The sequence below is a fragment of the Crocodylus siamensis genome, chromosome 1, assembly GCF_052110815.1.
Source record: "Crocodylus siamensis isolate JL-2025a chromosome 1, ASM5211081v1, whole genome shotgun sequence".
Lineage (NCBI taxonomy): Eukaryota > Metazoa > Chordata > Crocodylia > Crocodylidae > Crocodylus > Crocodylus siamensis.
In genome coordinates this window covers 6,868,157-6,990,742 of record NC_143395.1, presented here as the reverse complement: position 1 = coordinate 6,990,742, position 122,586 = coordinate 6,868,157, and the positions used below count along the sequence as shown (strand labels likewise).

At 44.7% G+C, this 122,586-nt stretch overlaps 2 protein-coding genes across 2 annotated transcripts; both read right to left on the bottom strand.

The window, feature by feature from the left end:
- Positions 1 to 56,568: 56,568 nt before the first annotated feature.
- Positions 56,569 to 106,685, bottom strand: CDC5L (cell division cycle 5 like). Its single transcript, XM_090030913.1, has 16 exons — positions 106,520 to 106,685; positions 104,291 to 104,394; positions 103,319 to 103,480; positions 102,335 to 102,462; positions 100,934 to 101,033; positions 99,204 to 99,422; positions 97,431 to 97,575; positions 96,773 to 96,961; positions 92,995 to 93,143; positions 90,006 to 90,168; positions 88,429 to 88,593; positions 85,390 to 85,470; positions 84,798 to 85,043; positions 81,379 to 81,576; positions 65,092 to 65,304; positions 56,569 to 61,495 (listed from the first exon to the last, which is right to left on the bottom strand). Exons 1-16 carry the CDS (start codon positions 106,562 to 106,564, stop codon positions 61,391 to 61,393), a joined length of 2,412 nt encoding a protein of 803 aa, XP_089887039.1. The 5' UTR covers positions 106,565 to 106,685; the 3' UTR covers positions 56,569 to 61,390.
- A 1,934-nt stretch (positions 106,686 to 108,619) lies between these two features.
- On the bottom strand, positions 108,620 to 118,437 carry LOC149872536 (uncharacterized). Its single transcript, XM_090030904.1, has 3 exons — positions 118,349 to 118,437; positions 116,115 to 117,071; positions 108,620 to 113,001 (listed from the first exon to the last, which is right to left on the bottom strand). Exons 1-3 carry the CDS (start codon positions 118,386 to 118,388, stop codon positions 110,378 to 110,380), a joined length of 3,621 nt encoding a protein of 1,206 aa, XP_089887030.1. The 5' UTR covers positions 118,389 to 118,437; the 3' UTR covers positions 108,620 to 110,377.
- Between the last annotated feature and the right edge of the window lie 4,149 nt (positions 118,438 to 122,586).

Below are 122,586 nucleotides of genomic sequence, written 5' to 3'. Positions count from 1 at the left end.
AGGCAGTCGAGGGGAAAGGGGCTTAATGGTGGGAGTCTACTACAGACCTCCCAACCAGGGAGAAGAGCTTGACCAGGAATTCTTGGGTCAGCTCACAGAGGTAGTGAAGGCTAAGGATGTGGTAGTCATGGGGCACCTGAATTTCCCGGACATCTGCTGGGAAGAGCAGTCAGCCAGGTCTGACCGCTCACGTAGGTTCTTGACCAGAGTGCAGGACCTCCATCTAACCCAGGACGTGCACAGCCCCACCGGGGGGTGCGCCTTGTTGGACCTAGTGCTGGCCACGGGTGATGACCTGGTGGGGGGGCTGTGGGTGCTTGACCACCTGGGCGACAGCAATCATTGCCTGCTGGAATTCACCATCCAGCGCAAGGTGGCAAAGGCATGCAGTAAGGCAGCGGCCCTAGATTTTAGGAGGGCAGATTTCAACAAGCTAAGGAGGATAGTTGGAGAAGCGCTGAGGTCCGGGGGGGGGAGGGGAGCCAGGTGTCCAAGGAGAGTGGTTGCTCCTTAAGGAGACGATCCTCCAAGCCCAAAGGAAGGTAATCCCAACGAGGATCAAAGGGAGCAGGAGAGCACACAAGCCTCCGTGGCTCACCAAAAGAATCCAGGAATGTCTCCTTGCTAAAAAGGAGGCTTATACCCAGTGGAAAGAAGGGGTCATCACCAGGGAGGGCTATTCTGTAGTTGCTCGGGGATGTAGGGGGGCAGTTAGGAAGGCCAAGGCAGAGATGGAACTGGGACTAGCTTCCCAGATTAAGGACAATAAGAAGTCTTTTTTTAAAATACAATATAGGGTAAAAAGAAGGTCCTGGGTAATGTGGGGCCCTTGCAGGACGCCATGGGTAACTTGGTTGTCACACCAGATGGCAAAGCTAACATGTTTAACGATTTCTTTGCCTCCATCTTCCTAAGTAGGGACCAGAACAGCCACCTCCCTGCTGGGCCCTCCTTGGGCCCTGGGGGAGGCACACCTGGGCCACGGGTTAGCGAGGATTTAGTTAGGGAGCTTCTGGAGGGGTTGGACGTATTCAAGTCAGCCGGTCCGGATGATCTCCACCCTAGAGTTCTGAAGGAACTGGCCGAGGTCATTGCAAGTCCCCTGGCACGGCTTTACGAGAACTCGTGGTGCTCTGGTGAGGTACCGGAGGATGGGAAGAGGGCCAACGTGGTCCCCATCTTCAAAAAAGGCAGGAAGGAGGACCCGGGAAACTATAGGCCGGTTAGTCTCACCTCGATCCTAGGCAAGCTGTTCGAGAAAATTATGCTGGCACACATCCAGGAGGGGCCAGCAGGGGACTGCATGCTTAGGGGCAACCAACATGGGTTCATCAGTGGAAGGTCCTGTCAGACCAACCTGGTGGCCTTTTACGATCAGATCACCAGATCATTAGATGCAGGGGTAGCAGTGGACACCGTCTTCCTGGACTTCTGGAAGGCTTTTGACACTGTCTCTCACCCTGTTCTCATTAAGAAACTGAGGGGCTGTGGTGTAGACACCCACACAGTCAAATGGGTCACCAGCTGGCTGGAGGGCCGCACCCAGATGGTGGTAGTGGATGGGTCCTTCTCAACCTGGAGGGACGTGGGCAGTGGGGTCCCGCAGGGCTCAGTCCTCGGGCCTGCACTGTTCAACATCCTCATCAGTGATTTGGATGAGGGGGTGAAAAGCACCCTGTTCAAATTTGCTGATGACACTAAGATGTGGGGCGACGTGGGCACACTGGAAGGATGCAACAGGCTACAGTCAGACCTAGACAGGTTACAGGGGTGGGCGGACGAGAATAGGATGGGTTTCAACACAGACAAGTGCAAGGTGATGCATCTCGGGAGGAACAACCGGCACCATACCTACAGGTTAGGGAACTCCCCTCTTGTCAGCACGGAGGCGGAAAAGGATCTGGGGGTCATCACTGACTCCAAGATGAACATGGGCTGGCAGTGTGGGGATGCAGTCAGGAAGGCCAAGCGCACCTTGGCATGCATCCACAGATGCATCTCGAGCAGGTCCAAAGAGGTGATCCTCCCCCTCTATGTGGCACTGGTCAGGCCGCAGCTGGAGTATTGTGTCCAGTTCTGGGCGCCGCACTTCAAGAGGGATGTGGACAGCATGGAGAGGGTCCAGAGGAGGCCACTCGTATGATCAGGGGGCAGCAGGGCAGGCCCTATGAGGAGAGGCTGCGGGACCTGAACCTGTTCAGCCTCCACAAGAGAAGGCTGAGGGGGGATCTAGTGGCCTGTTATAAACTAGTCAGGGGGGACCAGCAGGCATCAGGGGAGTCCCTGTTCCCCCGAGCACTGCCAGGAGACCAGGAATAATGGTCACAAGCTGGCAGAGGGTAGGTTTAGGTTAGATACCAGGAGGCGCAACTTCACGGTCAGGGCGGCTAGGGTCTGGAACCAACTTCCAAGAGAAGTGGTGCTGGCCCCTACCCTGGGGGTGTTTAAGAGGAGGTTGGATGAACATCTTGCTGGAGTCGTTTGACCCCAGTACTCTTTCCTGCCATGGCAGGGGGTCGGACTAGATGATCTGCTCAGGTCCCTTCCGACCCTAGAAACTATGAAACTATGATTTGACCCATTTGGTTTAGTTATTGTAAAACAAAAAATCAAAAAAACCCAACCCCTGTTTCCAGGTTGAATGTGACCCTTCTAACTGCCATTGGTGCTTGGCAGTAAGGTTACGGAGGACTACAGGCCAAGTTATGTTGCTGGAGGAACTTTTTGACATCGGCAGGATCCGTAAATCAGTTCCACAGGCCTTTAAGCAACATGCAGAGAAGTGTTTGTGGAATAACATTATCGTGGGCAACACTGAAAATGTTATTTATTCGCTTAAGGTGTTTTCAAAGGGAAATAGTGTTTTATGATGTTGTCGTCATCCTGTGAATGAAAAAGCAGACCTTTTGCATGGGTCATTTATAGTGCCATAAAACACCATGGCCCTAATCCAGCTTCTCTTTAGGCAGGTAAGTAGCACTCACTCAGCTACCTTCAGCCATGTAAGAGGCATTTTAGGCCACTTATGGTGGATTAGAGATCCTACTTCCCCTCTGCAATTTGCCTTGCCTTTCTGAGTATACTTAGAGAAGGGATCTGTTGTGACCACTTGCGCCCTGGGAAGGTGTCTGAGCGCAAGGTAAGTCCATGGATTGTTAATGATAAAAGACCACGACCTGAGAAGGAAGAATGCCCTCTCACCTTTAACCTAATAGCTTATTGGTGAGAACATTTTGACAGAAAGTGGAAGATCCTTGTTCTAGGACCACTTCACACTGAGGGGATTTGAACCTACATCTTCTAGTTCCCTGCATTATACCCAGACCATTGGCCCATGGTCTAGACCAGGGGTTTTCAACCTTTTTTAGTAAGTGTACCCCCAGGGACCAGATGCAGAGCAGGATGTGGGGGTGGGGGTGGCTGCAGAGTGGCGGCAGCATGAGGTGATGGATGGCGGTGGCGCCCACTGCCACATGCAACCTCCCTCTGCTGCACCTGAACCGGCTTAGTGGCGCCTGCGTGGCCCGCAGAGGGGTGCCGCTGCCCTTGCCCTGCCACAGCCCTGCTCTTGGGAGGTGGTGGCACGCGGTGGTGGGTAGCAGCGCTCTGTCCCTGCCTGCCTGCCCAAACATACCCCCAGGGCCTTCCCAGGTATACCCCTGGGGGTACACATACCCCTGGTTGACAACCCCTGGTCTAGACATGACCAAGTTCACCAGGACATGGGCTACATATACCCTGTCTGTTCCCCAGTTGAAGCTTGACGCACTAGGCAACCAAGTGGGGAAGATGTGTTCCTCCTGGTTTGACATAGGCCAAGGGAGATGGGCACTGCACTAGATGGAGGGTGGCCCTTGGTTTTGGCCACTGCCTCAAAATTGGGCGGAAGCTATTGCACTGCCTTTATCCATTTTATCTGACCATGACTCGTTGCAAAATGCAGAAATACCGCAAAGCTAGGATTTAGGTCTGAAGTTACCCAAATGTTCAGGAGTGTCCAGATTTGAGCTTCTGGTACAAATCCATCTCTGGTTTAGAAGGGGAGAGAGTAATTTGGATGCTGCTGATAAAAAGGGCTAACGCTTGAAACATTTTATACGAGTAATGTGTTAAATAAACAGAAGCAGATTCATCTGGCCAGGAAGTATTATAAGTACTGCAGTGAATTAGCTGAAAGGGACCATAGGAAATCTATACCAGAAGTTAATTTTTTCCAGTGCTTTTTAGGCTCTGCACCCTGCCTGCTTTAACTCATCTGCAGTCTGGCTTATTTTCACATAAAGCTACTTCAGAATCATTAAAAAATACAACTTGTTCAACATGAAGACCTGGGGAATCTCCGGGCTTATATTTTGCAGCTGTGTATAATTTTATTGGAACAACAGGTGACTAGAGTTATGAGGCCAGCTTATTCTGGGTGTCAGGCCACGTTTCGAGCAGCGTGGCTTTAGTAATGCCTTGTGACCGTTGTGCCGAGTTTGAGTCCTGCTCTCAGCTGATCTTTGGCAACGTCTGTTGGGCCCGTTTAATCCTCTGTGCCTGCATTCTGCTCTTTAAAGTCAGATTAGATGGTCAGCTGGTCTGTACACCTAACAAGGATGGGCGTCTTGCTTAAAGAGGGGAGGATCCAGAGAAGTTTTGATTCTGTGGATGGAAAGCTTAGGGGGTCGCAAAGTTCATCGTGATGCTATTAGTGCTTACAGGCCCATGCCTTTTCAGATACCCAAGGATAAGATGAGCACCATTTAAGCCATGCACATTTTTCAGATCCCATTGATTTCAATATTAAAGGTACTGCTTGGTCTGATTTAAGTGTGTCTGCCGATGTGTGCAGATACAATCTGCTGTCCAGTACTTTAGGGTCCTTCCCTGGCAGCGCAGAAAGTTTTGCCTCTAAAAGCAGCCTTGAAGATGACAGGACATAGCCAGCTTCAGTGGCCATTGAGATGGCAGGGAATGCTTTACTACCATATGGGGAAGTTTTCGGATGGCCGGATAAACCTGCTGTTAGACTGTGCTTGTTTAGGTTGTTTAATCTGCCGTGCTGCACGTGCAGGCATTTGCTGTACTGCAAATTAGCAGTATGGTGGGCATGGTTGACACTGGGAGATCCTGGTGTCAAAAAAATCCATGCCAGAAGAAAGGGTGGTGCATGTGGTGCCTGAAATCTGAGCCTGGCCAGAGCCACACTCCAGCTGCTGGCCAGGATCCATACACCCAGATCATGGCCACTGTAGCCCCAGAAGGCCCCCATGTAAGGCTGTTGGGGCCAGTCCAGGTGCTGGCCCTGTTGTGTGCCAGAGAGCGTGTGCACAGATGTTCCCTGGGGACAAGTAACGGCAGCACAACTATGTGCCACTGCTGTTCGTCCCTGGGGAAATGCATGCACACACTTGTCTGGATGTGCCCTTTTGTGCTAGGCACTTTTAGCTGGCCCCTGTTTCAAGGATAGCTTCGGGACATATCTATTAAAGGAATAGGAGGAGCAGGAATACAATGCAGCACAAGCAAGATGGCAAGAGTGGGCGTTTAAGAGGCTTAAATGTAGGTGGGCAGAATCATATCTGTACATGAGCTAAGGGAAAAGGTACTATGTAGAAGAAGACACCTAGGTGACTGCATGGAAAGCTGATGAATGGGTGGACGAGACTGGGAATATTAGTGCAATGGGCTGGATGGGGCCAACACCCAGCTTGACAAGGGGGAGGGTGGGAAATTGGGAATGGCAGAACGCTGTAGCAGTGTGAAGGTGTTGACAAGGAGCTTCAGTTAGATGTAAGAGGAAATTGGGAGCCGGTGGGGGAATTCAGCTCGATGACTGATGTGAGTAAATGAATGAACAAAGAGTTGTGGCTGCACAGCTGCATTTGCATGGGCGTAAGGATGGCAGTGTGCGTATGTAAGGGCACAGGAGAGAGAGTAGGCCATGTGCAACATAACAGGGTTTTGAATGAGATGTTTGGATGGGGATGGAAAGAAGTGGATGGACCTCATAGGGGTGTAGGTGCAGGAAGCAGTAGGATTTGGTTGCAACCCTGATGAGGGAGCAAGGAAGAGAGAAGAGTATATGATCATTAGCTGTTATAAGCCTAAAGCGAGGGTGAATGCCAAAGGAGGAAAGTGTGTCCAGCGACGACATCCCTTGGCTAGATCATTTCATCTGGATCTGTGCCAGGGATGGAGCCCAGGTGCTAGGTAATAGTGATTTGGTCTTTTTCTGAAGAAATAGGGTCCTGATTGTCATTTTGGCCAATCTTTTTTACACATCTGGCACAATGCTGCCCTTGCACTCTGAGGAAGGACTTTGGATGTGAGACACAGATATTCTTTTTAACTCTTTGTTTTTACTAACCTGTGACCTCACTGAAATCTCTCTGTCTCCCAATGTGTAAATGGAGTGCTAATTTTAGTAGTCTTTGTAAAAAAAACTAAGGCATTGAAATCCTCAGAGGAAAGAAGCTTGCTAAGTTTAAAGCATTGTCATAGTTACCCATTGCAAAGAATCATATGCGCTTACTTTTAGGTCATAATAAGATGACAAGTTTGTGGCCATTAGGACTTCATGGTCATTTTTATTGCAAGCAAGCTAAGGAAGCACGGGTTGGATGCATGGTCTGTACGGTGGATAGAAAAATGGCTGGATTGTGGGGTAGTAATCATCACTGGCTTGATGTCTAGCTGGCAGCTGGTATCAAGGGGTGTGCCCCAGAGGTCTATTCTGCATCTGGTTTTGTTCAATATCTTCACCAATGACCTGGAAGATGGGATGGGATGGGCTGCACCCTCAGCAAGTTTGCTGGTGACACTCAACTGGGGGGAGTAGTAGATGCACTGCAGGGTAGGGCTAGGATTCAGAGAGACTGAGACAAATTGGAGGACTGGGCCAAAAGAAATCTCAGGAGGTTCAGTAAGGAGAAGTCCAAAGTCCTGCACTTAGGACAGAACAACCCCATGCACCGGTGCAGGCTGGGGACCAACTGGCTATGCAGAAGCTCTGCAGAAAAGGACCGGGGGCTTACAGAGGACAATAAGCTGAATATGAGCCAGCAGCGTGCCCTAGTTGTGGCAAAGGCTGACAGTATACTAAGCTGCACTGGTAGGCGTGTTGCCAGCAGATCAAGGAAAATGATTCTTCCCCTCTATTCAGCACTGGTGAGGCCACATCTGGAGTACTGTGTTCAGTTTTGGGCCCCCCACTACAGAAAGGATGTAGACAAGTTGGAGAGAGTCCAGTGGAGGGCAATGAAAATGGTTTTGGGGCTGGAGCACATGACTTCTGAGGAGAGACTGAAGGAACTGGGCTTATTGAGTCTGGAGAAGAAAAGACTGAGGGGGGATTTAATAGCAGCCTTCAACTACCTGCAGGGGGTCCAAAGAGGATGGGGCCAGACTGTTCTCAGTGGTGGCGGATGACAGAACAAGGAGCAATGGTCTTAAGTTGCAGCAAATGAAGTTTAGGTTAGATATTAGGAAAAACTATCTCACTAGGAGGGTAGTAAAACATTGGAACAGGTCACCCAGAGAAGTGGTGGAAGCTCCATCCTTGGAGGTTTTTAAGGCCTGGCTAGACAAAGCCCTGGCTGGGATGATCTAGTTGGGGCTGGTCCTGCTTTGAGAAGGGGGTTGGACTAGATGTGACCTCCTGAGGTCCCTTCCAGTCCTATTTTTCTATGATTTTATGATTATATCCTGCTTCATGACTACTTGGAGTTTAGCCATGGTAATGGGGAAGAGAGCTCAGATCCACCTGATCCGGGACCACAGCCCCTTCCCCCACAGCTGGATAAGATGGAGCTAAAGCAGAATCTCCCTGCACCCAGGTGAGCCACTCTGATATGGCTCCAGTGACACATATCTGATCAGTTATGATGACAGGAGATGATGGTAGTGCACATATGTCCTTGCCAGCCCGTTCCAATTATTCCTCCTGTGTGCTTGCCCACACTCTGACCTTTGGGGAGTGGACCCTTTGCTAGGGACAAACAAAAGCGATGCAGGGTCCGAGATGTACCGCACAAGGGGTTCTCCATTGTTCTTCTGTCGGTATGTGTTCCCACCTGTTTCTTGGCATGGCAGGTGATTTTGCATTTGGGGGGAGCTCACGTGCTTCTTGCCATGATGATGCAAACTGAGGCTGTGCACTTACTTGGGCAGACCTGTTATTCATAGTTCCTGTTTTCAGCCTTTGCATCCATGAAGGCTGCAAAAGCTGCAATTTTCTTTTCACTACGAGGGCCCTAATTAAGACTCCTAGTATTTATTCTTAATCTAGCTTGGCCCATTGCTGTTTGCAGCAGACCCCTGCAATGGGCATAAACGGCAGCGTGTGAAGTTTGTACAAGTGCTCGAGGGAGGCAGAGATGCACAAGAGCCAGGACAGTCACCTGAAGAGCTAAGCACAGCTGGCCTCAGCTCATAAAATGCTCCCTGCGGATGTACTGTATTTCTGACACTGCCAGACATGGCCTGTACATCTTTAAACCCCACTGCCTGCTCCAGGCTGCGCTGATTGTGCCTGACAGCGGAGCACCGAACACATAGCTGCTGCCACTGCTCTGTGTTGGAGAACATCTTGGTGTTGCTATGACACTTAGTGTAAAGTTTTCAGACTGAAATGGTTCCCACATGGGGGAAGTACATCAACTCCCCTGGCAAGCAAGAGGCTGCAAGTGAGTTGATGCTGAGGAGCTCTGCTTCTCTGTCCAGGAAACAAAGCATCTTTTGTGCTTCCTCCCAGTAAGAACAAGGGCTTAAAATAAATCTTCCAGTGATCCAACCACTCCCTGCTATTATTACAGGCAGCTGGAGGGCCACCAGACTGGTCGCCAGTGCTAGTAAACCAGACTCACTCCCTTGTTTTTGCTTCTCCACTGGCACCCTGGGTTTTATTGCAGCTTGATTTTCCTTCTAGCATCCAGAGACACTACCAAAGAAACCCCAGTCCCTTATAAACCGGAGGCTGGGCTCGTAGCCAGTTGTTGTTAACAGGCCACGCATGTGAGCAGAGTGGATAATCAAACACTTTGCTCAAGTCAGCCCTGTTAGAAACGAAGCTGAGTTGACTGTGCTGCGGGGCAGAACAGGCTAAATAAATCCCACGGGAGAGTTTCAAAGGGATATTCATGTTCTGCAAGGCGCCACAAGGCCAAGCCTCAGCTCTGCCTGGCATAAAAGGAGCTGGGGAGGATCTAGCCTCCGCCACAGAAACACAGCAACTTCCCTTGTGAGCTGGGGCATGTGTAGTCTCATTGTGGGTGTGGGGGATGCTGTGCCCAGGGTGGCCCTAGGCGACTGCTCTCATACGTAGAAGTCTGTATTTGGGCTCCCGTGTCGATAGCATGGGTTTTAGAGGTCCCCAGCACCCACCTGCCATTATAGTTAATGGGAATGAAAGCAGGTGGCCTATCTAAATGGGCAGAAAAGAGTGAGTTAGTTATCCAAGTTAGACCGTGCTAGCTTAAGTCACCTGTCCTGGGTGAGCCCTTGCCTTTGGCTCTACCCCCAAACTACCCCCCTCCCTCTGCTTGTGCAGTGCGTGACCTGGAGCGCTGCACCCCTGGAGCACAACGGGGCTCGTGTTCCTGACCCCGACCCCCTGCTCCAACGTGCAGTTCAACAGATGGGTTCGATGACACCAAGCAAACCCGCTGATCCTGCCTCGCCTGCTTCTGCGGGAGCAGGAGAGAGCCCCGGGGCCGGAGGGATCGGGACGGTGGGGAGGCCTGAAAGGAAACTCAGGAGGAAAGTGCCTGAGCAATTTCACAGCGAGGGCAGCGTATGGAGTTGCTCGGGCTCGTGGTCTGCGCGCCGGGGTTCGTCTGTGGGAAGCCTGCAGGGGTGTTCCAACCTGCCAGTGCCAATAAACGTCACCGCAAGAGCAGCGCGGCTCGGGGCCTGCGCTATGAAAGGCAAAGGGAGGAAAATTGGAGGCAAAATATGAATTTAATAAAAAAACTTGATCCAATCAGACTCCAAAGACAGCACAGCCCTGGACCGGGAGCAGCAGCCGGGCGCTCGGATTCTTCGCTCCTCTTAACTACCTAATGGTTTGCAGAGCCCCTGCAGCTTTATGGCTTGCACATTTATTCGTCTCTCTTGCAGCTGCAGCGCCTTTGCTCTTGCAGTGGTGGGGAGCACTTCTGCCCAAGCCACGGCCAAGCGCAGAGCTGGGTCTAAGTTGAGGTCCGAACGCCCCCAGCCCCGAGGAAAAGATCTTTGCATTGCGGGGGCAGTGCGTATAAACTGTAAATCAGTGTACATGGCTAGTCTGTTAACAAGGAATGAGATCGCCCCTCTGCACTGGTCAGCCGCCTTGGCAGTGTCATCCTGGGTCCCTGGTGTGACAGTGCGGAGGCCACCCGTATGCCACGTGAGCCCGGGGCAGGGTCTGATGTTTTGTGGGTGTTAAGTTCAAAGCTAAGCAACTCGTACCTGCTTGGGCGTGCCGCCTCCCCCCAGACCTGCTGCAGGTGGAGAAAATTCATTCTAGGCTCAGCTCTCCTCTCTCGCCTGCGAGATTGGGGAAGGCCGTTCTGCAGGGACCCAGAGGCAGTTTGTAGCTGCGTTTTCCTCCAGCGTGTTGGGCCCCGTACTTTTTCAGGCCGTTCTTCGCTACTCTTTCCTTTCCTTCTGCTCCCTCTCCCTGGAGCTGAGAGCACGGATGGAGCCAAGCGCTGGGCAACAACGGATGCTTGGCCTGGCTTAATTCTCACCTCTTTACGGAAGAGAAATGAGTATCAGACATTCAGATGGAGTCACAAGGGGGAGGCGTATAACCCTGCCCCTGGCTGCCTCGCTGAGCACGACATGAATTCATGAGAATTCAAAGGAGCAAGGCTTCTTGTGAGATCTTTTATTGGACCCGCTGCATAGTCGGGAGAGCAGTTGGACAAGCTTTTGGGTGCCAGATGCCCTTCCTCATGTCTGAAGGAGAAGCAGGTCCAGGCTGCTTAGAAATGACCTGAGGAGCAGCTGGCAAGAGCCAGGGTCCTCCATCCAGCTAATCTAGGTGGGGCTGGTCCTGCTTTGAGCAGGGGGTTGGACTAGATGACCTCCTAAAGGACCCTTCCAACCCTAATCTTCTGTTATTCTCATTATGAAGACAGCTTTAGCACAAATGGGAAAGGATGACGTTGGGCCTTGTCGCATACGATGAGAAACAGCGAAGCGTTTCACTGCACTGACATGGAGACATTTGATCCTTGCTGCCGTGGTCCTTTTTAATCGTTCTCCTCTACTCCGAGAGCACAGATGAGCTGCAGGCTGCTCTAATCAACAAGAAATTATTCCTTCAAATCAGGGAGCCCATCACCAGGATTTCTGAGCATTTGATGAACAGTTCACTTCTGGCAGTCCTACTTTAAAGCAATTTATCTGAATGGCTACCTAGAACAGTGGTGACAAATGTCTATCAGAAGCCAGGCGCTGACGTCCTGGCTTGGTTACTGGACCTTTTGTTGAAGAGCGTGTGTTTCTGTTCATTTGTGGGACTGTCTGATGGGTTTTTCAGGGGTCCTTAGACTTTTCCACTGTATTAAATGAGTTCAGCAGTAATCGCTGATATGCGGGGATAAATGCTGACCGTCTGGGAGGAGTGGATGGCTCCCATTGCAGCTGAGGGCCATTAAGCCCATCTGGTCTTTAATCCCCAGGAAACAGAAGCATATCATAGAAACACAGAAATGAAGGGCTGGAAGGGACCTCAAGAGCCTGTCTCCCTACAGTGAAGCAGCATCAGGATGCTTTGTGCCAATGCCTTTATTGGATGTTATAAGCTGAAAATGGAGCAAGAGAGGAAAGAAGGAAAAGGAAAAAAATGGGTGGATATTGCTAAATGGTAATGTCCATGCTAGGAGCATCTAGCTAGGTAGGGCACCTCTCTCTATCTAGGTCTGTTTATCCGTTGCTTTAGCAGGCAGGAGGAGATTAAGAAGGAGATTTTGCAAAGGCACAAAGGACAGGTAGGTGCCTAAATCTTGTTGATGTCCAATAGGAGTTAGGCACCTAACTCTTGTGTGTACCTTTGAGGTATCTCGCTGCCTAAAACTTCCTGTCCATAAAACAGAGCCGAATAAGCAAACCCTGTCCCCGCTGCGACAGTAACGTGATGTTTGATCGCAGGCATTCTTGGGAAGATACGCCTCACATTATGTCTTGCGGCTTTCGTTTCTGGCAGCCAGGCAGGGAAGTGATGTCTGGGTTGGTAGCTCCTCATCGTGCCTGAGAGATGCACCTGAACCAAACCCCGAGATGTGAAATTTGGACAACTGGGATGTAGACTTAGACCTGAACTTTCCGGCTTGGGCTTATCCTTACTGACTTGCCAAACAGGGCTGTGATCTTACCAGCGTAAGGCAGGGCGCATTGATTGCCTTCTCTCTCAGCATTTCATTCGTCTTCCAGGTCAAGTTTTATTCTGGCACAAGGCATGCGATTCAGCTTCGATGACCCAGACCGGCATCTGGTCCACTTGGCTGGTTGATGGATACATCACATGCATCTTTTCATCCAGGTTCAGCAGCTGTGTGGTTAATTAAGGCCAGAATGTGACTATCCCTTTCATGGGTCAACAAATGGAGAAGGAGGCAAAGAGACTTTTCATGTTATGCCTCCTTGCGTAAAGACAAACACAGGTGCAGGGCCTTTTAATGCATTCAGGAGTTCAAAATGGGTAGGAAGGACGTAGATGGATCTGGCTGAAGCCCAGCCCCACGTCCTAGGCTGTCACCATCCATGTCTGTAAAGTTGTGTGGGTATTAAAAAGCTCTGCTAACATTTCCAAGCTCAACACTTGCCAAGATGCCTAAAAATTAGTCCAGCTTCAAGCACCTGAGTTGCTAAGCAGTGAATCCATGAGCCAACTGCTGCTATTTTTTGCAAGCACTTAAATGTATGGCAGGAGCAAACTAATGGGTCGTATCAGCTCCATCTTCTTCACATGCTCCTTAGTTAAAGTTGGTTGGAAAATTATTATGGAACGTGTAAAATGTTGATTAAAAACAAACAGTTTCCCCTTTATTTTTAACGAAACATTTTTAGTGAAAACGTTCAGGTTTGGATTAAACTGAAAACTCAAAAAAGTAATTTATAAAAAAAAGGTTGGGCAGCTCTTTAAATCTATCGCATCAAGAAAGACAAGAGACACATTTCACAACACTGCCCTGTTCAGGAGCCTCTACATGAGTCAAAGTGAAGAGGCATCGGCGGATAGCCTTGTGCTAGTATGGCAAGAGGGTTTATATAATCCTAACCAAACTGGAGAGAGGCCAGATGGACTTGTGAATAAATGATGGGGTTGGAAGTTATGCATTCAAGTTCCTGCATTGTCACGGCTGTGCAAAGATTATGTGCATTCAGACTTTCATCAGCTTATCGCTTCTTTTGACTCCTATGGCCATGTTTCTAAAGAGCTCAGCAACCTAATGAAAATCTGGCCAATTATTTTGTTGCCTGGATTGGATATAAGCTACTCTGAACAATTAGCTCAAATTCTGAGTCTTGTGAACTTCTGAAAATCTGGTCCTACATCTCTTTGAAACAGAGGTCCAAGGTGGCGCTTGGTGCCTAAGTTGGAAAATACCTCCAGGCTAAATCCCTTTGAAAGTTAAGCCCTCTCTGCCTCAGTTTCCCATCTGCAAATAATAACCCATCCTTTCCCCTGCTTTTTTGCCAGGTCCTTTATTTATATGTGTGTGTGTGTGTGTGTGTGTGTATACACGCATATATATATATACACAGTCCTGATCTTAGCCAGGATGGCTAAGCACTGTCATAAAAGGCTAACAAATAACTACAAACAGCACTTTGCTCCATGTGCAATCTCCCTTTAGAGTGTGAGCACTGGGCCAAGAATTGAGGTTAGACGCAATTTATTCTGAATTCTTGATTCTTCTTCCATTGAACTCCTCCAAAGAATTGTCCAAGTGAGTAAAAGTGACAGAATGAGGTCCCGTAAGTAACCCTAAAACCCAGACTTCAGTTTGCAACACCGAGAGGATCTGGCCACCCCCTTGTTCCTGGACCTGGGTGGATAATGGAGTGATACAGTGAGTGCAGAGTTTAGCTCTTTATGAGCCACTTGCATGTGAGGATTCCTCCAGACATGTGAGATTTGTGAGCTCCCAAGCTACCCTTGCCCCGAATGGGGATCGTCCATCTGCCGCACGGTGTACACTTACGTGTATTCCACTGTGCTGGCTGCCAATTCTTAACAGACAGATCAAAACGGCATAAAACTAGATTAGTATCTGAAGATCAGATGAAATTCCCTGATGTTACCCCTTAAAAGTTTCAGGTGGGGGATAAAGAAAAACTTGTAACTCTAAACCTTCTGATGTCCAAATTGTTATGTTACATAGGAAATCTCCCTCTTTCTTACAGCCCCTGGTGGACTTTCACTGATGAGTGAGTGGGCCATCTGTTTAATTTCACGATTAACATATGTGTTGTACGCTTACAAACACTTTCCTCTCAGAGCTGTCTGGCTGCCTGTATCTAAAGTGTAGCTGATTTTGGTCCAAAACCCACAGCAGGGTGTGTAATTAATAAGGGTAATGTTGTGATATGATAAGTGCTGCAGTTTAGTGTGTGGTTGAGCCTATTGTTAACCTCCGAGCTGTTAATTTCAGACTAACATTTTAAGCTGATTTACACAAGAGATAAGCAAACTCATCTGTACTATGGTGATAATAATGCTGCTTAGCACTTATCCGGCTACAGATCTTAAAACACTTTATAAACACTAATGAATTAAACCTTACGTACATTCAGGAAATCTCCTTCTATAAACAAAGATAAAGTATTATAGCCCCAATGCTAAAAACAAAATCCAGAAGAGTAGGGAAGATAAATCTTGCTCTGCTGTCTACTGTCGCAAGCTGAAAGCAACTGCTAAGAGGTCATGGCAATTTTTATTAGACTGAAACAAAATTGGGCCTCAATCCTTCTGCCCACTGTGGCAGTTTTTCCCTTGACTTCAGTGCCATTTGGATGGAGCCTCCACTTGTTGTTTAATAGTTTAAGGTTCTGATGCTAAAAGCTGATTTACAGACTGAACAGCCGGTAGTGAGTTGACTCTCTTTGGGTATATTTTATCTAGTCATGGTAGATTATTATCTTTTCTTCCTTATCTTTCAGCGCTTATTTGTTATGCCACCACTGCTCCACTTTGCCACATCTGCTTCTTCTCTGGGGCTTCAGCAACTTCCCAAAGTTTTGCCAACAGAACTTGCTTTCGGGGTCTCCAAAGTGTTTAATGCCAAGACTTCCCTGACAGAGCCGCAAGTGCATGGATGCCCACGCTTGGATGCCCACGTTTGGATGCTCATGCTTGGATGCCCACGTTTGGATGCTCATGCTTGGATGCCCACGTTTGGATGCTCATGCTTGGATGCCCATGCTTGGATGCCCACGCTTGGATGCCCACGCTTGGATGCCCACGCTTGGATGGCCATGCTTGGATACCCACACTTGGATAGCCACGCTTGGATGCCCACACTTGGATGGCCATGCTTGGATACCCACACTTGGATAGCCACGCTTGGATGCCCACGCTTGGATGCCCATGCTTGGATGGCCATGCTTGGATGCCCACACTTGGATGTCCATGGTTGGATGCCCACGCTTGCTAGAACTTCCACTGGCAGAAGCAGATGACTGCAGAGAAGGCCTATATCTGCACAAAGTATAAGAGCAAGCAGCTGTGTGGAAGGGGAGATCTAAATATCCAGACCAAACTAAAGGTTTGGTTTGCGCTCAATGCAATCAATAGAAAGACTCCTAGAGTTCAATTCTACTTTGCCGCTAAGGCATCTAAATAACAGTGGTGTTGTAGCTGTGGAGGTCCAGGAACTATGCAAGAAGGAAGATTTGTTGGTCGTATCTTTTAGTGAACCAGCTTTATAGTTAGGAACATGTTAGGCGAGCTTTTGAGCCTTCCTCAGACATGAGAAAGGAGCAGATGAAGCCTAAGCTGATGTCCAGGGAGTGCAATGACTTTTGCTTAACTCCATTATGCAAATGAAAATTGTCACTTAAAAGAGGAGCAGGAGGGAAGTAAAGCAGCTACATAGATCAGCTAAGATGTCTACATTTCATGCACATCTACATTTCACCCCGCATGACTAGTGTCCTTTTGCTGCACATACTCAGAAGTGATTCAGCATGGTCCAGAGGCCTCCAGCTTCATTAACATGCCATTGTGATTCGTTTTTGTGGCAGAGATATAAAAATACCACGGACACCTCCCAAAACTGTAATCACTGCTAAGGAGTGTTTGACCCTGCTCGTGGCCGGGGGTGATGATTGCTCACCTTTTATTTTATAGCCCAGCGTTCAAGGCATTGCCCAGGACACAGAAGACTAGGTTGTAGGCTGGCCTCCCCTGAGGGGATTTGAATTTTGATTTCCCATCTCACAGCTCACTTTATTAAAGACCAGGCCCCTACTGGAAGCTGGCCATGAGCTATGCTGCGAGAAGGAAAATTAATCAGGGAGATCCTGATTCTGTAGCTCAGGTAGGTGAGCGCTGACCTGGAAATCTGGGAGTCAACATTTGCTTCCTATGTTGTTTGTGCTTTTTCCATTACAGAGGCATTAGGGGAAATGCACAGGGGGCCATGGAGCAGCTTCTTCGCTGGGAACGCCATGTTTTTGGAGCTCCCTCCCTGTGGGACAGCAGTGCGCTTCTTGGAAAGCCTTCTGGTGACCATCACTAAAGTACTTCTTCATGCAGGAAAGGCTTTTAGGGAACACAGTATCCAGAAACCTTCATAGGGAGGAGTGTATATGCACATTGATGGTTGTTAGGGACAAACCTCAAGGTCTCTGTTTCTTTTCAGAAGAATAAAGCCCACACATGCATAATAGCTCGCATGCTCCAGCCCTCTGTATCTAGCCCACCCTGCCCTATAGGAACACCTGCCTACTCTCTTCACTGTCAAATAGCTCTTGAAATCACAGTATTGCTCATCATACATCTCCCACCACAGAAATGTGGACTGGGCTTACCATTACTGCCAATCAGTTTTGTTCTCAGGTTGTCCTCTGTACTGGAAGACAAAGTCCATCTCATCTGCCCTGGTGCAGTCAGACCAGATCCTGACTTCAGTCCCAAAGTTGCAACCCAGAATGATACTGGTACTCCAGATGCACACAGACTGACATCAGGTTGGGGATGCATTTGGGATTGCACTAGCATTTGGTAAAATGCATACACAGCCCTGGGGGTAAGGGCCACGTCCCAGGGCAGTACCCACCTTCCTGAGCCACAGATGTAGGCACCCCCTTGCCAGTTCTTCTGGTCCCAGGACTCTTTCTTTTGCTTGCCCAGTGGACTAGCTTCAATAGGAGGGGGCTGGAGGGTGCCTCTGACTTCCCTTTGAGGCGCTCAAGGTACTCTAACTCTTGGTTAGCATCAGATCTGTCTGGGGCGGGGCTTCAGCTTGCTTCCCATTGAAATAAATGGGAAAGATGTCTGATTCTCCAGGACCAAGCAGAATGCATCTCCGGAGGAGACCTAGTCCCCACTGAAAGAAGAGGCAATCTGTTCTACTCAGCCCTCCTGTTGCTGGTCACATCAGACTGGAAAAAGTAAAGAATGAGCTGGAGACATTGTTATATTGAAGTCACATTTGGACCCTGGTATCTTCAGCTGCCTTTGGATCAGACCCTAAAAACAAAGGCCTGTATTCAGCAGGGGAGTTATTCACGTGCTTGATGTCATGCACCAACTTAATAACTTTGAAGAATCCAGGCCCAAATGCTGATCTCTTCAAAATCAATGGCAAAGCACTTGGCATCTTCAATGGGACTAGGATTTGACAGCCTTATGAGAATGCTGTATGGCTCAGCTCTTGTGACTATTTCACCCACGTGACTTGTCCAAGGTCACTCAGGAGCTGATGGCAGCACCAAGACTGGAGCTCAGATCTGCCCCAAACCACCATCCTTCCAGTGCCGTGGCCTCCCATTTCCAGGGCTGCCTTCACAGCATCTCAAAATAAACTGAGCACTCAACTGGCACCACGGTCTTGTGTGATGTGCAGCTTAGTGTATGCTGAGTTGACAAGGGTCTAGTTTCTATAGTAATCATCCATAATATTACAGTATGTGGTGGCCTTCTCTGGCATCCTGGACCGTTACTGTAGAATACAGTAGGAATTTATTGGAGGATGCAATGATTTTTTTAGGGAATAAAGACGATTTCTATATAATCCACTGTTGTTCTTGGCTGAGGTTCTTGTGAGGATTGCATGCAGTTGTGCACTGCTTAGTGATCGGAAGGAGAAGGTGCTGCCGGCTGGCAGGTTGTTAAAACAAATCTCTCTCATCCAGGCCACATGTGGCTGTCTGCAGCCTGCCTTGAGAGACAGGTCCTGTGCAGACCACAGGGAGAAGGGTGGAATACTTGTCTCACTGGCACGAGGGCCATTTGTGCTTCAGGGAGATGTCCACGACCCGTGAGCTGTGGGCCCGCATCATCGGCATTTGTGCAGTCAGAAAATAATCATTTGCAGAAGCCCCGGTTCATCTGAAAAAAAGAAGCATGCCAAGAAACTCACGCCCAGGGCCTCCTAGACACTTTCCTGTGCCAGAGGATGATCTCCGAACATCTGTTACATCTCCACACATGAAAGGATCATAAGCACATTAGCTCGCATGTTCAGTCATCCTATCTCCAAGGGGAATATGATTATCGACTGACGGCACTATCTGCAGGATGTAATCATCCGCTCTGCATCCAGGTACTTGGCAAGAGTGAGGGTGACGATGTTCTTGGCATTGCACCTGCCTTGTGTAATCAGTCAGGGGCAGTGATTTCCCTGTTGCTATCTGTCTCTGCCAAGGGAAAGTGCTGTGTGCTTGCAGCTGGAAGTCCCCCAGGCTTGGACAACTGAGGAAGGAATTAATCTCTCCCTTCCAGATTGTATTTGTGACTTGTTTTAATATTGCTTTGTTCTCCTTTAGATTTGAGCAGCTCAAAGATCCACAGCTACAGAACCTCCCTTTGAGATTGGGTCCCATTTTATCTGTGGGGAAACTGAGGCACAGAATGGGGACATGTCAAAGGTTCATTGGACCTATTGGGAACACTGCTATTGCTTTCAATGGAGCCAGGATTTCATCCCTTATTTGTAGTGGAATTGGGAGAAGGTAAGAGTCATGTACACCCTTGTCTAGCTCAGTGTTAGACCCAGCTCCATACACAATAGCATCCTGGAATATGAAGAGCACAAGTCCCATTGCATGGCAGGGGGTGGGCAGCAGCAAATTTTCAGAGAGGATATGCCATATACATCCTTCTAACATACACGTCTGGGAATGAGGTTATTCCTTGTGCTATTCGCTGTCCCCTGAGATGCATCAGATACCTACAAGCGAGGACTCTCTTGCAGTTGCTCTTCATCTCACGCAGAACCCGAGCTCGTTCGTTGGGATCATTTCCTTTCCCTGTTGGCCTAGCTTCATGTGGTTAGTCTTGTGCGTCACCTTCAGTGCAGACAGAAGTTACAGAAGATGCGCTGCTCAAAAAGTCTTCGTCTGAACCCTCATGCAACAAAGGTTCAGATTTTCACCCAATCGGCTATTTTTGAAGCAGTCTGCAGCTGTGCGCTTGTGTTTGGTCACATCTAAACTGCTTTCTACGGCCAGATTGGGTGAAAATTGTCACTTCTGTCTGTGCCCCGACTCTCTAACTGGGACTCATTGCATTAGTGAGAAGCAGGTGCAGGTAGGCCAGATGCAGACTCAGAAGAGCAGCTGTTTACATGAGCTCTCGAGGTCTGCAGAGTAGTGTCGGATCTCACCCTACAAGAGGCCATCTCATGAGATTTCTTGGGCTTCTGGATTTCTGCTGGGCCAGAGATGCTGCAGTATCATGGACCTCTCTGAATATTTTGGCATGTTTCCTTCGGGGCGCAGCCAAATCTGGGGAACACAGGGGCCGCCGAAGAAATAACTGTTCTGAACTGGTCAAGGGTCTGTGCCCCAGGAGAGACCAAGCCTGGCCTTGCATTGCTGAAAGCTAATGTTTATCCCTGTCACTATCTGTTCTCTCTTCTGTTGATTTTAACACTTGAAGAGTGATGGATGAAAAGGCCAGAAGACAAAGGCTACTGTTCAGCTGTGCCTCCCCATCCATTCGGTCTTCACTTTCCCTCTGAGAATTGCAGCAACGTTTCCGACTAACACTGGACTCAGTGAGGTTTTATGTGGTACAGACAGCATTCATGGGGAGCCAGACAGAGGAAAGCTCCTTTCTTCACACAACGTCAAGCACAGACGTCGGGTTTTGGTCACCATGGACGTAGGCTGGGGTTACAACAGGGAGCCTTGACGTGAAGGAAGCTGCTGTCTTGCCAGTCATCTGAGTCATCCAATTCCCTTGCTAGTTCCTGGGGCCAAGTTTTGATCTGGCTTACACCCTGGCCAACATACTGGAGCAACAGCCTCCTTGGAAACACTGAGAGAAGACTCAAGGCAGGCCTTGGTCTTGAATTGTTAATAGAGCTCCAGGCTTTTCTCTCTCCCGTTCTTTCTGTTTTGCCCTTGCCAATTGAACTACTGCTTTCCTAATGTTGCACCGGGGGGTTGTTTTGTACCTAGGGACAAAACAGACTGGGTGGGATCAAAAACCTGGTCTCAGTGAAATCAGCAGCAAAACTTCCATTTAATTTCAGCTGACCCAGGACATGATGGGTTGCTCTGAATGCAGCATGTGCCGTTGTAATGATGCACGTACCCATGAGGCCAAGGAGTATTTCCATCTGTCACCCATCTGAGCCTTGAACTGAAAGTCCCCAATAAACGCATTCTCTTCTCTTCACCGTCATTACAATAAGACGTACTCATCATCAGGCTAGCAGGCCTTTCCCTGGGGCTTGAATACCAAGGTGGCAAGCACCTTAGCAGCATTTCATCCAACTGCATGATCTTTTTTTAAAGGCATTGGTCCGAGGTGCCAAAGACCTGAAGTCGGTGCCTAGCTGTTACCGTGAGATGTTGGACTAACTGTTGGATCTCGCTCTGCCTCAGGTGCCCATCTATTGTGCTTCTTAGTCCCCTCCTTTACTGCTCTGTCCATTTTCATTTTAGACTCTGAGCTTGGGACCCTACACAATGAGGCCTTGAATTTGGTCAAGGCCATGGGGTGCTATTGTGTTATAAACAGTAATGACCCAATAGGATTTTAACGTCATTGCTGAACAACAAGAAAGATTTCCACACCTCCCTTCCTGCCGTCTGACACCACCAGGGAAGGGATCCTGCCTGATCCGCACGACAACGAGCAGCTCACAAAGACGCTCTCGTGGACCCAGAGGGACAGCCCTCCACCTTCAGCTTCCTCTATGCAAAAATGAAGTTTATTCCCTACCTATATGTGGACTTTTTACCACCTTTAATTTTCCCTGAGCCTGATGAAGGCTGTGTGAGCCCAAAAGCTTGCAGAAAAAGATCTTTTTTTTCTGGCAATTTCTTAGTTGGTCTAATAAAAGGTATAATCTCTGAACCAAAATGTCAAGATTTTTACATTGCAATAGGGCATAGGCACTGCAGAGGCATCACAGCACAATCAGGTGCCCGGGGCAGCTCTTACAGCCAGGGGCAGTGCTAGTCCCACCTGCTGCTATGTAGTGAAAGCAATTGCGGCTTTGCTGGTAGCTGACTTTTTCTGCTCCCGCTGACCTGCCAAGTCGGCACCTTGGACAGTTGCTCTGTTGCCCCAGCCTAGTTACACCACTGATGCCCTGTATCAGCCGTAGGACACCGTCACCTCCGGCAGGCCGCGCTTTGGCGGGGGCTTCAACTCTCATTCCACACACAGACTCCTTCAATCTAGAAAAGTTCTTCCTTCCCTGGCGGGTAATTCGCTGGTCTAGACTGGTAGCAGAGCCAGAGTGAAGCCTGGAGACAATTTCACTGGCGTTCTGAAAACAAGTTTTATTTAAGTCCATAAATGTTTTTTGCAAAGCCTGTTTTAACAGGGGCCAGCGTACCCTGGGGTGAGTGTGTTTTACAGCGCTTTGTTTGCTCCATAATGATTTTTAAATGCTGCCTGTCAGAAATGCTGGTGTCACCGGCTTGGAAAATTGTCTGTCTGGGAGCAAGGGTACCTGTGTTATTTATAGGTTTCGTCTTTTCCCCTTCCAATAGCGCTTGTTAGCACTATGAGTCTGTGTAGCCCTGGTTGTCATTGGGAGCCAGGCTCCATTTCACAGCAAAAATGCTTGAGTCTGATTCTGCTGCCCCTTGCTCTGCTGTAGGTGGGAGGATGGACGATGAAGCTGTGGAGGGAAAATATGCTTTGAAAACGAATCGGGTCATTTGTAAGCGATGGTGCCTTGCATTGTGAGGAGTCCCACTGAAGTCAATGGGCCATTTGGTGCTACTCAGGGTAAGGAAGGATCCAGCCTGCACACATAGTGTTTTGGATGCAGAAGTGCTTTAATAATTGCATGCATCGAGTACTGCTCTAATGGGTGGAGACTGGCAGCTAGGGAGATACCCAGGACTAGATCCTAAGTAATGTGCCATCCTTTTGGTCTTCAGACTGAGTCACAAGAAATGCACTGAGAAAGAGGAGGATCCATCCGATTTTGCACGAACAGCTTTTTCAGAGAGAGTCCAGCAGGGTGAGCTAGGAGCTCGTTTAGACGCCTCCATCCTCCTGGACACCTAGTAGATGGACTAGTCTCTGCTGTCGGTGCCATGTGTGAAGGCAACTTTTGGCAAAGGACATTGGTGTTCACCCTGCATTGCTGATGTAAGCAATAGTAAAGCGTTACCAGATCATCTGATTTATTGCCCGGTGCTAGAGTTTGCCTTACATGATTCATTTTACACAGATTCCTTGAGGTTTTGATGCTCCATTTGGAGATGAATGATGCTATGTCACTTGCATTAGCTTTCAGAGCTATTTGGACTTTCCCACATGTACCCCCGCACCCTGATTTACATTAGCTTGAATCAAGGTAGAAGGGTTGTCAATGTACACCTCAGGGCGTAAGCTGATCCCCCAAGCGGATCGAGGTCAAAGGGGCTTCCCAGCCTAGCAGCCCATTGGGCCAACATGGTTAAGACATTGCAATTTCTCCAGCCAGTGGCACACAAGGTAGTAATGTGGCACCATATCCAGATGCCCTTGATGGCCCTGCCTGAACAACGAGGTATCCGTGTGCAGTCAGGTCAACTGGACGTGGCTTTGGGCATCTGGAGCCATGGCAAGATCCCTTGACTGCTCTGCTGCTGCTCTCCTCTGACTTCAGAGGAACAGGCAGCGATTTTCCCCCTGGTATTCATGCATGAAGAAATGCTTCATGTCACTTGATTTTTTTCTTTGTTCTGCTCCCTCTGAGCATCAGGCAGCTGTCAAATACCAGACTGGATGGACCAGCCATCTCTCCATGATAAGTCTTTGGCAGGTTTGTGGTGTTTCCTCCTTAGTGGAGCATGACATTGTCAGGTTTCCTTATACAACGCAGCGCTGAGCATAAGGGGTCCTTGAGCAGACTGGCCTCTCCCCACTCTTGCAATATGAAGTTAAATAATACTAATAATTTGCATTTGGGGGTTAGAGGATGCAATTCCTGAAATGAAGACTAGGCCAAAGGCAACAACAGAAAGAAGCCGTGTGATTCTGTTCAAAAGTGACTGAGTATTTCAATTTTGACTGGAGGAGTGGAGGAAAATGCTGAATTAATTATTGTGCTTAAACCTGAGTGAAATGGCAAACATTGCTGTTTTTTAAAGTTTCCCAGCTGCTCTTTCCTTTGTTCTGTTAACGGCCTGGAAGTCTGAGCAGTGATAGAAGCAAGGACTCTCACAGCAGTTTGTGGAGTTGTAGGTGACTTTAAACAGCTGGTATGATAAAACACCCACATTTCCCCTGACAAATGTAAGCTTTACCGGTAGCTTTTAGGAAAGGGATTCAGACTGAAGTCATAAAAGAAATAAAACATTTAAGTGTAGAGATGACGTTCCATGTTTCCCTCAGCTCAGTAAAGATATATCTACCCAGCCATTATCACACAGGTGCACTTATATCATGCAACATCAGACATCTAGGAAAAATAATCACCCTGAACACAGGAGTAAAGTTCAGTGAAAGTTTGAAGGCATTACTTTAGGATGGCTGGAAGTATAATCAGCCCAGGTTTTTTGGTTTTTTTCCCCTAAATGACTCCTATGCTTTTGTTTTGTTGATGAGTCTGGATCTCTGGCTCTATCAAATGAGATCTTATACAAATCTATCTTCATTAGACGTCTACTAAAAACAACAATACATTTCCTGGAAGCTAATTAAGAGAGGAACTATGCCAAACTCTTGTTCATAATGGCCTCATTCGGCAAAATACTTAAACATGTGCTTCATTTCAAGCACATGCCCTAGGTCCGTTGATTTATAAGGGAAGGGGAAAGTTAGCCCATCTTTTTCTAGGATATACAAAATGGTCAGATTGGGTTTGATTTGAATTTTGGGTGAATGTTTCCATTGAATCTTCTTCTCTTCAAATGGAGTTGTTTTGTAATCGTAGAAGATAAAGCCAAGAAAAGTCTGATACGTATCTCCCTGTACAAACCAAGTATTTTACTGAACTCCTCATCAGGGCATTTGAGCATCTATAAAGTCTCAAATACCATAGAAATAGGATGGCTTAAAGTCATACTGCATTTCAGCAACCTTCGGTGACTCCCTCGCATATACATTCGGTAATATTCCTCCCACCCACGCGATTTAATTATGCACTTCCTGTCAACCCTTGAACTACCTCTAGCAACACCTGCAGCCCGAGTAGCACAAGAAATGCAGGCTACATCTGTCATCACAGACCCACGGCTTCCTACCTGGTCAAAAATTTCTCCTAAAGCTACTGATTTAGTTGAGCTTTCGTACTGGGGTCTTCTCCCGTTGCAGTTTACATTCCTCTAGCGCTTCTCTATTTTCTCTCTTTTCACTCCCTGTAATACTAATACATCTGTGTTAACCAACCATTTGGTGTCCTGGTCACTGCTTAAACCATGTTCCTAAGAGGCATTTAAACATTCATTTTCCTAGCGTTACAGGGAAATGCAGATCTGTGGCTTTGAAAGGGGTGCTCCTTACTTGATAATCTGTTTTGTAGAGAAGTACATTCTGCCCTTTTTTAAATTCTTTAAAAAAAAAAAAAGATTTTACAAGCAGTCTTCTGCTGACCTGCTGTTTTATAAAGCCTCACGATGAGAGGCAAGTGGAGATGTAACCAGGCAGGGCTGCAATTGGGGTAGCCACGTAATGCCCACAGCGGTGCCAGCTGCTGTGGTGTCAATCACAGTGGCATGGTTCGCTGCTGCTGCAGCCAGGACCATTTTTGCACATAAGGGTGATGCCCAGGGCTGCTGCCTGGGTGCCCCCCCACCCCCATTTACATTACTGGGGACAAGATTAAGGAATAGAGGGCACTATAAAAGGCATTAGCATTACTTTGGAGGCAGACCATCTTGGTTTGGCAACTGTCCTCCTTGTACTCAAGGCAAGACTTTCAAAAAGAGATGAGTGACCTTGAAAGCTTCTGTTCTGGGGCACCCAAATCAAGACACGTTAAAAGGGGCTGATTTTTTGAGAACTTGCCCTTGAAATTCAGGCCCCTTGAAGAGTGTCTTGAGTTGGGCACACCGAATCTCTAGTCACTTTGGGAACTACTGTTCTTGGTGTATAACTCTCTGCATACCTGGGCTTTCCAGAGACTCGTGGATCAGACTGTAGTGTGCCCAGGGTCCAAACCTTCAGTTTAGCAGAGGAAAGGACCAAGAAAGTAGAAGGAAAGATGCCTTGGTCCTCTTTGTACTTGCCCTATAGCTTGATGCCAGTCAGAGGCTGTAATAGAGCTAGTCCACTAATAACCTTAGGCACTATCAGGAAATTCAGAGGTGCTTGAAAATAAGGGGAGAAAGTAACCCTGAAAAAGTTTGGGTTTGGATTCATCTGATGGGCAAACCTTGTGAGCTGCTCTTGGCATCTCCAAGCTGCTCCATCCAACCCTTATAAGTCTGGGCATCCCAAGATCAGCCGAGTCCTGTCAGCTTCAACCCAGATCTATAAGTAAGTATTGCATTTCCACTCCTGAAGGTATGCTTTGTTGCTATATATTGCCAGCTGCATGGGGCAAGGATTTTGTCTTTCCACTGGCCTACAAAATATTGAGCATACTGTTTGTGCAACATGAATACTTTTTACATGTAATTCAGTGAAAGTGAAAAGATAGTAGAGTTTTTTTTCATACATTTTATTTCTTTCATTACAAACACAGGTAATACTAACTGATTTTATCCACATTTGGATGCCATACCAGCATGAGATTTTAAGATGCATTAGAATCATAGAAAATGAGGGTTGGAAGGGACCACGGGCAGTCACTGAGGCTGACCCCTGCTCAAAGCAGGTCCATCCCCAACTAGACTATCATACTGAAGCCTTTATCTAACCTAACCGGGTCTTAAAAAACTCCAAAGACAGAGACTCCACCGCCTCTCTGGGTAACCTGTTCACTAGACAGACCTGATGGTGTAGTACAAGCTCATCCTTTGCCCTACCTGATTGTGATCACATAGTTTGATCCTTGATCATTTGAAGGATCCATCGTGCCGTGTCAGGAGGATGCAGAACACTCTCCCAAGCTCTTTTCATCATTTGCTCGAAGGAGACCACTATACGGTTTAACGGTAGGGGTTGCTTTTAGCCAAAAGAGGTCTCCCCATTAGGAAATGATTTGGAAACCTGATCAGAGAATCGCCTGGGTCAGACCTCTCCCACAGGCAAAACAGGCTTCCGGCAGCTCACCCAGGTGATCGCTCCTTCGATCGTAAAGTCCTACCACAGTACAAGTAATTATACAAATGAGTAAGCTAACAACATTTTTCAAAGGGTCTCTTGGTAGGATGCTTTATATTGTTCCTGCTACTTGTCTGAACACAGTCTGTCTTTTTTATCAGATCATGTTGGGTGTGTCATGTTGGGTGTGTCTACCCGTGCAGTAACTGCACAGTAACTTTCTTACTGCTCCGTAAGTGGTTTCTAAGCCGGCATCTACAAGTGCAGATGTTACAGCACAGTGATGTTGTGTGTGAACCAACTTGGGAGTCAAATGAATCCCATTCAGTTCACGCACAGTGTTACTGTGCAGTAACGCATCTATATGTGCATTGCTGAGCAGTAACTACTCGGGTGTAAATTTGCTACCTGCACTATGCAGGTAGCAAACTGACACCCAAATCGGCATAAGTTGCCATAGTTACCACGCTGTATGGGTGTGCACATGTAGACACACCTGTACTGTGTGGTAATTTTTGGTTACTGCGCAGTAACCTAAATTACTGCGCAATAAGTGTGCACATGTAGACATGTCCACTGATTAGGAAAAGACTTGCTAGTCCTGGCTGAATTGTGATCTAAGCCCGAAGAAGAGGAAGAAAGATGCAAGGGTGCATACGAGCTGGAGACTGCAGACTGTATAAGCTCAGAGTAGGACACTTTACCCTATCCAATTTAAGACTGCCTTTGTCCAATATTTCATTTACTCTGCCTGTTGGTCCCAGTCAAGATGGCATCCCCCTTGTGCTAGATGATGTACAAACATATAATAGGGACAGTCCCTGCGCCTTAAGAGCTGATAATCTCAACTGACAAGGCAGAGAGATAAAATGACCTATTCAGAGTCAGGCGACAGAACTGAGAACAGACCCCAGCTCTCCAGGGTCCCATTCTGACACCCTGTCTGCTAGACCACACTGCATTTTAGTTTCTAATTATTAATCCCTAATTGCTCCAGGAAACATATACATTATCTACCGGAGATTCCCAGCTGGAAAGCGTTCCAGCTGCAAATTTGTTATCCTAATTCTGCGGGAAACAAATTGCTTCTGCATGATTCATGGAATTATAAGACATCTAATTACAGAAAATGTTTTATGCTGTTGATCTTTTAAAGTGTCATCACTGGCAGTCAGCCTCCAACCTTCGAATGCACAGATCACGCTTCCAGGAACTAATTAACATTATTAGCTGGATGCTCAGATCAGTTGCCAGCAACTATCCTTCAAAACAATAATCCTTCACAACAGCGTTTCCCTTTGGTCTGCTTTGGGTACCTTTAAGTTGTATGCTGAAGTTTATTACTGACCTGTTTTTATAATTCATGCTTATTTTATAGTGAGCAAGGGAGCACATCTTAAAGTGATTATATGCACCCTGATAAGCAATAAAACCCCAAAGGTCAAGCCAGAGAGAGCCTGTTTTGTAGGTTAGAAATGCCTTGTATTCACTGTTAGGTTAAGACCTAGAAGCTTTGCCAAATCCAATAAAGTTAGACAGCTTTAGACTGCTGCAAATGATGGCAGCGGCACTACGAGCACGCTTGCCTGGAACGCTCTGCCAAGCTGGTGGAGGAGAAGAGGGGAATTCGTCACGAGAATGTGGCCAACAGGCAACCTCATTGCTCTGGGTTGTGGGCATACCTGGGATGTCTTACAAATGATCCTTTATTGTGCCCCATGGGATTGATGCAACCTCTGCTGAGACAGCTAGAAACTGAGATTTATGCAGCCGTGTGTGTGTGTGTGTGTCCTGAAGAGGCAGTCATGCAGCAGATGGGGCATTGTACATAGGAGGCCTTTAGTCTGTTCCCTGCTCCTCAGCAAGTCCTTTCACCTCTATTTTCCCTTCCTGCCTTTCTATGTCTTCTCTGTTTCAACACATGACAGCAGTAACTAATCCATCTTTTACTGTGTTTGTACAGTGCCTAGCACAGCCAGTCCTCTAGGTGCCAATGTACTGCAATAATACATTTGTACTCACATGATATATGCTACTATACTTAGGTGAACTCTTTTGGATAGAAACAAATTAATTTCCATTGTTTTCATTCCCCTTTGATATTTGGTGACCACGATGAGTGGTGGAATTTATTCCGGGGCGGAAGTTATCGGTGGCCAAAAGAGAGTTTGAGGCACGCTGCTGCCGAGAATTTGTACTGGAAATTGGATTCTGATCTTGCTGATCCTTCGACAGGAATTATATCATCTGTCCTTTGTAGCCAAACCCAAGACCTTTAATTTTGACTGGTGGAATATTCACTAATGAGCTACAGAACCAGAACTACACATAGAAATTATATGGTGAAGGGCGGTGAATAACAAACAGAGTGACACAGCTACAACCTGCTGAAGAGGTTTTCCTTGGAGTCTCCGAACAGCAGAGACTCCCTATGCCTGATGAAGGGTGACTGCACCTGAAAACTTGCCAAAACCTTTTTTCCAACTGTTCAGTTGATCTAATAAAAGATACCGCATCTACTCAAAGAACCTTGCCTGCCTATATCCTTAGACAATCAAAAAACCAGGGGACCAACAGGCTTAGGCACCAACTTGGGCACCAACAGGCTTAGGGGTGTAGGTTTTATGAACATCCGTGGCAACTACATGTCGGACTTAAGTGCCCAAAGAGGCATGTAGGCACTGAAGCGGTCTTTGCAAAACTGGTCTTTATGTCTTTTAAGACAGGATTCTTTTCTAGTCTCATGAGTCCAGGAATTGTCAGAAACTCCTGAGCTCTCTTGGTCAAGTTGTGTGAATGGGCCACACTTGATGCTATTAACAGCACGAGCGTTCAGCACAAGTGAGTCTGTTTGAAGTCCTGGAAGTATCTCTTTCACGCTATATTAGAAGCAAGGGTTATTACCGTGATATCTTTTATTGGTGAAACTTTGAGCATAAAGTGCCCTTCTTCTTTTATGCCCAAGAGCTTGTCCCGAATCTCTCCCTATTGGAAGGGACAGTCCAATAAAACATATCACAAAAAAGCCTTTGCCTCTCATATATTTCCTGGTCCATCACCACTCCAACAGCACTCCAACCTCTCTTTCAAACGGGGCATGCTCAGAAACCTAGTAAAAGTAGTATATCAATAGCATCCCCCCAGCCATTCTTGATGGCCCAGCCCACAGTCATTGAGCATCCCAACTCTGTAAGAGCCAGTTCCAGAGTATTATTGGAGGGGAAGCTGAAATTCAACTAAATTCATTAAGTCACAGTGAAAAAATACAGTAGCTCTGTGCATTGTTCCTTTAGTGGCAGGCTGTTTTCAACGTTTTACAGCCTTTTTTTTTTTTTTTTTTTTTTTGGTAGGAAGTTTCCTTTGAGTGAACATAAGACTATTTGATGTTACAATAAACCATTCTGTTGGCTCAAATCAAAGATGAGGCACAAAGGTGTTGTAAAAATCTTTGAAACAACGAAAGACAGCTGGCGGAATCATTTCCCAGATTTTCATATGACTCATAAATTTGTTACATGGTGAGGAAATTCCCTGAAAGCTTTTTGGCAGGCGCTACCAGTCTGACCAGTAGCTAAGAAACACATAACCTTCCAGTTAGAGGGGGAAAAAATAACACAGAGACTTTGCCTGAGGGCTTAAATGTGGGGTCATTTTAAAATGCATTCCTGCCACAGAGGCCAGAAGAGCTCTAGGCCAGGAGTTTTAAGGAATAGTTTTGCAGTCGTAAAATATATACCCAGAACAGCCCGTTTCTTTCCACACTTACATAGACGTGCGCACACACGTGCATAAACACATAAGGCCAGATCCTGAGCTGGGGTGAGTTGGTGGAATTAGATCAGTTAACACCAATTAGAAGTTATATAACTGCCAGATGTGTGTGCATGCACACGCATATAAGCATGCGGCTATACATACACATGTACACGCACGCGCGTGCTGGATCAGGCCTCCTCTTACCCAGGGATGCTGAAAGGAGTGACCCCTTACTTCAACACAAACAACAGGCCGGGATCTTTCCTTGCGAATCCAAGACCTTTCCACATCAGGGGCTTAGAGGTGTCCCTGGTTTGCACCCTGGGCCAGCGATTAGCCTGCTTTTGGAAACAGCCACTGCTGCAAGGAGAGGTGTCAATGCTACAACCAAAACCCCAGGCCAGGAGGCTACCAACTTCCTAATGCAGCCAGACAGATCTATAACAGGATACATTCAAAGGATGCTAAAATACTGGCCAGATGTGCCAGGTGCTGGGTGTAGGAACTCTTTCACACACCCCTACGGGAGCTGCTACCACTCACTAGTGCCACCCCCAAGCGGTACCGATTGCTGCTCCTGAGAGCAAGCGGTGGCCATTCCTAACTGGCAAACACTGACTCAAGAGCCTTGAGCTCTGCTGCCACTGGCCCCATTCCCTGGCCTCACCCCGAATGTAGCCGATTGCCATTGCCAGCAGCAATGGCCAGCGCTGGCTTTGGCTGCTGGGAAGGTGCAAACTCCCCAGGAGGTCTCCATGCTGCCCCCCGTCCGCCAAAGTTGGTGCCATTGGAGTTCATGCCTCACTTGCCCACCCCTTGTTACACTACTGCAGAGCCGGTTTTATCAGCAGTTTCGACTGAGGCCCGCTCATTTCGTAGGACTTCTAAACATGTATTAACTGTTTCCCAGCCGTGACCATGACCGGCCATTGGCAGTGCCCTTGCATCCCTGACTTTTTCCTGTGGCATGTTTTAGGCTTCTGGTTTTGTGCATGTTTATTGTGTGCAAGGGTTTGAAGAGCCCATTTGGGATATTCGTTTGGTAAAGGAGAGCTGGCCAACACAGGGAATGGGACTCGATGGTCCAGGCAGTCCCTTCTAGTCTTACATACCTATGATTTTTTTGGATGGCATGAGAAAACTTTTGTTTCCATTGTTCATGCCTTCATTGTTGTTTTTCAGCACTCTCGTTCATCTAGTTCCGTTTATTCCTTTTCTCTTGCTCCCCACGGATTTTTACCATCACTTTTTCAGTGATACAAGGGAAAAATGGGGAGAGAGGAAGATGGGAATGGGGAAAAAGAGAAGAGAACCTGAAAACCCCAAGCTGCAAATATATATATATAGTTTCATAGTTTTTAGGGTCAGAAGGGAGCCAAACATATCATCAAGTTTGACCCCCTGCCCTGGGCAGGAACAAGTACTGGGATCATAATACCCCAGCCAAATATCTATCCAACCTCCTCTTGAAGACCCCCAAGGAAGGGGAGAGCACCACCTCCCTTGGGAGCCCGCTCCAGAGCCTGGCAGCCCTAACCATAAAGTAATGCCTCCTTATGTGTGTGTGTGTGTACGTATGTGGTGTGTGAGTGAGAGAGATAAAAATAGAATATATTTTTTTGACTAATTGGTATAAAAATGGTACAAAAATGTCTTGAAAAGCTTTCTGACCTGATGAAGAATTCCTTGCGTTCAAGGGCTTATCCCAACCATTTAGTTGGTCCAATGAAAGATATCGCCCACAAACATCCTTGCCTCTTCAAAAATCTCTCAACATTTTCATTTTTTTTTTAATCCAGTGACTGGCTTTAGTTCTGTTTATGAAGTGCACAGAGCCATTGTATGGTGTCTCTAGGTCCAACCACAATAGAAATTATAACCACAAATGACAGGTTAGTAAATATTCTTGTATTTATTTTATTAGAATGGAAGTACAGAAAAATACGATGGTATCCCAGATACCAGATGGTTGGCTTTTCAGTGGTGACCTCTATCACATACCTCAGTTGCTAGTGATAACTAATGTTAACTGCTGTCTGGATGTTCTTTTGGGAAACTTTCCTCTGTGTTGCTCATAACTAGTTCAAACTTTCCTTTTTGGGCTGATAGTTTCCACAAGTGGGCCACACTTATTAAAAACAGGAAAAAAATGTGTACCCTTTTTTTTGAACAGCTCTAGAGAAGAAACGGCTGGGTGTTGGATACTGAGATTTGACAAGAGAATATAGCTCTTCCATAACAGAAGTGTTCTTGAAAGTACCTGTGAAAAGTATGGTATCACTTAACTAGCTTAGAAAACTTTCTGAAAACCACATTTTACATAAATGCTCAGGAAAATAGTGGTGGTAATAACAAGAGCTTTAATATCCTAAAGGAAAGAGAGGTTGCATTATGCACAATCATGGTGCACATGGCCCTCCTTTAAGTTTCTCTCCACAAGATCCTTTGCTTCCTTTATATGCTATGAGCATTGCATGGTGCCCAAGTGACTTCATTAACAGAGCATGTAAGTGACCTTCTTGGTCTCTCTGCACAACTTTTATTACATACCTGGACTTAATGTTCATCTTGTAATGAATGACTATCTTGCTTATCTGGTGTACACAAGATAGTCTACAACACAGACAACACAGCTCAACAAGAATTTCATCTCTAAAATTGTGGAAGTCTTGTAATATGATATTGAATTTGAGAGCTAGTATGTAATCACGCCATTAATAACGCTAACATGAGACATACACACAAAGGGAAAGAATTAAAGTTGCATGTGCAATTCTAACTTTGGCATTTCCTGGCTTTTCTGTGATTAATTTAAATGAAGCTACACCAGTTACTCCATCTTACGCTATGTAAGGATCTGGACAGCTTGCCAGATGCATGCATAGGCGACTATAGACACCCACATAAAAAAAAACCCCTATTCATAGTCACTGATCAGTATATCTACATACTCTGGAACACACACGCACATGCACATCTAATGGAACATTTCCCCCCCCCGGATCAGTTAAAAATCCAAAGGAAGCATAAATGACATTTTGTTTTCTGTCTTTGAAAAATGCTTGCAAACTTTGAACAGCAGGAATGGATTGCATTTCAATGACTTGGACTTGTTTATTCATATGAAGTTCAAAAGATTTAAAAGTTTAAATAAAAAGTCTGAATGAGGCTCCATATATTTGTGCCTCTGAAATGCAGCCCTTTTTTAAGAGACAGACATCTGACGCCTTGAAGAAGCTCATCAATGGAAGGGAGAGCTTTAATGGCTCTTGCCGGTATGTATACAATTAAAGCGGATCAGAAACTTGGACTGATTGACAATGCAAGCAGTTCCAGCTTCATGCAACCCCTAAAAAAGCTTCCCTGTGCCCCACACTCAGCATGGATTTGGACTCGCGCTGCAGCATGAAAACAGCAAAACAACAGGTTTAATAGCAAAAAATAAGTGGGGTGAGAGAAATCCCTAGGAATTCAGAACTTTACCAAATCATTTTTCTGACTGCTTTCCAGATTTTTTTTTTTTGTTTTCATTTAGTAGAGGAAGTGAAGGCAAATAGTTTAATCACAACCATCCCCAGGGGCAATTTAGAATAATTTTCTCATTAGTGAAAATATATGCAGTATAACTAATGCTCAGTCAGATGGCAGCTACAAAGGCCTATGCAGCCACTGAAATGAAATGTACTGTCTGTTGCCATGAAGAGTTTATGGGAATAATCTCATCCCTTTGCAGTTTGTTCCTTTGTTGGTGGGTCCTCAAAAAATGCTGCTTTTTAGCCAAGCTGTCTTCTAAAAATAACTTAAATAAAATGAAAAAAGTAGGGAGAGTCCAAGACTGTAAGGCCCCAGGGAGTCCGATGCCACGTAGCAAAGGGGGTGAAAGGCAGGAAGCATCCGAGGGAGAAGAAAATAAAAATACAAGCAATAGGAGATCTGCAAAGCCCATGCCAGCACAACGGGCACAGTGTAAGTACCTCTGGATGTAGATACCTATAGGCAAACTCACCATGTAGTTTTCATTGGCTAGTGGGAACTGGGTGTGGGTTAGCCATGTGACATCGAGTCACATGAATCCCGGTGACTCCGAGAAGCCGACCAGAACGCTGGCTGTTGTTCATGCACCTCTCATCTACCCAGAGTTTCTCACATGCCATGCACCCCAAATAAAACACACACCTTGTTTTGGAAAGCGAGAATGCAGAAAAAAGGGGGTTTTTTTCCTCCAGAGTCGTTGCTCAGTCCTGATGGCAGGGGATCCTGGCAGCGTGGCTGAATCCTGACCAGCAATACTTGGGCAAAAGCTAAAGTATAAAGCCTTTCGCAGGCACTGACAAATTGGCAGTAGCTGTTGGCTGCTCAGCCAAATTTCCAGCTCTGTGAATGGGTTAAAACTATAGCTCTGACCCTGAAGAGTGACCTCCATGCTTTTCCCTCCATGAGGCTGGCAGCAGAGAAGCATGGCAGTCATTTTACAGTGACTCCGTGCTTCCATTCCTCCACTTGAGCAAAGAAAACCAGATGATTAAACCTCACGACATAAGGGTGCAACCTAATAATCAAACCACGTTCTTGAGGCACACACCAGGAAAACTTTGCTGTTCCTCTGTCCTATTCCTTTACAGTCTGGAAGAGAAATGGTTATAGCTTTTAAGAGCCAATTAGATTAGAGCTCTTTAGGAGAACTGCTTCCCTAGCAGCTCATGCAGATCACATTTCCAGTTTGGTTCCTTGAAGGCTTGAACCTCCCAAGTTTCACTTTGTTCTTCAGGGTTGAACAAAACCATGAAAAAAAAAACCCAACTCAAAGTGAAACTTAACCCGGATCTCCACGTTCAGTTTGGGTTTGGTTGGAAACCAAGGAAATCACTTAATCCTGATATGGTTTCCACCAGAAGCTGGAGATCCCTCCAGATTTGGTTGAAACTCAGCCATGGCTTTCATCTGCTGTGGAAATTCATGTAAACTATAACAGGGGAAGAAACAGAAATGCTGGGAAAATATGTGCCTCCTCGCATCGAGATTTTATAAATCTTTTCACCCTGCATGCATGAGTGAGGGACAACCAACCATTCTCTCTGAATTTTAAGTGCTGCATGAATTAGTAATGGTAGAAATCCTTCTGTGTTCACTTTTAACTGGTATTATTACCTCTTTGCCTGCTTGGTGGGTAGCACTATACTGGGGCTTGAATAGCGCATGCAAAGGATGACTACTGTTTAGCAATTCCTAAGGACAGCAATGGGAGGTGTGTGCCGTAGGAGTGACTTGAACCTGCCTCAGATGATTCGGTGTTCTTGTGTTCTGTTTCTAATCTCATGGATACTGGAAGGACTGGAGATCTTGAAGGAAACAGAGACATGACGATAAGCACCTCTGTTGAAACCAGGGGGTACCCACCCGGCAATTCATAGCATAAGGCATGTTTGGGGAGTGACTCTTCTCTTACATCACTCCTCTAGTATCATAGGCTGGGGACAGACATTAAAAAAAGCCTGAGTCTGAATTGATTCAATCTTTGCGGGTTAGCCTAACCTGCCTAGGTTGAGCCAGTTTGCAATCGTACATACATTCCCTCTGGACTGAAGAAATGCATGCAGATGCCTGCAGTGGCTCAGGCTAGAAGCTGGGGGGTGGTACAGCAGCCCTCCCTGCCCTTGCATAGTGCTGAGCTAAGGGGGAAGGGGGACATGGCCAGGCCCTGGCAGGACAATTTGATTAGGGAGGGGTGTAAGCCTCGATCCTGACTGCACCTTCCCAGGATTTTCCCGACTCGCTGCTCAAGAGGCAGGAGTGTTGCCTGCCCACAGCTAGCACTCTGCAGTAAAGGTGGTGTGTGCAGTGTATGCATCTGTTGATGATACTGAGCTTTTCAATCTCCCTTCCCCCGTTTCCTCATACTGTCTGCAGCAAACCTGACAGTGTTTATCAGCCCATCAACCAAACAAAAAGCCTCTCTCATTAGTTCAAGCTCTTCTTAAACAGCTTTTTCAAAGGAAGGAGTGGAGGGACATTACCAGTTGACCTGTAGATTAGCTCCAAAAAGCCCTAAGTGGACACTGTTTTGTCTGTCTGTCCCAGTGAAATTGGAGACACACACACACCTCTCAGAATTAGCTAGCATTTCACATGCCTAGGGTCCATGTGGCTGGGGTCTGTGCTTGGGAGATGGAAGGGAGAGAGTGGGGGATCCCTGTTTGAGCAGTAAGCAGTGAGGGGAGGTGGGGGGAGCAAGAGGGAGCCAGGCAGATGCTGCTGTACCTGCAGTCTCTGCCAGAGCTCTGGCTAGGGAGCAGAGAGGTGGGGCCAGCCCTGTTCTCTGGAGCAGATAGCCTAGCCCAGGGCTGCAAAGCATCTGAGATGCTGGGAGACTCTGGTTTAACTTAAATCAGGAAGGGGTCTGGGACAGACATTGCATAAACCAGTTTGACCCAAATCAGTTAAGTCTGATACTACATTCAACCAGGTTTATCTTAAACCAGCTTCAGCCATTTTGAAACTAGTTTATGTGCACTGAACTTATGTTCTGTTACATGTTTAGACCAGTTACTGATCATTTAAACCGACTTTGTGTAATGTCTGTCCCTAGCCATTATGTGAAACTATTATGCCCTTAGGCATAATGAGACCTAGTGCCTGAAAGCAGGTAGTTAGATCCATTCAAACTTGAAACAGAGGGGTAATTAATTATTCCCTGGAACAGCTTACCAATGCAAGCACTAAAGTTCTCTTTGGCTTGGAGGCTGTAAATAGAGAGGGAATGTCTTTCTAAAAGATGATTTCATTAACTCATAAGTTATTGGACTCTAGTGCCCATGTGTCTATATTTCTGTCCACTTCCAGAATTGGTGGGTGAGGTTTCCTTGCCTGTATTATACAGGAGGTCAGAAGAGATGATAATGGGTCGCATCCACATGAGTGGGAACATGAAGTTTGTGGCCCCTCAAAGCCTTCTGAAGTCCTGCGAAATGCACGTGGTGCACATGGATATGTCCACTACGCTGTATATTTGCAGCATGGCTGCAAAATTAGATAAAAGGAAATCCCGGTATCTAAAAAAAATTGAATGCAACTTGCACTGCATGAAACTGGAGCCTAGCTGGCCAGAGCCACACTTCAGCTGCTGGCCAGGCTCTGTGCACCCAAATTGCTGCTTCTGAGCCCTGGGAGGCCCCTAGGAACCTGGCCACCCCTACACCAGCCAGGGCAATTTGCTGCATGCCAGAGCATATGTGCAGGGGCATTCCCTGGGGACAACTAGCAGTGGCACAACTATGTACTGCCTCTAGTTGTCCCCAGGGAAATGCATGTACGCACTTGTCTGGATGTGCCCACAATGTTCTTTCTTGGCCTTAAAATGGTTACATTTCCTTCTCTAGCTAGCCTAGCCTAATTGTTAGTCATCATTAATCCACCTGTCACTCCCTGGCTAACCAGGCATTACTAATCAATGATCATTATTCGGAAACTTCTTACTTCTTCTCTCCTGCCAGCCAATTAAAAAAACACTCCAAACCTTCCACTGCATGTCTTCTTTCCCTGTATGTGCACATGTGTGAAAAGACACACCTTCACCCGCCTGCCCATGAGAGAAAGTGAATCCTATTGATGTGTACCACTGAATAGGATTAAAATACTTTTCTTTATTTGCAAGACACAGGAACATAGGAATGCAAGGCCCCAGGTGGGCTTTGAAGTCCAGTCTCCTGGAATCACAGGCAACTACGTACTAGAGATGCAATTCTAAAGAATCCACAAGAACATTGATTCTGGCCACTCCTGTATACTGCAAGGTACAGACAACCCTGTAAAACCCTTTTAAAAACTTAGTCTTTAGTATGGATACCCCATAGCCTATAAATGGTAGTGTACCACAAGAAGAGAGTAGAGAGAGAAGGGGATACATTAGCTGCTCAGCCATCACAATGATCACACCATATGACCCTGGGATTATCCATGGATGCTACCTTCGACATGCTTAGTAGGCCTGTGTGAAGTGGCTAGTATTCGCTTCGGATTCCGTCGATTCAGGGGATAGCGATTCGATTTGGTGATTCGAATCACTGTCCTGATTCGATTTGACCGGATCTGATTCAGAGATTTGGCTGCTGCTGAATCTCTGAATCTCTGAATCAGCCAGGTCCATCCCCTGCCCACTTTCCCAGCCCTGCAATGGCTGCCCCGCCTGCCCCAGCTCCCAGCACTTTGGAAAAAAAAATCCCCAGCTCACCAGGTGCTGCTGGGCAGGGAGCGATCCCCACTGCCCCATGCTATTAGCCCTTGGCCTCCCCTTCACTCCCCCAGCCTCCCCACAGGTGCCCCACCCAGGCCAGCTCTGGCCCTTTAAGAAAAAAAAAGAAAAAATCCCCAGTCTCACTGTTCCTGCCAGGAGGGGGGGATCCCTACTGCCCCACATTGCCCTGTGCCATGTGGGGGACTCTGCATGAACCCTCAAATCCCCAAGGTTGCTGCAGGAGTGGGAAGTCCTGGGGCTTTTCTTGATTTTTTTTTTCTTAAAGGGCCAGAGGTGGCCCAGGCGGGGCACCCATGGTGGGGGCCGGAGGGAGGTTAGCGGGCTGAGGGGGATCAGGGAGGCAGAGGATGAAATTGATGGGTATTTCCATTTTCTGCAGGGCCAAGCATGAGATGGCAAAGTTCCCCGAGTGGTGCCCTCCACAGCAGAATGGCGGAAGGTTCCCTCCAGAGCCAGGACTGCTCATGGTGGCGCAGCAACTGCTCCCCCAGTCCAGCTGGGGAACGGGTATGAGGCCCTGGCAACATTGGAGGAGGAAGAAGGGGAGGAAGAAACCCCTGGAGAGGAGGCCACTCCACGCACAGCACAGACTGGGGGAGGCCAGAACACCCAGAGGAAGAAGAGACGCCTGGTGCTCGTCATAGGTGACTTCATTCTGAGATGAACAGAGGGGCCCATCTGTCGACCTGACCCCATGACACATGAGGTCTCCTGTCTGCCCGGAGCTCAGATTTGGGATGTGACAGAGATGATCCTGAACCTTATCCAGCCCACCGATTATTACCCCATGGTCCTAATCCATATGGGAACTAATGATGCAGCTGGGAACAGTCTGAATCACCTCATGAAGGACTACAAGGCTCTGGGGGCCAAGCTGAAGGGGACAGGGGCACAGCTGGTCTTCTCTTCTGTCCTTCCAGTGAGCAGACGTGGAAGACGCCATGAGACGTTCATCAGGGACATCAACTTATGGCTTCGGAGCTGGTGTTACGAGACAGGCTCTTTGGATTCCCAAAGAGGGGACTCATGGTCCCCTCCCCCAGCCCCCATTCCCCCAGTCCTAGTACTTACCAGCTCAGAGTCAGGTGCAGCTCCCTGCTGCAGCCAGCGGGGACTGCTGGAATCATCAAAGTTCTCCAAATTTTTTCTGAAGATTTGGAGAGCTTTGAATCAATTTGGACCTTTAAATTGGTCCCCTGATTCAATTCAGATTTGGAGATTCGGTCACCAAATCAGGCCGAATCTTCTCCAAATCAAATCACCACCCGAAGCTTCGCACATCCCTAATGCTTAGACCTTCTGGAACAGACTTTGTCTTTTCCATGAGTTCAACAACCTGGCCTAGCTCTGAAGTTTTGTATCCAACATATGAGTCACTGGTGGTCTCAAAGTATCATGTGTTCCAAATCCTGCAACCCCAGGAACTGGCACAGAAAGCTGAAAAGGAAAGTTCCCACTTTTATATAGAAAATGCTAGGGGTTAGGGTCACAAGCCAACCGGCTAAGGAGAAAAGAACAGGTGTATTAGTAAATAAACACTAATGTTAAGGTACATGCACTTAGGAACTAGGTAACAGGTAATAAGCAGTAACACTGTGGAGCATTCACTTCACTACAGGTAACAGGTAGTGAGCACTGCCACCATGGTACATATGTTCGAGATACCTTAAACCTTCCCACATCTCCAGAAGTGCTCCAGACCAGCCTCTGGTCCTGAGAGCGCTCAATTGCTGTCTGCATGTGCTTCCATGTCCGAGTCCTGCTGCTACTGCCCACAGTCCCAGCTCCAGGTCTCTGGCCAGGGGTTTCCCTCTGCTGCTGCACCTGGTGCTCTGCCACTGCTTCCAGCTTCCTCTCCTTTTTGTCTCCCTGCCCCCAGCCCCCTCTCCTTTTTGTCTCTGGGGGTTGTAGTCTACACACAGTTCTGCAAAACTGTTCCCCCTGGGGATTCCTGGGAGTTGTAGTCCATATACAGTCAGCAAGGCTGCTCCCCATGCTGTCACACATGCACATTACAGCGCATTACATTCCGTTCACACAGTATATTACATTGCCTCCCTCCCTCCATCCTTTTAACTGGATGCTCCACTGCATCCAACTAGAGTTACAACTTGTAGTTACTAAGCCACGTTGGAGGTCTTTGCTCTCTCTGTGGTTTACCTGGGTATTCAGGAATGGGGCCCCTGCACCATTAGGTTTTGGGTACTCACCCTTAGGTGTACCGAGCCCTGATCTTACCCTCCATACTTGTTCATCCTCGCTCTGTTCATTTCTGTCAAACCATGGAGTCCATCCTACATTTCTGGATCTGTATTGGTGAAAGTTTGGTTAGGAAGCCCCTAGCATTGTCTTGGCTGTTGATGAGCAGGCTTCCCTAGCTCCCTTGTTGGGCCAGGGTCTCTGTTCGCTGAGCACAGTTAGGGTTTCATCCAGTTATAGTGCACTGTCAACTGCTACCTAGCTCGTATAACACCTAAGACAACTTCCTGATGATGGTATCAGGGCCACAAAAACTTTTACACAGGTTTTGACACTGCCCTGCCTCCTGGTCTGGTTCTGTCCTCACACCAATTCTCTGGGTTCATAAATCTGTCTAGTGACCCTAAGGTCATAGTATTCTCTTTGTCTTTGTGTAGCTGTAGCCTGATGTTTCTTAATAGCGTGGCTATCTGAACTTAGATATCCTGACACCCTCATAACATATTTGCATAGGTTGTTAAATTCTTCTGATCCATTTATTCCAGAGATAACATCGACAGGTAGACAGGTCTCCCATCCACACAACACCATATATGTTTTAAATCCTGTATGTGACTGCATATTGCTCCAGTAGGCCATCATGACAAAAGGGAGCACCTCATCCCACGTCATCTGATTGTCTTTGAAAAGGGAGGACAGCATGTCAACCAAAGTGTGGCTGAACTGTTCCACCAGCCCATCAGATTGGGGGTGATGTGATGTGGGGCGGGTTTGTTGTTTTCCAAAAGGTCCAAACCCGATCATCTGGGCTGCTCCCCTGCTGTTGCACATTCACATTACAGTGCATTACATTCAGCTCACACAGTATATTATACATATAAGACATCCTCAAAGCAATTACATCAGCACAGTGGGTCTTTGTTTAGAATCGCATTGCCCATGTGCAACTGAAATAAATTAGAACATTTTCATCCAGGACATTTTAAAGCAGTGCAGTTGGGGGGGAAAGTCTCTTTATTGGATTATAATAAGAAGTAAAACACACAATTTTGTGTGCAAGCGCATGTATGTGTGTGTGTGTGTGTGTGTGCACGTGTGCATGTGTGTGCGTGCGTGCGTGTAGGCTGGTGGAAAATGCTGTTGGAAAATTACCCAGAGAAATATAAACCAAGAACCTGTTTAATATTCTTTCTGCCCTATTAGACAGAAAACTATTCTCTAAAAGGTCAGTTATAGTTTACCCACACAGACACACGCACACTGCCTCGCTGAGTTGGCAGCTCGAGCTAGGTAGGAGAAGTGAGAAGGAGGCAATGTATATAGCACTGTAATAGGATGTATTCTGATATGGATATATATAGCCTGCAGACATTTTCCATAGGTGGAGAAGGAAGGAAGGTATTTAGCAATGCTAAAACAGAGTGCATGTCTTACGTAGCAAAAATTGAATGCAAGGCCTACAAAACTTGACCAACCCTCTTTTTCTATGGTTGAAGTTAGTTTTTGTTTAAAAACAGGGTGTTATAGCAGGCCTAGAAGTTCCTGGCTTCTTCATCCTAGCACAGCTCATAACTTTTGCAGGAGACTGCCCAGCTGCGATGCACCTGAGACCTTACAGAGAAAGACTGGTCCCTGGGTTAGAGCACTATCTTACAATTTGAAAACTCTGGGTTTAAGTTCATCTTCTGCCACTGGCTTTCTATGTGTGTCCTCGGACTTAGCTTCCCTGGGCTTTAGTTCCTCATTGGTGCAATGGACATAATAGCGCTGTCTTACCTTGTTGCAGTGGTGTGAGGATAACCCCACGTCAGACTGTGAGGTTCTCTGATGCTGTGATAAACTAGATAACTGTTGCAGATAGATGGGGATGCAACTGTTCATTTTGCATGGAGTTCCCCAATACAGGGTTGATCTAAGAATTACCATCTTGGATCAGGACAGTGCCTGCTGGTTTCCACATCCTGTCTCTCCCAGCTGTGGTCATAGGGTCCTTCACAGGAGCAAACTTGACATGATCAGCTGCAGCTATGAGATGGCCTGTTCCCCAGAGATATTTCTTATTAGTCCAAGAATATAAGTTGCCTGAAGCTGGGGATGAAATCCAAACACCCTGGAAGTCAATGGGAATTTACACTCCTGCCTCTGCCCTAAGTAAGGCAAAGCTGGTCTCACTGCTGTCTATCTGTTTTATCCAATGCCTTTTAAATATAAACATTATATGGGGGCAGAAGCAGGAGCCTTAACTTAAGGCATCCTTTCTTCCAAAGGAGGAGTGAGTAATCATGCCTTCATTGAGACCTGGGTTCAGCAAAGCTGAACATGTATAACTACATGTATAACTTCAAGCACATGCATAATGTCGGTGAAACTGGAAGCTACAGGATCATAGAAGTCAAAGTAGCAAAAAGTAGTAGGTCTGAAAGGTCATCTAGTCCAGCCACCTGCTCAGGGCAGGATCATCCCTGACTAAACCATCCCAGGTAAGTTCTGTCTAACCCATTCTTGAAAATGTCCAAGGGTGGAGATCCCACTGCTTGTCTAGGTAGTCTTTTCCACCCTCACAGTCAGCAAGTTCTAGTCTCCAACCTAAGTTTCCTGCACTGCAGCTTGAGGCCATTGCTCCTAGTCCTGTCCCCTTTGGCCACAGAGAAAAACCCATTTCCATCCTCTCTGTAATCACCCTTCAGGTGCCATCTCTGAGACCATAAGCTCCAAGGACAGAGGTCTGGAAAGTGCCTGGCCCATTCTGGGACCTACCAGAACGAAACCATGCAAGTGCAGGTACCATATCGTGGGAAGGTTTTCAGCTGCATCCACATGATTTAGGAGCACACCTCCAATCAACTACCACGGGTGCTGTTGGACCCTACCCGTTTTTGGTGTATTTTTTGGTTTTCTCATCAGATTCTTCTCCATGGATGTCGGTTTTCATTAATAGGACCATCTCTATAGCAAGCCAAGTAATTATTATGTGTATCTGCATATTTTCTCTTTGAAAATAACCCTGTTGGTGCTCAAATGAAAGAACCAAACTAAAACTTGCCATTACTTAGGTAGCTCTCCTTAAAAGTGGCTGGCCTTGAAGCCTGGATGGCTTCCCAGGAGAGCTAACCCCACGGGTTCTTCCTCTTGATCATGTTGATGATTGAACACAGAAGCGTCAAATTTTAAATCTAGTAAAAGAAGGGCACTGTAGCTGTTTCTCTTTCTTCCCCCCGACCCAACCCAACCCCTTTCACAACTATTGTTCCAATTTGCTCCTCGCTTCTCCTATTTTTACATTTTTAAAGGACAGAACAGATTCTGGCCAGGCATTCAGAAAAAAAAAACAAAAAAAGAAAACCTTAATTACCACAGCTGTTTGTTCTGTGACAAGGAAGACAAAAATAATGTGTTAGTCACTCCAGCAGCGAATAACACAAAACCAGATACTGCATCCTGTTGGCCATTTTTTGAGCAATGGCTCAGAACAAAGGATGGGCTCTTTGAAAATGTGTCTGGTGCTATCTTTAGTACCTTTGCTGTGTTTGTACAGCACAAGATTCATTATCTGGCATCGCCTGTAATGACATGCAGACTTGGGCCGTGTGAAGGATGTGCTGTTTCAGCTTGTGGGAATGGCATGTTGCTCCATGTGACAGAGACGTGGCAGGAGGTTATGTTTCTCCCTGGTACATGAGTCAATGTACAGCTAGGGAACTCAGGCAAACATTAGCATTTAAAATGAAGGATCAACCTGGGGATCGGCACAACAGAACAGAGACCGATCTAAAGGTCTAAGGCCCCTGACACACAGTACCAGCTAATCAGGTCTTCAGTGGTGACCTGGCCACACGTTCAATCAATTAATAGTGTGATCAAAGGAGGAATAAGCCACAAAGAATCTGTACAAACTTTGCAGCTCGTTCCTACCTTGCCATTGACTGACTGCGTTACAGCTCCCAGCTACGCAGCTCATATGCACCCTGGAGCCTGGGAGCCTACAGCACACGTCCCCTTCAGGTGACAGGGTGCCCAGCCTTGGGGACGCCCCATGCATCTCCCTCTGCGCCAGCAATAAGGCAAGATGGGATCTGCCACATGATCCCCCCCATCATGCCTCCTGCCATGCACGTGTTGCATGGCAGGAAGCGTGCTTGTATGGATTGCTTATCAGATCCCAGCATGCCTTTCCTTGCATGTCTGGAGAGGCCTTTCCTTGCATGCCAGCCACAGCCCATAGGGAGCATGCATAGCAGTGCATCTGTCTTTGGTACCCCAAAAACAACATTCCTATTTCCAAAAGAGGGGCTACCCTTGGTGCAAGTCGAGAATAAGATTTAAGTTTGTGCTTTAATAATTATGTGACTAGCCCCATTGACGCTATCAGGCCCGCAGCCTGTGTGTACAGGCAGTGCTGAATTGGGGGCCTACATGGTGTTAATTCAGCTTGGGTTAGAAACAGAATAAATGAAGCATTTTCTGTCTCAAAAAGGAGGTGCTCACTTTGCTGGAAAGGCTGTTCAGGCTGGAGGCTTGGCCATGGCACAAGGAGCCAGAAGCTCTTTAATTCTAATCCCACCTCTGATACGGACTTGTTGGGTGGCCTTGGAAAGGCCACTTCACTTCTGTGTCCACACTATAGACCGCTGCCTATGTAGCCATGTCCTTCAGGGGTGTGATGAAGAGGTGTGATTCCTGGCCAACTTAGCTGTAATGTCAAAAACCCCTAGTGTGAGCATAACTTATACTCGCAAGGCTGCTCTTCCTGTTTTGCTTGGAGCAAGGGGGGCTGCAATACCTATGCAGACTGAAGTGCCTACACTGGAAGCACTTTGCTGATATAGTTGAGAAAGCATTCACTGTGTAGATATGGCCTCAGCTTACCTGCCTGTACAGTGAGGTTGATAGCATGTAGCTGTCTCAGAGGGGTGAGGGCAGGCTTTGCGTACTGCTTTTCAAAACTGATGCCTGCAGTTAGGCTCCTGAAGCGATATCTGGTGTACTTAAGGGCCTCATTTGCAAAAATATGGCACATCTCAGAGTTCTTGCTGGCTTCAGTGAAAGCTGCTGGGAGCTCCGAATTTTGGAAATTACTTTCAGGCACCGACTTCTGCAGATCTCAGTCTCGTTGTCTGGGGGAGATAGTTCACAGTCATCCAGTACATTTAGGAGCACAAATACCATTAAGGGTGAATGGAACCCTGCTACTAAGTCTCTCAGAGAAATCTCCACCATCAATGCCTGGGAAGTGATTTCAAATTATTCAATACTATCTACATAAATGCGTGATATTATTTTGGGGCCAAGTTGTAGTCTCAGTGGATGTGTCTACATGTGCACATTTAATGCACATTAGCCCATTTTAAGGCACATTAAGGGCTTAAGTCAGGTATCAAATTTTGGCACAGGTAGCTAAATCACTTTAGCAAATGTGTAAATGCACTAATGTTCATTAATGTGGTGCATGCCCATTGACTTGGGACTAATTTAGTCCCAAGTCAGTCTGCAAGCCCACGTTAATGTGCATTAGCATGTCTACATGTTTGCTAATGCGATGCATAAATTTGATACTGCTTTATGTGTGCATGTGTAGACGTATGCCTAAATTGCCTTACTGTCCATTAGGCAAGTGCGCGTTAAGTTTAGGTGCATGTAAAAGCATGCGTAGACATGCCCAGTGAGCTTATAAGAAATCCAGTATAATGTTTACAATGGTTTGGAAAATATGTCTCTGTCACCTTACAAATTCCATGTTACTTGTAAATGCTAGTCATATTTTCAAACTTCACTGTGCATTAGGTTGTCTTTTCTGTAGCCAGGACTTGACGCCCAGTTCACAGACTGTCAGAGAAGTTGTAGCAGAGCTAATTTTGGGATCCTATGAACCCAGCTGACTTCCTGCCCTTTGGGCAGGGGGCTGGACTCGATGATCTCCCGAGGTCCCTTCCAGCCCTAATGTCTATGAAAAAAAAAAAAATTGTGGGTCATCACCTTTGAATGACTCTCCTCTTCCGGATGGATGGGTGTTCTGCCAATAAGAATCTTGACCCTAAATGGATTTTCTCTACAGAAACTTGTATGGAGGTAGGGGACTGGAACCTCTCTTTGCCCCTCTACAATTTCTGGCCTAGTCACATGGCAGGGTTAGCGGCGGTTTCTCCATCTGACCAAAATGGGGTAGAGAGGGTTTGCCAAGCAAAAGAAGTTATTGTATTGCCCACAATGTAAGACCTGGGCAGCTGAAAGTAGAGACAAGAATGATTTAGTCTTCCTTGAGGACACGGATCAACGCCAAGGACTTTGAAGGAGTTGGCATTTGGGAAGTTATTTTCCATAGAAGTGTAACGCTTGGGGGTGTGTGTGTGTGCGCGTGTGCGTGCGCGCGTGTGTGCGTGCGTGTGCATGGTTTTTTGTTAGAATCCTAGAAAATGAGGCTTGGAAGGACCTCAGGAGCTCATCTTGTCCAACCCCTTCTCAAAGCAAGACCAGCCCCAACTAAATCATCTCAGCCAAGGCTTTGTCTACCCGGGTCTTAATAATCTCTGAAGATGGAGACTCTATCACCTCTCTGGGTAGCCTGTTCCGGGCCTTTACCACTTCTGGTGAGAATGTTTTTCCTAATATCTAACCTAAACCTCCCTTGCTGCAACATGAGACCATTGCTCCCTGTTCTGTTATCTGCCACCACTGAGAACAGTCTAGACCCATCCGAGACCAGTCTTGCTTGTATTTCCTTACTTTAGTGCTAGTTGTCCATTCAGGATGCAGGAAGCCAAAGCTTTCACAGCTGGAGGGACTGCGGAGATTAGCTGAGGGTTCAGGAGGGCTGAGACACCAATTTAGGATCTGCAAGACCAAACTGTATGAGACTATCACCAGTCAGAGATGGTGTCAGCATGTGACAGCATGCTTGAGAGGGACCAGGACCAGTCACATAACCAAACTAGGGGACTATGCAGTATGTGATATGTTTGACCACTTCACTCTGTTTGTGAGTGGTGGGTTGTTTTTCTGGGGGGAGGGTTTTTGGGGTTTTTTGTGTGTAATTGGGCTTAGGTGCCTCATGCCAAGTTCCAAGCTGGGGCACCTTAGTGAACATTGGTATCTCCCTTTGGTCAGGTTAGGTACTCAAGCCCTTCCCCTGGTCTTTGCATTTCATTCATGGTGAGTTAGGATGGCACTGACTCAGCTGCCTTGTGAGGATCCCTTTTTAAGAGCCCAGGTCTTCCCATGCACTGTAGGCAGAGTCTGGGCATTTAACTTGAGGCCAAGGTTTCCACCAAGTGGCCGGATATCAGGTGGTTTGATATTGCAGAGCTCAGAATTGCAGTTCTTAAGTACTTCTGAAGATCTAGACCTTCAGTTTCTTAGTAAAATCAAATGAGACAACCCTCTACCGTCTATAAAGTGCTTTGAGATTTAGTGATGAAAAAGGCTATGAAAGAGTTGGGGAGTAATGATATTATTGTTGTTGTGGTGGTGGTGGTTGTTGCTGTGTGCCACTCTTGGAGGGTGTTGAGAAGGTACGTAAGAGAGCATCACACATAACACAGCTATCAGGTAGCTCTTTTTCCTTTTCCTTTTGCTTGCCTTCCCATATGCTACCTACACTGATACAGAAAGATAAGTGCCAAGGACCGGCATTCACACAACTCGACTTCCTACGAGCACATGACAACACTGGGTTCTCAAAACCCCCCAGTATTGCACGGACAAGGGAACCCCCCAGAAGCCAGAGTGAATTAGCTCAGTCAGTTCCAGCTCCTGGAGCATTTTATGAACAAGGATTTGGGGGAGTAATCAATCAAAGTCGTCGTTAGAGAGTGTGCTGAGCAAATATGCTGATAACACTGGCAGCAAAACTAACATTTTAAAATGCAAACTAGAAATGTTTGAAACCATTTCAAACCTTTAAACCATGTTACAAAAATAAACCTCTGTAGTGCTTTGGTTCAACAGTCCTAGCTATCTTGAGGCAGTAAAAGGCCATCTTTTATGAGCGGAGATGAGTTTATCATGAATTAATCATGATATCCCACATCATAGCAGGACATTGTGGGCACACTGCCTTCCTTGGTAATCTGGTTATATCTTGCAAAGCCCAGGTGGGCCAATATTTTGATGGGAGACCTTGAAGGAAAAAATGAGAGGCACCACAATGTGTGATTTCATAGGGGATGCTCTTTTCTCTGTACCAGTGCTCTGAGCTACTACAGCTTTTCAAATAAGACACACCATATAACACACACGTCCCTCCTTTTTCCCCCAATCAGCCCTTCAAAATAGGGGTGTGTGTCTTAAGTGGGGAAGTTCATTTTTCTCTTCTGGAATAGAAGCAGGCAGACACTGTGCTCTAATGGCTGCAGCTTCTTTAGCTCCCACAAGCAAAAGGGCCACAGTCCTGTGTTAACCCCTGTTCAGCCATTAAGCTGTGTACTAGCTGCTGGCTTAGCACTGTAACTTGAGCCTGAAGCCTGGGTTAGGACAAGAGAGCTGCCGCATTCAGCGAATAGTATCTCGACAAGGCTTGTGGTGTGGAAACAACATGGTTTTATAGGAACTTATATAACGTGCTGTTTGCAGTAAAGAAGTAACAGTATTGCTGCTGCACTTGCAAGGGTCTGGGGCCTAGCCTTGTTGCTGTCTTGCCGGATCAGGAAGTTCCTGCTGCCTGCTAGCGTTACTCAGCTTGTCTCCTGTGATGCCACACTTATTTCCAGGAAGACTTATTCTGTGTCACACAGCTGGCTGTGACTCTGGAAAAGGCCTTTTTTCTTACAGTCTGCTTTCCAAAAACAAAGTGTGTGTCTAATTTGGGGGGAAATAGTATGCAAGACAATATGGTAAACTGTATACAAGGAAGGGGGGAATTTCTTCTGTGATGTAGCCAAATTTTGACTCGGCTGATTATGGTCTACTCCAGATCAAGCTGTAAAGCTCCAGAGCAATCTGAAGTTTTACTCAGCTACAGAGAGCCAGATTCTCTGCTTGTATAAGCTCCCGTGGCTCTGTTGGAGGTAATGTGACTGAAGTGACTATGGCCTGTTGTAGGTCTGGCCTCAAACTATTCTAATGTGAACAAGATGCCTGAACACTGTGGAGGATCCAGTTCTTTAGTGCTTTAATAAACTGAGAGTTGTGCCACCAGTGCTTCAGCTGAAGAAGACTTACTTGCTTTCCTTGTCATTGGAGATTTGATCTCCTGGGCTAGGGAAAGAAGTTGCATGTAAATCAGTGTAAGTGACCGGAAATCGGTTCAGATCTGTAACACAACAGAAGTTCAATGTACACAAACCGCTTGCAAAATGGCCGAAACGGGTTTAAGATAAATCTGGATGGATGTAGTATGAGACTTAATTGATATAGGTTAAATCAGTTTATTGAACCTCTAGATTCCCTCCAGATTCAACTTAACTCAGTCCCCCAGCATCCCAGGATGCTTTGCACCTCCTCCACAAACTATACTCCCTCCACAGGGTGGACAGGCTAGCCTTGGCCCAAGCTGACTGCTCCAGCTGAGCAAGGAGGTGTGCTCTAGCGCCCCCCAGCTTCTGGCCTGAGCCACTGCAGGTCTGTTTTTATTTTCAGAATCAAAATGAATGTCTGTTCACCTGCTTGTCAGTTCAATCTACGCAGCTCACACTAACCTGCAACGGTCAAATTGATTTAGTCTCAGGCTTCATGACTGTCTGTACTTAGCCTCAGTGTCTACGAGATTTTTTTGCCATTTTGCACTGCCACAAATTTTGACTGCCTACTTACAATGTCAGACAGAAGATTCTTATTTGAGGCCTCTGGTGCATGCATGGGGTAGAAGAGCATTGCCAGCCCTAAATCACCTCATCCTTCCTTTTGCTGGCTTATGTCCTTCCCGTCAGTTTATTCTTTCACACGTTCATGTGTGTGTTTCATTATGGAGCCCGCTTAGCTCTGCCTCCCTTGAACATCCTCTTCAGACACTTGGGCTCGGAAGCAGCACTCAAGAATATATGAGCAAACTGCTTCCAGCTGTGAGCATTGACAGGCTCTGAGCCTCTGTACAGATGTTGTCAGGCTTTTGCTCCCAAAGCCGTACAAAATCTAAGATACAGGAAGGGATGGGGGTCAGCCATATTGCTGGTTGCCTCAGTAAGCAGTTACTTGAACATTGCTATAGGTTGCCCTAGGAAACTGCAACATGGTATGTAGAGTCATCCTAGCAGAGGATGTCACTGTGCAGTACTGAAAAAGCTGGCAATGTATGCATGACCAACAGTGCCCTAATAGTCTGGTGTCCTTCACATCATTGCAGCATAAGGCATAGTGTCCAGGACTGAGCCTGCAGGACAAACGAATCAGTCCATAGCATCTCTTTGCATCTCTTGCCCCAGATCCAACAGAAACATCTCTCATTCTCTGCCAAATTCCAGCGCATGCAGGTGTTTGTGTCCCATTTAGTTAGTTTTCAGGCCTGCTCCTGACTAGGTTTGACAGGACATCAACTACTTGTGGACTTCTCTGAGGATTCAATTCAAAACTGCCCTGTGGACTTCATGTCTCTGTGCTCTTTTTCCTTTACCACTGGCCACTTCTCTATGATTGCATGCTAGCTGACTATAAAGCTTTTCTACCTGATAACACTTTGCAAATGACTCCAGGACAAATTTTCTAAAGCAGTTGAGTCACTTAGAGATGCAGTTAAAAGACTGCTGAATCACTTGGAGAACACACACTTTTTATTGAGAACTTTGTACTTGCATGGATCTCAGGCATACCAGTCTCTTGAAATACATGGTTAGCAAACACTTCAAAAGCATTGGTTGGAAATTAGAAAGTCACGTGTTTTGGTTATATAGCAGTTTTAAGCATGGCTTCTCTAATGGGTCTTTTCCCAAAGAAAGCCACTCTTCCATACTAAGCATAGATCACCAATACCACTCATACCAGCCAAATCTTTGAAAACACCTAATGCCCTTAATTTCAGTGGGCACTGGGCACCTCATTTGTGATCTCATTACCAAGTACCTACTGCCTTTCACTGCCAAAATACCTTTGAAAACCAGGCCTTTGCAGTGGTACAATGGGAAGGGCCTCATGAGCAGAATGATACATCCCCACCATCTGGATTGACTTTCCTGCATCTCGTCTTGGTTACTGCCCAATCTCTCCCTCCATCTGCTGTTATCATTCATTTAATATTTCAAAGTACATGTGTATCTGTCTGGACCCAAGTGCTGGTCGTGAACCATTGCGTTTCTGGCTGATTCTGCAGTTTCTTCAATTACTGTCACAACTGCCTCCTGCTTGCCCACACGGGCTTGGCTTGGATCCTATGATCGCTCATTAGTGCAATTTGGGAGGGAAGGCAGACAGACTTTTGTGCATTTTCTAGTGATGCACAATCGGCATCCTGTGGTCAGTGGGTAACTGTAAAATTAAAACAGATCCATGTTGTTAACCCCAAAGCATTTCCAATAAAGAGAAGGAAATGAAACTTAGCCGTGGAGGTTTTATTTATTTGTTTCTAATAATACATGATGGGATCTGCCAGGAAGTCCGATTCACACCCCCACTCCTGCACTGAGCGTGAACTACAAGTGGTTCAACATTAGATAGTCCAGTTTGTACCTAGAGCAGGTTTCATGGCTGTCATCTGTGGGATGAAGTCTGTGTAGTGAGACTTTCAGCCCCACTAGATGAAAACTTGCACCTAATTATATTTTTTCACCCAGGGAGGTAAGGGATGTGGTTATTCCCATTTTACAGGCCAGAAACTGAAGACTAAGGGCTAGATCCACAAAAAGACTCAGATAGGGGCCTGGAGCTATCCACCAGGGAAGCCAGAGGACAGGTTTGTGATTGCAGTCCCACTGGGGCTTGGATGCCTCACCCAGGGTGGCAGCTCTGCTCATTTGGGGTCTACAGCCTAGAAGCCTCTCTTGAAGGTCTGGACCTACATACCATCGCTTCATGAAGCTAAGCAGAGGTCTCTTTCCTTTTAAAAAAATAGTGAGAGCTGGTGGCAATAGAGAAACCCACCTTGTAACTGCCCAGTACTTGCCCTAGATGTGGAAAAGCCAAGTTCATGTTCCTGTTTGGCCTATGTGGGTACAAATCTACATCTCTCACCAGGCAAGTGTCCTACTGCCATGACTACTCATACCCACCCTTTCTAGCCCAGGAAGTCTAGAATGCATTTCTGCACAGACATCAATAAGTAGGCTAAGGACTAGACCAACCAAGAATAGCCTAGTGATTAGAGCACTCTTCTGGGAGATGGGACATGAACTGCATTAAGCGGAGTAAAAAATTACCCTTGTCTCCCATGTCCTGAGAAAGTGCCCTAACCCAAAGGCTAACATATGAAAGGGGGAGGTAACCACCACCGCCTTTGCGTATATTTAAAATTAAAGCTAGGGTCAGTTGTGGACTCTGCTGAGGTCAGTGTATGTTAGCTGAGACCCCTACCAGACAGATGCCCACAGGGGATTTAGGTGGAACAACACCTGCTTGTTTGCATTTAGACATGAGTTAGGTGCCAAGTTGCTTGGCCATGGAAAGACCAAGGAAGTTTTGGCTCACAGAGTGGTACAACTCTGCATCCATGAGGAATTTAGAGAGACAATAAAATGCTTATGGAGTTTGGGCCCTTCCATGGTTAAGCAGCTGCTAAACCAGGATTTTAAGAACACAATTATAGGCCAAGTCCTATTTAGGCAGCTAACCTAGCACGTATTACAGGGGAAGGTTTGGCATCTCACTGTCTTTGCAGATCTGTCCTTTAGGCATGTTCAATCTGAGCCCTACTTTAGATATCTAGGTCCTTTGGTGAATACAAGCTTAAAACCTCTGGAAAATCATGAGATGCCTGTTGTAAGGTACTGTCAGTTCAAGGGACTCTCATGCTTATCTCAGCACACACCACAGATGCACTAGATTCACGATGGGATGTAGAGATGCAAGTCCTGTTCAGCTGCCCCTGGAGGTACCCCAGTCCGATATTTAGATGCTAAAAATGCCCACTCAGCTGCCACCTTATCCAAGAGGTGCTAACAGTTCAGAACTAAGTCTTGACAATGCTGAACAACGTAGAACCTCACTTGCACCCAAGCTCCATTAGTGTTCAGGAACAAGCCAGAGAGCATTTTAAGAGCACAAGTACAGGATCAGGCCCAGCAAAAGATGCAACAGAGAAGTCACTTGCCATCCCTTTTTATCTTGCAGCACCATGATTACAGCTCTCCTCCAGGATGCAGGAGAGTTAGGTTCATTCCCCTCACCCAACCAAGGCAGGTAGGGATTTGAACCCGCATCTCTTCCTTCTCCCTGCAAGGCTATAGAGTATTCAAGAATACAGGTGAGTTTTGCTCAGTCCCTCCTGTTGAAGGAGTTCCCATTGTAAAGATAAATATATTCAACCAGCGAGACCAACCTCCCCAACACACTAATGCCAAGGGGATTAAACATTCACAGAAGTGGAAGATCACATCAATAAGTGGAAAGGATGTGATTTGAACCTGCTTGTGTTCACAAACCACAGAGCTCCAGAATGAGAAGGGGTCTCCACTACCTGTCCTGCCCTTTGTTGTTTGAAAAAGGGCTAGGATAGGTCTCTACCTCCAGGGTTGTGCATCCTTTTCTGAATTAGCCATCTCTGGCCAACTCCTGCACAGGTATCCATCCCAAAGAGACAGGGTGCAAGATGCATCCTTTTCCTGAGTGTTTCCTGAGTTTAAGTAGCTCCCTGCACAGTTTAGGGTGGGCTGCCCATTTCTGGCATGTAATACATTGTACAGGAAGCCCGGAGCGGGTGGCTTCCATCAGACAACAAGGCACCTAACAGTTAGATGCTACAATGTTCTGCCTTTTGTGGCGTAAAGCCTATGCTTCCTAGAAGTGCTGGGCAGACATGCGGATATGGCGAAACCACACTTTTTGTGCGGCTGCTTTCCAAGCCAGATGGGCTGACTCTTCCAGTATGGGCAGACAGGCAGCTCCCGTGGGCGGCGCAAATTAAACCAGCTTTCATTTTGGCTTTCACCACAAAGTGGGTCTGGACACTACAGCTGTGCAGTTCCAGGAGCAGACGTACTCTGCTATTAAGCACAGGGGGCTGGAAGGGACCCTGCTTTTCTTTGGCATAGGTTTTTTTTAAACCTGGGATCTCCCGAGGTCAAAAAACCCTCTTGTGCTGCAAAGTAGCAGCACAGGGAGTGCCTGCATGTGCAGTGTCTGGCATGGCAGACGGCTCTGCGGCACCACACGCCGCACGTCTGTGCTTGTCTGGATGCAGCTGTTGGGTTTAAGGGTCAGGGAGAGGGAAAGACAGAGATACCTTTCTAGTTTTCCCTGAAGTTGCTTTGTGTCTTTTACTTTCATGAAGAGTGATGCTGTAGTACATGCAATCAACGGCCAAAATAATTTCTCCCTCATTCTTGAGATCCAGTGGGGAGGAAGGGTCTTGCCAAGATCCTGTAACAACTGTAGGAATGCTAACAATGTTATGGGCATAGTCTTTTGAAATTAGCCTCTAAGTGCCAAGTATTACTAAGACCCATGCATCAGCAGAATAGTTAACTAAATATTAATTTAGTGAAACAAACAATTCATTCGGTGCCTTTGTGTCTGATGTGCAAGCAGGAGATTTATTCTCTATAATCAGAGTTAATTCTGGAACAAGATCTTGCAGGAGATATAGTTAAAAGAATGCCTTTTAATCTGCTGAGCTGTTTGGCTTGCTCATTAACCTCTATTAAACTTACGTGACTATCTCTCAGAAAATCAATCTTCTTTTCTTCTCCTCTCAGAGACTCATCAGATAGGCTGCAGGCGGGGGGTGGGAAAAGAGGGTGAAGTCTGGTCTCCACTGACTTTGATGGCAAACCTCCCATTGACTTTAGTGGGGCCAGGATTTCACCGAGGGTATATAAAATGCTTTAAAATGTTACAGGCACAATGATTACACAAAATAGACGCCACATGTTTTGGGGGAAAAAAAAAAAGAGAGCATATTTTTGTCATATCCCAAGCAGCATTTACCTGTAGCATATACTTGGCAAAGGATCTGATATATGAACTGAATAAATAAGAAATATAGTCTCCATTTCCACACATCACAATTCATAAAGGCTATCAATGGACAAAAGTGAACTTAAAAAAAAGAAAGACGGTACTAGCATTTCCTTTGAGGAGCCGTTAAGGAACTTGAATACATCAGAATCACTGTTACAACCTGTGAACGTGAAAATGATCTAATGAGGCAGGTCCCGACTAAGCCGATATATGGAAAACCTTTGACTTTCACTTGAAAGGCAAAATTTTCAAAAAGCCCCAGCCCCGCACAGAGACAGAGCTTAACAAACACCAAGCTAGAAAACAAAGGGGCAGGGGGGAAATCTTAACCCTAAATGCAACTATAAAGTGCTGCTCCAACTCCAGGCAGCTGATTAATTTCCAACACCTGTTATGCATTCGTTAATGCGGATGGGGCCCTGGGAAGTATTATAAACCATTTCAATTCACTCATCCAGAAAATTGTTTAGAGAGAGAGAGAAAAGGCTACCCAGGGATTAGCAAGACAAGAATGAGGCCACTCCATGCACTGCTCCTCATCTTTTATTGACTGTTTTCAAGTCACAATTCAGCAAAACAATTAAGCACAAGCTTAATAGCATCTCCTGGGGCAGGCAGAGGAACTTCAGCATCGCTTTGGCAAGTCTCTTAGTCTGGACCTGACTGAATATTGTTTTACTCATATGCTTAAATTTTAAGCATATGCTTCAGTGCTTTCCTAAACTGGGGCCTGAGGCTACTCTCCCATTACCATTCCTTTGAGTTTTGTCACTGGCCAGTGTGAGCAGGATCAGACATGAAGTTGTTCGTTAACCCATCTGCAAGTCACGGTGTTGGAGTGATGGAAGGGACAAATCTGGAATCGGTTATGGGGACCAGAAGGCTCTTTTGCTTTTACACAGGTGAGTATCTGGTTGTTTTTCAGCCAGTGTTTTACAGTGCAGGAACATGGGTGGTGGGGTGCAGGGGACTATGCTATACATACTGCACTTTTTAAAGTCTGGTTGGAATACAGGCATTACTTTGGGTTCACGGCCTGGAGGATATGTCCAAGAAGGGATTTCAGAGAAGCATGGGAGTCAGATATAGACCAGACCAGACCACCTTCTTTGGCAACTTTGCTATGAGTAAAGCCAGGACAGAGTTCTGACAGTAGTGCATGTTACTGCTGGATGGCTAGTGTCTACAAATGTTCAAATCTGGATTTTGATGCCTAGCAGTTGGAAACTAATGTCCAGGCACTTAACTGAAAGCAGCCATGTCTTCCAAGGTGCTGAACCTCCACGGCTATTACAGGTGACGTGAGGTGTCCAAACAAGGATGGCAGTGGCTGACAACAGATATCCACACTTCAGTGTTCTGGCCTGTGAGTCCTAAGGTTTCATGGCCAGCTGCTACATTTGATCATCACTTGAGATATGTCAAAAAGATTGAAACTGTGAGATTGAATTCACCATTCAGTTCGGGGGGGGGGGGGAGGATTTTCCAACTTCCCACAACTGGGAGTTTGAGGCGCAGGCATCCAATGGAGCCTGAACACCTTGGGAAAATCTTCCTCTTTACCTTAGTTCTGGAGTATGTGGGATTTTAATATATGCAGGACATGGAGCACAGCCTCAGCTGATACCATTCTTGTCAGTACCAACTTTACCAGGTGCCTGATCCACAGCCCAAAAGGAACAGCTCCCCTGACATTGAAGCAGGCCCCAGTTGAGGGAGGATCCAGTGCATCCGACTCCAGGAAGAGGAAAGAAAACCTTTGGTGAAATTCATTAAAGGGCCTGCAGGTATGTTCTGAAGAACTAAGTGGAAGCTAAAAAAAATTCAGAGAGAGAAACTTAATACTTAAAATAATTATCTCCGCACAACTATTTGACATGGTGTGTGGCTGGTATATTATAGGAAAAAGTTAAGTTGTTCACACTTGTGCATTATTGCAGAGTCTAGCAGAGAGCAACAAAAGTGATCAGAGGCCTGAAAAGCAGGACTTAGGAGGAAAAGTTGAAAGAGCTAAGCTTGTTTAGTCTGGAGAAGAGACGAGTGGGGGTGGGGAGTTGGAGATTTGATCATAATAGTCTTCAAATACCTTAAGGGCGATTACAGAGTGGATTGGAGATGAGCTTTTCTTTGTGGTCAATAGGGGACAGGGCTAGAAGCAATGGTCTCAACCGGCAGCAAAGGAAACTGAGGCTGGAAATTAGGAAGAACTTCCGGACTACAAAGGTGGTCCAGCACTAGAACAGGCTACCTAGAGGAGTTGTGGAAATCACCCTCCCTGGAAATTTTCAGGGGCAGGTTAGACAGACACTTGGGTGAGGTGGATGATCCTGGTTTGCACAGGGGGCTGGACTAGCTGACCTTGTGAGATCCCTTCCAGCCCTACTTACCTATGATGACTGATTTTTTTGTTTCGTTTCGGGGATGAAATTTGAAAACTGGTTTCCGAGTTCAAAGTTAAAAAATATTGACGTTGAGATTTCTTATGAGTTAAACAAACAGTTTTATACTCCCAGCTAGCACGAAACAGTGTCATACAATAAATGTATAACTTCTCTCCTTAAGTGAAGTGAGGAACTCATCGCAACTCTACTTAAGTTTCATTATTGATGCCTTTTTCCACATAGAAAGCTTATTGTGATGTTGCTTTCAAAATGCAGTAACTTCTAGTATTCACTGCAACCGGTGCAAGAATTTCAGAGGAAAAAAAATTATTTTTCTGAACAACTCTGTCCCTCTAACTTTCCACTGTAGAGCGTGCTGAGCTGGAAGGTTTGAATACCTGCCTTACACTGAAACTGTTGAGCAGCAATGCAAGAAACCTCAAAGACTGTTGCAGTGCTCAACAAGAAACGGAAGAAACCCAATTGTGGTAGTGGTAAACCTATGAGGGTTTTCTGTTAAAATCTCTAGCTACTATCCAACCACAAGAACTGTCAGATACCTCCCATGATACACATTAGAAGATTTTCTTTCCCTACATACAGCAAAGCTAAAATAGCCAGGATGCAAGAAGATTGATCCTTAAAGACATTTCCTCTGATTTAGTTACAAGCCAAACAGCATAATAAAAAAAAAAAAAAGTGTTATAGAAAAACTGGTGTGCATTAATATAAATACCTCACCCCTTGTTTCTGTTGGTGAAAAAGGGAAAGACTCAAATGGCTGCCAGGCAATCAGGTCCTAGCAAAGACAGCAGAGTTCAGGCCTCAGGAATCAATGAAAGTGATGGCCATAGCACATAGGGAAACAGAAAATCTGCACATTTAATAAACTTCCTGTTTCTTTCCAGGGTCCTCTACATCATGACCCACAGTACAGCCCATGCTTTGGTATAAACTCACATGCATTAGCACACTGACTTTGCAAGGTATTGAACATCAGGACTGTTTGCTTCTTCTCCCCTCTGGTATGTATTCCACAAAACAACTGTCCAGAAATGGAGAAGAACAAGCAGCAGAAGGGGATAGAAGCTGTTTTTCTAGGGTTTTGGAGAAATGTGAAGGTACTGTTGGAAAAACAAAACATGAAAACAGTCTTCTGCAACAGATCTCTGGCAGATATGTACGAATTTAAGGAATTACTTTGGAATAAATGTCTCGCCTATCTCATAATAAAACCTGAGCCGCTAACATTTAATATTAGCCCAAACAAAACCAGAAATTGAGTTAGGGCAGGATTCTTAAAATGGTGGACGGCAGGGTAGATTTGACCTTAAGGACCAACTAAATCAGAGATACATAAGCTGTTGTAAGCAGCAGCTCACTTAATCAGCCCTCTTGAAAGCTTATGCATCTAGTCTATACCAGTGGTTCTCAACCTGTGGCCCGCATACGGCTCAATCGGCACACTGCTGCAGCCCACGTGACATCCTGTTAAATGAATACATAGGAAGTAAGTTGTGTGGGTGCAGCCCACATAACACATTGAGAGCTGCAAGTGTAGCCCATTATGGCAAATAGGTTGAGAACCACTGGTTTATACGGTGCAAATCTACTCTGCCTTCAACCTGACTTTAGACTAACACAGCTGACGCCTTAGTTCTGCAAAATGCTTCAGCGATTTAGGAAACAGGCCCACTTGAAGGTGTTGTACTTCCAATTTAGGGAAGTCTCGAGGTGAGGAGTAGTCCAAACCAGCAAGTCAGTTCTGGGTTAAGCTTCTAAAAGATAGTTATAACTTCCAGCCCGAGGGGACTAAGGTGGCTTTAAGCAAGTTTCACACTTTGTAGTTCCAGGCTGCTCAAGAGACCTAAAAAGCTCCCAGCATAATTTTGCCATGGGAGGTTACCCTGCCCAGGACCACCAGAGCTGTGGCCTGTTCTTGATGCATCTTCCTGCCACCATCACACCTTCTTGTGAGATCCTTGCAGGACAGGCTGTAGCTGCCTTCCTCAGTTCCTGGGCCAGGGGAAATTCTCTCTCAGATGGATCTACCCCTCCCTTAAGCTGCTGCAGCCTTTTTAATCCAGTGCAAAGGAGTCAAGCCCAGGTGAGGTTCTGCAAGTTTAGCGACGGGAATATCTCTGAGCATTTTCGAAATTCCCACTGTGTTGGCCTAACTGCTCCCACTCACTCAGTGGCAAAATCCCCACTGCTACCTGTGTAATAAAAGCAGCTAGGTCAATCCTGAGTGCTTCCAAAAAATCTATTTTCCACCTTAGTGGAAGAGGTGAAGTTAATCTGCAGTAAGATTAACCTCCTTAGTCTATTCACATTCCAAAATGATCACACTGGACAGTCAGCTGCTAAAAGAGGAGTCTGCAGTGATAAAAGAACTGAAATGCTTTAGCTGTATTTATGTCCTGATTATATCTCATTCCCCTTACAGATAATAGCTTCTGAATTTTTTAATAGTCAAAAAAGAGAGACCAAGGGCATAAGAGAGACTTTTTTTTTAAAAAGATTCCCTTCCCGATAAGCAACACGAGATGTTTCTTTTTATAGATATCTTTACATTCCAGGTTTATTCAAGAAACATTACTTACAGGCACACACACTGCAGGTTTATGTTCCGTAGATCTTAAAAATGGTAAAACACTGGGAGAATGAATCAGTAATAACCCTAGCAAACAATGACAGTGAGGCTAAAAAAAAAAAAAAAAGAGCGATTTCTTCTTGTAATATCAAAGTCCTGGATGTTTAAATCCAAAAATCTTTAATATTGAACTAAACCATTTACACCTAGAGCATTTGGTACAATGAGAGTCCATTAAAAAAGCCCCCACAACACAAGATGCGTAGAGCAGCAATTTACCTATACTTGATTTCTGTGACATGGATGGCAAGACATAGAAGTATCTGTACACCTGAAAAACGTCACATTGATGGACAAAGGAATCTTGTGCTTCAGTATTTTGATTGGAAAGTTTCTTTATCCAGCATGAAGTCTGCAAATCTCTGCTGGAGCTCCTTCTCTCGCTCCTGCTGGCGCTGCACATCTTCCTTTAGACACTAATACGGAAACAGAACGAATGACTGGTCAGTTCTCCCCCAAGTTGCACTAGCATAACCTGGACTAACTTGCGCTACATTTGGTGCCCTGGAGAGTCGAGATCAACGGCTGGGATAGAAGAACTATTGGGTTTGTTTGGAGAGACAGGAACTGCTGTGCTGGATCAGAGCCAGGGACCTGTAGATCCAGGATCCTGTTACCAACAATGATCAGCACTAGATGTTTCACAGGAAGGTGCTGGAAATTCCTGCTAGTCAGATGTGGGATGCTCTCCCTGCTTCATTAGGTCACATCCTAATTCCTACCTGGATTCATTTAAGAACTCAATCATGACTGTATTATCCAATCTCTTTCTGAGTCCTGCTAAAGTTTTGCACTATGAATTCTACAGTTCAGTGAATGAATTCTGCAATTCAACAATGAGTTGTATAGAGAAAACTTTCCTTCTATGAGTTTCGCAACTGTTAGTGAAATTAAATCATACGATAGCCTGTTCTCATTCTAGTTCACACGGCTCAAAAACATCTCCCGAATACTGACTCCTACGTACTAAACTACCTCCTCTGCATGTATATGGCATCCATTCATCAGCGAGTGATGATGGATACTGGAGTTATTCTACTGGCTGGTGGTGCATTTTCTCTTGTGGCTGTAAAGACCCATATTAGACTAACAGGTCCTGCCATAATGGTCACAGATGTACATGGCATTAGGGGCTACTGTACCGACCGGCTGTTTCCTTCACTCACAGCATTTTTTGTCACGATGTTGGACTGCATCTATCTATCCTAGATAATGGCGAGAACGTCTAATGGTCACCACGTCCTATAAGGCTGAGTAAACATTAGCCCACAATGACACTGGAGCTGCTCCAAACTGTAGGGATTGTCAGTGACTAAAACTTAATTAGCAGGAGCACCAAGGTCCAGAGCAGAGCCATTCAAGAAGAGGAAGGAGTCTAGCCACTCAAGCATGACAGTAAGTCATGCTAGCAACAGTTTCCTTCAGACATCAAAATCTGGTTATTTAAGCACCACAGTAAAAAAGGGGGTATTTCTGATGATGGGACATGACCTGTTTAAATAAATCAATGATGCATTTGAGACTTCAAGACCACACAGTCTGCAGATTTTGGACAAAACAATTTGGAAAGGCTGCAGAAAGCTTGCAGCTTGTTGAGTAAAGCTTTCTGTTTAGATATGTAAATACATTCAGTGATCGGAAATGGTCTTAAATAGGCCCACTGACAATGCTTAACAAAACTGGGGGCAATTAGAGAATGATCTGTAGTTTAGCACCAGCTGTTTAAAGCATGGTACAGAAAAGTAACTCCATACATGAGAGATGTATTGGTGATGATCCACCTTTCTTCCTTCCTAATGACTTCCATATACAGTTGGCTTTGTTGTAAAATCAAAGCAGGGTCTTTCTAATTGTTGACACTGCACACACACAGCTGGGTAGCTGAAAAAAAAAATCAAGCTGTGTTCTTCCTGCTTCATACATCATCTCCTACTATAAAGCATTTGGAAATAAAATCTTAGCTGATTTTTTTTTCTCTAAATACAAGAGGGAGAAGAGAGTATGGCTGTTTTTCTCTTGCTTAATCAGCTCAGAATGCCACAAATCCCAATCCACCATTTTCTTATCCCTCTTTCCCACTTTTCCACAAAAGAAATCAGATAATAAGTTGAAAACTATCAGTTTGGGTCATTTGGTAGATCAGCTTTTGAAGCTAGGCAATGAACCTAGAAGCCAATTTGAAAACAAATCCCCAAAATGAGGCCCCTGCTACACATTACATATATTGCACAATTAGCTGGTTAAATGTGCAATAAGTTTAGGCCACCCACATGTGCAAACTAATTAACACACAATAAAAAATGTCTATCCTGGCTATAAACAGAGAACTAGCTACAAAGTTAGTGCTTGAAAATGCACAACAACTCCGGTTTCTACCCAGCTTTTATCTGACCGTGCAGCAGGCCCCTAAATTAACGCCAGGCTAATTTATTTCGGCTACAATCCAGGGATCAGTAGGACTTTGTCTTTTTAAATGACAATTAAAGCCAAAAGTTCCGGTGCTTTCCAATGGTCCAAGAATATCCTCTTTTCCCAAACTGTCACTGTAACGCTGCTTTTGCCAGACATCCTTTCCTACCGGAAACAATCCTCACCAAATGGTTTTTTTTGTTTTTTTTTTTCCAGTTTCTAGCATTAATTGAAGCAGTTACCTAATTTCTAGTAAGATGTACTAACAGTAAAATACCCATTCTGTCATGGGTTATTCTACAACTTTGCTTGGTATTGAAATGTGACTGTAACCTTAATAAGGCTATACGAAGTTTTAACATTCGGAAAAAGAACACTTATTCTCAGCTGTGTAAACTGCCCAAGCTCCACTGATGTCCACGGAGGTACGACAGTTTACGCCAGCGTTATTTGTTCCAATATACTCTACTAGAAACTACAGATAATGAGGGAACATTTAACCTATGCTAAATCTGTTAGATTACACATACACAAACAAGGACAAGGTGGGCAGGAAAAGCAAAAAAACCAGATTTGCCTGAGCTTTTAATGTTCAGAGGTTCTTGGATGTGACAGTGTGGGGCAACAAAAGGAGAAGCTGTCTTGGGTATTAGGGCTGTGTGAAGCTTTAGTTGCCGATTCGATTTGGTGGAGACTTGGCCTCATTAGGTGGCTAAATCTCTGTATCCGAACAGAATTAGGAGATCCTTTAATCTCTCCAATCAAACCGGAGCCCTCTGAATTGATTCGGAGATATTTGGAAAGATTCAGTGATTTGGATATAGACACAGCTTTAAATGTTTTTTCTACATACCTCAAGGTACCAGGCGTGGCTTGTGAACACTGTGCTGCTGGGGAGGATGGAGCATCCCACAGGAGCGCAGAGCGCACTTTTGGTAGCAGATCCGTAAGTGGATCAGAAGCACTTCTGGGTCTGCTAGGGAGTGCACAGGGGGGCCCCCAGTGCCCCCCTGGCTTAGCAACTGGTGCCCTCCAAGTCTAGGTGGCACCCAGGGTCCCCCCATGGCCAATCACCCAGCCGCCGGGGGTGGGGGGGTAGCAGAAACACGGGGAGGTCCCCTAGTGCACTTGGCAGCAGACCCAGAAATGGACCAGAAATACTTCTGGTCTACTTCCAGGTTGGCTACTAAGCATGTGTGCATGTGGGGATGTCTCCCACACTCCTGTGCGACGTTCCATTCTCCCCAGCACTGTGGCATTGACGAGCTGTGCCTGGTACCTCAAGGTACGTAGATAACACAGTTAAAGCTGTGTCTATGGCTGAATCGCTGATTCTCCAAACTGGCATCAAATCTTCAGATTCGGATGAATCGAATCGGGGACAGTGATCTGAACTGATTTGGACCGAATCCGAATCTGCCCCGTTTCGCACACCCCTATTAGGTAAGGCTAAGAACTTGATACTAATTTTTAAAAATACATCATGCAAAAAGTGAACACAGCTGAGTGGGAGCAATTGGATCCTGAGCAGCATCAACACATTTCCCCTTAGCCCCTGCAACTCTTCTCTCTCAGCCCATTAAAATGGCCTTTGGAAACTTACCTCCAATCTCCTGGGAATAGCAGCATCTTCATGCTTCTTTAGTTCTTCAAAGGTGCGAAGCTCTAGGTGAGCCTGTTCAATCTGGTCCCACAAATCATTTAATTGTTTGATGAGACCCATTGCCCGAGACTGGTAACCACCAAGCAAAATCTTCAGCTTTTTTTCCATTTTGGCAGCCCTCTTGGCTTCTGTCGTCATATGACCTCTATTTATCTGGAGAAAGGAAATCAGTGGGTGTATTATTCTTGCTGAATTGTGCTTAATATTTTAAATTTGTATAGTGCTATGCCATAACCTGAAAGATCAGAGGTTACTGGATTAAAACCCCAAAGCAAGTTTCCCCACTTAGAAACACAAGCATCACTGGGCTCCGTTAGTCAGCAATTGTCCAAGCCCCTGTGCTGAATGGGCAACCAAACCACTGCAGGCAAATCATGGCTAGGTACCAATCCCAGCTGCATGACTGGGAGGGAAATCTTCACGCCTATTAAGAGAAAATGGAATATAAGCAGGGACCTACTGACCTTTGATTTTTGCAGAAATCTCCACAAAAAAGCCTGACCCCCGCAAAAAAAAAGTGTAGGGGCCATGAAAAGGTGTGAAATTGGCAGTGAAAAAAAAAAAGAGCTGCAAAAACAGAAAAGGGCAGAAAGCGGTGACATCCTGAAGCATGGGGGAAGAAGATTTCTGTGGTGGAGCGTGGCAGGTGCCCCCCAACACCTATGACTGGCTAAGGGGCCCTGGTAGTTTCACCCCTTCTTGGAGATTGATCATCTGTTAATCTCTGGGAAGGGATGGGACTTCCAGGGCCCCTCAGCCAATCAGAGGCATGAGGGCCCTGCCATATTCTGATGCAATAATAGCGCCCAGCACGATGCTCGAATTGTACAATCAGGGTGTAGCCACCCCAAATTTGGTAGGTCCCTAAATATAAGAGACCAGTAATCTCCTTACTGTTTCATATTTCATCTGCACAGCCAAAGCGTTCAGCTTGCCCTCTGCATTACTAAAAACAAAACAACAAAAGAACCCCCCCCACCCCATAACAAAACCCCCAATGAGGAGCCTTAGAGCAGCTTCCTTAGAAGCATGTGGAAGTGTCAGCAACATTACCCCCACTTTACAGGGAAGTATATTGAAAAATATTATGCTGAAATGCTGTCCAAGGGTCACATAAGAGGTGGGACCAGAAGCCAAACCCAAAGCTCCCAATTAATCAAATATAGTAAATGGGGAAGGAAGCAAGATAAAAGGATGCCAAGACTTCAGAGCAACTTGATCATCTTTTGTGGCATCATCTCGATGAGTACCAACAGTGGTGCGCTAGGTTTAAACTCCTGATGGACTTCTAGCCAGGCCTGTTGCCACAACCCACAACGGCAGGTTTCAATAAGTCCTAATACAGGCTACAAAATCCTGCCTTTGGGGAACAATGCAGGCAGAGAACCAGCCACAGTATGCTAACGTTTTCTAGGGGGAACAAAAGGCATCAGAACCTATCATGTATCCGTATCATGCCAGAGATAGCAGTGAGAGTGAGCCACCTGCTTTTTGGAGCAAATTTAACTAGACAGTCAAAGCTCTGAAGGCTCGTTAATAGCTATTCCAATCTAACAATATCAAAGAAATCCTTTAATGTTGAATCAAGTCAACTAGTAGCACTGGGAAATCTCTCTGAACAAAATCTGGGAGAGGTGTAGCATTTCACGTCTCTTCTTATGGACATATGGATTTACTTGTTGTTTTAGGCTCTTTCATGGAAAACATCTTTTTTGCAAAGAGCATTGTACAAAAGATGCCAACTTCAATAAAGGGTGAAAGCCAAGGGCCTCAGAGGTTAGCTTCCCAGTATAAGGTGCATTAGACAGTGCAAGAGATGGGAGTAAAAGCTGCTTTAAATCAAGTAAATCACAAATATACACCTCAAAACAATAGCAGCGATGAGTCATTCAGGGGCTGATTTTTTTTAAAATCATAAGCTATGTTGGTAAATGTTATATTTACCAAGCATAAGAGCATTAAAACTGATTATCCAAAATAAAGATAATATTCACTGCTTTGTGCCAAGTTAATCCTGTGATCAGCCAATGCATTTTATTATCTAGGAAGATTATGCATAAGGAGATGGGTAAGGGACAGAGAGGAAATGATTTTTCTCAAGTATTCTATACAGTGTCAAATATAACCAGACACCAATATCTACACAAACTAATCATCACCACTGTGGTCACATGAGCCAGGTTTGCACAAAGCTGCAATTTTCCTCAACTCCTGCACTGCCCCAGTTTATTTATATGCTTTATTCTGGAACTAAGTTTGTGACTGAGATGGAGCAAGTCACATTACCAGCTTATGAGCTTATTTAAAACACAGTGTTAATAAGAGGCATGTTACAAAGCAGTGATTCCTGAAGCATGGCCCATGAGCAACTTGTGGCCCATGAAGCATTTCTATGCAGCCTACAAAGGGACTTTTTATGGGCGGCTATTCTCGGCAGAGCTAGCCGATTGGTGAGGCTGTAGCCCTCAACTGCTTGGCAGTACCTGACCTTTGCAGCAGACCTACGATTCTTCTTACTGGAACTGGTATACATGAGACATGTAAGAGCTGCTGAACACTGCTAATTCGTTTTGTGATGTGGCCACCTGAAGCCTGTCCCACCCATCAGCAGGCCCCACCACGAATGAAACTTTGGGGACCCTTGCTACAGAGTCACAAGAGGACTCTAAGGGTGGGAAACTGCTAAAGGTAGGGGGAGACACGAGTGTTTTTGCTATCTGGCTTGCTGATCAACGATTAAACTGAACTGGATGGCTACAGTTTTCAAGGAGTGTTTGTGATGCACCTTTAAGTGATTCCAGGGTCCCTACAATGTAGTTTTCCTTTTCAACATCTGTATAAATCTGAATAAAATAGAAAGGTTCAGGGTTCATGAGGTTACTTGCTGATGCAAAGCTAGGAAGGCTTTGAACATCCATGTGGTTAATATTGTTACTCCATCAACCAATGCAGCAATGTGGTAAAATGGGTCATTTTTCTGATTGCCATTATTATTTATACATTTCTAAAGACGCTTTTCATTTTAGCTCAAATACCATGTGATGGCAGCATAGGCAAGTAGACTGACGGGCTCTGACATACATTTGATCTCAGCCAAAAGGCCAAATTCTACTTATACCGAAGAAGAACAGTATTATTAGGGGTTATATCTCCATTTTATGGATACAGTAAATGGGACAAAGAGACCATGAGAGTGCACAGTGTAAATCAGAAGTCCCTGGCATGGTCCCATAGTACTGGGTACAGGCTGGCTCCAAACAAACATTTACCCAAAGGGCCCTGACACTTGAGAGGTGCTGAAGGTGCCAGAGGTCCAAATTCAGGGCACAAAATAAAACTGGATTCTGATGAGATTCATATTAAAATATAATTCACCGAGTGAGTCATCATCCAATGGTCTAAGACCTCCAAAAGGTCAGAGGGGAATTTAAAGGCTCTCTATCGATCTGGATGTAGATTCTTATTCATATGTATATATACATACTTAAGCTGATTTTGTTTGTGTAGCCCTAGCTCTTCTACTCTGTTCCTTCCCTAGTTAAAAGATGCTCCACTACCATAATATAACAATGTCTCCTATGGCTAAACCACCCTCCCAAACCTGAGACAGAAGTAATATCCTTTTTCCTCTTCCTTTCCTGGAGAGAGAAACATGCCTCCTCCACAAACTAGAAGGCTCTGGGACCCCGTAGGAAGGTCAAAGGGCGGTCTCAACATTCGTAACAAATACTGCTTATTAAAAATTGCTGACTGCTGCATTAATGCCAACAACTGCATATAACTTTAGTTCAAGCTTTGTAAAATTTTAAGGCTCAAATGCCAGGCTAAAATTCCAGGCAGTTATGGAGAGGTATGTTTAAACACTAGTATGCATTCTTTACCTAAAATTGAGAAATAGATTTCAGTAAAGTCTGACAACTGATTCTCCCCTGAACTATCAGGAAAATTACAGATGTTTGGAGGACTTCTTTGCAAAGTGAGTTGTTTCCAGGTACATCTGCAAATTGGGCAGGAACTGTTCTCTCTCAATTCTCATGTTTTTTCCTACATATGGGCAGTGCTTTTTTCATTGTAAGCTAAAGCAAGGATGCTCTCAGGGATATCATCACTTGCAATCCTGAAAACAACAGCACACATCTTTTTCCACTACTGCAAGATCTACTAGTAAGATACAGGTGAAGAACTAAGCAGGAGGGCATGGGGGGGAGAGGCAACTGCTATATAGCCTGAAAAGGCCGCAGTCGAGGGGAGACAACTTTCTTAATATTCTGGGTACTCAGGCTATCACCACAAAGCTCTACCAACATGAAGCAGCTTATGTTCAACACTTCCAGATGGTGGAACATGAGTCAGGAGCGAGTCAAACTGTCCCACGTAGCTGGGGTCTGCCTGTTGCTGCAAGCTCAGGAGTTTTGTCTGAACATACTTTGAAGGGACCCATTTCCATGCCAAGGAGCACAGGGCTGAAAACAGCCTCCTGGGCCACTGAATTTCGTCCCCCACATTTGCAGGCGATCGTTTACACAAAGATTCCTAAAAAACGTCACTTCAAATGCCCACATGCTACAGCTATAGCACACAAAATCAGAAGCACTGAAAACTCCCAAATCCATGCCATAGGCAAGGGGCAGGGGAAACAAAGACAATGGGAGAGAAATAATTAGATAATATGTGCAGGTCTCAGACAGAGGACTCTGACCAGTGTTTCAAAGGAAAGCCCCTTCCCCACAAACTCCTTTGCTATTGTGATCTGGGGAGATCTGGCTGAACACAGTCCAACTCGGTGAAGAAGAGTCTTGGGGTTAAGGTACTGGACCTGAACTGGATTTGTTTCCCAGCTCCTCCCTACGCTCCCCAGATGGCTGCCAGCAGATCAACCACTCCATGCCTCAGGTTTTTTATCATCTTTCCTGCCACTCTTCTGTCCATCCTGCAGACTGGAAAGTCTTTGGTGTAGGGCCTATCTGCTACTTCATTGCTGGCAAAATGGTCTCTGAGCTACTGTAATACAAACAATCATGGGATTAAATAGTCTTCCAGGTCAAAACAATGCAGACTTCAATCTTTAAAAGTAGACTGTCTATATTAACACCTGCTTAGCTATTCACCACCACGCCTCAATATGGCTTAATGCATAATTTTGGCACTTTCCTATCACGCTATAGATGACAGTTTCCTAACAGAGCTCAGATGCAAAGGCCGTTAGGAAAACAGGGTGCTGCTCAAGAGTGTCAAAGAAGACCATTAAAAATCACATAACTCTCAAGTGATGTCAAAATTAAGTCTGATTTACTTGGGCATCCTGATTTTTACAGAAAGAAGGAAAAAAAAACAAACATCACTCATAAATCTCCCCTGAAGTGAGCTATGGCTGTATATAACTGCAACCCAGAACTGAAATCAGATCAAATGTGCACATGAGAAAAGGCCAGTCTATGTTTTATGCTCCTATTTAAACCAATAATTAGGAGGGCCGGAGGGTGAACTACTATTTTGCGCTTTAATAAGTGGATTACATCCCACCATTGTCTATTAACACTTGTGACAGGCTATGCCTCCTTGATAGTTTCTCCAAGACTACAACTAATAACTCAAGAACAGTCCCAGTGGAACATGCTGCTCAGTAGAGGGATTATTATGAACAGCCTCCAAGTTTCACAGCACTTTTTGGTAGGACTGAGATTTTAAATCAACTGATACAAGACTTGCAGAAAAGCAAAACAAAACAACAACAATACTTGGAAGTAAACGGTGCCTTACCTGGTATCAGTGAACAAACTTGGGATTCAATTCTTTGAAAATGGTGATCCGATTAATTAAACATTTTATACATTTTATCAGAGGAAAAAGCTGACAGGAGTTAGATGTGACCAAGTAGATTAGTAGTGGTTGTGACTCTAGATCCATATAGATCACAGCTCTTTCTAATGTCCTCTGGTGGAAATTATTTGCTAGAATGGCAGCATATCAATTATCCCTCTCCGCCTTAACAAGAGTTGGAGGCATACCTTAGAAAAGTGCCATTTTGGTGACGGCAATGCTTTAGGTTCTTTTCCTATATTTAACTTTTTTGAAGCTTTTCCCCCTCTTATATTTGAAGTTTCTCAATCTCCTCCCAGTTCAGGCATATCCTACAGGCATCTCTCTCTATGGGCCTTTTCAACTCATGGGGTTCCAGACTTTGCAATTAAAAACCCACAGTAAAGCATCTCTCGAGAGTGGCACAACTCTGACCCCTGGGAGAAATTTCATGGCTCCACTAGCACAAAGTGTACACGCTGTAGCAGATCAGTCTGCCGTACAAACCTAGGAATCAAAGTGTTCTTTCTGACCATGGGCTCATAACTAGCATTTGGAAGAGTTTACTGGTCCCAAATGCAGCGAGTCTTGTATGCCTAAGAAGTATTTCAGTTCCTGGTAAATCAAGGGATGTGCCTCTTTAAACACACAGACTGCTCTAACTTTCATGTGGTGTTGTCATCCCAGAAAATCCTAACCTGACTGTAATGGCCATTAGCCGAAAACAGTAACTGGGGAGTAATACATGCATATTTATGACCTTTGCATTGGATAATCAGGTACTAATGAGGATGAGCTCTACAGAATGACCCTTAGATAAAGCAGCTTTGGGAAACTAGAGGTCTAATTCTTTCAAATGGTCAAAAATGCTCTGTCCTTGTGATAAAAGGTGTCAAGATCATATGGAAATCCCTGTGTATATGTATGTGGTGGTGGGGGGGGGAGAGGGGGGTTACCAAAGAAATACATTTATTTGTCTGTACTTGTATGTTATTAGTACAAGACAGAAGACACAAGAAAAGGTTGAACCTAGGAGCTTTTGAAAAGAGTCAATCCTCAGCATAAAAAAAAAAAAAAAGGCAGAATGGCAGCAAATCCCTACATCAGTAGCAATCTGGGCCTATGCAATGTGCATTCTAGGATACCTGGGAGAGGGCAGGACAGCTGCAATATCCTGCACTAATTAACATTTAGTTCTACTGGTACTAAATGTTAGAGGCGACCTCAGGCCACTGATCATTTTGATTCTTGACAGAGTATAAGTTGATGCTTAGGGGTCAGAGTTTGAACATCCTTTGATGATAAAGAGCTCTGTCAGGGCTAAGTATGATTATCTTGACTTCTAAAGACATGGGTACCCAGTATGAATTGTCCTTTTAACTTTGTAAGCAAAGTTTACAAAAACAATACTCAAGGCAACAGCAATGGTTGAAAACTGAACAAAGTTGACTCAACACAGCACCTCTCAAACATTAAAGCCTATAAGAATGTCAGCCCTTAATCAGGCAGCAGCATGACCCAACAGGCTAAATATGTAAATTGAGAACATCTACATTCCTGGGATGGCCAGTGGTAGGCGACACGACTTCCTCTCCGACCTCTCTGTGCCCCCAGCTGTTTTACGGCACCTAAGTAATACTTCCCACACAAGGATCTCAATAAGTGAAATGTTCATATACTGTGTGGCATGTTCAAAAGCACTCTGAAATTAGTGGGCATTTGTACCATTTGCGCCACAGTACTGGGAGCTTTTAAAAGTGCCCAACGCTGTGGCGCATGCAGTTGTATAAGTGGCGAGACATGCATCAGCGCTGAGAATGTGGCAGCGGCGCACTTTTGAACGAAACACATCCAAGGTGATTTAGTTCAAAAGCGCACGGCCGCCATTTTCTGCAAGCTGATGTGCATTTCGCCACTTATACAACTGCATGTGACACCGTGCAGTGCGCGCCAGCTCATATGCGGAGCAGACTCAATTAACCAAGTCTGCTCTGCCATGCCGGATCTCTGGCACACTGGAGCACAAAAATGTATGTGTATAAATGAAACATATTTCTAGCCAGTTTCCAAAACTTGCTTGACTAGCAGTTTGTGAAAAAATACCGGTAAAGTCTTAAGAGAGCTGCTTCTTTTGAAACAGAACCGGATTTGCCTCTCCCTGGGTACACTCCTTGCCCCCAAACTGATCTGGGCTCTCATGGATCTGCACAGACCACAGCAGGATGGTGGCACAAAGAGCTGATGACTGCAAGGCTTTGGCTTTGAGGGAATGACAAGAATACATCTCAAATCTTCAACTTCAGCTGGAGTCTGGTGGGCAACTGAGAAACTTTCCAGGCTTGTAATATGCGAGGAGACAGAGCTCCAGAAGCATCCAGCATTCAAGACTTCAGCCATTCAAATGGTGAACAGGAAGGACTGTTGCCTTTGTTGTGTTATAGAGAGAAGCAATAAGAGTACCGGTTCTGTAGCCACTTCCTGGCCATGCTTTAGGAACATAAACCTGAACAGCAGGCCTGGGAGGTAGGCACAATGCCCATTTTAATAGCTGAGGAACTGACATAAAAAGAGGTTAAACCTTCTCAAAGCTGGGTATTGAACCCTTGGGGATCTCAGGACTCTGGACCCAAGACTCTGCCCTGCCAAGACATTTCCCCGTTGTGGGTAAAAACGATTCTTGGCAGCAGAATCTCTTCTTTTGACCTTTTCAGCACTCCCCAATCCACACGTGGTGATGGTGGCAGCTTCATTCCTAGCAAATGCTTCCAGTTTCTAAACATAAGAGAATGCTGCCCATTCAGCGCTGGTTCTGCTTTTCTGACAGCAGTTTCCATTACAGGTACAGATGGTTCCTTTGGGATTTGCCTGACACTTGTGTAGCCCACAAGAGCCTAGGAAGGAATGTGTCTATCATGCTAAGTGTCCATGGGATGATGGATTACATATAAATGGAAATTCTGCCAATTCAGCTTTACTGGGTCCTACAGGTAACTGAGTGTTTAGATTATAAACATTTGGCAGCAGAGACCTTTGATGAATTTGTGTCTTGATGTGAGATTTTTCTGCTCCTAACTATGCCTGTTCTCAGTGAAACGAACAGGAGAAACACCTTCCCCCCCTCTTTTTTTAAAGCCAAGCACAGTCAGCCCGAAGGAAACTGTGGATGCAGATAGCATAACCAGGTTTGAAAGGGATTAGAAATTCATGGAGACAGGTCCACTGGGAAATCTTAAACAGAAATGTCAGGGTGTATTGTTTGGCATCAGTTAACCCAGGGGTGACCAACCTGTGCCACAGGTGTCAAAAATAGATCGGACAACTGATGTGCTAACATTCGCACTCATCCTCCTGTCTGCAGACCCTGCAGCTGGCTCCTAGTTCCCCACTCCTGTGAGGTTGGGCGGGGTTGGTAAAGATTGGGGAGGGGTCCACCAGCACAGTGGCAGATAGATAGGGCAAGAAGCAGAAAGCAAAGCAGCAAAATGAGCAGGGTGCACAGAGCTGGGAGCAGAAAAAGGAGCAGCAGATCAGGAAGGGGAAGGAGATCAGAGTGGCACCTAAGGACGGTGCAGGGCTAATTTGTGGTATACTTAACAAAAAGGTTTGCTTCTACTGGGTTAACCAATGATGGCTGATGCCAGGAAAGGTATGACAAGGAATGGATGACTCCAGATATACCTTATTCATAAACTCTTCCTTTAAGCATGGAGCTGTGTTGTTTGGCCCACAAAGTTCCCCAAAGGGGCCAGAAATTTGGAGGTGGGGGGAGTGGGGAAGGGACCCACAGCTGAAATCTTGGGTATGGGATCCTGTTGGGGGAGGGTAGAGAGGAGGAGATGAGTGATGGCTGTATTAAGACCTGCGACTGATGCCACTCACCCTGCCACCACCTTGTCCAGATCTAGCCTGCCAGACAGGGTGGAGATGGACACCCCTGCTCTAAACCATCTAATACTTGCCACACTTGGAGACAATACGCTGGGCTAGATACGCTGGGCTAGATGGACGATGCGTCTGATTTAGTACGCACTTTTTATGTTCTTAATCTTTTCCTCTCTAGGCAACTCTATATTTATCACAGTGGAAGTTAAGTTACAAAGAAATTTAACCTCACCATGTTGCTAGTTGTCACCACGCTGATTTCTCAGTTATTCCATCTGAAAACTTTCTTGAAGTTTTAAACTTTAGAGAAGGTAAAAACTGTCTCCAGGAAAACCTGGGGCAGCACTGAACGTACAGTGCAACCCACAGACAGACTCTGGCTTCCCACAAAGTTAATTCAGGTGAACTCAGCTGTGTAGAGGAACAAAAACCACTCTTCTGGTCTGGAAAGCTTGTTTGCCTTGTTCATTACTATAAAGCAGCAACCAATACAGCCTGAGTGCCCTGCGCTTACACAGCATGGGTTATTTGCAAATCTGACTACGCGGAATGGGTAACTCATTTACTGGGCTTTGTGTATACAATGTAACTAGAGTTTCCTCCCCCACAGACTCTGAATAATGTTTATAATTTAGCAATCAACTGAAATGACAACATATCTGCCACAATGGAAATACAACATTTGTGTTCCAAGCCTACGCTGCTTTGTCTTTGAAGAGAGGGTTCATACTGCCTGCAGAAAGTTATGGAGATCCAAATACAGCTGACTTGCTCAAAAGATGATGCTACCATCTCACATTTTAGCTAACGTGACACTTTCCTGCTCCAGAATCCTACAAACCCGAGATGTAAGGGGTTAGAAATATTATCTTCTGGGGGAAGGAATATGATATTTTGTTCGGAGTACATCAGCCAAGGTGCTAGGAACCTCTTTTGATATTACACTGAGACCAGATGCCTTTCAGCTTAGTCTTAATCATCTCTAGAGGAAGGGTAACCTCATGAGGAAGAGACATAAGGCTGAGAGTTGGAAAACTCAGAGCTTTGCTTTGCTCTTCCCACATGGCCCAGGTCTATTAATCTGTGTGTTACATATGGGGAAAACTGAGGTACACAAAGATGGGGCTATTCATCTCAACAAGGTGTTGAGAAGATAATTCAGGAATGCTTTTCAAATGCTCTTAAGGTCCACAAACTAAAGTTGCAGACACAGAAGTGCAAAGTGATAACTGAAAGAAAAAACAGGTTTACACATTAGAACCGTTGTCATCATGCATTTTTTTCTGCATTTTTCATCATTGCTAATTATGCCTCGATAAAGATATCTTGCTCAACAGCAGCTCTTTATGATCAGTAATGGCATAAACTGTTTGTGATATCACACTCTCTCTTACAGAAGTAAACATTATATTAAAAAACCCCAACACTGCTGTCACTAAATCAGTCTATACAAAAAACCCCTTTGTCCATGCCATAAATCTACCTGGTAATCTCTGAGCAGTGAAAACAGTGCTAGGAATCACTGGGCTTTATCACATTAAAACTGTGGTGTATTAACAGTACCATACAGAAAAATTACAGTGATGATCTAGCGTACAGCTGCCTCTAGGCAGTGTTGTTAAGCCTAAATTATTCTTTGCACTAGATTTTAGTGCAGTTTGAGGGTTTAATGACATCCCAGAACGCCGACCAATTTTGGATCTTGCTGCTAGCAAACTCAAACCACCTGCAATTCCTACTCATCTCAGAGAAAGTGCAAGCCAGTATCTTAGTTTGTTATTGGCGGGGCTAATACTACCTGCCTATCCCATTATAAGACCATGATTTCACTTGCTCATAAAACTATGCTAAACTTTAACCATTTGGGGTACAATTCTCTGCGCTGTATGTTGGTCTTAAGAAGACCAACACAGCCAGCTATTTCTGAGACAAAGATTGTGAAAAGACATCCTTTTAACTCTAGTAAAAAAAAAAAGAAAAAAAAATTCTGATGACCTTTCTCTGAAAAGCTCTAGCACTCCATGTGAAACACCACAAGCTTGAAATTTATCTGGAGATGGTTTATGGGTCTAGGATGGGCTGCCTGCTGTCCTTTGACCTAAATATAAATGATTTTAAAAAACCCGAAGAACAAAAACCTAACAGTTCACACACCTGCTTAGTTGAAACCTCAATCCTAACAGCTAAATTCCCCCCATATTCCATCTGCATTGAACGTTGTTCAGCCCTACACTGAGCCAGGGCTCCCTCTGCAACTGCAGCTCTTGGATCAGACCATTAGGGCAGCACAAACTGCAACTACATGATCAGAGCTGGTCAGGGACCACTGCAATCAGCAGCCATAGAACTGACTTGCAATTATCAATTTCCCAGCTGCTATTTTTATAGTGATTTGGAAAGAGTATGAGCCAAGGTAAACCTTGCCTCTCTGGGATGCTGCAACCCCTGTTGGGTGTCTCTTGGTTAGCTGAACTAAGAGTAGAGAAACTCTCTCTCCTTGTGCTATTACTGTCTCTCCTGCTGGGCCAAGCCAGCACAAAAGAGGAAACTCCTGGATTCAAATACTTAGAGACCAGAGTCAGACCTTGGCAGTGATAGTAGGGGGACAGGGGGTTAAAAATGGATTAGGATAACAAATCAGAGAACCAAGAAGTAGGGAACTGAGCTGTGCAGAGATTCTTAATTAAGAAAACTTCAGCTGGAAGCCAGTAGATAGAAGGAGATGCTAAGGAGGACAGATACTGGTTTGACAAAGAGACTAGCACAAGAAACTGGAGGTGCACATGGAAAGATTTTAAATGAGGACCCTGGGGACTAGAAGCCAGTGAGGATGGGGAACCATGAGGCAGGTAAACTGAAAGCAGCTGGGTCAAAGGACTGGGGATAAGAGGATTCAGAAAGAAACTTGAGCTTTCTAGGCGAGGAGGTTGGGACTACAATGAGCAGCCTCAAACATACAGGTTAGGGCTGTCTAAGGAACGACAATGGGACTCCAATGAAGAACCAGGAATGGGGGGAAAACAGAATAAGGAAAGACTGAAGAAGACAAGACATCTGGAGAAGTGGACATACCAAATGCACAGCCACAAGAGCACGCTATTCTCCAGAGCCAGAAATTACATCCACGGTTATGGGGTCTCACCATTCCTCTGCTCCTTATATAGATGTAAAAACCCATGGGCACCATGCATGTCTCTCAGCTGGTCCACAGAGGATAACAGCTTACTACTGCCAGCAGTTACGTTGTTAACTCAAGAGGCAAAGATCAGCATTGTGGACCAAGAAGTTTCATTGCTGCTGATAACCCACGCGAGTGCTAACATTTTTGGTTGGGTTTTTATTAAAATCTACAAATCCACACACATAAGGATGTGAAGCCAAGTACTCAAAAATAAAAATGCCAAAATGAATTAATGCTGTCCCTTTGCGCACATTCATTTATGATAGTCTTTAATGACATGACAACATCCTATTTTTCCAGCAGATGCTACATGGGTCAGACCCTGCTAAGAGGATGATACGGGGCTGTACAAGGAAGAAGGCAGCTGTCCGTAGGACTCCCTCCTTCTTCTGTTGTATAAGCTGGAAGGCATGAGGCAAAGGCCATAGATAAAGGAAGGGCTGGGGTTAAGACAGCTGAAGAATCAGCTTTTATCCTTATTTCTGTTGTAGAACTCCTACATGATGCCACTTGCTCTGTAAGTTGTCATTACTAGTATGTGTCTTATTTCCTGAGTGTTTGAGATCCTGGAGCATGATTTGCAGAAGCGGCATGCACTCACAGGTGCAACGGATATCAATGGGAGCTGGCTTTGAACACATATAATGCTGTATACAATTGTGTACTCTGAAAGAAGGTCGGATGCTGGTCAGCTCAAACTATGAACCCAAAATTAGTGGACAACTTTGACTGTAGCCTGTGCTTTAGCTCCTTACCTGTCAAACAGTGTATTGGGGGGGTGGGAGGGACCTCTTTATTACAGTGGTGTTGTAAATACAAGATCCATCAATGTCTATGAAACCTTTAGAGACTACAGTGGTGAGCACCACAAAAACGCCTAAGGAAATGACTAATTCTATCTTTAGAACAGGTTTTGTTCAGCATGCAGTAAATAAAGCATCAGGTCACAGACTGAAAAGTGAAAACTACGGGAGCCCAATCCATAATGTGTACTGAATGGGCCCGTGGAAAAAGCAGAATGTGATCATGAATTAAAGACTGGTTTTGGAATAACTATGTATAAGAAGTCAAATTAGAATGGCATAGGCAGCCTTAATTCTGACATTTTAAAAATCTTTTAGTAGTTAATTTGTCCATTTTAATAGTGTTTGTTTCATATAGCTGTGTGCATGCCATATTTAATTTCAAAGATTATACACATTTGTATACAAATTAGATGCAGCCGACCAGTCTCTGGCATGATGCAACCCTTGTCACCAAGAAGGCTGGGTGCCTCTGAACTAAGATATACCTTTTATAAGAAAAATATTGTACAACAGAGGGTATAAATTGGAGCATTAACAAGTCATCCGTTACTGTCACAGGCAAGCAGTGCAAAGCATTACACAGAGCAACACTGCACTCTGCTGGGAGACAATGAATATAACAACTGCAATGCTCCCCAATAAGGGCTTGCGATGTTGAATTCCCTGGAACTCAGCAACTTACAGCCCAATCCTATAGCTCTTACTCGAGCAGAATGCCCATTTAGATAATCTTCTCAATTAGCAAACAGTTCACACAACAGATATGCTCATTATCATCTTCTCTGGTGCTGCCAATCTAAGGGTATTCAATACCAGAAAACAAATTCAATACCAGAAAAACAGGTTGTGCTGTTGCTAAACCCTGAAGAACTTAAAACTTTTAACTACAGAAAAACTGCAGAATTTAGAGAGATACTTTTAGAAGAAAAAAATATATTGGGTGGGGGAGGGAGGAAGATCAGGTGTAAGTGCTACTAACATGTATTTATGAAAATAATCAATCCAATTTTACTTTGGACTATTGATGCTCCTAGAGTTAATGTGTAAGGGCAACTTTACATGTGCTCTAGGGTGGGGTGCTTTAATTAAAGCAGCTCCCACAGTGTCTTGTGTATTCAGCACCGGACACTTGGAAACAGCCACAGGGGGGTGCTTTAACTAAAGCTTGATAACTGAGCTTTAACTAAGTGCCCCTGCTGTTATTTTGAAGCACAGGGAAGTAGAATACACGGACACCGAGGCTAACTAGTATACTCCAACAGACTTGATTAATCAATTCAGCTCCGATAGTGTTGGCAATTAGCACCCTTCAGAGCAGGTGTTGGGCATGTGTATAGGTGCCCTAAGGTGCCACCCTGCCCTGCCTTCTGCCTGATTTCAGACTAGCACAGCTAACTACCTCTTGCTATCAATGCTGTGTATATTCTACACTTGCCTGCATATGTCAGTGTCTTCTGCAAAGCTTCACTGATAGATGCTACTGAATAGTTTGTATTACTTTTTCTATTTAGAATAACATAGCCCCAGCCTCTCTGTCCATCAGGATACCTCAGAGTACTGGGAATTTGCTCTCTTTCGTAAGAGTGAAAGATTTTGTTGCAAGGTGGATTAACATTTGGTTTATTTCACAGGAGAAGAGAGCTGGAAAGAAAGACTAAAATGAAAGGAAAGTTATTGCTTTGCATATTAAGTGAAGGAGGAAGAGCTTTCAGGGAAACTTTGTAGCAAGAAAGAGAGCACGAGAACAAGAGAGAGAGAAGGATCTGCCAAGACAGAATGTGAAAAACTGAGCGCAGAGAAGAGATGTAGGCAGGGGAAGAAGCAGGTGTGCACAGCCTTCAAGCAGATTTTATTGCCAAGTTAAGAGGAAGGCAATGAAGGACTTCATAGGAGCAGCATAAACCAGCAGGTGGGTTGGCCCCCACCCCATGGAGCATTTAACTATTGTAGAATGGCAAATTCCCACACTCTGATCGACCATATGTTGCTGCATGTTCTTGTGTAAAGCTTCTTTTCTTCTCTATAAGGAGCTCTTTCTCCTTTTTGACTGGGGTAATCTCTTGCTATTTGAAAAAAATAACCTTTCTAAATTTTCTTAATATACTTATAGGGCTAGACTCTCTGGCTATGACTAGAAGTAACTTTGAACCATCTCAAAAAGGGAAAGAAGAGCTGCCCCTCTACACTGCACATCAGATTAACTGTTACCTCCGTATGCTCTCACAGCAATGCAAAGGAGCTAAAATTGCTGCCAACTGAACCCTGAAAAGAAACAGGACTAAGGTCACAACAGTTTTGCTACACCTGTATGGTTAAAGGACCACAGGGACGTTATAGTTACCTCATACAGGACGCAAGAATTAAAATTAGAGAAGGTAATTTAAACGCTAAAGAATCTTTTCAAGTCCCTAGGAGAGCTCCTTGATGGTCTTTTTTACTGCAATCCCAACTGTGAGGCATGAATAATTTATCCAGTAGTCTGCCACTAATTACCAAAACGAACAAAGAAAGCCAAGGTTAAAAAAAATGTAAGTGCAAAAGTGGAAAAGTTATACTAACCTCAAGCCTCTTTTCAAGAGACTCTATTCTGTCTTTTTTGCTGGCCAGGTTTGCTCGTGTGTATCGGTTCTGTCCAGGCAGGTATAACACCTGGCTGTAACATTCTTCCCACACCTGGTTATAAGCTTCACTAGAGAGCTCTCCATGCCCCATTCCTTGCTTTACCACCTCCATCTCTTGGGCCAACAGGTCTTGAGCCTGTTAGGAACAATGAGATAAATTACAACAATAAGATACAGCATGAGGCAATTTCTCATTACCTCCATCATGCAATTAAGAGAGGTCATTGCTCTCGTTACAAAAATCTTCTTGTTAGCATAACCTAACTATGAAGTTTAACACAGATGTTATGCATTTTAAATGAATCCCAGGAAAAGGGCTACTCCTACTGAAGTTAGCTCCTCATTTCAAGCAGCTTGACCAGTCCTGATATTCCACTCTGCTGTCCTTTGCAAAAGCAGTGAAACATCTCAATCTGACTGCAAGAGATAAAAGCAATTTGTTCAAGAGGGAGAAGGGCAGGTATTCTAGCAGCTGCTCTATCGGACAGAAATAACCTATTTCCTTTTGCTTCTCAATTTCAGAAGAGCTTGGGAAAATCCATGCAGGGAAGACTATGCTGTTCATAGCTAAAAAATACATTTTGACAGAGGAGGACACAACCAAATGGGGACACAACTAATACCCATCATGCAGGACAGTGTGTGCCTGCGTCTCCAAAGAGATCTTTGATATTGCAGAAGCCTGCTCTGTTATACTGGCATAACTCTATGGATCAAACTGGTATAATGGAGAGGTCAGTCCCGGTCTCAGGACCACACCTGGTATTCATGCTAGTAATACACCCAATAAAAAGCAAAGACAATCCGCAACACACAACGCCATAGCTCCCATTTCCGCTGTGTGTGTTACTGTAAAAAGCAAACGCTGAGTTTCCATATTCAATGAATTCTCAACCAGGGCACCCAGAAATTTCAAACAGAAATGTACAGTTATGTTCTTTCTGAGTTCTTTGCAATAGAAAACCTGTTCGATTATTTTTCTGTAGTCAAAAAAGTGAAAGCTAAGAGCTGTTATTTCCCAAGGGGTGCTTTGAGTCTTTCCAATGGTGCCTTGAGTCTAAAAAGGCTGAGAACCACTGTAGTAGATACACCACTGAATGTCAGCTAATCTTTATAGTAGCAAGAAGCCTGGAATCATCCACTCAGAAGAATACAAGGACCGAGTAATTAATCAGGCATGCATCTAGATGAGACAGAATAATAAGAGTCAAAACATTTTTATTATAGTTAAACCCTAAAAATCAATCATTCTCCCCACCCCCCACAGGAGCCTGAATTTTTACCTCTGGATGGCCTGGTTAGATTATTTTGTTACGAAATCCATCTAGTTTTCAGAGCTTTATAAGCTCCATTATTTTAGATGGCCCTTTGTATAAAGGGAGAAAATGTGGCATCTTCTAAAGAGGGTTGAGGAAAAAAAAAAAAAAAAAAAATCAGAAGAGCTATCAGGGTTTTAATGAAGACTAGCTTATATGGTGATGTTCAGTCTGTCAAAAATCCACATGAAAGTACAGATGGCTGTATGGGGGTACTGCTCAATGGACAGGAGAGCAAGAAGGAAAGAGTGAAAAACAAGTTTTGTCTGACAATTAATGAAAAAAAAAAAATTTCCAGCAACTACTCAGCAAGTTTCCAGACAGGGAGAACTACTGGAATGTGGAATAGTCTCCAAGGGAAGTGACAGAAGCCCCGATTCTTGGTACGCTTAAAAATAGACTGGACAAAGCACTAAAACATGTACCTTAGGGAACAATCTGACATTGGCAAGGTGGTGAACTACATGATCTAACTGCATTTTCCATCTCTAGCTTCTACTGCTATGAAATTTTCAAACATAATTTTTCATTCACTAACACATTGGAAGTACATTCTGTTCAGCATTGCTAGTCTTAGATTCTTGAAATCACAACTGAGATACGATCACAAATCTGTTTTTTGTTTTTTACATCTTTAATGTTCCCGAGGAACCAGATATCTGGGCTGGGCAGTCTAAGAACCTGTACAGAAATCTATCTAGAACCTAACCATGCATGACCCTTTTATATAAAACACACTCAGTGGAACACGATTTTGTCCTTTTCATCCATTCTGATGACAAAGTAACATTAGTAAAAGATTACTGGCAAACTCACAGGGGAAAATCTCTCAAAGAACAAACTCCACTGATTTACTTCTGAACTTTGTTATCTGTTATTTGGCTATAAAGTGAAACATCTGTAATTACTTAATGCATCAATATCCTGAACAAAAGGCCTTGGTACATGACCCAGAGACAGTTGCTTGATTTGGAGGATAGAAGCAAGTCAAGATGGAGCTCCCAGCCAGAGTGCTGTGCTGTTCCAGTAGCAACCAAGTCTGTTTATATAGCAACCCTTATGTCCAGCCAGCTTTGCTTCAAGCTCAGTTGTTGTAAATGAAGATCCCGTTAAATGCAGAGCAGCAGAATTGGCAGTGGCATAAATCAAATACCATGGCCTTAGAGCTGAGCATTGCTAAAAGTGGTTTATGAAGCTGACAGTGACTAGGTGGAGAAGGGTGTTGGAAATGTGTACTCATTATTTTCCATATAATACTGCAGCATTTTTCAGCTGACTGTCTCAAGGTCCTTTCCAACATTTACCAAACAAACCAACCACCCTAGGGATATAGACAGTGGCTACAGGAAAGCTGTGTGGGCTGAAGGAATCAGGTTGTAACTTCTAAACTTAGCTGTATTCTGGCTCTGCCACTGACTCAATGGCTCTACATGACTTGGAAAACTCACTTAATCTTTTTGGTCTCTCTTTCCCAGTGTGGAAAAACTAGAGAATACACATGGACCTCCCATACTGGAATCCTGTAAAGGTTAGTCAGTGCCTGGGCAGCTTTGAATGAAAAAAATCAAGTGCTAACTATCACACTTCTTGGATTGTTTCCACCTCAGCAGCGAGCACAAGAAAAGTATGGTAGTTCTCTAGTAATGAACAGTAACAATACTTAGCAGGCAGAGGATAGGAAGTAAAAAGAGATCACACCCTATATAAGGCTACAGGGTCATTTAGTTTAACATAACAAGTAGTTTTACTGTGGCAACAGTAGTAAGAAGTTTTGTGCCAAGCAATTAGGACGTTTTAAATTTTATCCAAAGAAACCCAAACCTTCCAGAACACAACGCCTCCCTTCAGCAGGCAGAGCCACTGGCTTAGGAATAATTCAGGGGGAGGCTGGGCCTCTGAATTACAAACGACACTTCTCGCAGCACCTCCAGTCTTTGAAAGTCTCCCAATACAGGTTCACCTCAGCCAGTGCCTGCTTTTCCTGGAACATGACAGGATCTAGTGTCCATATGTTGGTAGCAGTATGCCACACAGTTCTTACCTTCTTGAGGTCATCTTTGGAAAACTTATCATAAGGACTTTGTTCCAGATAAGTCATATGCTCTGTGCTGCTGGCTCCAAATCCTGGGCCTTTCCCCTTCTTAACCCCAGGCTGCTCTCCATATGGGTGATGCAGAAGATCAAAATGAAGCATGGTAATCATCTCTTTCTTTATCAGTTCTTCACTCTTCTGCAGGTCTGTCAGAGGAGGTTCTACATTTAAGGGTCTCAGGATCGTTTCATTAACCTACCCAGAAATAAAACAAGTTTAGAAACAAACACTCCCATTCGCCAAACTGTACCTACACCATTCAAACATTCCCGATGGAACTACGAACTAAGCTGTATGCAACAGATGCTCAAAACGCTTCGAATCAGATTTTACCTAGTCCAGATTTTGTATTCTAGATGGCCACACGGTAACGAAATGAGCATACTAACAGAACATCATTATTCTATTCTGACCTTGTTTAGTTCTGTTATACCTCCCAATGAAGTGGAAAGGACTATTTTGGTCTCTCCTTTAAAGCAAAGGGGAGCAATAAAAGGGAATTTGGATTTACACAAACTGTGAAGAAACTTCTTGTACTTACTTCCGAAGGCCTCGGCAAATTCTTCTGAACAGCTTTGTGCATACGCTTCAGCTCCTTTACACGTTCTGCATCTCTAATAGCCTAGACAGATATTTCACATTAGTCTAGTCACTGCAATAAAGTCAGTTATTCCCCAGTAATGCATGAGATGAACAGCAGCAGGCTCCACTGCAGTAGAATTTATGGGAATAAAGAACACAGCAAAAAATGACAAGAATGGGAGAGTGCAAAGGCCAAATGACCAGTCATTTCTACCCACTGGGTAAGATGGTCCTAATTTAATACATGATCCAAAGCCCAGTAAAATTCATGGAAAAAGTCTCTCATTCACTTTGCTGGGCTATGGATCCCATGGGCTTGGTCTCTCCAGTATGCTGCTCTTTCAGCATTTTCCCACCTTAGTTTCACCTGCATGAGAAATCTACTCTATGACCCCACCTGGTCTTGCTCTTTCAGCTTTCTATGGTCTCTGGTTAATCTGTTGCCAGGCCAACACTTATCCCATGATGGCAGTTTAGTAAGCAACCCAGGGGTTGTGCTTCCCCACATCCTGGCTACGAATAAAGTGTTGAGGCAGCTGTGTCTAACAGAAGGATGATAGCCAGCATCTGTGCAAGAGGAAAAAATGGAGCTATGAACCAGCCTCCAGCACACTTATAGAGACCGCCACAGGTTGGCAGCAGGATACTGGAACGTCAACGTAGATATATCCAAATGTCTCTATTAAGGCTCAAAAAATAAAGCAAAAACCTAGAACTCTTGGTTCAGAGATGATACCTTTTATTAGACCAAATGAGAAATTGCAAAAAAATGATCTTTTTTTGCAAGCTTTCGGGCTCACATGCCCTTCCATCAGGCTCAGGGAAAGTTAAAGATGGTAAAAAGGTCCCATATGTAGGAAATAAACTTCATTTTTGCACAGAGGAAGCAGGAGCTGGAAATCTATTAAGGTTCATGCACTCAAAGACCTTTTATATTCTCCTATGTGGTGACACTTTTTGTTTTTAAATTACACTCTGGGGGCACATGTCAGGGAACAGTTTGTCCTGCCTGTTGGCTTAGGAGCTTACGGCTGTTATAAAGTGACCTGACTTGATGCTATACAAGTTATTTGGTCCTGAACAAAGGAAATAGCCTTTTATGCCTACACAGCAGCAGGGCAGGCAGAGTACTAACTACACCCTTCCAGAGCTCCACACTGCACCTTTCTTGCAGCACCACTGGAAGCGCAGCCTCTTTAAAAGCCACCACCTCTTGGACAAGGTACCTGTTCTCTCTCTCTCTCTCTCCAGAGCATTATTGCTTCAAAATTTTGCCCTGGATCTCAGTTTCCTCCAACTATAGAAGGGAGGTAGATAAATGCTATTACGTATTTACTCCATATTTGTCTCATAGTCTACTGACACCAACTCCTCACTCAGAGAACTTTGTGGACTGGTTTGTATAGCTCCAAGTTGCCAAGCAGTTAGTATGACAAATTTTGGAATAACACTGAATGGGCATGCCTACACATGACATTAACACACAGCAATCAACCCTGGTGTTTATTGTGCCGGAATTTATTACTCCTGGGCGTGCCACTTGAACTTGCCCGCAACTACAGCACATTGAGCCAGGTTGCAGCAGTTCCAGCTGGCAGGGGATCTGGGGGAAGAGGAGTCAGCTTGCCAACCTGAGGCTGCTCCAACCTGATGCACCATGCTGCAGAGGGACTGGCTGGGCCGCGAGGGTGCTCCAGTGCAGGGCTAGCTAGCAGGCAGCCCCTACACTGAAGCACCCTTGTGCCCCAGCCAGCCCTATCACCATTTACACATCCGTTGCACTGCACAAAAAAAAAAAATTTCATCCACAAAATAAACTCAGCCACAGGATAGTACTTGATTTACAAGTACTAAGCTGTGGTGGAGTTTATTAGTTTACTGTGGCCTAACAAGACTGCTCACATAGACACTGAGATGTTTACAGTGGAGCTAGTTAGGCAGCTTCACAGTAAACGTTTTGTGTAGACGCGCCCATTTTCATACTAACCAAGGGTATATATCATGTAATGTAAATATATCCCATCCTTTGGTTACAAGACCATGCAGATTTGTATTGTATTTGTATTCTACCCTGCGTACAATTGTTTCCAAAAGAGGAGATGGCATTAACAAAGATCCTAACCATTAATACGTATTCATAAGATTCAAATTTAATAAAGTTCCGTCTTTTATTCACTTTCCAAGGTAGATAACTAAAATACTGCTTTAAAAAGATAATGCACTAAAAACAACTTTCCAGTTAAATTTCTAAAATGAATATCCCTACCGTAGAACTTTAAAAAAGCAATATATACAAATACATAAAAATCAGAGCACCCAGTTGGATAAAATCCAACTTGCCACACCTTCATATTAAAGTTCACATGTGGACAGCAGCTGCCGTATTAAGTATGAATCCGAACGCATTTTTTTTAATGGAAATGTTATCTGCATAATGATAAGCAAATCTATGAATCTTTGCAGAATCGGAACTTAGAAATAGAAAAAATATTTTCATTTTCTTTTTCAGGAGAATCTTATTAAACCTTTCAATCTGTTAAGATTAGGTGGGATTTATATTTTTAACTTACTAACGTTATAATATAAACTGAATTTTTTTTAAAGTTAAGTATGTTCCTTTAAATATCCTGACTAGAAGTGATTCTCAACCAGGGTGTTATGACAGTTTTAGGTGCGCAGTCATGATCCACAAGATAAACCCAATGATTTCAAATGGAACGTATAGTGCTAAAAACATTCTGATGTGTTGTGGTCTGAGTTCTTTGCAACAGAAGAATTGCTCTATTATTTTTCTAGAGTCAAAAAAACTAAGCTAGCATTTTCTACGGGGTCCATTGAGTCTAAAAAATGTTGAGAACCACAGTCCTAAAGTCAGTCCATTTAACAGTTTTGCTCATTTTCCTCTACATGCCATTGCTTTTACTAAGCATTCTTCTCAAACTACATGAAATAACCTACTGCATGGAGTCTTTCTGGCAATTTATTAACTTATTCTCACCTGTTTGCGAGCATCAATATCAGCAGCATCTTCTACAAATGTCTCATCTACTTCATGTTCCTCAAGCTCTTTTTCTGCATTTTCTGGTAATACAATCTCAAAGTCATTCTTTGGGGCAGGAAGAGACAGAAGGCCTACACGAAGATGCTCACGAGATTCCCTCTCCTGTTGAAAATTAATCAAGTGTTAATCATTCTGTATTTATGAACAGAGATTTACAGAACACAGTAGGTTTCCATGTTCCTAACCTAATACATACACAAGAAAAAGGAACAAAAGTCCCTTATGGTGATTTTTAAGCTTCCTGGGAAACCAATTATTAATAGAACATATAAGTGAACATTAATTTTAAAGATGTTTAATGAAGGAGGAATGTTATTAAACCCTGTCATACAAAAGGCAGAGTGAACATACTCCGGAGTGAAGGAATCTCTTGGTGTTTGCAGAGGATGTAGAGCTTCCCTAAAGACACCTAGTGCAAGAAAAACCACTCACAAAAAACAGACAGTGGGCTACTTTAAGAGTGGCTCTTTTTAGTGGAACTTCCAGTGCAACATTAGGGTTTCACAAAGCCATGCATTTCATGAAGGCATCTGATAAAAGTACTGGGTATAGGGCTATTTATGAGCTGGCTACCTTGAGACTTTTCTTTTAGATAGTACTGCAGCTTTCAAACCTGAAAAAACTATGATACAGTGGTTTAATAGCAAGAGCAATAGCACACTGGGGAGATCTGCAGGATGCTGAAAAACCTTGCTGACCCTTCCATAGGCAAAAGCCAGGCTTACTTTAAACACACTGACATCACACCGAAACACTCTTTAAGTACCTACAAATAGGCCTTGTCCTTTAAACTGAAAGAAACTTCATATTCTGGATTCTAAGAGCTATATCCTTAAAAAAATAAAATGGGCTTTGGATTGCATGTGTTTTGCAAGTCCTAAGAGAAACACCAATGCCCCTGGTGGGAGCCATCCAAAGCCACAGTAGAGGCTGCAGTTAGCCACATAAAAGGGAGTTCCAATGTAAGGCCTATTAGCTCTGTACCCTCTTACCCTACATCTAATTGGCAAGATTTATCTGGCCGAATAACCAGGACTGGAAAACTCAAAAAGGTAATGAAAAAATCTGAATGTGACCACAAGATTCCTGGGCATCCCAAGGCCAAAAACTCCTAATGGGTAAAACTTAAAAATCTTTTAGTTCCATTTTGTCAACACTGAAGGCTGATGAGAAGGTCCTGTACCTGGAACTGGCAGCCAAGATTATGAGGGATTTGAGGGTTTAGTTGGATTGCACAAAAAATTAATCTTTCCTTGAGACGGAGTATTTCCTGTTCAGCTTCAAAGAGCCAAGCGGGACTAAGACCTTGTTATTTCCAAACATCTTTCCTTAATGGATAGTTTGGGCTCTTTCACTCAAAGCCATTTTTAGTTTTCTTACGTGGCAACGTCTTTGTTTTTAAAGTATACTCTTGATGTTACAAAAATGTTAAAATGGTAAAGTATGTTAAGGGGATAATCTTATCTTTGAAGACGTTTAATGGAAGATTCAGGTGCCTCTTATGTTCTACTTACCAGTTGCTTTGTATACGATGGGTCACTGTAATCTGCCATTCCTTCCTCTGGATTGATGTTTAACTTGTCTCGCAGGGGAGTTCTACCTGGTGTTGCTCCAACTGCTGGTTTAGGGGTTGTTCCCCCCCGAGGGGTTAAACTTTCTGGTCCATGAGAAGGAGTCCTAGGAAAAAAAACCCATATTTGATCTATGAAGCGGTACCAGAAAATGTACCCAGATATTAAGAAGACACTAAAACCAGTGGTAAGATGATTACAAGGAGCAAACTAAAACCAAATCGGGTAAAGGATATTTCGACCTGAAGCCTACCAGATTTCAGTGCCAGTGAAGAGAAAATTCAGGTGTAAAACATCTGGTCCAGCAGTTAGGACATTAGCTTGGGATTCAAGAAAGAAAACCTTCCTGAAACAGGTCACTTTTGTTTCTCTGGCCCTCGTATGGCCGTTAATGAAATTGTACTTCTCAACCACCAAGGCTTTCAGGAAGTACATACATTAAAAGAAATTTGATTCAGTGATTGGAGCCCATGCAAATCACTTTAATAGACAGAACACTTTAATAACTCTGTTATTTGTGAAGATATTTCACATTGCAATAGGGAAAACTGGTAACACTTTCTGTACAAATAATAGAATCAACCACACTAAAGGAGAAAATACTCACTCTTTATAGTATAGTATAGCAAATATAGTGATACTGAGTAAGAACTAGTAAAAATCTTCACAGAACAGGATAGATAGAACATGTGCTGTACAGAACAAGCCTGGCCAAGAGCGAGCTGGATTGCATGATTTAATAGATCATTGTGTTTCTAATTAATATGACTCTGCTATAACACTATAATAAAAAACGTATCAGTAATTTCTCTCCATGAAGAAAAAGTAACAGTACATACACACTCACTGACTCTCTCAAAGCACCACATTCAAAGTACAAGTACAAAAGTTATATCATTTTAACAATGGCATTTAGAAAAATACTGCCATTCATTTTTAGACTTAAAAAAGGGTTTATTCAGCAAATCGTACATCAAAATGTCAAAACCAATTTAACCAAACTTCATTTTATTTGGCCCAGAACAAGCAACATTCTAGTTTCACAGAGACGAAACGCAGCTTTTCCTACACCAAAAAAATTCAAGATTTGAATGCATTAAAGTAACATTTTAAACTTATTTTTTCAGAAGTATTGTCACAACCAAGGCCTCAGTATTCTGTAGTGAAAGATGACAGTTTCCATGATTTAGTAGCAGCAAAACATTACAAATTTCAGACTACCGTAGAGTAACAGTGAAGCATAGGAAACAAGATAAATGTATTCTTTCTTACATGTTGAGAAATGTTCTGCTGAACAAATAAATAGTAAAAAGATCTAACCCGATTTAAAACCACTGATAGCACAAAGGTTCTATTTCATTATATTATTGCTTCTTTAAATAAAAGGAGATACATTTTAATACCACCACTTCTAATATTATATGCACAGATTTCTTTGCTCAAAATTCTAGATTGATACAAGCGAAGTACATTTACGCATGTGCGAACCTAAGCTTTCGGGGAATGGAAGTGCTTAAATGTAACATCATATCCAGCAAGCAAAACGGCACAGGCCAAACCCTATGCTCCTGCTCAGCCCCACTGAATTCAACAGGTCTCTACAGAAAAAAACATCTGGTTTTAGAGATTCCTTTGCAGAAGAGGGGTACAATTTTTTTCCCAGAGGTTGGGCTGAGAGCGTTTTTGAAAAGCTGCCACAAAGGCCCCTTTTATTTCATTCTGTACTTCCATGAACATGATATATAGAAATAAAATTAGAACTTGGGTTGAAAAACTTCACACACAAAATGCACCAAGGGTAATATTTTTCAGTCCTATGGAACTTGGCATTTGAGGAACGTGTGTTTATTCAGGACCTACTGTAAGAGTCAAACTAACAATTCCATAATATTTAGATTGGCAACAGAAGAAATTTTATATATACACTCACATATGTATGGCCTATAAAATATTTACCTCAGCTTTTCAAAGGTTCACAGTGGTTTTTAATCAAGTGACTCCCCACAGAGACCTCAGAGGCAATACTTGGAAAAGGTTATGATCTGTCACCAAACAGAATGCTAGTGTCCATTTTAAAATGTACCAGCACAGTATTACTTATATTACTGTAGCCACTGGAGTAATAGGCATGGACCAGAACCCCAGATGATTTGATTTTTATAAACAGAGTTAAGACAATGTGGGCTGGACTTGACAAGGATATATAAGGGGGGGGGAGCTACAAAGATTGAGGTGGGGAGGGGACATCAAGCTAGAGTCTACCCTTAGACACTAATCAATTAATCCTGTTGCTTTACTTTATTGAAAAAAAAGTCAACCCCACATATACATGCATTACTCTATAAGCTTGTGGACAGAGGTGATCTCTTTTATTAGATCAACCTGACTTTTGCAAAAAAAAAAAAAATTCTTAATCGCAAACTTGCAGGCACAAACACCCTCTCAGAGGAAAGACGGTAAAAGTTCTCCTGGGTAGAAATGAAAGTTCATATTTGAAATGAAATCTTCATATTTTCCCAAGTTGGAAACAACTGTGACCACCTGAAACCTGAGATCCTGCCCCTGCCTTTGTCTAAGGTAATTTGCATCATCACAGCCTCACAGGACAGCTGAGACACCTTGCCATATAACAACTGCTGCCCAGAGGGTTTTCCATCTATTGACTCCTCTGTGAAATCCTACGAAATATGAACTTCCACTTCTACCCAGGAGAATTTTTACAAGCTTTTCTCCGATGCCTGGTGAAGGGTGCCTGTGGCCAAAAGCTTGTAATTAAAGACTGTTTTTTTGCAAAAATCTTGTTGGTCTAATAAAAGATATCATCTCTACTATGAGTCCTGATTGCCTTTTCCTTTAGACCAATGCAACTACAACCTGGATACCCGATTCATACACTCTACCTACCCAGCTGTCTCTGGAGAGCATGCTTTACCTGAAGGGTGTTGAAAGCACTGTATTTGGAGTCTGAACAACTTGTCTTTGAGGTGTCACCCCAGAGAAGTCACTCTCATGGAGGGGAGTATTCAGACCACCTTTCAGGGGGGTGTCTACGTTGGTTAGGGCCATCAAGTTCTGGGCTTCCTGTGTGATAAAGAAGAGCACATTACTAGGTTCTCCAAAGCCATAGTTTGATCTGCAAATTTAACAGGCCTATTGTTAAAAGCGACTATGAATAAGATCAGTCAGGCAAAGGTCAAAACATGTTGTTGAAAAATGTTTAAAATTTCCTAATTTTAAGGACACTATGGTTATGGATCTTACACTTCAATTATAACAGAAATATTTAAAAATGCCCTTTCCAATAAAATATCACACACAAAGCAGGCACAAATATAAAGGGCTTGCTTAATATCTCAGTTTCCTTCAATCAGTCAGATGCTATAGCCAAGATTTTTTGAATTACAAGTATTTCTAGAAATACTGTTCACAATAGTTTAAAAGCACTGCTACTCAAAACGTACTGTTGTGCCTATACTTCAAAAATCAGAGGCCAACAAAAATGTCTCAAATTCTTCCAAAAGCATTCATGTATGCAAGCATCAAAATCATTAGGTTGTATCTGAAAAATCAGTCCACGATTGAAAGGGGACTTTGCCCTACACATTTAACTGTGTAGAATTTATACCACCTTCTCTTAAAAACCAGCCGTACTATAATTTCTAGAAGGAAGCAATAATCCAGACATTCATCCATACTGTCATCACTGCCCAAATAAAGAATTTCAGGTATATTTTTCAAGAATAAGGGAGTGTGATGCCTAAATCCCATGAAGTTTCCATTTGGTTCTTATAAAAATATCAGCCTCAACTTCTAGCACCAGACTGACTTAGTAATGTTTGAACAATATTCCAGCAATTCTTATACTGCATTAGTTCAGCGAGCTACAATTTATTGTAGTTTTTAAAATGACATGATAAAGCTCAGATAGACAAGGTCCTCTGGGTACATCTGGTATCTTTTATTAGACAAACTCAAATAGTTGGAAAAATTCCTCTTAACAAGCTTTTGGGCACAAACACCCAAGAGGAATTTTTCCAACTATTTGAGTTGGTCTAATAAAGGATATCAGATTTACCCAAAGAACCTTGTCTGCCTGTGTCCTTAGACCAACATGGCTACCTACATCCATGATAAAACTCAAGTAGATAAAAGAGATATTAACTAATAGAGTATAAAGGAAATGATTTTTGGAATGAAATTACTGTTTTCAGAATGCAAGATCAGTTCAGAAAAATAACAAAGTAGCAAAGCCTACCAAAACAACACTGGGGAATGTTTCTGTTCGAAACTCTTATCCCTATCACACCACTGACAACAAGTCAAGAACAACGCATTTCCCATTACCATAAATACTAGGGCTGTGCAAAATTTCGAAAGCTGTTTTGTTTTGGAGGTGTTTTGGCTCGTTTCAGTGCCCGAAACACTGAATCTGAAACAAAATGGAAGGCTCTGAAACAAAATGTTTCAGAGGTGCCCTCCAGGAATAGTCCGGCACAGTCCCACAGTCCTCCTTTTAAAGTGCTGGGAGGCTGGGGCTGAGCAGGGCAGCCATGGGGGCTTCTCACATGCTTCCCCCACTCGGGCAGAGGCGGCATAGCTGGAGGGGCTGGGGGAGAACCTGCAGCCGCCTGGCTGTACCTGCCTCTCCCCGGCCCACCTGAATCTCCGAACAGGCACCAAAACAGCATCGAAACTCCAAAACAGATTTGGTCGAATTGAAACGGAACAGTGATCCAAAACGCTGTTCTCCGAAGCGGCTGAATCTGGAACCAAAATGAAACACAGCCATTTCGCATATCCCTACTAAATACTACACCTCCAAGCGTCAGCAGCTATTGATAAGAACAGACTATGCCTGCTAAAAGCAGATCACAGAATCATAGAAAACGATGGCTGGAAGGGACCTCAGGAGGTCACATCTAGTCCAGCCCCTGCTCACAGCAGGACCATCCCCAACTACATCACTTCATTCAAAGCTCTGTTGAACTGGGTCTTAAAAACCTCCAAGGATGGAGCTTCCACGACCTCTCTGGGTAACCTGTTCCCGTATTTTACTACCCTCCTAGTGAGAAAATTCTTCCTAATATCTAACCTAAACTTCCCTTGCTGCAACTTGAGACCATTGCTCTTTGTCATCTGCCACCACTGAGAACAGTCCAGCTCCATCCTCTTTGGAATCACCCGTCAGGTAGTTGAAGGCTGTTATTAAATATTCCTTCAGTCTCGTCTCCTCTAGACTAAGTAAGCCCAGTTCCCTCAGCCTCTCCTCAGAAGTCATGTCCCACAGCCCCTGCACCATTTTTGTTGCCCTCTGCTGGACTCTCTCCAATTTGTCCACATCCTTTCTGTAGTGGGGGGCCCAAAACTGAACACAATACTCCAGATATGGCCTCACCAGTGCAGAATAGAGAGGAAGAATCACTTCCCTTGATCTGCTGGCAACACGCCTACCAGTGCAGCCCAGTATGAAATTAGTCTTCTACGCAGCACACCGCTGGCTCATATTCAGCTTATTGTCTGCTGTAACCCCCAGATCCCTTTTTCAGAGCTGCTGTCCAGCCAGTCAGCTCCCAGCCTGTACCGGTATATGGGACTGTCCCATCCTAAGTGTAGGACTTTGCATTTGTCCTTGTTGAACCTCATGAGATTCTTTTTGGCCCGATACTTCAATTTTTCTAGGTCACACTGAATCCTAGCCCTACCCTCCAGCATATCTACTACTCTCCCCAGCTTAGTGTCATCTGCAAACTTGCTGAGGGTGCACTCTATGCCACCTTAAGGTCATGATGAAGACATTGAACAAAACCGGCCCCAGGACCAACCCCTGGGGCACTCCACTTGATGTCAGCTGCCCACTAGACATTGAGCCATTAATTACAACTCTCTGAGCCTGCTGCTCCAGCCAGTTTTTTATCCACATTACAGTCCATTCATTTAGTCCATACTTCCTTAGCTTGCCTGAGAGAATGTTGTTGGATACCATATCATAAGCCTTACTAAAATCAAGGTACATCACATCCACTGGTCTCCCCACATCCACAGAACCAGTCACCTCATCATAGTAGGCAATCAAGTTGGTCAGGCATGACTTGCTTCTGGTGAATCCACGCTGACTGCTCCTAATCACCTTCTTCTTCTCCAAGTGCTTAGAAATAGATTCCTTGAGGATCTGCTCCATGATTTTTCCAGTGACTGAGGTGAGGCTGCCAGGTCTGTAGTTCCCTGGATCCTCCTTTTTCCCTTTTTTAAATATGGGTACTATGTTTGCCCTTTTCCAATCATCCGGGACCTCTCCTGATCACCATGAGTTTTCAAAGATTATGGCCAGTGGCTCTGCAATCACATCAGCCAACTCCCTCGGCACCCTTCGGTGCATCCCATCCAGCCCCACGGACTTGTACACATCCAACTTTTCTAAATAGTCCCTAACCTGTTCTTTCACCACCAGGGGCTGCTCACCTTCTCCCCAGCCTGTGCTACCAGGTGCAGTAGTCTGGGAGCTGACCTTGTCTGTGAAGCCCCAGGCAAAAAAAGGCATTGAGCACTTCAGCCTTTGACAGTACGATTATAAATCAGATCCCAAATTCAAACCCAGTTGGATTAAGGATAAATCTCTCAGCTTTCTTTTTTTGTGGTACCTCAATCTTTCTGGTTCAACCCTCCAGTCCAGTTAAAAACCCGAAGTTTTGCTCTGTCCATTTCCACTTTACCTGTAGAATCCTGTCCTGTGCAGCTGGGGTTTTGGGTGTTCGAAGGGCGATGCTGTTATTGGTGACATTATATTCAGATAAAAGGGTACTGGAAGCAGAGTTTGTAATTCCAGACTCCTCGGCTGTCTGACGGGCGATCTCGCTTGCCTGGCCAACTTTTACTACTTCTTCCAGCTCTGTATCTGAAATCTGTAACAGGAAACTCCTATCAAACATTAGCATACATTTGGGAGAATAACATTCTTAACTGCAGGCGTCTAAAACAGCATGGCTTTCACTCCAGTAACAATGGAGAACAGTCTTCTCCAAGCCAATGTCTTTAATCTGCTGCATGCTGGTGGAAACACTATTATTTAAAAAATGTATTTGCTAAACAACCAAACATTCATAAAAAACCCATATTCTCAAAGAGGCCAAAGACAGAGCTTTGGTAGGTATAGCAAGTGTGATGACAGCATAAGCTTCCCCACACTGTGCTGCCAATATGTCACTGAGGTTGAGACAACAGCTCTGTCCTTACCCATTTGTACACTGGTCTTTCTGCCACCAGAAAATGGTGGTAATTCTAGTGAGGCTGGAACTACACTATGGCCAGTCTCATTTCACACACGCCACCAAGCAGCAGAAGACAACAACTCATGACTGACAGATAGCTTACCTGAGGAGCTGGAAGAACCAGTTTGCTTCTTTTTTTAGTGAACTCTGACACTCCACTGGTCTGAAGGATAGCTGATGGCAAGTCAGATTCTTTTTTCCGTTTCAGATGTTGTTTGTCTTTTTTGCGTTCTCGTCCTTCCTTCTCACTAATCACAGGGGACAACAGTATCAATTACAATGTTCAGAACTGTTCAGAAAAAAAAGATCCTGAACTCCAGCATATAAAAGGGGAGAGAAAGCACCAGTCTAGACCAACGGTTCTTAACGAGGGTGCTGGGGCACTCCAAGGGTGCCATAGTGTTAGCACCATTAGGTATGCAAAGCCAGATATTAAATAGGAATTCATGGTGTTGAAACCATTTTGCTTTGTTGTGGCCTTTCTGACTTCTTTGCTTTATTTGTTTCACTACAGAAAAATAATAAAAAGTAAGACTTGGAATTTTCCACGGGGTGCCTTAAGTCTAAAAAGGGCGAGAACTACTGGTCTGGAGGGTCAGAAGGCCAACAAATGAGAGAGAGACTGCAAGCCAGAGAATACCACATTTGAAAATAGTAGGATTTAGGCAAGTGTTTGCTATTTCAGCTGCAGTTACCGGAGAACCATTGGTGCAAGAGACCATAATTGTCTGCAGGGAGAGGTAAGAGCACTGAATTAAATTCTCACCCCCTCCTTTCCCCAAGAATTTTAATAGAGGCAACTCTTACATATGTTGAAAGAAAGTAAGAATTTCCTCATTCTCTCACAGCTAGTAGAAGGCAGCAAAGGGGGGCAGGAACTTGGGAAATCAGACTTCTAGGAACAGCAAGAGAAACAACAGCTAAAGTTTTCTGTGGGAGGTTGGGGTAGTGTTAGCAGGGCACAGATCCAAGTTCGAATTCATATGCTACATATATCACTTTTTATAAACAGCAGTTGAATTAGGGGCTATAATTCCGTCAAGAATTGCTGGTGGAGCCACTTGTGTTTCCTTCTCATGGTTCACAGCCATGAAAACCTCTTGCAAGAGTTACAGCTCTGGTAATTCACAGCCTTTCTGTAATTTACACAGTACCTAGCAGGTTGCCTACACTGTCAATAGTTAAAACAGAAATTAATTAGTTCAAAGTCTGTAAATCACATGGATGTTCTGTTCTCAATAAACAGCACTTGGCAGATATAACTGGGGACCAAATCATACAAGCAAAAATATCAGCTTGCCAGTTAACTCTGCATTTGACAATGTGTATGTAATTTCTCAACTGAAGGTTGTCAGAAAAAGAAAACTGTAAAAAACTTAAGCAGATTCTAACTAACTATGTTATAATCACATCAAGTGACCGAAATATATTAAAACAGCTTGCTCAAAGTGTTGCCAACACCGAAGTCAGAGCAATTAAAAGAAAGCTGTACCTTGTAGGAAGAAAGACGATGAAATGTAACGGACCAAGACTTTGTTTATTGATGTAAAAAAAAAAGAGATAAAACTGCCTGATGCAGGTGATTAACACATGATCCTTTCACTGGTTATCGTGCAATTCTTTAACATTTGAAAAATTTGGTTCGGAAGAGTAAAAAAAGTTTGAGGGGCCTCATCTGAATGCCCAGTTAACATTCTCCAACAATGTAAAACGGACACAAAAATTAGCATGCTCATTAGTATTAAGAGCCTGGGAAGTGACAAGGACTAACACTAAGTACAGTTAACTGGCACAAACCCCAGCATGGAATGCTATGTTTTGCCTCATGGACCCAAACGCTAAAAAGTATGACTTTCAACATTCAAAGCAAACTTACGATCTTAGTTCCCCATCAAGGTCTTGCTGACGTAGCTTCCTGAAGTCTGCATCCAGCGACTGGTAATTTTCCTCTGACGTATCATAAAAACCGGGGGCAGGCTTCTTTTCAAATGGGATTTCTGCATTATAATCCACACCTCTTTTCTTTTTTCTTTTCTTCTGGATCTCAATCCCTGCAGCTCGCAATTCCCGTCTCTTCTGGAGAGCTGCAAGGCGTCTAAGGAAATACAGAGGACATTACAGGATTTCAATGGAAATGCCATCATTTTAACAACAGCTATGACTTAAGTACAAATGTTGTTATTTATTAAACTTGACAGATCAGGGCTTGGTAACCTACAGCGTATGGGCTGGATCTGGCCTGCAAAGCTGCGACTCTGGTGGCATTTGATGGAGGGGAGCTCTGCCTTTGCCACACCACAGCTGGACAGTGGGGAGAAGCTGCAGAGGTGCTAGTGCCAGCCCACCTCAGACCTGAGCTGAATAATTTTGGCCCCACATTGCCAATCTCTATGACAGAGCATAACTAAATTACATTCTTACTACATCAACAGCATCAGCAGATGCATGACAAACAGAACCAAGGAGGTGATACTTCCCCTCTATTTGGCACTGGTCAGACCACAGCTGGAATACTGCGTCCAGTCTTGGGCGCCACGCTTCAAGAGGGATGTGGATAACCTGGAAAGGGTCCCAGAGAAGGGCCACTCATATGGTTAAGAGCTTGCAGGCAAAGCCCTACAAGGAGAGATTAGGCACCTGAAACTCTTCAGCCTCCGCAAGAGAAGGTTGAGAGGCGACCTTGTGGCTGCCTATAAATTCATCATGGGGGGGGCGCAGAAGAGAACTGGCGAGGCTCTACTCACCAAGGCGCCCCTGGGGGTTACAAGAAATAATGGCCATAAACTAGCAGAGAGCAGATTTAGACTGGACATTAGGAAGAACTTCTTCACAGTTAGAGTAGCCAAAATCTGGAATGGGCTCCCAAGGGAGGTGGTGCTCTCCCCTACCCTGGGGGTCTTCAAGAGGAGGTTAGATAGGCATCTGGCTGGGGTCATCTGAACTCAGCACACTTCCCTGCCTATGCAGGGAGTCGGACTTGACGATCTATTGAGGTCCCTTCCAACCCTAACATCTATGAATCTATGAACACCTAGATGATCCATTCAGGCCTACAGACCCACTGCCCCAGGTACTGAGCAAATACATACAAAGTCCCTCCCAGGGAGAGATTATGGTTCAAGGCCCTGATCCTGCAAAGACTTAAGCCTATGCTTAAACTGTGTGCTTTGTCACACTGAAGTCAACACATACAATCCTGCAATATAAAACATGTATGTATTTAGTTTCTGCAGGATGATGGTTTAAGACAAGTGCAGGTGGAAGGTGAGAGAGGAATATGCCAAATCTATACTGGCCCCCACCCTTTCACACACACACACAGATTGTTTGGGGGAGTTGTGGGTTTTTTGTTTGTTTTTTTAATAATTCTAAAAAATATGACAGGGCACCTGATCTAAGTTTTCCTTCAAAGATGGCCAGTTTGAGTCTTTATTTTATGTTATCTCAGTAGAAGTGGGCTGAAGTGATGCTGAAGTTAGAAAGAACAGTGGATTCACAAATCCATTATGGGAGAGAGATCTGTGTTTTCAGGTCATGAGAAGAAACTGAAATCCCAGCAAGTCACAGAAACAGACAAGGGAGCATGGTGGATAGTGTTGTGCTTACCTAGCTTCTTCCAGTTGCTTCTCTCTTGCTTTCCGCTTGGCTTTCTTTCCTTGAGTATTAGCCAGACGAGCTCTAGCTTCTGACAGCATTTCAAGCTCATCTGCAAGAATACAGAGAAAAAGGTTACCAACCTTCCACTTCATGTTGAATAAGAAGGGCCAATAAAGAGAACAGAAAGAAACTCTTTAGAAGCTGAAATATCAGTGTGTTGGTCTGAGCGCCATGGGCCTTCTACAGTCTTTTTCTCAACATAGTTTGCAAACCAACTGTCAACTGGGGCCAAGATTTTCAAGGGAAAAATCATAATGTTGGATGTATTTAATGAACTGGGGGATGGGACAGGATGGGATTGATTATACGAAATGCAGCACATGCATTCTAGAAGGAGAGATTGAGCAGCCCAGGATAATAAAGAACACTCTTATTTATATTTAAACATATACAGTAAGAGATAACTTCCCAAATAGATTCATAGAATCTTATTCCCACGCTTACTAGTCATCTCTAATATCATAGGTGAGGCACTGGGGGCAATATGGGAGGGGACACTTGCCCTCCCAGATTTCTGTGCTGACAGCGGGCCATGGAGCAGCAGCCTGGCTGGAGCCATGGCTCAGCAGCAGTGGTGGCAGCAGTGGCAGTGCGATTTCTGTGCCAACGGCAGGGTGTGGGGCTGCAGCCCAGCTGGACCCACTGCCCAGCAGCGGCAAAAAATGGTAGTGCAGAGTTGTGCCCTCCCAATCCAGTGGCAGCACAGAGTTGTGACCCCACACTGCCAGCACTGAAATGTCACCTATGTCTAATAACAGGCACCAATATGAATCCCTCTGAAGTCAAGTAACAATTAATTTATAACACGTACAAAAAAAACTAGAACTCTTGGTTCCAAAATGATACCTTTTATTAGACCAACTGGGAAATAGCAAGAAAACTGTCCTTTTCTGCAATTTCCTTGCAATTTCCCAGTTGGTCTAATAAAAGATGTCATTTTGGAACCAAGAGTTCTACTTTTTTTATATGCCTTCTTGTCTCAAACCAACCCGGCTGCCAAGTACATTCCTGAATTTATTTATAAGGAATTGGACATGAAAGCATGACAGAGATAAGAATGATTCTGGGAGGGAAGGCAGAAGTCCAAACAAAGGAAAAACAGCCAAGGAAACAGAAAACGATGGAAGAGAGGGAAGGGGGTAGGCCATCTACCCACTAGAGGAAGAGACAGCATGAGAATGAATGACAGAAAACAGACAGCTAAAAGACCAAGAGGTCAGATACAAAGCATAAGATAGAAACTAGGAGGAGAACGGATAGATGTCCATGAAGAAGCGAAGTGCAGAAAAGTCAAACAGAAGTTAAGGAAACTGAATTGTTCAAAAACACCAATACATGTTAACAACTTACCTTCATCCATATCAATGGGGTCTGGCCGGGCTGGTTTGGTCTCTGGATTTGGATCAATTTCTCCAGGTTTAAGTTTTCGAGGATCATCTGCAGTTTCTTCCTCATTATCTCTCTGAGCAGCTTTGTCCCTGAAAAATAGATTAGCAAAATCAAATGAGACAATTCACTTTATACGTTGGAAGAACACACAAAACTCTCTCCAAAGCCCCTAACAGCAGCCCCAGAAGAGTTAAACCAGTAGCTCATGACCCGTTGTATAGCTGTTAACTGCAGTGAAGTACTGCAAGTGCTGACAACACTGGTATTTCAGCTACTGGAACACAGGTGTTTGACATTAATAAAGATAACCAAAAGAAGAATGAAAAAAGTAATTTGAACAATTCAGCACCAGCAAAAGAAAACAAGAGTGAACTCATTTGTTAATGGCTATGCATGGAAAAGAACTGATCGTGAAAAACTGCTGTGCAATGCACAATCGAGTATCTCACTTACTTTAACCACCGATGCCTATGGCAGCACCAGTAGCAGCTTACAGAATAAGAAAACTAGAGCTATCTGGCTCCATCTTCCCTGTCAGCTCATTGGAAACCACTCCAGTGCACCACAATGAAGCACCATCCACCCACTTCTACACACATGCAAGCAGGCCCAAAAGCCAGATAGGAACAGGTTTAAGCAACAGCTGAAAAATGGCTGCAACATCAGGAAACCCATTTGTAGCAAGATGCAAAGGAAATGGGCCTGTCAGTGCTTCTCCTGCTCTCTCCAAGTACCAAGAGCCATCCCCATCAAGCTAGGTGGCTCATCCACCTAGCACAAAACCACCCTTATAGGTAAAGCTCACTGGAAACCCCTCCAGCTGTAATAGCAGGGAAGAGGGAAAAAAAAAAAAAAGGCCTTCACGCAGCCAGACGCCTACTGTCATCAGAATAGTAAGCTACAAAGAGTTTCATGCTATGCCTTTTTAGCACAAGAGTTACTTACAGCAGAAATTCATAGTGTTCCAAGCACTGTGCAGCTGTTCTTCCAATGATTGGAGCGATGGTCCTCCACTGGGTTGGCATTAGCTTGGCTAAATGCAACAGTTTCTCCTCCTCTTCCCGGGACCACTCAGTCTTTTTGATGCTTGGGTCCAGCCACTCGTACCTGTTACACAGTGGATAAATTAAGAAGGACACTTCCAAGATACTTACTTATGAACTGCCACTGCTAGGATGGAGTTTCATAATCACATCACAGTTATTTCCAATCTTTGCTTTGAATAAAAGTGTCCATATAAACACACAACACTTTCACACACAGAAAAAGCTCTAGAAATGTTGTCCTCTTTTCTCACACAGTTACTCCCATCTTCTCTGGTCCGTGCATTCTTACTTTGTCAGAAACCAAGACTCACTAACCTAGTCCATAACTAGTAACTGGACCTTTATATATGACATCCAAATGATTACAAGAGGTCCACTGGAGTCTTGATTCTGTAATGTCTGAACCGTTCAGATTTCACGAGCACTATAACTAAGCAGAACTAAGTACACACGTTTAAGTACAAATACAGTAATGCAAAATAAAAGAAGCAAAGGCTATGGTCCCACAGCCAAAATCTATTGCAAAAAATGCACTTAAAATTACCTTTTTAATGAATATTTGACAAATATTATCACACTCACAAAAAATTTGATGTAGTCCAATAATTTGCATTTTTAAATAAGTTACTTGCATACTGTGCAGTTATTGCTATCATCTCCTATTTGAATAGTTTTCTACTTTTGTTCATAGTCCTTTTAAAGAGTAAGTCCTTGCAATACTTTCAGGAAATGTAACCAATTAAAAATTTTGAAACTATTTCTTCTTCCGCTAGACCTGAATCAATAGGAAACTCAACACTGACGCTTAACTTAGCAAATGAACGATGTTTGCCTTTGAATGCTAGTAATGGCTTTTGTCTTCTCCACTTACCATCTGGCTTTGCACTGTTTTGCTGACTTTCTATGCAACAAAGAAGCAATCCGAGACCACTGGTTTTTGCCATATTTCATTACAGCTGCTTTAAGAATTTCATCCTTAAAAAGAGAAATAGCTATTACTATGGGTCCTTAGTAAACTTTATCACAGCCAAATGCTCACTTGCAACTCAATAGGGAAATGCAGATGAGACTTCAGCAAGGGTTAACACCTGAAGGTAGATGTGATTAATGAAGCGAAAATAGTGACAGTCATTTATTCTGAGTATATGACAGCATTTGGGGAACAGTCAGTCTCACCGTCTCTCCTGTATAGTTAACTTCCACTGTCTGTGTGGGTCTTTCAAGGAGCAAGAACATCCTATTTTTTAAAAATTCTCACCCATGTAAATATCATAAAAATCAGAGCAGGTATACAGCAAAAAAAATCACTGCTTTTTTTTTTAAGTAGTCTTTATTTCAGGATGACGATGTCTTTATTTTTCAGGACTGTGGTACCTGACAGTTCAAGTCATGGGTTTGAACTCCATCGTGCTAAATGCTGTACAACTGCAGAGCAAAACTAGAAGCTTCAGGGATGCAACAGAAATTACATAAATTTATCCCAGCTTGCCAGCACCAGGTTTGTACTAGCAGAGCTAGTGGTTTACATGCTTACATTTGCCCCTTAGGCCTAGAGTAAACTTTTGTTCTCCTATAAGTGATTTGGTAAGCTATGGGAGAGGCAAAGATTTTTTGGGAGTGATTCCTTTTACTGGACACCTGAATAGTTGGGATAAAGTTAGACAAGCTTTCAAATGCTCAAAAGCTGAAAAGCTTGTTACCCCTTCTGAGACTTTCCTGGGGGCAGAACACAATGCTTTCCTAAATAACTGAGTGGAAACCAGAAGTCTTGTTTTGTGTAGCCATAAGCACACAAAGGGGCCATAAAAAAGTGCAATCTATGAAGTGCTCCATAGCTGCTTGCTACAGCTTTGCATGGTGGGGCAAAATGGAAGGGCATCCATTGTTGACAACAGACAGCTGGGGTCAACATATATTCAGCACCAGTTTAGCAGCTAATGGTGCAGATGACAGGTAAATTTTCCTAACACTGAAAAGCCCTTCCAAAGTACATTCTGGCTTTAATGGGAAGCTGATGAGTTTTGGTGCAGGGTATTTCAGGAGAATATTAAGTATTTAACATGAAACATGCTCTACATATTTACTTTCATAAGCCTCAGATTCCCTTTTCTTGGTAGTTTTTGTTTCTTTGCTGGTGGTTAGTAGTACAGGGCCCCTCTAAATATTGACATAAAGGTGTGATGGGCTCTGATGCATGATCCATACTATCATGCCTCCTGCCACACCAGACATACATGGCAGGAAGCATTACTGTGGGATTCAGCCTTGGCACAACTCAGAGGTGCAACATGCAGGGCTTTGGGAAAGGCCAGACCAGGAGAAATTGGCAGCGAGTTGCCTGTGTTGTGAGGACAAGCACAGCCCCAGCAGCTCCCACCTGCAGCCCCTGGGAGGGGGGGAAAGTGAGGCAGAGCTATCCGCAGGAGGAACAGGGCAGGGCCCCATGGCTGCATCTCTCGCCCAGTGACAGAGCTCAGTCTCCTGCAGCTCCCTTAACTCTGGCTTTAAGCAGGGATCCTGATTCTCTCCGCTACAAAAATATCCCAACTTTTGGCTTAAGAATCTGTATCTCCATACATCTGTATATATAAAATAGCATTTCATTATAATCACGGAAAAATGTGGATTTTAGATTACTCTTTTTAAGTGTTAAAGTTGGGATGTCTTTTTTTTAAATCAGAAAAACAGGATCCCTGAAGACAAGAGATTATTTGTGCTTAGCCCCTGCTGATGTCCAAGGTTTCTTAGGCAGAAGCTGAACAAGGGGATTTCTCTTGGCACAGGGTTGCTCTGGGGCTTCTTACTCCATATACCATCACCCCAAAGGATGGAGACTGAGAAGTTAAAAGCAAAAACTCAAAGCTGGACTAAGAATCCCCTAATCTTCCTCTTGAGCCCAGGGACATGTGCTGCATCTGGGCACAGGGAGGGAAAACAGCCCAGTAGAAACACACTCAGCACATGCGCATGTCTCCCAGCCCCCTCCTCCTTTAAGCGCACGCGCAGGACTCCCGGGCCCTTTTCAGCGCATGCGCTCTAGTGTAGAAGCGCCGCCCGTTGACTAGCCCCGTGGGAATCGGCGGGGAGGCGAAGGGCCTACCTCGGTGTTCCTCCACACCCCGCCTTTGATCATAATCCGCGGCATCTTGGCGGCGAAGAGGAGCAGGCTCCGCGGCGGAAAGAATAGGCTCTAGCGCAGAGAAGACGCCTCCGCCGCCTGTGCGCAGGCCGGGACACGATCCCGCGCAGGCGCAGCGAGAGCTGGCGAGTGTCAGAGCTCTGCACATGCGCAGCTGAGAATGTCGACCGCCGTTCGCGCATGCGCGGGCGCAGGAGGGGGTGATGCGGGAGACGAGTCTAGCGCCCCCGCAGGTGCTTGTGTTGTTACGCGAGGATCCCCTGAAATCCCCGCACAAGTGCAAGGTGCGGGGCCCGCGACATCCAGCTGCCCTTGCACTGGCACCAGTGCAGTGTGTGGGTTTGGAGGCCTGGCAGCTGTGGGGCTACCGCAGACCAGGGTCAGCATTTCTGGCTCCTTGCCGGGGTCGTCCCAGCGGTCAAGGGGCTTGCCCGAGAGGAAGATCCCGCCTCTGAAACCCACCTCCACTGAATGCCCGGTCTGCCGGCTACAGAAACCCATCCATTTAAAAACCGTGTTTGCAAGACAAGGGTCTTGGGGAAATCTGGTATCAGAAGTACCCCCACAAAAAACCTCACCTGCTTACATCCTAAGACCACCATGGCTACAACCTACACCGTTGCAAGACAATGGGTCTGTCCTGATCCACAAGAAACGTGCGGGTGCTGGTCGGGAATGCGTGCCTGCGTTGACATCCTTGTTTGCAACATACCTTCTCTATGCAAGATCATTTTGTGGGAGTCCTGGAGAAGTGGGGCTGGAGGGGACCTCCAGACTTCACCTAGTCCAATCCCCTGCCTGAGGCAGGATCATCCCTATCCAGAGCTTCCTGTGCAAAGCCGTCATCTAAATAAACTTAGTAAAATTACTGTCAACCCTGGTGTGACACAAGACATAACACCCCAACCTGCCACAGCTGCAAGAATGCAATTTGGGACATTGGGCCAATGTTCTTCTATAAAAGGTTGTTAACATTTGCTCAAGACATCCCAAGGAGAGCTATGCCCCTGCTAGAGGAAGGCAATCCCCCTGCCCCTTCAGTCCAAACCAATCTGACCATGGGGTAAAATTCCTTCCTGACCCCAGATATGACCACTGATCTGACCCTGAGCAGAGGGTCAAGATAAGGAACTTCTGGCTTTGGTCGCAGCAGAAACATTAGCAAATCACAGCCAAAATCCTCAGTCTTGGCTGTAGCCAAAACCTAATGCCTCAGAGAGGCTTAAAAACACCCTGACACGTAGCAAAAAGGAGGGGAGCAGATTAGGGAATTCTTAGTATTACTTTCTTCTAATTTCTACCTCCTTTGGGATAATCATATCAAGTAAGCCACCCTAAACAACCCCTGCCATTAGAAATCCCCTGGTTCAGCCACTGCACATCTTGGACATGCAAATAAGGTCTACTATTGTATCCAGAGTGAAGGGCCCAGTGTTTGGTCCCTCATGCTGTATTTCTATTAGGAAATGAAATAGCCACTGCTTTGCTGAGCAGCCTTTTGTACATTCAGTTTTAGAGGGACAGTTAAAAAACACCCTGATAAAACGAAGTAGCTTGAAAGCAGTTTGTGATCACTGCAGCACAGAAGCACTCTGAAAATTTTCAGTGTATTCCAAGATACTGCTTTACAGTGGTTATTAAAATCTTTACAATTATTGCAGTATTCATTGCATTTTGAAGAAGCCATATTAACAGCCTCTGTTTATAAAGGCAAAGCTGTAAATACTTCAATGGCTAACACTGCATTTTACCAACTTTTGAGCTAAGGTTATTTTATCACATTTAAGACTTAATACTGGAAATGTACATCAAAACCATGAAGATTATCTGAACACAGTTTTATACAAACTAATGAACAGAGATACAACATATTTCCATTATTTATCTTTTCCATATGGGTAGCAGAGAATTTTTCAAAAGATAATGGGCAGCAATGTAGACCATGAACTTAAGTGTATTTTTCAGAAATAGCAGTCCACATTTATAACAGATGCAGGAATCAACTTAGTCACTTCTTCTAAAATAATTTATTTGATCTACAATCCTACATAAGCAAAACTCTTCATGGGTTATGAACTTTATTAAAAAAACAAGGTACATGGGAAACAAGCAGTTCTAAGAAAAATCTTCTTTACATAACTATTACCTAAAATAATAAGAAAACATTAAAAGACCCATAGTTTTTCTATGAAATGTTTATGACTCTGGAGAAGATTTTCTGGACTGGGCTGCACAATAACTAGGATACAAATGGTGGGCTCAGCTGGAGCCAACCACTCTTTGTATCTTGTGCTTCCAACTTTTTTTGTTGCAAACAAGTTTGGTCTTTATCCAGAAACAAGTTTTGAGGATGCTCAGCATCTCACAAAATTAGGCCACTAAAATGGTGGCATGCAAAATATAGACAATTATTTCTGTCAGACTGCCAGAAAAGTAAATAAGCATCAAAAGGTGCATTCACATCAATGATTCTCAACCAGAGTGCTACGAGACACCCGCAGGAGTGCTGCGATACTACACTTACTTTTGCATTAGGGTTCTCCGATAACCCTAAAGCAGGCAGCAGCTGGCTTAGGCTGTAGGTCTTCCCAGTCTGTCCCCTTTCCCACTCAACCTGGAATCAGAGGCATGAGAGGTGCAACTGTTCCTGGGAGTGCTGAACTGGGAAGGGCTACAGTAGGAGGTAGCTCCTGCCTGCTTTACGTTAATCAGAAAGCCCTATACAGGAGGATCACACACAAGTGCCATAGCCATTCTCAGTCTCGCTATGCAGCAGGCAAGTATAGCAATTTTACCTGGAGGTAGGAACACCCGGTTGAGAAGCACTGAGGTAAGCTGAGCCAGCAATAAAGTGGTTCACAACTGAGGATGTCGCCACATTCAAAAAAGCGGTGAAGGGTGACTCTGGAAAGTCTTGCATTTCTCCTCTCCAGGGCTGAAAAGCCAAGGTATCCACAAGGATCAGTGGCTAGTAATCTATTGACTGGAATGTGTTTACACGTACCCATTTAACCCACATCATACATCTCTAATCTGGTGATTGCCACGACCTGGTTCCATAAGTTATTTTCTTAAGTCCGTCCTCTGGACACTGGTATAGAAAAACTCCAGAACAGGGATTGCAAGATACAGCAAATGGGAGGAGGAATCCATTTTCAACTACTTTTTCAAACAACTCTGCAATTTTTAGTTTGCAAGTTGCTGATGTGCTAGAAAGAATTAGATTAAAAATTCTTTCACTTAAATATGTTTTGTCTGCATACCTTAATTGTGGTACAGAGAGGATCAGCCTAATATAAAGGTGGGGCCTGTACTGAAAATACGTACAGGAACTCAAATAGTACCTCATATCCTTGCTCACAAGGCAATGGTAGGTGGTGCAAAAGTGTAGTTATCAATTAGGTGGGTACTTACAGAACAACTCTTTCCTGTACCAACCCTGGCCTAGATTTTCACTCTTTTCTTAAATTACATTGGGCTTTTAACAGCTTTGAGTCTTTTTAACACAGCACATGATGGAACTTAAATTGAGAAATGTACATGTGGTTTATGTCAGCTTTATGCATCATCCCTTAATTTCCATTCAGTGTACTATAGCCCAGATCCCATGGGTGCTTCCACAATTTTTACCATGGCAACTATAAAATCGAGGACAGTTCACATAGCGGACGCAGGGCAAAGAACATGTTTGAAATACTGTGAACTTCCTGGAGCTTATAACCTCAAATTTTAATGAATCCTATTTTACTGTCCAGTCTTCAAATACTGCTCATTGATGGTTCTATACAAAACTGAGGATGGAAAGCATTACATTGAACTTCAGGTATCTGCAGGTTTATCCTTGTGCACTTTTATGTGCTTCTTCAAAGCATATTTATCCCTAGTGGAAAACTCACAAGTATTGCAGTGTAACCTCAAATGAGTCAGCAAGTGGCGCTTGAGGTGGCTTGATGTGCGGAAAGCAAGAGCACACTGGTCGCACGCGTATGGCCTTTCACCTGTATGAATTCGCAAGTGTTGCTTCAGGTTTCCACTGTGAGCAGTGGCATAGCCACACTCTTGACACCTGTAGGTTTTGACAGATAGTGGTGACTGCTCTCGGAGCTTGGTACCATCCATATGCAAAACCAGATGCTGCTTGAGGGTTTGCCATTTGTCTGTTGAATAGTCACAGGTTTTACATTTGAAGAGCTCCATGCTGAAATGCAGGAGCTTGTGTCGATTTAGGTGACTTGAGGTACGAAACTTCTTCTCACAAATATCACAGGTGTGGGGTTTCTCACCTGTGTGGATCATAATGTGGAGCTTAAGGTTACTTAAAACGCATGTCGTGTAATTGCACTCTGCACACTTGTAGTATTGGGCTTCACTTCGTGATGGCAGAGCATTTTTGCTTTCTTTGCCCCTGTAAAGATCCATCTGTTTCTCAAAGCTTTCTGGACTGAACACGGAATGGACACGCTCCAAGTCTTCCAAAGAACTAAGATCATCTCTTCTCAGAGTTGTGCCCTTCTGAGTTTTACAATGCTTTTTAATATGGTTTGAACTGTTCCCTAAATACAGGTAAGAATCATCATATTTATGACATTCCTGTAAGTGCATGTAGCTATGTCTCCGCAAATGGCTAGAGGTCCGAAACATCTTGCTGCATTCATTACACTCAAATGGTTTTTCACCAGTGTGTGTCCTCAAATGCATTTTAAGGTTGCTATACATGTAAGTGGCATAATCACAGTGTTGACACCTGAACAGTTTGAAAGAAGTCCTACTGGGTGACCATGTGGCATTAGGCATAACACTTTCCAGAGGCTCATAATTTGTAACAATGTCATTACATCCTGGAACTTGTGAATGAGCAACCTCTTGAGACAACTGCGGCAACACAAAGTCATGCTGGTAAGTATTAGGAAGATTTTCTGATCCATTGCTTACAATAGACAGCTTGTTACTTTGCTGCTGGCTACTTTTGCAAAATTGTGGGTCAAACCTTGTATTCATATCCCTCTGGAGATCACTCCCCTGTTTAAACTCTGATCCTGAAGCTAAGTCCAGGTGTGTTTCATTAACCAAGTGATCATCATCACTATTGTTAGAAGCAGGAGGAATCTGATCCTTTGGGAAATCTCCATCATCTCCATATGCTTCACTTCTATGACAGTTGTCACCCTCATTCATGTAAGCATAACCTTCAACTTGTTCGTGAAATGTCTTATGAAAGTGCAGGTGTCCTTTAGTGTAAAATACAATGTTACACTGATCACATGTGTAGCTCCTTGAAGGTCTTTCATTTCTCCTCTCCAGGACTGAAAAGCTGAGGTGTTGACGGACTCTGCACAATTCTTTGCCAGGATGTATACTTTTGTGGCGCTTTAAGCCGCTTGTACTTGTGAATGCTGACTGGCAAAATTCACAGGAATATGGTTTGGCCCCTGTATGCATGTAGCTGTGTCTTATCATGCTTGCAAAATACAGCGAGAAAAAATTACAGAACCTGCACTTATACAGCTCATAGCCAGCATGCCAGTACATGTGATTCAGCATGTAAGACAAGCTAATGCAGGAATAGTCACACTCAGGACACTGATAAGGTGGTGTGTCTCTATGTCCCTTCATATGATAAATAAAAACTTTAGGATTTGGTGAAGCAAAGAGACACACTTTGCAAGAAAAAAAAGTGGGAGTACCTATTGTTTTAAAATCCCTTCCGATTTTGATGAAAAATTTCTCATATTTACTTTCCTTTTTCTTATCTAAAGATTGTGCTTGTTCTATGTTTTTTCCATCTTTTGCAATGTTCACTTTGTTATATTTTCTTATATATTTTAACCCTGCCTTATGAAATGCAAGGTGGAATTTCAGATTGACAAAAAAGAAAAAGGTTCTTTGGCAAAAGCAGCATTTGTGTATTTTTTTATCTTGATGTACTGAGTACACGTGTTTCTTTAGAAGACTGGTACATTTATATGCAGAGCTACAAAACCTGCATTTGAAATTCAGCCTCTTCTTATGCTTATATGCAGACAATCTCAGAGAAAGTGCTTTGCTGTTGTACTCATTGTCTAGTAGCAACATCTCTTCTTGCTGTTTTACATCCAGTTGTTTTAAATGTTTTGTAATCACATGAGACATATCAAGAGTTTCTGAGTTATCCATTTCTCTAGAAGATGAAGGTAATGATAGATGAACACGGTCTTCAGAAATAATGGATTCAATACCGTTCATTGCCGATTCACCTGCATTTTCTGGCAAATCCTCCAATATAGAAGAGTCTTCATTATCAACTGGGGCAGAAGTACTTTGAACACTCTCTCTTTCTTCTACAACATTTAGATCTTCTTGAACGTTGTTAAGTTTTCCAGAATTTAGAGTTTCATCTTCAGAACCATGTTCCTTTCTTGTTTTATCTTCAGCTTCATTATTTTTGTTCTCTGAAGGGGAAAGATCTAAAAAGAAAACACGCGTGACATTTTACCTGAGTCTCTCATGACCTATCAGGATATCAGTTACACCCAAAGTTATCAACAGCATCAGTGGAAGATGAGGCAAACAGAGGGAGACCGAAGGCAAAAGCAGAGACTATGTGAATACTAGCACAATTGTTGTTCAGAATAGAATAGGAAAGCAGTCAGAAACTTCCTTTTGGGTGGGGATTGTTTTAATGGAGCTAGCTTGAAAGGCAGGCTGCTTCCAATCTGGCCTGTGTCACCGTTCGACTTATCTTCACTACCCAGCTGTTATATGGGTGAAGCCCCCTACTGCTTAAACACTGCAGAAGTCCCCCAGCTCTGGAGGCCCAATAAAATAGCTCTGTGGGGACAAATCCACCTTGTGAGCCAGTGTGCTAACCCCTGCAAAGGGAATGCTACTAGCTGATGCCATAAAGGGGTAAAATAGTTTCACCATATTTCTATAGCCAGCTGTAATAGCAATGAAACACCACAACACTGAGGAGTGATTTAGTTACCTTTCTTCACAACCTGTATTTCACCCTTCCTGGTGGGCAATGTTCGGTGCTAAAATTATGCCCTGAGAAGTATACACAGGGTGTGTGTACATAAAATGCTTTAAAGTGCAGCAGACTAATCTACTGCACAGTAAAGCATCACCATCTACATGTGCACGCCATTTACTGCACAGTAGCTTAGTCTACTGTGGTGGTCAATTTAGTGTGCAGTAGCACATGTGTAGACTGCTGACTGGGAGCAAATTGCTCCCAATCAGCCCAGACAGCAGCAGGTGAGGAAGCTGTCCCTTCCACCAGGCAGCTGTTTCCCAGCCCCATGCTCCAATCCATAGACTGGGGCTGGGAAAATGTCCTCTTGCCCAGGTGTTGTTTCCCAGCCCCATGCTCTTATTAGCAGATTAGGACATGGGGTGTGAAAAATGTACCCTCCCTCAGCTGCTGCTTCCCAGCCCCATGCCCCGAGCTGAGGATGTAGGGGCTTTACAAAACAGGATGTAGATGTGCCCGTAGTATACGAAAGGTGCTTGGTATGGTTCCTCAAATAATATGGATAACATGTTTGGCCTGCACTATACCTGCTAATTTAGTCCTGGTTGTCTGGGCAGTATGGTGGTTTTCCCTCAATCCTTCCTATACTATAATCTTACTTTCTTCTGTTTCTCCATTTTTCTCAACTCTTTCTGTGTAACTTAAAAGAGAATTAAGCTTAGGGTTGTCACTATATATTTGAGTATGTTCATATGGGGCTTAGAATTTCACCCACCACCTAGTAATCAGACGACTAATCCTACTGGCTGCCAAGTGTGACAGTGAGGAATAACACGATACCTTTCCTAGAAGCTGCAGAAGAAGGTAACAAAAGTATTACCAAGGAACCACCCTAAATTCTTCCTAGTCTCCCTTTTATATCAGTGTCTAGCCTGGGGGTGAGCAATTATATTGGGCAGAGGGCCGCATGACAGGCAGCCACGGGCAGATATATATTAATTTTCTACATTTTTTGGGGCCCCGCAAGCCACACAGAATGGCCTAGTGGGCTGCATCCAGCCCACGGGCCACATTTTGCCCAGCCCTGGTCTAGCCAGCGGGTGTCTGATGTGATCGTTCTGATCTTTGCTAGAATTGCTTGGCGCCAGGAGCTGGGAATAAGGGGGAGAAACTACTTATAACTGTGGCACCCTCTCAGCTGCAGTGAGGGAGGCAATATTTTGCTACTCACTACACTTTCACTCGGATTTCTGGCTGAGCAAAAGGGGGAGAAATGTTTCAGCTTCCTTTCCCAGACCCTAGCCTTCAGATTTGAATCTCTCAATTATGAACAAATACTAAACCAATATCATTTCAGCCTGCTGATGCAGCCTTCTGGAAAACAAAAATGACTAGATTGTGGTCAGTGTTCACTCTGCTGAAATGTGTGTGATCTTTCAGCAATGACACATTGATGCCATGCAGGGATTCAAGAAAGTAGCAGTGCATTGGTTTGATATCGGTTCATATGTAATAGGCAATCTATACAAACACAAGGGTTAGAAACTGAATTGCAAAAAACCCCCAAAAGCTTAGATTCTGCAAAAAGTACTGATATTCTTCCTGGAAAGTTTACAACTTGTTTCAAAGAGGAAGCTTGCAACTCTTCATAGAAATCTTAGAAAGTTAGGGTTGGAGGGGACCTGATGAGGTTAAGTCCAACCCCCTGCTCAAAGCAAGACCATCTCTAGCTACATCGTCCCAGCCAAAGGTTTGTGTAGCTGGTCTTAAAAACCTCCAAGGATAGAGATTCAACCACCTCTCTAGGTAACCTGTTCCAGTGTTTTACTATTCTCCTAGTGAGAAAATTCTTCCTAATATCCAACCTAAACTGCCCTTGCTGCAACTTGAGACCATTGCTCTTCGCTCTGTCATCTGCCACTACTGAGAACAGTCCAGCTCCATCCTCTTGTGAATCCCCCTTAGGGTAGTTGAAGGCTGCTATAAAATCCCCTGAGTCTCCTCTTTCCTAGACTAAATAAGCCCAGTTCCCTCAGCCTCTCCTTGTAAGTCATGTCACTCAGCCCACTCACCATTCCTGTTGCCCTCTACCAGACCCTCTCCAACCTCTCCACGTCCTTACTGTAGTGGGGGGCCCAAAACTGAACACAGTACTCCAGATATAGCCTCACCAGTACTGACTAGAGGAAAATAATCATTTCCCTTGACCTACTGGCAACACTCCTACTGATGCAACCTAGTACGCCATTAGCCTTCTTGGCGACTTGGGCACACTGCTGGCTCATATTCAGCTGATTGTCGACAGTAACCCCCAGGTCCTTTTCCTCAGAGCTGCTGCCCAGCCAGTCAGCCCCCAGCCTGTTCTGGTGCATGGGATTGTTCTGTCCCAAGTGCAGGACTTTGCACTTGTCCTTGCTGAACCTCTTGAGATTCCCTTTGGCCCAATCCTCCGATTTGTTTAGGTCTCTCTGAATCCTAGCCCTACCCTCCAGCATATCTATTACTCCCCCCAGCTTGGTGTTATCTGCAAAGTTGCTGAGGGTGCACTCTACGCCATCTTATAGATTATCTCCTACTTCACCTCTGGTAAGTAAAATGAGTTACCTTCAGTGTGAACACATGTCTCCATATCCATGCAATGGGTTTTTGGTGGGTTTTCTTGACTGCTGTTGTTTTCATTAGTCCTTAGTTCCTTTTCATTTGTAAATGCTGTTCCCAAAATCACCTCTCCATTTGTCAGACTGTCCCCACCCTCATTCTCAGCACGTGACAGAAAAAAAAGAACCTTTCGAGAATTGTCATCATTCTCGTGTCCTTTGCCTTCAGCACACTTGCTTATATCCACAGGGACTATTCTGGAAGTTGATGAAGAAGGTGATGTAGAAGCCTCATCATTTGGACTGGATTTACTAGAGCTCAGAGCATCCGGATCAGTTACCAAAACTTGGGTGGAACGTTTCTCACACACACTCAAAGAAACCTGCTCTTCCTCTGGATATTTCACAGTGTTTTCCATATTCAGAGTGGTCTCCTCTTCCTCTTGACTCTCTAAAATTTCCTCTGGATATTTTACAACATTGTCCTCATTCAGAGTAGTCTTCTCTTCCTCCTGACTCTCTAAAATTTCCTCTGGATATTTTACAACATTGTCCTCATTCAGAGTGGTCTCCTCTTCCTCTTGACCCTCTAAAATTTCATCTGGATAATTTACAATGTTGTCCTCATTCAGAGTAATCTCCTCTTCCTCCTCATTTCTTAAAATTTCCTTTGGATATTTTACAACACAGTAGGCCTCATTCAAAGTGCTGAAATGTGTGACACTGTCCTCATTCAAATTGGTCTCCTCTTCCTGACTCCTTATAATGTTGTCATCATCTGAAGGCCTCTGCTCTTCCTCTGTGTTTTTGATGGTGCTGCCATTATTCAAAGCAGTTTCCTCTTCCTTCTCCTGACTGTTCAAATCATTACCTGTTGAGACTTCCTGTTCTTCGTCTTCTAGAAAATCATCATCACTCAGCACTAAGATAGTTATTGGGAGGTCAGTTTCAAAGACATCAGACTCTGAGGGCAGAAAAAGACAGTATTAGCAACCATTCCAAAACTCCCAGACAACCCCAGTTCCCTTCGCTTTGAGTCAGACTAACAGAAATTGAACTGTCATTTGGCAGTCGTTAGGTTTAGTGTCCCCATCTCTCAAACAACCTTGTTTCCTCATCCATGTATCATAGCCAGTTAACCACACACCACTTCTTTGCCACTTGCTGGTTTGTCAGCTACACCTCCCAAGTCCACCCTACAATGTCACTGCCAATGGGCAGCATGAAAACTGTTAATATTATTATAATACTGCTTAGGGGCTAATTAAGTCCCCTGCGGTTCAGTGGCAGAATCCTTCTCTGCCACGCAGGGCACCTGGGTTTGATTCACAGGCACATATACAACTATAGCCATTGAGGGAGTGAACGTCTGGACTTAATCAGGCCATTGAATTTTGTCTAAAGTGGGGTTTGACAGTCTGGGCAGCCTCCACTCCTGCCTATGTTTATGCATTGAAGGTCTGGGTGACTTCTCATGCACACACTGTGACCCAGAATGACTGATGGTTGCTTGCTACTAGCGCCCACTACTGATATTACAAGCCTGCTGTGTTTATTAAGTGCACCTGCCCCAAGGCAGCTTATAATTTAAATTTGTAAAACAGCAGAAGAGTGGGAGGAGATGTGCAGAGAGAGAAAGTCACCTGCTTCTGGCTATGCAAGGAGTCAGCAGCAGGGCCAGAACAGAACTTGCAAATCAAAATTACACACGTTGAGTTTCTTCACACTTGTTCTGCCCTCCTCTTACCAAATAAAAAGCAGAGATCGGGGTCAACTTATTATCTAAGGTGACTAATTAAAGCAAAGATTTCTTAGGTGTCCGCAGAGCATCAGGCATTCATAAAATACTGCATAGATAAGCCAGTATTTTTTCCCCCTATTTTAGGGCCACTTGCTTGCGAATGGGACTGGGCACAGGTGTGTGTTTGTATAACTGTCTACACACACACCCCACCGTGTGCACGCGGGTCTACACGTGCGTGCTCCAGCCCCGCCCCAGCCACACCTGTGACGCCACAGCCCAGCACACGCAGGGTTAAGCTCCAGCTTGCGCACACGTCACGCCTCATTCGCATACCCCGCGCGGGGCTGCACCGCAGCTGCGCAGGAGGGATGAGGGGAGGGGGGCGCAGCTCAGACCCGCGCACGCGTGGGGGAGGGGCCGCGCCCCGTCACGGAGGCGGCAGCCAGGTCCGCCCTCCCCGGGGGGCAGCAGCCGCTTCCGAGGCGCCGGGCACCTACCGCAGCCGCTAGGTAGCTCCGAGTGCTCCTGCTCCGCCATGGCCGCCCACTGCGTCGTCCGTGCCCGAGCCTTGGCAGCAGGTAGTGCGCATGCGCCCTCCTTTTAATAGTGCATGCGCATTGCCCTCCCCTATGAGAGGGGCAGCGTCCCTGGGATAAAGCTGCGGCAGCGCTGCTGGGGCAATGCGCATGCGCGGATTGCCTACTTCTCCCCGCCCTCCCATCCCTCCTTGGGGAAAAATATAACTTTTTTAAAACCTATATTTATATTTTAAAATGTAATATAATATATTTAAAAATATATAATTTTATAATATTACCTTCTATAATTTGAAAATATAAATATATGTATATGTACATATATATATATACACACTATATATGTGTGTATGTGTATATGTGTGTATATATGTATATAATACAAAAGTATTTTAAAATATATTTTAGAAATATGAATTAATTTGTTGATATTACATTCTATATTAAAATATAAATATATTTTTATATATGTGCATATACATATATAAATAAAATACAAATATATTTTAATATATTTTTAAATATAATTTTCATAGATTCATAGATTCATAGATGCTAGGGTCGGAAGGGACCTCAATAGATCATCGAGTCCGACCCCCTGCATAAGCAGGAAAGAGTGCTGGGCCTACATTACCCCAGCTAGATACACATCCAACCTTCTCTTGAATACCCCCAGGGTAGGGGAGAGCACCACCTCCCTGGGGAGCCCGTTCCAGACCTTGGCCACTCGAACTGTGAAGAAGTTCCTCCTAATATCCAATCTAAATCTGCTCTCCTCTAGCTTGTGGCCATTATTTCTTGTAACCCCCGGGGGCGCCTTGGTGAATAAATACTCACCAATTCCCTTCTGTGCCCCCCTGACGAACTTATAGGCAGCCACCAGGTCGCCTCTCAACCTTCTCTTGCGGAGGCTGAAAAGGTCCAGTTTCTCTACTCTCTCCTCGTAATTTTATAATATTACATTCTATAATTTTAAACTAGAAGTATAGAGAAAAGAAAGACCTAAGTTTTTCACATTCCTGAAATGTAGACTTCCAGAACAACGCCAGAAATCATGACAGCTGGCAACACTGTGGGTCCCGGTTGAGAAGGGATTTGGGGATAAAGTTGGGCAGCTTCTGACCCCCTCCTGTTGAGGGGGGGGCTAGGTGAAGCCCCGTTTGGATTTGCTGCCTGGCTGCCAGTTTTGGGGTTCACTGCCTGCAAAGTTCATGCGGTCCCTCTTTCCTCGCACCTTAAGCATCGTCAGAACCACATTTACTGGGCCAGGCCCTAGGCCCGTCGTGCCCCATCTCCCGCGTGGCGCAGCAGCAGGGCGCACACTGAAAGGGAGAGCGAGTGGGGGGCTGACGGGGTTTTGTTGCCTGCCTCTCGCACCTGCAGCTGCCAGCATTTAAGGGCTACAAAGCTCCGATTCACTTTGCCCCATGCTCCCATGCTCATGAGCAACAGTTGCTCCTTTCCTCCAAAAATTTATCCAAGCCCTTTTTGGGATCTGGCTAAGCCAGAGATGGGCAATTATTTCAGCTGCTTAATGAGTTTTAGTGAGCTTGTTCAGGGCCACGCACATAAATCTTTCAGAAGATATCATTTTAACAAATACATAAGCAGATATCTGCTATATTTTAATATTTCAAAAAAATATTTTTTGTCCTGATACATACAAAATGAGGGTTGGAAGGGACCTCAGGAGGTCACATCTAGTCTGACCCCCTGCTCAAAGCAGGACCAGGCAAATCTTGGTCGAGCCGGGCCTTAAAAACCTCCAAGGATGGAGATTCATAGTTGGTAGGGTCGGAAGGGACCCAAGCAGATCATCACGACCGACCCCCTGCCATGGCAGGGAAGAGTACTGGGGTCAAACAACCCTAGCAAGGTGTTTGTCTAGCCTTGTCTTAAAGCCCCCCAGGGTAGGAGCCAGCACCACTTCTCTTGGAAGTTGGTTCCAGACCCTAGCCGCCCTGACCGTGAAGTAACGCCTCCTGATATCTAATCTGAATCTACCCTCTGCCAGCTTGTGACTGTTATTTCTAGTCACTCCTGGTAGTGCTCAGGGAAACAGGGACTCCTCCAGTGCCTGCTGGTCCCCTCTGAGTAGTTTGTAAACAGCCACTAGGTCCCGTCACCTCTCCTCGGAGGGCCTGCCCTGCTGCCCCCGATCATGCGAGTGGCCCTCCTCTGGACCCTCTCCATGCTGTCCACATCCCCCTTGAAGTGTAGTGCCCAGAACTGGACGCAGTACTCCAGCTGCAGCCTGACCAGTGCCGCATAGAGGGGGAGGATCACCTCCTTGGACCTGCTGGAGATGCACCTGTAGATGCACGACAAGGTGCATTTGGCCTTCCTGACTGCATCCCCACACTGCCAGCCCATGTTCATCTTGGCATCAATGATGACTCCAAGATCCTTTTCTGCCTCTGCACTGACGAGAAGGGAGTTCCCCAGCCTGTAGGTATGCTGCTGGTTCTTCTTCCCCAGGTGCAGCACCTTGCACTTGTCAGTGTTGAATCTCATCCTGTTCTCATCCGCCTGATGCATAAACTGCGGTTCGTTTCTCTGGAGGCTCACAAAAATCACAGACACACACTCAGCCGCCGGCATAAAAGGTTGTATTTGTTTGCAAACAAAGGTCAGAGCAGAGTCAGGTACTCAAATTACTCTGACCCTGCATTGGTATTTGCAAGTGGAATTTATCTTCTCTCTCCTGAGCACGTGTGCAGACACCGGAACTCTTACAGCTACTTCCGTTTCATACAAGCATGTATGTAGTTACATCACTACATACATCGCATGTATAGTATAATTAGCTACTTAAGTATGCAGGGCGGAGAGGTAAATATGCATCAGCTAATTAAGCATGCCCAGAAACTACAACAGGTTGCCAAGAGTTCAAATCCCCCCCCTTTCAAGGACACAGATAATTGAATTCCAGCTTCTGTAATCAGCATGAGAAAGACTAGGGAGAAGCTGGGGGGAGGTAAGAAACCTTGAGTAGCATTTCTTCCTATCAAGAGAGAAATGCAGGCTGTGCATTTCTAACACACCCACCCCTGTAACCTGTTTAGGTCTGATTGTAGCCTATTACTTCCTTCTAGCATGCCCACATCCTCCCACATCTTAGTGTCATCAGCAAATTTGAACAGGGTGCTTTTTACCCCCTCGTCCAAGTCGCTGATGAAGATGTTGAACAGTGCGGGCCCGAGGACTGAGCCCTGGGGGACCCCACTGCCCACGTCCCTCCAGGTCGAAAATGATCCATCCACCACCACTCTCTGGGTACGGCCCTCCAGCCAGTTGGCGACCCATCTGACTGTGTGGATGTCGACACCACAGCCCCACCAGTTTCTTAATGAGAACAGGTGAGAGACAGTGTCGAAGGCCTACTGAAAGTTCAGGAAGACTATGTCCACTGCTACCCCTGCATCTAAGGATTTGGTGATCTGGTTGTAGAAGGCACCAGGTTGGTCTGACACGACCTGCCTCTAATGAACCCATGTTGGTTGCCCCTAAGCATAATGTTCCCCTCTGGCCCCTCGTGGACATCTGCCAGGATAATTCTCTCAAAAAGCTCACCCAGGATCGATGTAAGACTAACTGGCCTATAGTTTCCCAGATCCTCCTTTTTTTGAAGATGGGAACCACATTGGTCCTCTTCCAGTCCTCTGGCACCACACCAGAGCCCCACGAGTGCTTGTACAGCCGTGCCAGGGGTCCCGCAATGACCTCAGCTAATTCCCTCAGCACTCGGGGGTGGAGATCGTCCAGACCAGCTGATTTGAATACATCCAGTCCCTCCAGATGTTCCCTGACTAGAGCCTCACTGACCCTGGGCCTGTGTGCGCCTCCCCTGGGGCCTCCGGGGGTCCCAGTAGGGGGTGGGGGCGACCCAGTTCCTGCTCAGGAAAATGGAGGCAAAGAAATCGTTAAATAGGTTTTCTTTGCTGTCTGGTGCGATGACCAGATTTCCTAGCGTGTCCTGCAGAGGTCCCACGTTACCCGGTACCTTCTTCTTACCCCCTACGTATTTAAAAAAGGGCTTTTTGTTGTCCTTGATCTGGGAAGCTAGTCTCAGTTCCATCTCCGCCTTGACCTTCCTGACCCCGCCCTGCATCCCCGAGCAACTGCAGTATAGTCCTCCCTGGTGATGACCCTTCCCTGCCATTGGGTGTGCACCTCTTTTTTAGCTAGGAGACGTTCTC

Coding starts and splice junctions, on each gene's coding strand:
- CDC5L (XM_090030913.1), bottom strand. CDS start 106,564: ATGCCGCGGATTATGATCAAAGGCGGGGTGTGGAGGAACACCGAG. Junction 99,423..100,933: donor AAGCAACTGGAAGAAGCTAG/GTAAGCACAACA, acceptor GTATTTCCTTAG/ACGCCTTGCAGCTCTCCAGA. Junction 96,962..97,430: donor TGGTTCTTCCAGCTCCTCAG/GTAAGCTATCTG, acceptor TTCCTGTTACAG/ATTTCAGATACAGAGCTGGA.
- LOC149872536 (XM_090030904.1), bottom strand. CDS start 118,388: ATGGCGGAGCAGGAGCACTCGGAGCTACCTAGCGGCTGCG. Junction 117,072..118,348: donor GGAGCTACCTAGCGGCTGCG/GTAGGTGCCCGG, acceptor TTCTGCCCTCAG/AGTCTGATGTCTTTGAAACT. Junction 113,002..116,114: donor GACATGTGTTCACACTGAAG/GTAACTCATTTT, acceptor TTTTCTTTTTAG/ATCTTTCCCCTTCAGAGAAC.